Source organism: Lagopus leucura, unplaced genomic scaffold, assembly GCF_019238085.1.
Source record: "Lagopus leucura isolate 7727_CA_CO unplaced genomic scaffold, USGS_WTPT01 Super-Scaffold_702, whole genome shotgun sequence".
NCBI classification, from domain to species: Eukaryota; Metazoa; Chordata; class Aves; order Galliformes; family Phasianidae; genus Lagopus; species Lagopus leucura.
The window spans coordinates 520,564-639,905 of NW_024962254.1; the positions used below are offsets into that span (position 1 = coordinate 520,564).

General features: G+C 42.5%; 2 protein-coding genes across 4 annotated transcripts; both read right to left on the bottom strand.

Moving 5' to 3' along the window:
• Window positions 1-468: 468 nt before the first annotated feature.
• Window positions 469-21,181, bottom strand: LRRC32 (leucine rich repeat containing 32). Of its 3 annotated transcripts, none has more exons than XM_042862509.1 (3): window positions 20,781-21,181; window positions 9,425-9,515; window positions 469-5,002 (listed from the first exon to the last, which is right to left on the bottom strand). In XM_042862509.1, the coding sequence occupies exons 2-3, from the start codon at window positions 9,509-9,511 to the stop codon at window positions 3,062-3,064; spliced, it is 2,028 nt and encodes a 675-aa protein (XP_042718443.1). In that variant the 5' UTR covers window positions 9,512-9,515; window positions 20,781-21,181; the 3' UTR covers window positions 469-3,061. The 3 variants fall into 3 exon arrangements, with proteins under 3 accessions (XP_042718443.1, XP_042718445.1, XP_042718444.1); XM_042862511.1 differs by lacking the exon at window positions 20,781-21,181 and adding an exon at window positions 15,354-15,523; XM_042862510.1 differs by lacking the exon at window positions 20,781-21,181 and adding an exon at window positions 15,238-15,523.
• A 19,054-nt stretch (window positions 21,182-40,235) lies between these two features.
• On the bottom strand, window positions 40,236-82,807 carry GUCY2F (guanylate cyclase 2F, retinal). The gene is made up of 19 exons (XM_042862453.1): window positions 82,741-82,807; window positions 81,183-81,692; window positions 78,959-79,260; window positions 77,364-77,718; window positions 74,589-74,673; window positions 71,271-71,367; window positions 70,406-70,537; window positions 69,716-69,796; window positions 68,363-68,539; window positions 67,276-67,432; window positions 65,813-65,962; window positions 63,747-63,895; window positions 61,802-61,965; window positions 61,282-61,474; window positions 60,986-61,160; window positions 54,080-54,178; window positions 51,232-51,326; window positions 49,018-49,103; window positions 40,236-40,320 (listed from the first exon to the last, which is right to left on the bottom strand). Exons 1-19 carry the CDS (start codon window positions 82,805-82,807, stop codon window positions 40,236-40,238), a joined length of 3,159 nt encoding a protein of 1,052 aa, XP_042718387.1.
• Window positions 82,808-119,342: the final 36,535 nt, after the last annotated feature.

Below are 119,342 nucleotides of genomic sequence, written 5' to 3' on the forward strand. Positions count from 1 at the left end.
GTTGCATTTTCTTCATAAATCTTCCACATCCTAGAATCCCAGAAAGACATTTCTTGTGTTAGCACAAACTCCCTTTGCATAAGCAGATGTTGTTGCAGGGACTTTATGAAAGAGAAATCTATAAGAGGAATTTAGAAGTGGAATCTATTCTTTACCCTCTTACTCTCTTTAAGAGAGTGGTGAGGTGCTAGAACAACTACCCAGAGAGGTTGTGGATGCCCCGTCCATCCCTGGAGGTGTTCAAGGCCAGGCTGGATGGGGACTTGGGCAGCCTTTTATAGTATTAAATGTGGAGGTTGGTGGCCCTGCATGTGGTAGGGGGTTGGAGCTTCGTGATCCTTGAGGTTCCTTCCAACCCAAGCTGTTCTATGATTCTATGATTCTATAAGGGTGCAAACCGAGATTACAAAATCAAAGCTTACCTGTATCTTTCCAACTTACTGAGATAACATGGATAAATGGTGGAAAAATGTGTAATGTAAGAGTAATAGCTAGATTTGGAGCAGGAACAGATACTTTAATGTTTGAGCTTCAAGATTTGGGGCTAACATATCTGTACCCCTATTTCGAGGAATAAGAGCATTGAATTCTTCAATTTCTCCCAATTTTCCCTCTTCTAACTCCTTTATTCACATTTCCTTTCCCTCACACTCCTCATCCCATTTAAAATAACCAAATTGGCAAGAACAGGCTCATGTCACTTCTCACTTGCTTATGTTGCTAACAGAGAAATCCAAATGAGCCATGCTGCACGTTACTCCTGGGGCCTATTCCTCGAGAAAGCTTTTCTGCTCCCATGGAAGTCAATGGAAGCCTAATTGGTCCCAGATGTTTAGTAATAACAAGCACTTCCTTTTGGTACAGCCAAAAAAAAGCAGTGTTAAAACTGTTAATTAAATGGGTTTGGCTCTGTCGTCAGGTTATTAACTAATTCCAGTCATGGCAGTCGAGCTAAGACTGTGCCTCAGAAGCAGATGTTATCTTACTGTGCTCAATAAGAAAAGCATGAACTCAGAATATGGCTAAATTGCCCATGTCGGGGCACACAGCACAGCTTGCTTTCACATCAAAGGAAAAGCTCAAGGACTGCAGCACTGGGATTCCAACTAAGCCCAGGGATTGTTGCTTGTGCAAACTTTCTCCTGAAAGAGTAAGAGCTTGAAAGAAAGCACAGTGCTGGCTCTCATTGGCTTTTCACTGTTTGAGCGTTGTCCTGAGCAATGTGTTCTTGATGTCCCTACTTGAACAAGGGGATTAGCCCAGATGAGCCCCTCCAATCTCAACCAACCTGTGATTCTGTGACTCAGTGATTTTGTGATTCGCACATATTGAACCACTGTGGCATGGCCCTGCCAAGTAGCTTTGCCAACATCATTATTCCAACATCATTTGTGTACATCTTCATCAGATCTCCTTTACGTTCATTGGTTGTACTCTTAAGATATATCCCATCTGGGATTGGAAGTCATAGACCTAAAGTCTGAACACCATAGAAAGAATAGGAAGACATAACTTTTCACCTGTGGAGTATTCCAAGCTGGTGCTTTAATATCTTCACTTCCCTGTGTATTTTACAAAATTCAAAGGTGTTTTTATTGTATAAAATCCCACAACAGAAATGACCAGCTGGTTACTTACACATCTGCTTTAAAAATAGAATTATACATCTTTCTGTAGTGTGTTAATTTTGACATTCACCAGCACGAAGAAAAAAGTAGTGGAGCAGCAATTTGACTCTGAGTTATTTACCTGAACAGGTTTTGGTTTGACTTTTACTTCTCTTATGTGCTGAAATGCACATTTCCTGGCATTAACAGAGAACCCATTGTGGCTCCTTTCAAAGTCACTGGGTCCCGTAGATAGGTCAGGCTCCTGCTGTTGGAAAGTGTTTTTTTTTCCAATCCAAAAGGGTGAATCTGCCATCAGAGTACAGGACATAACATATGTCAGTGTCTGCTTTTAGCAACACAACAGGTTGATCATATTAAACCCATCACAGATTGAAGATCTACAGACTTCTGCTAGCAACCAGTCCTCAGTAGGGAAAGATAGTGGACCTTTGATCTGAATAATGGCCCAGGACTCAGTTCCCTGCACCTTGTTTCACACTTTTGTGTTTAAAACATGTCTAGCCTCCTGTGACCTTTAAAAATAGATATATAATCATCATCTTTTTGCATTGAAATGCAACTGTATGCAGTGAGTTCCCAACAGTTTTCCTTAGAAATACAAACATTTCAGTCCAAAGATAGCCGATTGAAATTCATTCTCTAAGACTTTTCTTTTAGAAAGTGTCCACCCCAGAGATGAATTTCTTCACATTAAACCCAGTTAAATATGTATTGCACAAGAGAGGCAAATTTCTCCTCTTTGAGTTGAACTGTGGACCTGCGACCTTCTGAGCAAGTCTGGGTTCACACCTGAGATTTCTGTTACAGTGAAAGATCCTGCTTTGGGCTGTCCTGGTGATTTTGTGATTTCATTTTAATGTTTAGGAGATCTCATTTCTGAGGTTTTTTGGAGAAAAAAACCACATACACACACACAAATCTCAGTGTAAGGAGTAACATCTCATAGAGTTAAACTAGTTTGAGAAGGGCTTTCCTATTCAGCTGATGTCATCAACAACTGGCATAAAAAAAAGTGATTGCTATAACACTATGGATATCTATAGTGTTGTATGTATATATATGTATATATGAAGCCTCTCTATGGAGGTGACATCAACAAAGCATCTCTGAGTTTAGCGAAATGTCTCCTGATTTAGAGGGCTTTCTCTTTTGGTCTGGTTTAAATCACATCTCCCTCACAACCACAGGGCTTTACAGAGTCTACTACAGCTCTGTGAACATTTAGGCAGGTCTGCTTGTGAACAAAGCAAATGCAGAATGTGGTAAACTCTCCCTTAATTCCCTGCAACCCTATAGTGGGGTAGTTCAGGGGAGCTGTGAAACTGCCTTAAAATCCACAGTTAAAAGTCAAGGAGAAGAATTTTACTCTTCATTTCTACACGGCGGCAGTGTAGCACCTGATTTCTTCGGTTTTCAAGGCAATCTCTGTGCTATGCTTTAAACTGTTGACTGAAGGTCTGCCTGCGAAAGCAAAAGAACGAACCCACAGCGATGATGATCACGGATAAAACCAACACAACTGTTAATATAATAAGGAAGTTGATTTTCTTTAGATCCTCTTTTTCACAGTCTTCTGGTTTGATGTTCCCAATGTGCATTTCCTCCTGGTATCCAAAGTTCTGGGTGTATTGGCACGTTAGATGCTCTATGTTCGAGATCTGGACATTTTTGTTCTGGATCATCAATGACAGCCAAATGTTCCCACAGCAGTTGAGTGGGTTACCAGTGAGATACAAGTTTTTAAGAGAATTTTCTAATGCTAAAATATTGCTGTTCTGTAATGTACTAAACCTATTGTTCCGTAGGTCCAGAACTTCCAGTGGAGAGCCACTGCCCCACTTGGGCAGCCAACTCAGCTGATTTTCAGAGAGGTTTAAGTGTCTAAGGTGACTAAAACAAGGCAAGTCGATATTTAATTCTATCAGGCTATTGCCATGTAAATGCAAGTATTCAAGTGACTGTTCCAGTCCGGATAGCGCATTAACTTCAATTGTCAACCCCGGGTTCATGGAAAGATCCAAGAAAATCAGGGAAGTCTTGAAGAAAGTGTGTGATGGTAGGATGCTCAGCATGTTGTCAGCTAGAAACAAGTGCTGAAGAGCAGGAGCATCAACAAATGATATGCAACCATTTTCCTCTCCGGCGAGTCTTTGCTTTGCTAATCCTGAGTACATGCTGCAAAGAGTGATGTTGTTGCTCTGTAGATTGAGCCATCTGAGGCTTGGAAGTCTTGAGAAAATGTCAAATTGGAGGGTTTGAAGATGGTTGTTTTGAATATAGAGCTCCTTCAAATTCCACAGTGTGTCAGCATGTAGGAGGAGGCTCTGCAAAGCGTTGTAGCTCAAATCGAGGACAGTTAAGGAGACCAATGTACTGTCAGAAGTTACTTCAAAAGTCTGTAGACAGTTTTTACTGAGGTTAAGGGTGTGAAGAGACATCATGGATTCGAAGAACTCATCCGGAATGGATTTGATTTCATTGTAGCTTAAGTCTAGGTATACAAGTTGGGATAAATTAAGAGAACTTTTGTTTCTGCTTTGCTTCTGATCAAGAAGATGAAAAGGAGCATCTAACCATTCATTCTCCATGTAGTCCATTTTATTATGAGAGGATTCAGCTGTGAGCTGAATTAAATTCTTTGATAAATTCAGAGTTACCAGCTTGTTCACCTGAGGGAAGACTGGGAAGCGAAGCAGTTTGTTTTCACTCAGATCCAGGCATCTTAAGCTGTACTCGTCATCTGATGCTGTGGTATGGAAGGATTCAATGCTGTTCCTGCTGAGGTCAAGTATCTCCAACTGCCTGAGGTTAAAATCAGAGATGCAAGTAATTGAATTCATGGAGAGATTCAGTCTGGAAAGATTCAGTAGAGTCTCAAAAGCACCTTCTTCAATTTCCATGATGATATTACTCTGAAGATCTATTTCCACAAGACTGGGAGATCCCTGAAACATCTTGTGTGATATCATTATAATACTGTTACCTGCCAGTGAAAGATAGCGCAGTGCTGGAGCCTGTTTAATGAAATATTCAGCCATCCCATTGTAGAGACTGTTGTGAGACAAGTCCAGTATCTCCACCTTGGGTAAAAGTCCAATCCCTTCTGTCCCAATCTGAGCAAGCTCATACAAGTTGTTATTAGCTAAATTTATTTCCAGCAAACTTGTCATGTGTGCAAAGACTCCAGGCGTGATGAAGCTTATCTGGTTGGAGCTTAAATCGAGGCACTGGAGGGAAGTGTAGAGGGGCAAAGGCATTTCAGGGATGCTTTGTATCAGATTTCCAGATAGATCTATCTTGTTTACATTTGGATGGAGCTCATGAGGGATTTGGTGAAGGTCTTTGTTGTGGCAAAATGCCTGCAAGTTTGCCTGCCAAAAAAAAAAAAAGAGAGAAAATGGGAGGTCACCTGACAGATGAAAAACATATTTGTGTGAAATTTAAAGAAAATAATATTCAATAACCAGTAAGGTCCATCTCATATAATTTTCTTTGAACATTCATACAGTAAGCACAATCACTCTAATGCTTCTTTGCAGCTAGCTATTAGCACTCCTTTCATTTCATATACCTAACTTAAACCAGTAGAGTTGTATCTGTGTATATCATCTACTACATATTCTCCTTTTTCCCAGGCTTATTTTAATAGTTCCAATTTTCCTCGTTTCCATTGTAATCAAGCACTTTTTCCTCACTTTTCTTCTCATCTTTGCCTTTCTCAGCTTTATTCTAAATCACTCTCATGGATTCTGCAAACTCTATGTGCAAGAAGTGGTACTAAGAAGGGCTCCTCTCTGTTGGCAGCATAGTTCCCAAAGCAGGGACATGGAAGATAAAGATTAGTATGGTACAAATCATAAGCTCTCTCTTTGTTAGTCATGCCCCTCAAGTAGTTGATTTTGCCTTCTTTTAGAGACATGGCTTAGATAAGCAATGTGCCCCTAACAAACCGAGTCGTTCAGCTATTCATACACTACTGATACAAACTTCCAAACTCTTTCTGTTTATGCTCTACATAGGAAACCTTTTCCTAAGGCAATAATTCCTATTTCCTCTCATGGGGTGCATTCCTTATGCTCCATCCATATGCTTCATCCCCATGTATCATCCATACTGGACATAATAGTGTTGGACATTAGGAACAGGCTGCTCAGGGAATTGATGTTGTCAGCATCCCTGGAGGTATTCAAGAACAGTGAAGATGTGGTACTTAGAGACACGATTAGTGGGCAGTATTGCTGGACAGTTGGACTAGTTGAACTTAGAGATCATTTCCAATCTTAATGATTCTATGCTTGTATGAATGCAGCAGGGAAGACAAATCATGGAAAGCCAGCTTTGAGGAGAAAAAGTTATGTGGTGATGGTCACAACTTTTTTCACCCACTTCCCAGCAACAGGGCGGAGGAAAATTCAATTTCATCAACTTCATCTCCTAAATACATGCCTGTTTAATTGCACCTAAGATTGAATCCATGTCCAAAGGAAAATTTGGAATGTGTGTTCATAAGGAACGCTGGCAACACTGAGATAATCATCCTCGCATAAATGTCAAGCTGTATTTTGTTATTAAGGAGAACACACAGCAGTGGGAGGAAGTGGAATGCAAAAGGCTTAGACAGCATTTAATCTACTGGAAGAAAACTCTTGTTATGAATGTATATGGGTGACCGGGTCATGTACTGTTTGTAGAAAGATCAGAAAGAAAGAAAGAAAAAAAATCTGATGAATTTTAACTTCTGTGAAAAAGAATCCAGATTCCATGACGTAAAGCTCTGCATTAGCTTTTCCAACATTACAGAAACATTAATTTAAAAAAATATTATAAACCATATGTTTCATGTGAACTTCTAGTCGAATGAAGTGACGGATCCAGTTAGGAGAAGTGGGGCAATGGTCCATATTTTGTGACCCTCTTTTGCATCATGAGAGTTTTGAAGAGCACATAAAAATGTGATGGAGAATTGTAAGACTCATTTAAATGCCAGATATACACAGGCTTTTCCACAGTCCTTCCCATGGTCTAACCTTCCCAAAGATCTGATTTTGCAGTTGGACTTGATGATCTGGGGTTGGACTCGATGATCTTGAAGGTCTTTTCCAACCCAAGCAATTCTATGACTATGATTCTGGGATTAAATCACACACTTTGAGTACACTCTGCACCCTCTGAGTAACCAGCAACATCCATTGCCCACCAATGCCATTCAGGTTTTCATTGAAGGCCATGATGGAGAACTCAGTCCCAATTCACCACTTCCCCACAATCTTGCAGGATTGGGCCTTTAATCTGCATGCACTGAACTCTCCAAGTGATAAAAGGGTCTGAAAAAATCTGTACCTCACAGTGTCTGATGTTTGTTCCTATAACATTTTACCTCCCGATTTTCATTGGTTTCACTATTTTGATCATTGCTGAATTTCTTAACTAGTCTGTTCTACACCATCTTTTCTCCCTTCTGGGCTCAAATTGCATGAATCTCATTCTCCTCAGCACCAGAATGGAAAAATGAAGTGCATCTCAATGGGACTGAGCAAACAGTGTCTGTTTCTGTGTGTATCTCCCCTTCTCCCCCTGTAGCTCAGTGAGTTGGCTGGAGAAGTTTCTGTCACTCCCATGTTCCCACTTAATCATCTCTGTTGGTGCTGTCACTGGATTATTTAAAGCCCATTGGGAGGAGTGTGGAACACTTGGTTCATTTCATGTTTGTCTTCTGGTGAAAAAATGACCCTACAACTCAAAAGTTGACCATCGTTTGAATTCTGACTCCAGTCCTTCACAGGGTAGAAGTTGTCACCCATCTTAGTGACAGCCCTGCAAACAAAGCAGCTGGATCCAAGGCCTTGTTCCTCCGTATCTTCTCATGGGTGTTGGAGCCGAAGAATTTGGGCTGTAGCTATCTGGGGCCAGCTTGTATGTTCTTTGTAAGTGCTGTCCAGGTAAAGGCTTCACCACACAATGCAATCTGCATATGCACCACGTGTGGGCTGATAACCCATGATAACCAGTATGATATATTGTTGCATGACACTGATGCAAACTAATACAAAATTTTATGAAAACCTTTCCCTTGTATGTTTTATTGGAAGATTTTCCTTTGTCAGTTAACGTGAATTAGCAGACGCATCTTTTTTTAGGAGGAAGAACTTGTGAAAAATTCTCTCCTTGGTAGGCAATGTGAGCTAGGAAGAACTTTTTAACATTGAAGCTGCACCTTCTTGTCTTGTAAGGGAGCAGATGGCTGGCTGTAACCTAGCTCAGTAGAAAGGTAATGGCTTTAAGGGACATTTTACCTCCTAAAGCCGTACAAGATCAGTGCACCTACAAGAACGTGAGTAATGAGACACCCAGGTCTCTGAGTTATGCCTCTTCCAGGAGAACTGGGATGAAACTTTTCAATTCTGAGCCTTTCTTATCTTAAAGGTGCCGCTGCAGGGAAGGTAACATGTAAAAAAAAGATGCTGTGATAAAAAATCATTCTATGAAATAAGTGGAAGTCCCAGTGGGCACATCAGCAAGCCCAGGAACCTCTTTATACTGCATGGAAATGTGTTTAGTTTTACACCCTCCTCCTTCCATTGGATGAAATGCTCAGCAAATGAAGAGTGGCAAAGCTGCACTGACTTTAACAGTGCTGAGCTGTTAATTTATACCAGATGAGCATCCCAACCCCCAGCTGTGGCCAGACCTGAATTTATCCCAGACTCATTGCGTACAGCCTTGGATTTTTGGCCCGTGCAATTGGCCTGTTGGAAGCAGTTTACAGTGGAGTGGTGGAAACAAGCATGTGTTTACTTCTCAGCAATCAGCCTGATCTGTGACCCATCAAGAAATGGGACAGAGTGAAATCTGCTCAGATTATTGCATGTCTCGCCTGGCATTCATGTGACTATGATACATGGGACCCAAGCTGTCATGTTTACAGTGGGTTCATCAGTCTTCCCTTGGCAGCCAATGAGCTGAGATATCCAGCCACCTTCCCAAGATCTTTCTATATATACTAGGTCTTAATTTCTCTGGAATTCAGGAAGCAGAGCAATGCAGCAGGGTGGGCAGGAATGGAATGAGTCCCATAAGGGAGATGTGTACAGCTAGCAAATTATTTTTTTTCCCTATTTTGGAAATTCTCAAGGATTTGTGCTGAACAGCTTCAACATTAAAAAAAAAAAAAAAAGTATTTTTAAATGGCATGCTACTGTCAGCAGCACTTGTATAGCAGAAAGTTCAGCTATGAATAATATTTATAATATTGTACCAGGTGCCTGCAAAAATCCAAGGAGAAAATTTTGTACAGGAGCCAAAGGCTTTGTCACTTTTTTTAGAAGTCAGGTGTGACTCCCTGACAGCAATGCTTTGTCAGGGCAGAGGTCAGTCACAATGATATTACAAAGGCTGCTGTAGATGTATTTCACAGAAGCAGCTTTATTTAAAGCACAGAGAACTTAGGCCTGATGTAAAGAAGTGGATTTCAGGTCTAAGCTCCCTCTCTGCCTCAGTCACAGGATGCCTGTTCAGTCTTGGGGAAATCAGGTCAAATTTCTTCTAACTAACTACCCTTAGAAAAAACAAAGACGATGTCCTTCCCTTTTTTTCCCTTTGTATGTGCTGTGGCTGCAATGAGAAATGGTCATAACCCAAGAGCAGTCTTCAGAACATCTACTAACACAGCAAAGCCCATCTTTGCCAACAGGGAAAACCTTTCCACAGAACTCTCTTTACAGAGAGCATCATTATTTGGGCAGCACCTGTAATGGAGAGTTGCAACCTCATCCAAGATCCCAAGGTGGCCTTACCATTTCACAGGGCATCCCCTCAGCAGGCTGATGATTGGACATCCCTCCATTCACCACTGACAGGAGGAAGACAATGTATAGTCTCATGGTTCTGCAGGGAAATTGGTTATTGTTAGATGTCAAACATGGCACCACAGTCAGTTCATGCATGCATGAGAAAGCTGGCATCAGAAAATCACTTATCACAGAAAAGCACATTTGCAGTACAATAAGTTAGAATCACAAAATAATTAAGGTTGGAAAAGGCCAATAAAATCATCTAATCCTGTTATCAACCCATCACCACCATGTCCACTCATAGAATCACAGAATCATTAAGGTGGGGAAAGGCCATTAACCACTGACATATCACAACCATGTTCCTAAGATTAATGCATCCAACTATGTGTATCCGTGTCTCTTGGAGACAAGTAGGAAATAGAGAGATCTACATAAAGACTTGAAAGAAAGGTTCAGGGCATTTTGTGAGGTTGCCCTGGTGTGATTTATTTCAGCTGCTACCTAGGTGATGCCCCAGTCACTCCCTGAAGTCCAGACACCCAAGCTGGACAGTATCTCTGGTGTCACAGAGAAAGACAACTACTCTAGATTAAGTGACCTCTTAGAGCTCCCACAGAGGCAACTCAGTACTTCAACTGCTCTGGAGTTATAGGTGCCAAGTCCTGATGGAAGTCAAGAACTGTCATTCAGAAACAAGAGTTGGGAGCCATTTCCATTTCAATAACAATAGTTTCCACTTCTCTCATCCCACAGTGTCAAAGAGCTTTTAAACACATTAGTCACCACCACGCATCTAGTTTTGTTAATATAAACAGCTTAAATTAATAATGGACTGAGAACCTTTTGTCCAAATGTTAGTTTTCCATTTTACACATCCCAAGTATGGGCAAGCTTTAAAAGACATTTGAAAGCTGATGACTTAAAAAGAGTCAGACATGAAATGGAACAGATCAGAACAAAGAATTCATTAGAAAAATTTGAAAAGCACTCCAGAAAACAGCGCAGAAATAACTGCAAAAAGAATAATGAGATCTGGAAGACCTGCCAGTGGGCACTGAGGGAAAAGGGAAGTGGTTGAATCACCATCCCTAGATATATTTAAAAACCGTTTGGATGTGGTGCTCAGGGACATGATTTAGTGGAGGGTTGTTAGGGCAGTTTGGTTAGGTCGTGGTTGGACTTGATGATCTTTAAGGTCTTTTCCAACCTGACCGATTCTGATTCTATGTTTCCAAATGGACAACCAATTCTATGAGCTCCAGCATGAAAGGTCAGTGGCCCCTACATCACTTCAACTGCTCCCTTAGAAATGCTAAATGAAAGAGTTTTTCAGGAAGAAATGAGAGCCTGTATCTCTCAGGGTGTCCACTAGCCAACGGGTAGTTTGATCTTTGGGATTCCAAAGAGTCATTTAGCTTCTAGCAAATGATGTCAGAGAGGGGGAAAAAGTATCAACATAGTGTTAGGATCACTTTCCAGTATTTAAAAAGAACTTGTTAACAAGAAGGAAGTCAATTTTTTACATGATAGATGGTGGCAGGACAAAGGGTTTTAAACTAAAAGAGGAAAGATTTTGATTGGATGTAAGGGGAAAGTTTTTCACTGAGCATCTCTGGAGTTGCTCAAGGCCAGGTTGGATGGAACCCTGGGCAGCCTGAGCTAGTGCCTCATTTAGTGGTTGGCAAAACTGCTCATAGAAGGGGCACTGGAACTGGATGATCTTTGAGATTCCTTCTAACCTAAGCCATTCTGTAATTTGATTCACAGAATAGAATTGTTTGAGTTGGAAGGGACCTTTAAAGGCCATCTGGTCCAACTCCTCTGCATTGAACAGAAACACCCACGGCCCAATCAGTTGCCCAGAGCCCCATCCAGCCTGACCTTGAGTGTCTCCAGGGATGAGACATCCACAATCTCTCTGGGCAACCTGTTTCAGTGCTTCAAGTGTTAGGATATGGAAAGCACAGTCCTGTGAAGCTGGAGACGGCAAATCCTTCAATCCAAAGCAATCTGGTAGGAATTCAGATTCTCAGACTTTGTCAAAGTGCTTTCAGCTCTGCTTTATTGGATGGGAAAATTATAGGCACAGGGACTCTATCTCATTTAAAGTGAATAAGTTTTATCAAAGCTGTGGTCACCACTGACATGAGCTCCAGATAACACCTCTTTATGACACCCTCTATAGCAAACATGCTGAATGTGTCTGCATTAATACAACTTCTTCATTCAACCCCTTACAGACAAATATAAGCTGATCCTGTCCATATCCCAAGCCACACAGACACATGCCAGCTCCCAAGTGGAAGCCACATAGCAGTGCTTAGCTAGCATGGCTCATAAGCCTTTCCAGGAGTGAGCCTGCATCCTGCAAGCTCCAACTGTACACCAATCCCATTCTCACTTGCCTCCAAAAGATAGCAAACGTCAGTGGCTTCCACCCATAAAATGTCATGAGGCTGGAAACAAAAGAGAGGAGATAGGATCATTCCCAGCTGGTGGAGATCCCTCCACTTAGTCACTGCTTGAGAGATGCAGCTGAGAGCTGTGCTTCCATGCAGCAATGGCAGTTGTTCAACAGTGATAACAATTGGTTGACAAAGGGATTAATCTCCTGAGGGTTCCATCAGGTCAGTGCTCAACATGGCAGTAAATTCTGCTCAGGAGATGCACACCAAGACCTTACAAGTGGGTTCTGCATCTTAGCACACCGTGTCCTAGCTGGGCGTATTTGTATAAACTTCTGAGTGAAGCAATGCACATCTCTTCCCAACCAGAGAAAGAGGTATGTACTGGGAAAAGGGGAACTAGATCTTTAATTCATGCTTTGTTTTTCAGATTGCATATCCCTTGCAGTTTAGAGGAATAACTAATGATGAAAAATGATCCGGGATCCAGAGATGAAAGAGCTTGGAGCTTGTCTTTGGAGCTCAGCAGCAGGATAAGAAGCCTGTTCCTCTTTCTAAAATTAGACCAAGGATGTTCATTCTCATTTCTTTTAATTAATGTTTGCAAAATGCTCCACAATCATCCCATGGAAGAAGGAATTGCTTGTACCACCATCTATGATGTCTCTGCTGCTCTTGCTCCATTCTCCATTACCCAGACTACAGGGGGTGTTCGCCTGGGGATGCTGTGCAAGAGGGATTGCGTGGGAGTGAGAGGAGAAAATGATGTTTGTTGTTTGGGCTTGCTGAAACTGAGAGAAAAGACAAACATGCTGATGATGTGTGAATTATAAGGCTTTACTCAGAGCCTTTGAATGAAAATTATTTCTGTCTAAATCCAACAAATTAAGATGATGAAATCTCCATGGATGTCACCCACAAAAGGCACCATCCCGATGGACATTGTGCAACTCATGCAGTTTGGTTTGTCCTCTCTTGATCCCTTTTCATTTTAAATGATAACCTTAGCAAAATCCTTGTCTTAACGTGTTCTTAAACTTCATAAATTATATATTTACAAAGCAATTTGGAAATTGAAGTATCTGAACGCAAGAACATGACTTAATGTCTTACTACATAAAATAGATCTGTAGTATCAAGGACTCTGCCCCTCAAAGTGTTTCTGCTTTAGCTATCACCTTGGAGCCCTGAAGCTGCAGAACATGATGTTTTCCCTACGAATATGAGTTGTAGAATCATAGAATCATAGAATCATAGAATCATAGAATCATAGAATGGCCTGGGTTGAAAAGGACCACAATGATCATTGAATTTCAACCCCCTGCTATGTGCAGGGTCGCCAACCGCCAGCTCAGGCTGCCCAGAGCCACATCCAGCCTGGCCTTGAATGCCTCCAGGGATGAGGCATAGAATCATTAAGGTTGGAAAGACCTCTAAGATCACCAAGTCCAACCCCAACCCATCCCCACCATGCTCACCAACCATATTCCTCAGTGCCACATCCTCACAGTTCTTGAACACGTCCAGGGATGCTGATTCCACCACCTCCCTGGTCAGCCTGTGCCAATGTGTTGCCACTCTTTCTGAGAAGAAATTTTTTCCTAATTTTTTCCAACCTGAGCCCTCCCATGGTGCAGTTTAAGGCCATACTCTCTCATCCTATCACCATTGACTGGGGGCAGAGGCCCACCCCACCTTACTACAATCTCATGTTATTGTAGAGTCTTAGGGTCTCCCCTGAGCTTCCTCTTCTACAGACTGAATCATTCCAGTTCCCTCAGCTGCTCCTAACAGGAGCTGTGCTCCAGACCTTTCACAGCTCTGTTACCCTTCTCTTGTCATACTCCTGGCCCCAATGTCTTTCCTGTAGTGGGGTGCAGCTTCACCAGAGCTGAGCACTGAGGGACGATCACTTCCCTAGTCCTACCAGCTATGCTATTGCTGACACAAGGCAGGATAACGTTGGCTTTCTTGGCCACCTGGGCACACTGCTGGTTCATGTTCAGCTGAACATCAGCCAACACCCCCAGGCCCATTTCCTCCACACAGACTCTCAAGCACCCTGTCCCAAACCTGTAGCGTTGTTGTGATGTACCTGTAGTGATGTAAATGCAAGACCTGGCTCTTGATCTTGTTGAAACTTATATAATTGTCCTCCACCTATTGGTGCATCCTGTCCAGATCTCTCTGTAAGGCCTTCCTAACCCCAGGCAGATGAACACTTCCTCCCAGCTTGGTGTCATCTACAAACTTACTGAGGGTGTACTCAATCCCCATCTCCAGATCATCAATAAAGATATTAAATAGGATGGGTCCCAACACTCACAGAAATTCTCCTCCTGAGGCATTTTTCAGTTCTCAGCTGCCCAGCTGAGGAGCTCCTCCTGCTTATGCTTCTAAACAATCTCTAGACCTACTATAGCAATATTTGGTATGACACAATGCTGTGTCCCCATGTCTCCTCCCTCTTGGCAGGTCACAGCTATCCACTGAAGGCTTACAAAAGCCCCATTGTTCTGCTGTAGGACATCAAAACCCAATCCTGTTGCAGTTTTCCATATGTGAGAATTATTCAGTCTCATCTACAGTTGTAAAATTGAAGTGGATTAAATGGGTGATTCTCCCGAGGATTCTTATCAAGTAGGTCAATAGAAAAAGTGTATAGAAAAAGCACAGTACTCATGCCATGTCAGCATATTCAGAGATGGAAGGGCATAGGCAGTGATTTGCCCCCCAAAACATATCTGAAAACCAAGGAAGAGGTCAGATTTAAACACAGTTCATTCAGTTCCCACTGCAGAACAACACTTACTTCCATCTCTTTTACAGTATTAAACCTGAGATCATTCACATATGCTGTTTGCAGTTAACAATACCAGCACCTTCCAAATTTTCCCTAAAAGTAATTCTTGTTGCTGCTTAGGCAATTAACAGTGATGTTCTCCTGTGCAGAAGAAGGATTATATTTGAACTGCAGAATCCTAGAATCACAGAATCATAGAATACCCTGCAGTGGAAGGGACCCACAAGGGTTGTCAAGTTTAGCTCTTTCTAGAGAAGACACCAAGTATAAACCAAACTCCCCAGGTCTGGTACTTATTTACACAAGAAGATTTGCTGCTCTGTTAGAATCATGAAATCTTTTAATAGTTAAGGTTGGTAAAGACCACAAAGATCAGTAAGATCAATCCCAACACACTCCCACCATGCCCACTGACCATGTCCTTCAGTGCCACATCTCCATGGCTCTTGAACACCTCCAGGGACGATGATTCCACCACCTCCCTGGGCTCCTGTGACAATACATTACCATTCTTCCTAAGAATAAACTTTTCCTAATATCCAGCCTGAGCCCTCACAGTTAAAAAGAGTCCTCAGGTTTAAAAAGAGTGAATATTCCACATTTACCTGGTTCCAATGGCTTCTCACATCCCCATACACTGCTTGTCATCACTTTAAAAAGCATATCCAGCCCTCCAACAAAGATTCAGCCTTGATAGAAAGAAATTAATCTTCAGATTCACCTTCACCCGTTTGAGACACCAAGAGACAACTTCAGATTGAAGACATTCTCAGGGAAACAACCTCATGTGGGTCAGTGTCTGCTTTTAGTTAAGTCGCTGGTCTTCCTGCTGCCTTTTGCTGTGTCCTACAGCCACCACTGTGAGTTCAGAGCAGCGTTGTTCCGTGCGCGGCATCCTGAGGTCCTCACGCCAGGCAGGGGAGGAAACAAGGATTTTTTTACAGGGAAGCTTCTGGGATTGAGGCGTGGGGAATGAGTGACTTATTGTCATTAATGCCATTGTTTGGCTGCACACGCGGGGTGGGTGGAATGTTTATTTTAGGGTTTTGTGTCTGTGTGTTTCATTCCTGAAGGGTTGCAGCCTCTGACCCCTGCACCTAAAACACATGTAGGAAAACAGCTGCTTGGGGGTTAAAGGTTTAAATGTCAAGGCTGATAAACAGAAAGCCCGTAATCTTCAAATCTGAACTCTCCCTCTTGTTTTTGCTGCCCACAGCGTCCTATGATCTGATGGCAGGATGGGTGTTCTGTGTCTAGAATCATCAGAGTTGGCAAAGCCCACCCATGATCATCCAGTCCATCGCCTAGTCAGCTACAGTGCACCTGAACTGAAGATTTATTGGGGTTTTCCAGGCATAAAGCAAGGCTTCAGGAGATTGATAGAGTCGGAGTGGTCCAAGCTTCTGTACATCATACTGCTCAGTGTGCCCAACCTATTAGTAGAAAATCCTATTGCAAAAGGGATGCTTTTGCTGTGATGTTTGCGGGCTCTGCTTTTTATTTATTATTTTCTGCTGCCCTCTAGGGCTGGAGCAGCAGTCTAATTGCTGGTTTCCTCACTTCCTTTTTCTAATTTTGGATTGATTTTGGAAAACACTCCTTTACACTGATTTCACCACTCTTGTCCCCCAGGCTCAGGAGCCGGAAGTGTTGCAACACGCTTTTCCTGTGGTTGGGATACACCAGAACTGGGCTCTTATCAAACTGTTTGCTTGCAGTGCACCCCAAAATGAGAGATTAAATGCTATGAAGATGTGTCAGTATGTGTGTAGCTGGGAAGGGGTACAGTTAGGTACAGAAGATAGAAAAGCACAGGCTTAACTCTCAACAGAAATGCTTGCCAGTGAGAATGTCACTAACCTGGACCCCAGGACCATTGTGGTGTCTGAAGGTTACAATGCCTTTTGGATGCTCTGGGTTGCATCATCAGCATCATGCAATACTGCTTGAAACTTGCAAATACTTTCGCAAAGAAAACATCATGTATCAAATATCCAAAAAAAAAAAAAAAAAAGATCAAAAATGTCAAATATTTTTCCTTCGGAAAGAGCACATTCAGGTTAGGTGTCAGGAAAAAAGTACAAGAAAGACATGAAGCTGTTGGAGAGGGTCCAGAGAAGGGCCACGAAGATGATCAGAGGGCTGGAGCACCTCCCCAGTGAATTCAGGCTGAGGGAGCTGGGCTTATTCGGAAAAGAAGGCTGCAGGGTGACCTCATTGCAGCCTTTCAGTACCTAAAGGGAGCCTACAAACAGGAGGGGAATCAACTCTTTGAAAGGGTTGATGACTGCAGGACAAGGGAAAATGGTCTGAAGTTGAGGGAGGGGAGATTTAGGCTGGATGTCAGGCAGAAATTCTTTACAGAGGGAGTGGTGAGGTGCTGGAACAGCTGCCCAGAGAGGCTGTGGATGCCCCATCCCTGGAAGTGCTCAAGGCCAGGTTGGATGGGGCCCTGGACAGCCTGGTGTAGTATTGAATGTGAAGGTTGGTGGCCCTGCATGTGGCAGGGGGGTTGGAGCTTGATGATCCTTGAGGTCCCTTCTAACCCTGGCCATTCTGTGATTCTGTGAAAAATTATTCTCCAGAAGAGTGGTAATGCACTGGCCCAGGCTGCCAGGGAGGTGAAGGAGTCACCATCCTTGGAGACATTCAATAACCATGGAGGTGTGGCACTAAAGGACGTGGTCAGTGGGCATGGTGGGGATGAGTTGGGGTCGGACTTGATGCTCTTAATGGTTGTTTCCAACCTCAATGATTCTATGATTAAATCTGACTTGTATTTGGAGATGGAATACAAATCTACCTACAACAAAGAGTGGTGAGTGCCTTGAATGACTGCAGCCCCACATTCTCTGATGCCTGACTTTTCAGAGCACTTTGCCAAGCTTGAATTTGCTGGTAAAATAACAGGGTTACATTGCATTTCTTTACCTTAGGCTGATTTATTGAGTGGCCACACAGTTGTGTCATCTCAACTGTGAAGATGAGCCTGGACAGAAACAAATGGCAAAGCAGGAGGGAAGGGCATGCACTGATTCTGCTGCTCAGGACTTTACGTCATTAAAACTACTGCCTTACAGGCACAGCAATCACCCTGGGAATGATCAGCCATAGCGAGATCCTTACTATCTTTGCCCTCTTTCATAAAAAGGATCAGAAAACAAAAGCTTCAGACCCTGGAGCCTTTGGATGACTTCCTATTGCCAATATTTTCATGCTGTTTTCTACCCAGCAGTTTACACCTTAAAAGGCTTTTGAACCATGTGTACTTGGCATCTGCAGTCTCTGTCCCCAGAGGTGTAGGGTCCAGGAAAGGTCCAGAAAAGGGTAAATATAGCACTGAGGGACGTGTTTAATGCTCATGGTAGGTTGGACTTGTTGATCTTTCCAATCTCAATGATTCAATGCAGTATCCATCAGATGGATTGGGTGGTGCTCAAGACCAGGTTGGATGGGGCCTTGGGCAGCCTGAGCTGGTGTGGGGGCAACCAGCCTGTGGCAGGGATTGGAATTGGGTGTGCTTTGAGATCACTTCCAATCTAAGCCAATCTATGATTCTATGATTCTATGATTCTATGATTCTATGATTCTATGATTCTATGATTCTATGATTCTATGAATTAGGGATCCAACACAACACAGAGATGGGTGTCTCTTGAGACCACTCCAAAACCTCTTCCCAGCATAGCTCACAGTAGGAAAAGCAAATCCCAGCCTTTGGCTCTCACGAGCCTGCCCACAATTTGCTGCAGGTTCCCAAGGGTTTCTGATAAACAAGAACATGTCTTGACGATTATATGTCTTGAACTTTCAGCCCTTTTGGAGTCTGTCCATCCATAACGCTGCTGCTTTCTAAGGCTCTGCTTTTGGGTTGAGTCCTGTGTCAAGCTGCATGAATCAAACTCTCCAGAGAAGTAAACAAAACAAACTCCCGCCTTAGAAAGTGGGTCTGAACTGCAAGGGCAGGAGTGGGACACGTCTTGCTCCCTTAGGCCAGAATAGCTCCCCAGTGATTCATCCCACCAGGGAGCTGGGTGCAACAGTAATATTAATCCTAACGAAAACTAAATATCCCAGGCCATCCTCAGGCACAGACTTTCAGAAGGACACACAGCTCTAGTTCCTGAGACCCATGGCATCTCTCCTGCTTCAGTTCAGTTAGGTGTCAGGGGGAAATTTTTCACTGAGAGAATGGCAAAGCATTGCACAGGCTTTCCAGAGAAACTAGATGCCCTGTACCTGGTAATGTTAAACAAGAAGATGGGGTTTTGGGCAGCCTGATCTGGCTCTTGATCCAGCTGCTGGCAATCCTGCCTGTGGCAGAGGGTTTGGAACTTGATGACCCTTGAAGATCCTTCCAACCCAAGCCATTCTATTCTGTGATGACAGGCACCACAAACAGGTTCAAACTCGTGTATCTCCAGCATCAAGTCCACAAACCAATGAATCCCACAACACCTGCATGGCTTGAATCAAGCTTTTTCCCTGCCTGTTGCCTTCCTTCTTTCTCTCCCACACAGCCCTCTTTCTTTAGGTATCTCTACCAGGCCAGGCAGACAACAACATTTCCCCACCAAAGATTATCTGGGATACATCAGCTTTCCAGTCCACTTGGACATCAAATATATACAGGATTTAACCAGTTCCCCTATTTCATTCACCTCTGTTTTCATAAAAATAGAAAAAATATAAAATGAATGAGAATTGTATGAAACCATCAGCCTCAGTAGTTTGGAAGAGAGGGGCTGAGCAAAGGGATGGCAGAACGTGAAAATGCAAAAAGTTCTATCTACCCAAAGATGCATGAGCTGGCATTTGAAGATGAAACTATCTGAACACGAAATTCTCTCTGCAGAGAACAAAATTCTTGGAGAAACTCAAATCCACAAACCAAACTATAATGTTTTCTGACCAGCTATAATCTATGCACAGTTAAAATTGAGAGAGGAATCAGTTTTTATTTCAGTAATTTTTCTGACAGTGGAGTCGATTTTTGAGAATAGATGTACTCAATTTATATGATACGGTAGGGGATACTCAATACAACGGGAGATAAAATGAAGTGAGGAAAATTATTACTTGTACATTTGACTTACACAACACTGATACCCTCATGTGAATTCATTCATCACTGTATTAATAAAGGCCAAGCACTGATCCAGTCACTGATCTATAAAGGCCAAGCACTGATCCAGTCACTGATCTGCTTTAGAAAGAGAAGACTGATCATAAATTTTTGCTGTTGAAATTAAAAAAAAAAAAAATCATCAACAAGATTATTTTATTTTAAATCTGGAAAAAAATACATCTTGGTTAAAAAAAAGTGGTTTTTTTTTTTTTTTTTTTTTTTTTTTTGTGGAAAGCCAAACTTTGGATTCTGTATAAAACATAGGTGTACTTTGATCAAAAACACAACAGAGCTTGGCTTTAAAATATTTTCTGTGGCATTTATATGGACCAGGGTTTTGTAGAATTTTGTTATTTCCAAATATCCTCTAAACATCAATTCCTCATGAGTTTGGATGCAACACAACAGCCACTACCAATAAGACACTGTTCACCCAAGGTGACATTCAAGCTGTGAGGATAGGAGAAATAGACCAATGCTAACCCACACCTCATGCTCCAACAGGGAGAGCCCAGTGACAGCACTGATAGTGAGGAGAGCAGCAAGCTAAGCAGCATTTCATTTCATTTCAGCCCGGGACAGTGTGATTTGCCCAAGGCTGTGTGAGGACGCAGTGTCAGAGTGCTGGCAGAGCAGCATTAATCAGTGCACACAGAGCCGATCTCTGCGGCACTCCTGGTTCAGGGCACTACAGTGCAGTAACACCATAAATAGAATAAAGAGCTGTGAAGAAAGGAAAAAACATACCCCCTCATCTTTTGTGGCCACTAACATAAAGTTAATACTCGTATTGCTACAAATGAACTTAGAGAGTGCAACTCTCTGCAGCTCAAGTCCCGATGACTTGAATGTACAGCTGTGCAGATAGAGACATTTACATCGAGTGTTTAACCAGCACATAAACACAGCTATCTTATTTATACAGCACCTTCCCCATCTGTGCTATTTCTAAAGGCAGCAGCCTTGCGTCCCCACAGCTGAAAAGCTCACAGCTCAACTTCCCAGCGCTGCTCCACGTACCTGATGTGGGGTCTGAGGAGGAGGATTCGCCTCTGCCTGCAGTTTTCTGCCTCCCGGACGCTCCCAGCAGCCGTCCCAGCGCGAGCCGGGGAAGAGTTTCCTTGGGGAAGTCGTACCTCTGTTGCATGCCAGCTGACTAAAACTCTGTGAGCTCGGAGAGAAGTTTGAAGTCACAGGGAAAAAAAAAAAAAACAAAACACGCTCCCCATAGACCGGTCCTTGAATTCATTCCTTCGCAGTCATGAGCTCTTATATATTCCCAGGCTCCCATGAGCACGTGAACGCATACCTCCGTAATAGTTTTAAAATGTGTGTGTCCTCTTGCGCTACTCTTTATTTTCCATTTCGTTCATTCAACCTTGGCTTATTTCCTGCAGTTTCTCAGCTGGTGATTACGCTTCTCTCGTATTGACACACAGAGCAGGCTGTGAGCACCACAAAAATCCCCTCTGCAGAGCGCGGTGCTGGGGCAAATCGTGGGGACAAAGCAGAGGTGGATGGCCCTATGGACTCAACATGGGACCGTCCAGGGGTCATCGACCCACATACCCCCCAAAAAAAGTGCAAATCCATCTCTTCTGTGCAGGATGGACTGTGAGGGGAGAGGGTAATTTTGGAGTGGGGTGAGCACAGCACTTTGCCCTCCAGTGTCTCTCTATGGCACAACAGTGAGATGACCAAATGTACCCCTGGGGGAAAGGATAAACTCAGTTTCATGCTTGAATGGGTAATAACAGAAATACTTTCTGAAAAGGGTGATGAGACAGACTATGATTTCTTTTCCTTTGATCATTTTCTCCTTAGTGTTTCCTTGATCATTGGTCTGATTTCTTTCCTTGCTGCCATGTGGATGGGTTGGATAGCTGAGAATTGCTCATGTTGTCTTCTGCTCAGAAGTGCCCTGGTCACTGGGCTGGTCTCTACTGGCTCCACGCACCAGTTTCCAGAAATACCAATTCTGATAGGGTTTTGCCAGCTCTAGATTGGATGACCCTTCCAACCCAAGCTATTCTATGATTATATATGATCCTTAGGAGTCTTTAGTCTTATGATTATATGATCTTAGGATCTGAGTCTTGGCTTTGTTACCTCCCCTGGACTAGTACACCCCACCATGGAATCCAAAATGGCATTGAGGATCACTGCCAACCTCACACCCTGTGCATATGGGGAGCATCTCCACCATTGCCATTGCTGGCATTGACCTGAAGTGCTGCATGTGTGTCTGTGATGGCACAGACCTTCTCCTATGAGACAGTGTGCAGTGCTCTTTTGAAGGACATCACAAATGCTGGCAGATGTTATTCACCTTCCTTCCCCTGCATGAAGAAGACACCCCGAAGTGCCAGAGTTGAGTGCCAAGGACATGCCTGTGCTGAGCAAAGCCTTTGGAGAAGTTTGGTTTCAGTCCTGGGCATTTCCCACCTTTAGGCCATCATTAGAATTTATTTCCACTGGAAATAATAATAAAAAAAAAAAATGCAGTGCTAACTTTTCTCCTAGATAGCATCAATTCTGCCCTGCTTGCCTGGATCCATTTGGTAAATCATAGAATCGTTAAGGTTGGAAAGGTCACTGAGAACAACCATCAACCTGTCACCACCATACTACTAAACCATGTCCCTTGGTAAAATTAGATAAAAGGCATATCCTTTCATACCATTTGCCAAAAAGCTTTGGGGATTCTGTTCAACACATGCCAGCATGCAGCCTTTGCCCCTCCACAACAGGTTGCTGATGGGTTTCTTGTAGCACACCAACTTTTGTGAGTCAGGTTTTCCATATCTGCAGTGTAGTGGCAGGCTCTAGATGAAAGCATCAGCAGATGTGTGAGATGAGGCTTGTTAAATAACACAGTAAATACATCTTGCACATGTTGCTGTTGCAAGTGTGTAACAAAGATAATAAATAATGATGAGTACAAATAGAAAAAAAAAACATACAACAATGGTTTTATTATTGCAGTAGCAATTGTCTGTGTATATGGATATCAATGTTTATATTTAATAAAGGTCAAAGCTACTTAACTATTAGTAACAGTGAACACTTAGAAATCACTGATTTTTCTTAGAAGTAGAAGCAGATCTTACGGAGAAGCTTGCTTGTGTGCAGCAGCCCCAAAAGCTTAGTGATATTCTCAGAATGTCACAGGTGGTCATCCCTCTAGTTCTTCCTCAGTACAGAGATGGATGTCAATTATTTGTACAGATCCCACTCCTGGAGCTCATGATTTGCAAACAATCAATCCGCCCTCTTCATAAATCACCAAATCACAGAATGGTTGTGTTGGAAGGGAACTTGATCATCTAATCCAACCCACTACCAAGGGGCAGGGACATCTTTCACTAGATCAAAGTCCTGTCCAACCCAACTTCAAACACCTCCAGTGATGCTCATCCACAACTTCTCTGGACAACTGTTCCAGTATCTCATCACCACCACTTACAGCCATCCTAAATCTACCCTTTCTCAGTTTAAAACCATTTGTCCTTGTCCTGTGATTATAGATCCTGGTAAAAAGTCTTTCTCCATCTTTCTCAAGTGCCATTCTTTATATACTGAATGGCTACAATAAGGACTTCCAAGAGCCTCCTCATCCCCAAGTTAAACAACCGCAACTCTCTCAGCCTTATCCCTAAGAAACATTACCCTGGATGGCAAATATAAAGATGTGCCCTTGTAGAAACTTTAAATGTTCTAAGAGCATCCTACAACATCGTGATTCACATCACAGTATTTATGTCTAATGAATGTTGCCTCCTTAAGAAAGACAGCATGACATATCAAGAAGTGAGTTTAGGATCTGAAAGCAGCACGGCCCTGGACATTCTGTGAAATGCCTGAACTAACTGTCCATTATTGCTTCATCCTGTGATATCATCTCTAGTGAACAGCTACACAGTTTGGTTTGGCACGAGCTCAACATTGTTTTCTTGAGGTATACCTGCCACCCAAGCTGAAACTCTTCTCTAATTCCATGCTATTTTAGTCAGCTAGGAATTACCCACAGAGAAAGTTCACCAAAGCACAAGGGTACGTTGTTTCACCTCCTGTCACATTGCCAGGCAGACCTGATGGCCAATTTGATGTCATGGCAGCCATGTGGACTTGCTACTTAGAGAAATGAGTCCTGTTGTATATTCCAAGTGGAGCATGAATAGGAAAGTGATCCATCACTGAAAGGGGAAGAAGTCTTCCAAAAATAAATTTAATCCTCATATGGTAACAGAAGAAATTATTCCCACAGACTCTACTATTGTTGTACCTCCAGCTCTGTTGTGTGGGTCTCAGAAGACATGGGTAAACCTATGGCTGATTCCAGGTGACACCTGATGGATGGATGTTTCTCTGGTTATACCTCTTGAGCCAATAATGTCTGTCCCAGGGAGAGAACCCTGGCCCCATTTGCACAGACTTGGCCCTCCTCACAATCAGGCATCAGGATGTGTCAACGAGCAAATTTCACTTCAGAAAAAAGGACCACTAGTTCATGCATGGTCATATGAGGCCAACCATGAGCCATCTCCTGCCACAGGCTCAGCCCCTCCAGATCTCATGGGATTCCCACTCTTCCATGGGAGAAAACAGCAAGCTTGGCTGGTGGAGCTGGCATGGAGACGAACAGCCATGAATAAACAGAAACCAAAACTTCCCGCTACTGAGATGATCCAAGGCATCACTGCCAGTATAAGCATCACTATCTTGAGATGGCATTAGCCCAGTTGCTTTTCAGGGACTACAGATTAAAAAGAAAATAATGGAAACCAGCCAGTCAGAGATGAACTGGCAGTATAAATCACTTGCAAAAGATTAACAGTTGACCATGTGCTCACCTCGCTCTTAAAATAGATTGTATCATGTCAACAGGATGCCCATCTCTAATTATAAATGATATTTCCCCAGACTAAACAAAGTTTGATATTTCTGCTCCATTTCCTTCGGCTTCGATTGTAGCCTGTTCTTTAAAAAAAAATGCACTAAGAAAGAGAGACTCTCTTTTTCTGTTTCTCCAGCTCTGTAGGGAATTTTGCCACTGGGAGGATGACGATGCTTTACATGCTGGGATTTTGGCTTGCCTTGGTGTCAACATTGGTAAAAAGCAGGGTAGGAGGGTTGACCTCACCACCAAGCTAGCTGTAGTTCCTGTCTTTGGCTTCATTGTGCGGTACCTGCAGGTTTCAGACATTGTCATTGGTTTACTTTAGAGGAAGATACTACTCTTGCCATCTCCTTGGACTTACTGGCTTAGTCTTCTCTAAGACTCCTCTAATCAACCATAATTTCCTTCAAGTCCACTTCACCCTGGACCATGAAAACACTCTCACTGAAAGACACTGACAGCTCAACTTGCAACTGTAGTGCAGTTATACGTTATTACACCTTATCTAGCTATAAACCAGTTACCAATTCCCTAGAAGCCCAAGTAGCTGCAAAGTAAATCTGAAAGTCAAAGTGAAAAATGCATGACCAATTCTCCTGGGACATTCCAAACTCATCCATGCACCCAGATGTGTCTTGTCAGGAAGAGGTTTGCAATGTCCGCTCTATTAATCGGTTAGGAAATCGTGCTCCATGGGACAGATCTGGTTTATCTTGAAATGTCTCCCCCTGAGGGGACTGATGTGATTTCTCTTGCGGATATTTCTCATACCACTGCAATAACAGAAGGATCAATGAATTGAGTGGTGCCAAACAAAGCATAGAACAGATCTTCTTCCTTATTTTCCTTTTATTTTGAGCAGGGAAAAGAAGAGGAAAGCTGATCTCTCTCCTGTTGTTTCTGGTCCCCACTGTTGACTCAGATATTTCCAAAATATCCTCAACTTATCAAACACTGTTGAATTGTCAGCATTGTATCTGCAAGGTCTTGAAGGTGATCATGAAAATCTTTAAACTCTTGCTGATCAAGAGTGTGATCAGATCAGTCCTTTGCTCTAACTATCTGACCTGTCCTTTGCTGACTTTTCAGGCAAACCCTGAAAAAGAATTTTACAGTCATAATCCTAGGGAGAGAAGAAATGACTTAGAAATACTCTATTTTTGTCGTGTTCCTTAAACCCTTTGATCCTTCCCATAGCCCCTTGATCCATCCCTACGTCATCACTGATTGAATTCTTTCTTCTTATTTTATAACCCACAACTGGATTCTGGATTATCTCCAACATGTCTGTGTTTTCTGTGCAAAATGTTGGCCTTTTCTGAGTAATAGCATGTACCCTTCCCAGCAAAAACTTCAGAACCACTGTGGCTGCATTTCCAGCAGGACGTGAAATATGGAGAATACAGAAGCACATACAATTTTTCTTAAACATGTATCATCCCTCCCCACACAAGCACATTTAGTAGATCCTATAAGAAGAGCTGAGTAAACTCCTGATCTTCTTTTCCTTATACAAATCAGTAACCTCACCTCAGAATGATATAATAGAATCATATCATGGAATGGTTTGGGTGGAAAGGGACTTCAAAGGTCATCCAGTTCCACGCCCTTGTTATGGAAGGATTGCCACATATACCAGAGGTGAAATATCACTGATTAAATGTAGACATCTGCAAAGCTGACATCTACCAAACTCATCTCAATGCGTTCCACAGCTCATGGAGGGAAATGGAAGCTCTTCTTGATAATGATTCATTTAATTCTCCAGCAGATATCAAAGACATCTGTTATGAATCACCTGCAGGGAGCTCCTACTTTCTCCTGTAAACACAACAGGAGCGGAAAGTGACTAAAAAAACAGAAACATTCAAAATCAAAGGAAATGAATCCTTCTCACAGGAGGACAAAGAGAACCACACTTTCTGTACTCATACATTTGTTGCCGGTTTTGGGTATAGCTGCTGCTGGTGTAAATTCTGGCTTTCCAGCCCAGATTGGAATGCTGATCATTTAAAATACTGCCCATATTTACTTGTGTGAAGCTACATAGGGATCGATTTTTCTGAATGTGTTGTAAATGTTGTAAGTGATTCTGCCATTCAGCTGTCACGTTGAGGCTCTGACATCCGTCATCCTATTGAATGGTGCCCTAAGTAGGATTCCTGCCCCAAAGAACTTCTTTGTGTCTTCATAAAGCATCATCTTGTAAACAAGTGCAAAGATCTTGGTTAGCAAATTGGAATGCAGCTTCCAGGGTTACATTGCACATCCCTTCTCCTTGGGTCATAGAGAGATGCTGAGTTATAGACAGTGGTGATAGAATCATAGAATCATTAATGTTGGAAAGGCCACTAAATTCATCAAGTCCAACCCCAACGCGCCCCCACCATGCCCACTGACCATGTCCCTCAGTGCTACATCTCCATGGTTCTTGAAGACCTCCAGGGATGGCAACTCCACCACCTCTCTGGGAAGCCTGTTCCAGTGAACTACTACTCTTTTAAAGAAGTAATTGTTCCTAATGTCCAACCTGAACCTCCCCTGATGCAACCTAACGCCATTACTTCTTGTCTTTATAGAGCTCATGGTCCATCAGAACTAGAAATTCATTGTCTGTTAATGACATATCATAATCATTTCCTATTTGTAATTTTACTTTCAGAATTTACATTGTCATGACTAGACCACTGTATTTTTATTTTCCGCATATTATGAGTGCAAAGGTTATAAACTTCTTTCTGCTATTCATACGTATTCAGAAAGTTGGTACCTTCTACCACACATTGTATCTACATGCTTCTTCTTCATTTTTTGTCCATTTTTTCCCCTTCCTACTGGCTCTTTTCTGAATCAGAGAGGTTCTCTTGAACTTGTGTGATGCCTTGCACTTCATATGGGTTATATTATTTATATTGATAAGGTATGGAACAGGCTCCCCAGGGCAGTGGGCATGGCCCTAAGCTGCTGGAGCTCGGAGGACATTTGAGCACTGCTATCAGGCATAGGGTGTGAGTTTGGGTGGTGATGTGTGGAGCCAGGGGTGGGACTCTCTTTCAGTTGAGTATTCTACATCAGATGTCTGTATTGGAAATAGGATGCTTCTAGCATTGAGGCCTGCAAGTATGGCCATATTGCTCATTGTTTCATATTATCCTTGCTGGATCAAGACTTCATTTCTTTTCTCTTGTCAAGGAATACACTATTGATCAATGTATAATGCACCTCAGAAGGGGACCAATTCTACTGTACATCAGTGAATGCCCACTGACTGCAAAGGAGTAATTTCAGGTTACCTTTGCTGAAAAGTGACCTGCTTCTTTCTCCAGACACATGTAGGACAATGTCCACTCCTCTTTTAGCCATGGCACTGGGTCTTCTCACCATTTACATCACCACAGAATCATAGAATCAATAATGTTTAAAAAGACCTCTAAGACTACCAAGTCCTACCCCAGCCCCAGTCCCACCATACCACTAATTATGTCCCTCAAAGCCACATGTCCATGATTCTTGAACACCTCGAGGGATAATGACTCCAACACTTTCTTGGGCAAGTGCTCCCTGTGGTTACTCCATGTTATACCCCTCCCAGCTTTCATCCTTGAAAAATGCAGACAGTTTCTAAAAAAAAAAAGTAATAAAACAGCCAGCACATTGTGCAACATGAGGCTGCTGTAAAGCTCAAGGTTCACAATAAGAAGGTCATTGATTATGACTTTCTTGGAGACGTCAAAGTAAACACTGGCAATATCTTTCTGACCACTGAACATTTTGCTCGTTGATGCACAGGGAACACATAGGACAGCTGATTTACATATACTTTGTCTGCCCTCTGGTGGTGAATGGCTGCTGATTAGTTTTTTTTCATGCAGATGCATTTTTCTGTACACATACTTCTGAATATGCATATGTATTGACGTGTGGCAAAGAATGCTGTCATCCAAATTGCACCTTCAGTCTGAATTCTGCAGATGTGAGTAGCAGTGGTTGTCATGGGCTGTCACCAGACATTTTATGCTGAAGATTTTCCACTTGGCTGAGAATGTATTAACATTTAGCTCCATTAAAACATCAGCATGAAAATAACAGAAGTATATTTAATATATATATTTACCAGCTTGGAGAGACCTGTGAGCTCTTCATCTGTCCTTTCCTTCTCTATAAATAAACCTTGCTGCAACTGAGTCAGCTGCACAAAATTAAAAGCAAAAAATTTCTGCAGGACCTTTTTTTTGCAGCAAATGAAGGACTGTATAAAAATAACTGCATGGATATGCTTTTCCTTATGCAATGCCAGTCTGGATGACCAAGGGGGTGCAGGGAGAAAGGTAGCTTTGGACTGAAAGCAGAGTGACCATGATTGCTGGGAGGAGATATATTCCTTTAGCATCTGTGTGGGTTTTATTATCAGTTCAGTGAGGGCTCAGCATCATTTGCTTACTCTTTTCCCCTCGTAGCTGCAAAGAGCAGAGGGATTTACTTCATGCCTTTTGGCACTTGCATACTGGGAAAAAGGAGTCTCCTGCTGGCATGTTTATTGAGCAAAAGCAATAGAGTTCACAGACACAATGGTGTCCCTGTTGAGGTGCATGCAGAATCTGTCTCTTATTTTCTCACCAATTTGGCTTTCCTTTGGTTACATGATTGAGAGAAAGGAGGATCTGCAACAGGACACTCCTCTAGCAAATGAGACAGAAACAGCTCTTGGTACATATGTTAAGTCTCATAGAATCACAGATTCACAGAATGGCCTGGGTTGAAAAGGACCACAACGATCATCTAGTTTCAACCCTCCTGCTATATGCAGGGTCACCAAACAGTAGACAAGGCTGCCCAGAGCCACATCCAGGCTGGCCTTGAATGCCTCCAGGGATGGGATAACTTGTTCCGGGTTCCAAGTCTACTGGGATGTGAGTCAGAAAAACTCATTTAACATCTTCACTTGACTTGAGCTGGGTTTCCCATTTGGGAAAACAACCTCCAACCCTTGGAGTCATTGAGATTTGCAAGTTCTTTTGTAGACTATGTTCATCATTTTGTGTTTGCCCTGGATCGCGTTTCAAAGCCATGCACAGGGAGGAGTACACCATGCCACCGCACTCATTTAGTTTAGGCAACATGGATATAATATCCATAGTGACCAAACCCACTAGTGTACATGCCACTGACTGTGGCAATACACCTCTATGCTTTTGTAAGCATCATGGTAGCTCCATCTGAACCACTGATCAGTCCCTATGTTCTGGATTCAGCTGTTAAATTGCTGCCACTGATGGTCTTTAGGCCCAAACAGTCCGAGGTTATCTCTATCCTCATGTAGTGATTGATCTAGTGGTCTACAACACTGCCTGCAGCAGAGGAGTTGGAATTAGATGATCTTTGGAGTCCCTTCCAACTCAAGCCATTCTCTAATATGATTTTCTGATTCTATCCCTAGGGGGCAGGAATATTCCTACCAAGTATTCTGGGTGTTCAACAGCAGAAGAAAATTGAAATTTCAGATACAATGAATGATTTGCTGAAGATCTTTCAGGATGTGAAACCTGCCGTCTCACCACAGCCGGAAGGCTCAGCAGCTGAGGAGGTTCTTCATTTAGTACATTTCCACCTTACCATCTTCTGCTGGCTGGGCACATATGGACAGCAGTGCCTGAACATGAAATGATGGCAGTTTCATTCCACCTAAGTTACCCTTTTCAAGCTGATTCCTGCTCTCCATAGCCCTCAAAGCAGCATTCATTTGGTCATTCTGTATACTGAGTCTAGGCTTGGACCCACCATGAGTAACATGTCATAGCTCTTTGTCCCAGCTGTGCTGCAGCCCTGACAGGTGCAGCCAAGCAGAGCAACCTCGATGACATCTCTCTGTGAATACACTTCGACACTTTACTTGGATAACAACCTGTGATTATTCTCTCTGGAGTTTTCTGAGTTGTGATGGCGTCTGGGGAGCTAAAGTTACAGATCTGGCCAGGCAGGCAATCACCTTTGCAGGGAGCCCACACAAGTAGGTTAAACAACAGCTTTATTTCCACACAGTGTTCTTGGGACACAGTGCCAAGACTTCACAGACGGTTCAGAACAAGGATTGGCAAGGAACACTCTGCTCCTGTGATGCTTTCTCATTACGAACAGCCCTGAGTCACAAACGTGTGCTCAGATCCAAGCCTGAACTTCCTTTAAACTTAGAATTGTTCAGGTTAACAAATTTCAGGTTTGTGCTTTAAAGCAATGATGTGTCAGAACAAAGATCAAAGAGTCATAGAACCATTAAGGTTGGAAAAGACTTCTAAGACCATTTAGTCCAACTGTTCACCCACCACCAACATTGCCACTACCACATTCAGAGACTGCAGGTACACTCTTGATTCACGAGTAAAACTCTCTGGTTCCACTACATACGAAATAGTGAACAAATAATGAAATCTGGTCTGATTGCTAGAGCAGTTAATTGTAGTACCATCTACCATGAGATGTTATTCCCTGCTATGCAACATTCCGACAATGCAATCTTTCTGGTGAGCAAAAGGTTCAAGAGCAGAGTTCATGGCACACACTCTGTTTGCTGTCTTCTCTTCCTGCCTACAACTTTGACTGCTGTGGAGAAAGGTCAGTTGGTTTCCTGTAGGATTTCAGGATTTTGAAATACTATTTCAGTTCCAGCTTCTGAACAAAGAAAATAAATAAAGAAGGAAATTGGATGCGGAGGTCGGAGCTGAGACATCTGCCTCCAGGGCTGCTTTGCAGTGGGGCTGGGATTGGAGACAAGGCCCAACAGACGGGCAGCTGAGGTATCTGGCAGGCAAACTGTTAGAAACCCAGACCGTTTTCCATTTGGAAACTGCAGAACATTCACAACTCGGCCAATTCTAGCAACAGTAACAAAAAAAAACTTCAACATTAATAAATGTTTTCTGTTTAAGACCAACTGGAATTTCATGCATTGAATCAGGATCTTTGTTTGGACATCAAGCCTAAATAGATATAACATACAGGAGTTGGACTTGATGATCCTTATGGGTCTCTTTCAACCAGGAATATTTTATCATTCTGTGACTCTGTACTTCAGATTTTGTCCTTGGCCCAGTATTCACTTTCCTTGAGCTTCTCCACATATGTTAATGAAAAACATTTCAGACATTTAGCTTTTTGAAATTGAATGCATTTATTTTCACAGTCTGCTGTACAGGTCTTCAAAAGTGCCTGCAGCCTGCACTACCTAGTTTGACTCATGAGTTAAGTCCAGGCAAAAGAGGGGTTTAATTCCTTTGAATAGAATCAATATAATCTTCTAAGAGAACAAGGAGGTCATTTTTTTTAATCGACTTTCAGGTGTTTAATGGATTCTGTGCAGGAAGGGAGACTATGTTGTGTCATGTAATGACAATATGTGACAAAAGTCATGGATGAATAGAATCATTAAGGTTGGAAAAGACTACTAAGATCATCTAGTTAAAACCACTCATTAGAGAAGGAACAAGGACCAAGGGAGACTGAGATCTGCAGATATCATGAAGCCAGGCTTGCAGGAGGGCTGTGAAAATGTATGTGAATGAAGAATAGGATGATGAATGAAAATACCAACAGCTGTAAAGTAATGACCATCATAGGAGAAGTGTCAGATGTTTCTTCCTCTGCACAGAATATGGAGTTGGTCATCATAAGAATGACCAACATAGTACATTCCTGGTCTCCCCTTACATCAAATTTTCTGTAACCTACATCACTGCCCTCACAAGTTGACCTAGCAATCCTATAACTCTATGCCTATGCCTGCAGTAACAGATCTAAGGACATCATTCCACAGGACCTCAGTGTGAGCATGGAAAATGAGAGGTCCTCTGCCTTCTCCCACCTACACTTATATTGATGAGGCCAGTGGTGAGAGTCATGCTAGGATTTTCTAGCATGACTGAAGGGAAATACAAGGATGTTGGAGAATTGGACTAGATGACCTCTAAGGGTCCTTTCCAACTCAAGTGATTCTATGATTCTATGATTACATGTGTGACTAAAGATGAAAGAAATCCTGAGCCCAGCTTCACCTGTGATGCTCTTGGACTTTCATCCAGTTGATGACCACTGTTATTGAGTGTGAGTAGATGGGAGAGGGGGCATTAATGTTATGCATATGACCTTGCACGATTAGAAGGAGGCAGGTTGACCTGATGAACTCCGTGCACTTATAACGGGGGAAAATCCATTGCTGATGTGAGGACAGAAGGCTGTAGAGAAGGGAGGGTTCCTGCTGCAGTGACCGTGCTGTCCCTGACCTCACCACTGAAGGGCAAATCCCTATAATGCCAATGTAAACAACCAGAGCTTCAGGGAAGGCGGATGTTGTTGCATGAGGATGTCAGAGACAGCACAGTTTCATGAGTTCAAAGAGGGGTAATAATACTGAAGTGCTCTCAGACCCGTTCCTGCCTTCATCCAAATCCCATGGTAGAATCTCAATATTTTCCAATGTACTCCAGAGAGTAGCATGATTCCCTGCATGTTAGCATCCTCTAGTGTCGGAAACTATCCTAAATCATAGAATCAGTCATAGAATCATAGAATCACAGAATTATAGAATGGTTGAGTTGGAAGTGACCTTGAAGCACATTCAGTTCCAATCCCCTGCCATGGGCTGGTAGCCACCCACCAGCTCAGGCTTCCCAGGCCCACATCCATCCAGGTTTGTGCACCTCCAGGGATGGGGCACCCATAGCTTTCTGGGCAGCTGTGCCAGGGCCTTACAAACCTCATAACGAAGAACGCCTCCCTAACATCCAATCTAAATCTGCCTTCTCCTTGTAGCTCTTCTGTCACTCATCCATGCTCTTCTGCATATCACCCCCACTACCCCCCTGTATGGCTGCTGGTTTGGGCGTTTTGAGATTTTGTTGAGATCTGTCTCTAAATAACTGAGTAATTGAATGAGTATGTGGGGTTCTCTATATGGATTTATCAGCAGTGAGTGCTGAGAGGTAATCTGAAAAAGACACAGATACAAAGAACAAGGCTTTCATATAGAGGAACAAGTCTCCAAAGATCTTTATTGTCATTTGGATTTAATTCATTGTTAAAAATACTGTAGATCCTATCGGAAATATAAACTATTTTTGGGTAGTGTGAATTGGACATAAGTACACCTCCTAAAGCTGTCAGCAGATTTGCATGATTACGTTACAATTTATCCTATAAAATGATCAGTAAACATTCCTGTAGTCACTGGTTGATAGTGGTTTTCTGAGCGCATGCCTAACTGTCCAAGAAATCTACCAAGAGATCTATTCATAGTCACCTGAGGTGCTGTCTGCAGAGCTAGAAAACTTACATTCGCTACTTCCAGCAAATGTCTTCCTCTTACAACATCCTAACACTATTTTAGGAGCAAAATAATGAGAAAAGAGTGTGATACAATAATTATATTTAGTATGTTAAGAAATCTCATGCATAAGCCTAAACCTGTCTGAACAGAACAATGCCAGGAAATTATATGTATGTTTTATAGCCTTCTAACAGCAGAGGTTATCACGCTTTGGGATGAGTCCTCGGCCTCTTCTTGTTGGAAGTAAGAGTTAAAAAAACAAAGTGGCTTCAAAGTGAATTCAGAATTATCTTGGGATTACTCAAGTCATCAGTGATCAGAACTTTGCTTTTCTGCTCCCTTTTCCCACAGATTGACTGCTTTGTTATTTTTTTTAATAAATTCGAAGAATGCTGTTTATTTTTGAAGACTACAGACTGAAGAAATAATTCAAAAATTGTGTGCAGAAGGGCAGATTGAAATCTCCTTGTACAAATGCTCTTCAGCTGGAAAAAGTTTACAGCTATTGAATATTTTCTTTAAAATGTCTCTTTTTGCAATATAAAAAAAACTTACTAAAAGATTATTTTTAGTGTGTATGTAAGTATGAAATCAAAACAGGATACACCAAGACTGAAACATATCTATGTATCCATGCTTATATATAGATATTTGAAGGTGGAATATATACATCATGGCCAACTGAGGAATTGTTTTATAGCTGTTACTGCATTGTTGTTTTTTTTTCTTTCCTCATGCATTTACAATCTTTAACTTAACACGTATCAGAAACAGAAGGCTGTTCTCCTGCATGCTCACTGTTACACTGCCATATAAATGGAGCAATGGGAAGTCATTCAGGAGGGATGATGGCATATTCCTGCAGCTGCCAGATATCTTGAGTCTCTGACTGCACCTTACAGAGCTATACTTAGATAATTTTCCTTTCAGAGAACGGCTTGGGTTGAAAGGAACATCAAAGACAGTAGTTTCAACCTACTGTGGGCAGGGTTGCCACCCAATTCATCGTGTTCCTGTGGGGGTTTTTCTTCATTTGGAGGCCAGATTTGAATACACAGTCATACTCAAGGCAAACCCAATGATCCAAGTCTTACTTAGGAGAAAATGCTATGTCAAAAGGAAAGGTGGAGGTGATCATCAGATTCCCATAGAAAACATGCATTTCTGCCTGTGACATCTGAGAAGCGTTTTTAGACAAGATGAAAGTTGTTGTAAGCCACAACACTGTTCTGTAACAGCTTCTGTAACAGAACAGCTCTGCTGAATGTTTTTAACATGGGAAAATTATGGAAAAAATAATAAGCCGATTTTAAACTCAAATTTGCACTGAGCAACCTAGATAATATCCTTCCCTGGAAGTATGTATTGAGGTATACTGAAATAACGCTTGGCCTACATCTCTTCCACAGCATGTTATTCCTGGATGAATTTTCACAGAGGGTCATGACACACTGGAACAGGTTGCCCAAGGAAGCTGTGGATGCCCCATCCCTGGAGGCATTCAAGGCCAGGCTGGATGTGGCTCTGGGCAGCCTGGTCTGCTGGTTGGCGACCCTGCACATAGCAGGGGGTTGGAACTGGATGAGCATTGTGGTCCTTTTCAATCCAAGCCATTCTATAATTCTATGATTCTATGATTCTATGAATTTGTGACTGGATGGGCAAGTAGATTGAAGAAGGTGAAAGCTCACCTCAGCCCTTCTGGACAACTGAAGTTGGAAGACAGCTGTCAAAGGGCTGCTATGACACAGTGTCCCACCTGGAATACCAGCTTGCAACCAAAACAGCCAACAGTTACTGCCAAAAAGACCAATGCCACAGAGTAAAATCTGGATTTTGAAGAGCATGAATAAAGTTTCCTCCTATTTCACTAATAGTTATAACATGAATGACTTTGACAATGCACGTGTTATACTTAATATGGTGAATTAGCTGCTCTGACAGTAACTTGCTTAGCTTTTTCTGTCTGGCTTGCTTCCTTTCATAAATATATCTTCAATAATGTAAGAGTACAGATAATGTAAGAGAATAATGTAACTGGTAGAAGTCCTGGGTCTTCTGTTGAGAAGGGTTTAACTTGGGCTTGAGGGAGGTCTTGGTGTTTTCAATGAGCACCTTCTGTTGGCAATACTGATTAAATTACCCTATCTGCAGTTCTCTGCAGACTGGCAGGAGAGACATTAATAAAGTTTGTTAGAAGCCAGATACTGAAAGAAAGTAAAGAAAAATGGACAGAGAAGTGGCCAACAACAAAAGCATTTGACACTGATGAAGAGTGCTCTGTCGGCAGTGCCTACAGGCTAAGTGCTGGCCCTTGGCAAAAACCTGCTTTTGCTCACTGATATTTTACTTTGAACACCGTTGGCTTTGAAACTACTTAGAGAATGGGGAGCAAAAAGAGTGTGATGCTTCAGGCTTTTTTTATTGATTAAATGATGGACTTTTCCTTCTCTCAGCCTCACTTTTTAAGTTAAGAAAATTGATCTCTTGTTATCACCCAGCTGAAGGAATGCAGATCATTCTCTGCATCTCAGTTTTCCAATGCCTTGACATTCTCTCTTCATCCTCCTTTGGGATGATGGGCATGAAATGCTTCAGATGTAGTACATAGGTGTGTGTATAAAGCAAGAAAAAAAAAGGGTCTTTCAGTTTAGAACTGGAATTGCAAAGATGACATATTTTGACATTTTGATCAGAATCACATTTTGGCATTTGGAAACAAATATTGATTCATACCAAACTGCTTAGTTTCAAAACTGTCATTTCAGTCTGAAGATAACATTAAAACAGCATTTGCCACTGAAATGTCAATTTACAAGAAACTGTTCCAGCTTCAATTGACATACAGCAACCAAAATATTTTGATTCAGAATTTGCATTTGTGAGGGAGGAAAAAAATCTTTTTTTGTTGTTGTGAAAAACACTTCCTTGTGAATTGTACTGATCTTCATGAAACCAGAGTTTCCTACAACAACAACAAATCTATTTATTGCAAAGTGTTTAGCCTGTTCTACAATTTCTGATTGACTGGAATACTGATGAAGAAGTGGTACTACCCACCAACTTTACTCTCTTTCCAAAATTACACAAGTGATATCACGATGAATCAGGGCCTGGTTTCAACCAAAAATGATGGTCAGGATTAATCCACCTGCAAAAGCTATGAGGCTGTAGTAATTCTACTTCTCTTATCTGTAAGGAAACTAATTGTAGGGTGTGGGCTTCTCTGCTGGGGTTGACTTCAGAATATCCATCCCAGTCTCACTAGTTCTTTATCGTTCTCAGATATCTTCCTCTTCAATACTTATCTCAGCCTCCTTTACGCTCCCCATTTCTTTAAAGGCTGTTTTTGTCAGTGTCCTCTTTGTGTTCCTTAGGACAAATTTAAGTTTCCTGGTCAACATGCCTGACCAGTTGTGGCTGTAAAACAGAAGACAGGAGGAGTCAGCAGCCCTGCTAGCTGAGGAATAGCTATTCATTTTACATCATTTTACATCAGACCAAGCAGAAACGTTAGATTTTCTCAAAGCCATCAAAGGCCCAAGCAGGGAGGTCTTTTGGTACAGAAATACAGGGATGCTGTAGTCCCCACAAAAGCACTGTAGGAGTCACATGGGTTACTGAGAAATGCAGAGCTTTCAACCAAGGATATCCACTTCATAAAGGTAAACCTTATTTCCATAAAAATACCAAAGGTTTTCAGCTGCTCATGAAGAACATTTCTAACTGTACACCACAAGCATGATAAGTCCTCTGTCTGCTAATAGCAGAGATTCTTTGTTAATCAGATGGGTTTCTTTGGGTTTCAGGTCATTCACTGACACTTATGGGAAATGTGAAGGCCCAGATGCTCTGACAGCCCCACAGTCCCTCCATGTCTGACACAGGAGGCACAATGACGCAGGAAGACCTGATAGGCACAGAGTTATTGTACTATAGTGGGAGTTCAGAAACAAACCAAATATAAAGGAGTTATAGAAGGCCAGAAGCTGAGCTTCAGTTAGTTCTCAAGTCTGTCTACAACTTGCTCTGCATCACGCATCACATGAAATCAATTTCACTCTGTACAGTGAAAGAAAATTTTCAGGTTGTAAGCTGAAAAGAACAAACTCTAACACATTTCAATATCAGTTATCACTATGTAAGCATTAAAGAGAATTATTTGAGAAACTGTTTTGCACATACACAGATATGTAAGGTTTCAAACTGTAAACATCACTGCTGTAACAATGAACAAGTAATTTAGAAGAAAAATATATGTAAAACTGACTATATAAAGCAGGGATCCCAAGAATATAAGACAAAGGGCCTTGAAAGTAGAGGAACAGAAGGGTATTAGGCCAAAAAATTATTCATATTGATGACCAATCAATAGTATAGAATTGTTTAGCAGCCCAATGAAACTGTCCTCAATGACAGCACAGGATAAGCCATTTTCAAAGGATATACAACATAAACAAAGCATATACAAATACTACTAACACTGGAATCAGAACTGTATTGACCACTCTGACACCAACTACTGCTTTTGTGTTATCATTGAAGGGAGTTACTTTTTGTTGTTTGATGTAAGGTTTTTGAAGGTCTGGTTACCTGCCCCTAAGGACAGGTTATTCAATTTGGAAGTAACAAAACATCCAGGACTCCCTGTTCTCCGCACACAGGATGAGAGGTAATGGCCTCAAGTTGCTTCAAGGGAGATTGAGAATGGATACTAGGAAAAATTTCTTCTCAGTGTGGTCAGACATTGAAACAGGCTGCCCAGGGAGGTGGTGGAGTCACCATCCCTGGAAGCGTTCAAGAACAGCATAGATGTGGCACTTGGTTTAGTGGTCATGGTGGTGATGAGTTGATGGTTGGACTTGGTGATCTTAGTGGTCTTTTCCAACCTTAATAATTCCATGATTCTATACTGTGGTCTCTTCACTCTCACACTTGGTTGGAGACCAAGGACAAGTGCAAGAAAACAGTAAGAAATTTTAAGGCGTATTCCTGAATCGTAAGAAACTGCTAATGTACCGAGTCCATGTGATTTAGGATTCATCCCAACAGTTCATTTATTCAACATTATGAGAAAGAGCTAATGTCTTTGTAAAAAATGATCAGAACTCTTGTGCAGCCAGCAAGGAGTCAAGAAAAATAAATTTCCCTAGGTGTCTTTTTTAAACCTTTCTGGTGCCAGTGAGAGATTTGTCTCCTACTGTATTGCTGAGAGATGCCTCTGCATTCCAAGACGGAAGCAAATGATGCAGAGCAGCAGATGGAAGAGAAGAAAGATGTGGATGGGAGAGAAATCAACAGAACTGAGTGCTTGGTCTCAGAAGTTATATTTTTATTATTTAGAGAGATCATGCAGATCATGCAATCATCTAATATTATTCCAACAGTGGGGCTGAAGGAGAAATAGTAAGCTGTAATTTTATCGGGCTTCTGCGTAAAGCGGGTTTCACTTTCAAGCACAGTGTGAATCTTTGTCAAAAACTGTGCTGAATCAGCTTTCAGACCTCAAATTCAAATTTGAACTTCTGGTCAACCACACCTTGCTAGTTTATGGTTTGGCCAGCAAGAAGCAACTACAGCAAGAAGCAAACTGGTATTTTTTCAAGCATGAAAGGATCTTGAGGGGTCTATTCTTACTGAGCAGAGTTCATGGATGAAGACTTCAAAACAGAGGGATAAGTTAAAAATAAATAAATAACTATAGGCCATATTATACACCACATAACTTCTGATTTCCAACCAGATCATCCTAACTACACATTTATTTCTCATCTTGGTACCATAACAATGAATAACAGAGCTGATGCCATGAGGTGTGCTAAAAGAAAGCAATAATAGGCCATGTGGCTTCTTCCAGGCTTGAATTCCAGTTTCATCTGAGTTTACCATGAGCTGGGCTTTTCCTTGCACACTGAATTGCCATCAAGTGGATCAATAATACGCTGCAAGTAGATGCAGTAGTACCATGTGTCTTGCAGGAATGAATGGGAAAGCAAGTCATAAACTTGCTACGAGACCCAATACGGCTGCTACTGTCTCTAGACAGCTCTGGTGCCTCTGGTGCAGTTCCCAGCATCTTTTGAATGAGACGGTTTAAAAATATAATACAACGTTTTGACAAAAAAAAAAAGCAAAAAAAAAAAAAAAAGCAAAAAAAAAAGCATAAAACTAAAACCAGCAATGTGCAGACAAATGACACACAAGCGGACACTAAACAGCAGAGCTACGTGAGGGCTGTCCTACAGCTACTACCTCGGATCTAGGCCTTTTTGCCAAGTTGTTTTGCAGCTTTCCTCCTTTTGAACTCTGCAATTTCTTCCGAGGGTAACCCATGAGCTTTACACCTGCAGTGAACAGGTAGGCCATTAGAGAAAGAATCAGTTCAGTTTCATGTGCAATAAAGAACAAACCATACTGGTGACTATGTGAAAATGTGCCCTCTAGTGTGAAGAGAGGAAAAAATTGTTGGGCCTTCAACTTGACATACTGCAAAGAGTGAAGTTAGCTAATTTAATTTTAACTGTCCTGAAGTTGCTGAGACAGCACATTTTCTAATCTCTATAGCCAGGCACTTCCAAATTGCTCTTGACACATCCTAGACACCTCTCCCAGGCTGAGATGAATGACTTTGTTGATCAAGGATCTCAAATTAGATTTTGACTAGATGGATCTTATAGACAATGTGAACCCTGTGGTAATTATTCTTTTATTCCTCTGATCCTCCCTTAGTTCTTCAAAAGGAAGAACAAAACCAAACTTCTATGAAGATCTTGTGGTCTGGTTTTTGGGTAGTTCCATGTGGAGCCAGGAGCTGGACTGGATAATCCTTAAGGGTCCCTTCCAACTCAGGATATTCTATGATTCTGTGATCTTTAATTTGTTTAGTGTAGTTCCTCTCTCAGTGCCTTTTTCTCTTACATGGGGTGTTGGTTTCAACAATTCTTATCTCTCAAAGCTATGGACCTATTTCCAATTGGAATTTCTATATAACTGTCCCTTGAAACTGCCAGTTTTATCTGATAGCTTAGCACAGATTTTAACAGACTTCCTGGAGGGAAAAACGAATCAGTTTTCAACTCTTTCACCAGTTCTGTCTTATAAATTATTGTCTTTGAATCATAGAATCGTTAAGGTTGGAAATACCACTAAGATCATCAAGTCCAACAATCACCAACCCATCACCAACATGCCCACTAAACCATATGTACAACCACGTTGTTCTTCCATGTCCTACCTAAATTCTCAACTCCTACAATACTTTTCCTTCTCATAGAAACATTGACTCCTATTTATAAACCTTCCTGTGAGTGCCAGAGCCTACAGGGATGAGTGCTGAAGACCAAAGGAAGACCAAAGGACATTTAATTCATATGAATTGAATGAGGAATAGATTCTTCTGGGAATATACAACTCAGGTGGGAATCGTCCCAGTACCTGCAACAGAAATATTTCCACTGGAACAAAAAATCTGGGGCTCTCTTCTGAGCCAGTGTAGGGAGATAGAAATTACTGAATGAGAGAGTGTATTTATCTCAAAGATGTCTTGCACGGGGCAGAAGAGTGGCACCTGGAAGTGCCCAAATCTCTACTTGATTCTAAAAGCTGTGTAACTTGCAAAGCTCAGAAGGACATGGCTATGCCAGAGCTGGATAATTTACAATAGCTAAAGTACTACCAGCTGGTCCAAGAGGAGGAACACTTGGACTCCAGCCCCTTTATGCAAGCAGTGGCAAAATTCAGTCACACAGAGATAAGTGTGAGGAACTTATCCCTGAGATAACCCCACTGAACATCATCCACAGGGTGATGGAGGATGTTGTTGCCTGTCTCTGCACAACAGTGCAGCAGGTTGTGACCTACCAGCAGGCCAAGACCTGACCAGGGTCTTTGTGGTTCAAGTCCAATATCAGATTTTCTAATCTCTAACTCTAAATACTGTTTATATTTATATCAAATAAACTTTTGCTTATGAATTGGACTTCACCCACAGAACAATAATAAGAAAGATCCAGTACAAACAACACTGATACATCTCCTGAACTTGTTAGTGTCTGAGCAACTGAAAACTGCTGATTCTGCACCCTCCATCCTAATCTCTTCCGATTCACCCTGTCTGAAATCATCTGTTATTTTTTCCAAGACCTTTTCTTCCCTCCACCTTGTTTCTGAAGCTAGCAGGAGAAAAGCTCGTGTGAGGTTCTACACTCCAACTCCCTGGACAGGATCTTCCTGAGACACTGGCACAGGTTGCCCAGAAAGGTGTTAGATGCTCCATCCCTAGAAACATTCAAGGTCAGACTGGATGAGTCTCTGAGCATCCTGATTGAGCTGTAGGTGTTCCTGTTTGTTGCAAGGGAGTTGAACCAGATGGCCTTTAGAGGTCTCTTCTAACTCAAATGATTCTACAACTGCATGATGTTCATAGACAGAGCATCACTGTGACTTGGCCATTCTACCCTTCACGAACAACAACTATGCTCAAATAGCCTCAAGACCTCAGTCATGAATGAAGACATCTTATCTGTCTTCTTTTCTTATTCCCATCTCATACAAACTTTTGTACTGGAGCAAAACATGATCTACTGCCAGGTATCTTGGCAATTCATTACATCTCAGCTCTGTGGTCCTGCTCCAACCAACCCCAGGGCTTATAATGTGATTGATTCCCAGTGTTCTCAGTACTTATTCCTCTTGTTATCTCTCAGCAATGTCATTCATAAAAGAAATCAGTTCTGCAAAAGCATCCTCCCAGCCTGCCTAAGGGAGAAGGAGAAACTACCAGGCACATTTCAGCAATGTCAAACCTAGGGCCAGTGCTGCAAGCTAGAATGTGGTGGACAAAGACAGGTAAGTAGCCCTCCTCTCAATCCATACAAATACCTGCAAAGGAAAGGGCAATGCATTGAATCACAATCAAAAGGCTGCTATCTAAATTTTCTTCATTTCTGAACACTTTGAGTTTCTTACAGCAATTCTCCAATATTCCAGAAGCCTCAGCTTGCTCCTAAAGAGCCTGTTTAAATAAATCAGCTGAAGCAACTACATTCCAAGTTACAGAGCCTTGTTCAAAGGGCGATGAGTGAGTCGCTAGCTTTCTTTACCTTTCCCTCTTTAAAACAATCAGAATTCAGATAGAAATTCTTCTTTCTCACCTGTTTATGGCTTAGCTGTGGCCAGAACATTCCTTTTTCTTCATTTTGCTGTTGTATTATTGGCGGTTTAGAAATAATCTTAAAAGTAAACATTGACTGTGAAGCAAAAAAAATAAAAATAAAAATCTGTCCTGACATGGAGGTGCTCAACACTCTGAGCCAGAGTGTGCTTTGATTTCCCCAAATATCTTATATTCTATATAAAGTTTGTTTATGAACTCTTGTGATACTGTTGTATAAGTCCAGCCATGTAAGGACAGGTTTTTGGGTTTTTTTGTTTTGTGTTGTTTTTTTTTTTTTTTTTTTTGCTTTTTTTGCTGCTGCTGCTACTGCTGCTTGCTCTACAGGCTATTTATTTCAAGTTTAAATGTGTATTGGGTAAAAAACTTCAAGTGGGATCCTTGGGATTCCACTTGCCCCTCAAAGAGTTACATTGGCAGCAACAAGAAAGATTCCCCACTGATCCTCTCCTATCAGACTGCCTCCTTACAGACACAGAATGAGAGAGCTTTCTGTTGGGTAGAGTAAGAAGCAGTGTCGTCCTCAGGGATATCTTTTTCCTCACAAAAACCTGTTTCTCATTTGGTATTTGGAACTGGATTCTTTGAACATCCTCCACTGTTTCTCACTCATTTCATTTTCAATTAAATTATTGGTGTTTCCTCCAAGGCTGATCCTCACGTATGGGAAAGTCCTGAAGCTGTCTCCAATTCCTGGCTGCATCTTCATGATGACTTGATGATCTTGAAGGTCTTTTCCTAAGCAATTCTATGGTTCTATTCATTTTTCAGTGATTTCTCACTTCACATTGTGCCTAGTATTTATGATGATGTTGGACTGATTGCTCTATGGAATCTTCCACTCTTAACTTCTACATGATTTCATACAAGAACAGGGCTCTGTGTTTGATGACAGCGATGCAAAACTCTTCTATGTCTTTCCCTAGGCAGTGTGTTGATGGTTAAAAACCCTTGAGAGGATTTATGGTCTATATCCAAAAACTGAATCATATATGTATTTATTTTTCTCCTGTTGGCACTATTTAATTTAAGATAGGATTAGAAAAGGAAAGCCCCCAAACAAAACTGCCTCCTGAGATAGAAGTTTCCAGCTGCTTGAAAGCACTGTGTTCAGTACCAAAGCACATAATTTCTGAAATTGGACTGTAGAAGTTGGAAAGTTAGAAGAGCCATCGTGTCACTCAACTCCCCGAAGCTGCAGATGGATGTGATCCTGTCTCGTTGTTGACTGTGGTTTGTTTGCTTGTTTGTTTTTTTTTTTTCTCTGAATTTCCAATGTTACTGAATATTTTCAGGTAGTAGATAGTTTTCAGTGCTTTGAAAATGCAGCAGGCACAGGCTTACATTTGGTAGATTTCTATAACCTCCTTTCTGCTGTTGGGGCAAGAGGAGTGCCTCACCAGTGCCGATAAACGTCTGTCTGTTCCAGAGCATCACAGCATGTCAGCTTCCAGTATCTCACCATCTTCGTGCTTTTTCTTTGGCTGCTCTTTAGCCCTGAGATTTACCTCCTGGTGTGCCCTAAAAGAAACCTCCCAGCTTTCCTTCAAGCCTAACTGAAATCTCCAAAAAATATCAAGGGCACAGTTAGACTGCTGCTTAATTGTTCAGCATGCTTGTTTTGTCTATCTCACTGTCTTGGTACACTTTTTCTATGCCCAACCCAATCTACTATTGTTTCCTGCAGTGAGGTATAAGACTTCTGCAGAGAGCCTTTTTCTTGGTCTCGCACAATGGAGCCCCAACCTACAAGATCCTGAGACGAAGCAATACAAATCCTAATGAGCTGCCAGGAAACAGGGGAAATAACATCCATCACAAGGTACATCTATCAGGGAAGCTGTAGGAATTTGGGAAAGGACCAAGGAGCCTATTTCACTGCCTGCACTGTTTTCTGAGGGAGGATAAACCTCAAATAGAAAACTCTTTGGAGTAGGAGGCAGCACTACAGTCTGGATATTAAACCTTCATTTTCCCTATGTCCCTGTGTCATGGGACGCTGATGAACATCATCAGGTTGACGAACATCAACCCATTTCCCATACAAACAGTATGTGAATGGATTTCTTACTTAACTTCCAGTAAGCTTTTTATCTGAAAACAGATATACAGACCCTCTGTAGCTCGACATAAGGTTGATTTTACGAATTGCCTTTTTAGTTCATTTGATTTTGTGCATGGGTGGAAGCATATTAGGAACTTTAGTGGAACTGACTTTCTTCATAATTAAAATGCATTGTACCCAATATGAGCAATATCACCTGCACCACCTGGCTTTTAAGAGTTATGTGTGTTTATCTGAACCTCTTTACACAACTGCAAATATATTAAGGCCTAGTGCTGACAATGGAATTCAGTGATGATGTTCCAGTTAATGCCTCCACAAGACTGTAATTGGGATTAAACAGAGAGGTTGGTGAATATCAATTAAATTCAAATTATGTAGATGCAGTAATGGTTCCTTTGTTAATCATTTGGCTATGGCCTGAGGTTTATTGCTAGACAGACAGATATATTCTCTCAGTGATTTCAACAATACCAGAAGGAATTGTTTTCACAGTATTTTATGGGACTATTAGTATTAAACAAGTCACGTAATTAAATCTCCTCCCACATTTTTACACGTGTTGAAGTTTGGCTTCTAATCTGTGCTATATGCAGGCTCACCTATGCAAGCACATGATCATTTTCCAGACCTAGTCATGCCAAGATTACAAGCACACTGATAGTTTGAAGTAGAATAATGAAGCTTGATTGATCCCTAGAGATCTATGAACAGCACATGAGCTACCTGACCATAGATCTGCTCATGACTGCCCACCAGAGCTAGAAAATTGGCTTCGCATATATCAAGAAATCCTCCTGCCAAGGACTGGGCTTTCAGCTCTATTTGGTTGATGAGTTTTATATCATAGGATATAAAGTCAGCACTTTCTTGATGTTACACTGCAGCATAGGCCTGAAATAGTCTGCATTTCACACAGTATTTTAATGGACAAAAATCACGGACTTATGTCAGAAAGAAGCACTAAGATACCATGAGCAAAACCAAGTTGCTCAAGCTGCCCAGCTTCATATGATAATTCACGGGGTCAGACACAGATCCACCCATTTTTATAAAGACAAAATCAATCTTCCTAGGATTACTTTGAGCCTTTTTTCCACACAGCACTTCCATCCCAAGGATTTGAATCTTAAATCCATGCCCCCCAGACTTGTCCTTCCATAGTGTAGACATGAGACCAAACCTAATTTATTTACCTTCTCTTAGGAAGTACAAACTCTCAGCAAGACCCCCACAATTGTCTGTCTGACAAAGTTTGGGCCACTCAAGCTGTAAAATAAAGCATGAGCCACAGGCAGTTGACATTTTTATCTCTTAACTGACTGGGGAAAGCACACATCAGCAGTAAAGATAATCCAGTTGACATATGGGAAAGTGTGAAGCCATATAGCTCAATTTAATTTTGTTTTGTGAAATTCCTCAGAGCGTACAATGCGTGAAATACCCTCATCCAGCCTTGTGGGCACTCATTAGTTTTCAGAGCAGTAGACACCAGGAATTAAGGACAAGTTCAAGCAAAATATCTCTCCAGGGTGCCAAGCAGATTACATTAAAAAAGACATTACAGGCTCATTTGGGTAAAGGGATTTTCCTAGTCCAGGGGCTGAAGATTTACACTGGTGCAAATCCCCTTTCCTTGTTGTTCAGTATTTCACGACCTGTGGTGGTCTAAGACAAGAGTTCAGACAGAAGGCCAAAACTATGAGTTGAAAGTCTGCAAGGCACCTCTCAAAGGAGCGTTCCTTGCTTTTGTGAGCCATGGTGATGAATGAAGTGATGAAGAATGCATTCCTTATTCTTATGAACAGAAGGAGAAAACCTGCTGATCCCAGTAGTTATGAAGGACCAGGTTGTACAAGACCTCATGGAAAGGAAAGATCTAAACAGAAGAGGAGTTACTTCAGGATAAGTGTAAAGATAAATTGAAGAGGAAGAAGAAGATTCCTTCTCAAAAGCCTACAGATGAGGAAATTCAGGAAAATATTCAAGCGGTGGCTTGAAATCACCATATTGACCAAGACATAGCTGTAACAGAAGAATAACAATCAGCCTCTAATAAATCGGCATAAAAATTGAACCTCAACACGAGGCTGGAAAAACAGGACACCATGTCTGAACCTTGGCTGATAATAGCACTGCCTGTGCACAAGGCAGTTCTGGTGTATTCACTTTTCTTCTGCAGGACCCAGCTTTCATTTTGAACCCTTAAATTCATTTAAGGACAGGTTCGGTTTCATTTAACTTTGATTTTACCTCTGATTACTTTTACATTCATTCAACTGCTGTGGAGACAGAAATAGTGCAAAAGAACAGCGAAGATCAGAGCACAAGGATGCTCAAGATCCCTTGATCTTGGGCGTGTAGGACAATTTTTTTTCCTCATCATATTGCCCCCATCCTCAACCACCCAGACCTGATGTATTTCTCATTTAAAATCTGTACTTAAAAACAGCTCTAATCTGCATAAATCTGACCAAATACAGGCAGATATTACCAGATGACTTTCAGAGGGCTGTCAACAGTCAACAGAGGCCTGACAATTGACTTTGAGATGGTAAAACCCAGATGAGAAGATTTAGTACTCCCTTGGTAGTGTGGAGAGACAATTCACTTTAGCAATCTGGCTAATCTCCTCCAAGTTTTGTATTTCTCATGAAAAATGCATCAAGGATATCAGCACACATTAATCAACAGCCCATTTCCATCAAATATTAATAATAAAATGCTTCCAAGTATAAGAAACACGCATCTCTCACATTTAGCTTCCAGTCACCTACTGTCTTCCAACCTGATACTCAAATACCTTAAAAGATACGATTAATTTCATGTTATCCCTAGAAAACTCTGAGAGCACTTTGTACACATGGGCTGTCCTGAATGCAACTGTCCAGTAGTTAAACGTTATCTGAAAAGTGAGATAAATACCCTTTCAATTTTACTAAGAGGAAATGAGGCAAAACTTAGAAAAAGATTACTCGAGAGATGTTAGAATTGAAATAAAAACATACACTGCTTGGTGTCAGACACTGCAGGACCTCCTTACAGACAATGACCATCTTTCAAATACAATTTACCATATTCCAATGTAGATGTTCAAGCAGGCCAGTCTACTTACACCCTGTTAGCATGTATTAAAGAGAATCAAGCTTGAGTAACTCCAGTGTGGGTGATTATGCTGTTCTAGTCAAATAAATCATATTCCCAGTTTTCACGGCCTTCCACAACATCATTTCCAGGCATTCAGCATATGACAGCTGAGCAGGGACACTCAATCTGCGAAGTCAGGTATTGTAGAACTTCAAAATGGCTGAATGAGTTATACTGATCCCCTCTTGTATGGAGGCAACATCATTAAGTCTTTAATTGCATAACGCTGATATATCTCTAAAACAAAGTATCTTCTTATGGTTTGGTTGAAATGAGCAATGCTGCAGGGAATAAATGTGTTTGTAATGAAGGTTTTCTGGAGGAGTTTGATGGAATGAGAAAAATCTGAGTGTCACACACATAGACACTGGGTAGGAGGGATATTTGGGAAGGAATTGCCTGGTTATCCACTTCTAATGGTCTACAGGGTAAAAGTAACAAGTTCTCATGAGACCTTCTGGGAACTGTGATTCAGGAGAAGTATTGAAGCACCTGCACCACTCCTGAATCCCAGTGCTATGCCTGAGAATGTGTACATCGCCAAGGACAAAGGATGCAAAAACTTTGCAAACAGATACCAAAGACATTTATTCCAGCAGTGAGCTCCAACAGTGACCTTGTCATGAATATATCGAATAGTGATTAAGTCACACTCACCCTGGCTTTATTTCAGGAGGTTTAGGTAAGGGCTTCAGAAATCCTCTTTTCCCAACCAGCCAATATGTGTCTTCTACTCCTTTACCCTAAAATAAAAACAAAAGTCCGGATAAAGAACATTTTTCGGACCACCCTCTGTTCAATACATTCTGAGGGATATATCCAGAGACAGAGAATGGCTGGAAGTCTTTTGCTCTCTTTTGCAATGACTCAGAGAGAATTTCAGTTTCACTGCCTTTAGAAAAACAGACCTTGTTCAAACTGCCATGTACAAATGACCTTCTCTAATCAGGGTCATTGAAACTACACAGTTTAATAGAAATGAGGATCTCTGATCATCTTATTTTGCAGCACTGGCATCAATAATAGAAAGATTTTACAACTGCTTGTGGGCTGAATATCAGAACAATCAATTCCTTTTCCTACATCAATAATTTAGCTTTTAAAGTGAGATGCATCTGATATATTCCAGCCACATATACCAGAGCCAACCATCCCTGTCTGGAGCCAGTGCTGGAAAACAGACACTTCTAGGGTGATATTTATCTTCACAAAAACTGGACACTGAAAGTAAGTCAGGTTGATAATTTCCTGAAGTGCCATTTTATCATCACTGACTATGCAAAGCCTTCTTTCTATTAACTAAACCTGGAGTGATTACCTCAGATATCTCACTGCAGCCATATGAACTTGGGTGACAAAATACTTCTTTGATATAAAAGATTGTTGGGAGACCTGGGAACATAATCATACGTCCTGCTGCAGATGTTTAAGGTAAGCAGAACTGCTTCTTTCTAGTTATTTTATAAGAAGATAAGTGATGTTTTATTTAGTTGTATGGTATTTTGTGATGCATCATTTTGTTTGGTTTAGGCACTGTGAAAATCAGCAGCTTTTGTCAAGGCTGAATTAAATAGAGTCCTAGAAACTGGGAGAATTTCTGGCTGAAAAGTAGTATTTTGAATGATAAAAGATATTATTGTGATATCAAAATCCTCATTTCATACGGTAAGTGGCTGATCAATGGAGTAAGGTATGCACTTTGTCCCATATGGGTAAGCTGAGTATACAAATTCATACAAATGTTTGTAAACCTGCAAAGCATGGATGCAAGTCACCAGGTAACCTTTAGTCATCATGAGAAAGATGACAGCACTTCTAGATTTAAATGTCCTGAGTTGTTCTGCATGTCCACCTTGGAAGGGTGCTGCACTGGTATCTACAGTTCTTGTTGATGAAAAAGAGCTGAAGTGAAGGCACATATAGACATCGACTGTAGAACAAATGAGCCTTCATATGAGTCTTTTCCACAAATTCCTTACAATTTTGTGAGTCTCTTGTCATTATATAATGCCTTCCCCCATCCCCAAAAAATAAAATTCAGTTTTTGAATCGTGGATTGTTTTAATACACATTTCCCTCTTCTCTTCCCCACGACATTTATCAAGCTAAGCTCTTTCTGAATAAGGAATGCAGTGGCCTCATACCGTGTGCATTCTTCCTTCTTTCTGTCACTATTTTACACTCTTCTGACAACCACTGGAAGACTGCTAAATTCAACACAGGGCTTTATTCTCCTGTGGTATCCTCCCTGAGCAACAGCAATCCTATTGCAGAGAGTGGGTCTTTGTTATGTGTATGTTATGACTCAAGGACAATGTTAAGGTGAGAAAGAGGGAAAGAGGGAGATTGCACTTGACTGAATATTCAGAGTTTGATATCACGCAGAGGCTCTGTGTGGCAGTAGCTGGAAGGGGTATGAATTTTGGTATTTGATATATGGTTTAAATAAACTCATTATAAACTTCAGAAACAAACAAACGAACAAAAAAAAAAAAAAAAAAAAAGGAAAAAAAATAGCTTTGGAAAAACCTTTTGCCTTTCCATTCACCCTCTACACCAGGAATCCACTCATGGTAGAGGATTTCAGATGGCAATGGCATTGTTCAGTGCTTTCCTTTTTGTTACTAAATGTTTCAGCAACTTTCTCTCCTGATTTATAGCATAAATAGATACAGATCATTCATCTGTTTGCTTGAATTTTTCCACAGTCCTTCAAGAATGACCTCATATATTGAACCAACTGATGGGGATCGTTTAGGAAGGATTGTGTGGAAGAGTGATGGATGAAGGCCAAAGAAGAACATAATATGAAAATTCCTTAAGCAAGAAAATTCCCTCATGAAGCATTTCACACAGACCAGGCCTTCTTACCTTCAGTTCTGTTTTTCCCCTAGGAACGATTTCATAGCCTTCATTTAGAGACCGAAGTGTATCCACCGTACTTTGGCTGACATGAATTCTGTAAGCTGAGAATGGAAAGCAAAACAGCTGGCTCACTACACTGCATACACACTGTGAATCCCCACTACTTTGTATTGGCAGGGAAAACTTCTCCAGGGCTTGTTGGTGTGCTGTAGTTTTGTGGGGTAGAGTACAACAGTGATGGATTGGATCCTTCCAGGTAAGGTTGTAACAAGTACAGGGTGAGGGGAGACCTAGACTGGGGACTTCTTTGAGAAGGATAACAAACACAGTAAACATGGGAAGCCTTGCTCCTCGTAAAGATGAGAAGTGCCATTACAGCAAAATTGCTGGCTGGAATGAAAAATGTCATTATTAATATCTTTTGCCACAATGCAAAACTAGGCAGCAAGAAAGAAAAGAAAAATAATTGACTGAAGTTCTGCTCCAGGCAGCCAGCATCATTTGAAAAACAGGTGTTGGGATTAGGAGCAGAGAGGTGGGGTTTGCAATGAGACAGAGCGATAATGCGGCTGTACACGTAGATCCATCTGCATTTTTCAGTAATTGATTCCACCCAGAGCTGCTGTTAACATTTTAAAAACGAAAATGGCAAAGGCAGAGATCTTTATCAAATTCCCATCTCCCCAGTTTGTTTTGCAGCCATTGCTGGAACTCACTGAAATTTGTTGCTGTGCTATTGATGTTAACAAGCCAGGAAATATTTCAAAACTACTTTCCCCAAAACCGTTTATTGTTGTTGATGTTTTTAAGATTTTTTTTTTCCAGTGTCTCAATCCCATTCTGTTTCCCCTATAAAAAATGTGGGGGCAAACTAGTTAATTATTTTTTTCAGAACTATTAGAAAAAAGGAATATCAGTTTAAAGGAACTGATGCAGAGGAACACTGCACTGCTTCTTGCTTCAATTAGTGCAGCAGTAAGCTACAGTCTACAAATTAGTGTGTATCTGTACAGGTTTCTATTAGTGTACAAAGGTCATCTTGTATCTCCAGTGTTCGCAGTTTCCAGTCTTAGTGGGACTTCACATTTCTAAGGTTCTAAACCTTGAAAATCTTCATGTTTAATTTAATTGTTAGTCTTGATTAGTGTAGTTGCCATCACTGGAATTAGAAATGCGATGGTTATATGACAGAAGAAGAAAATTTGTAATGTTACATGCATATTACAAAGTAATTTCATCATGACAGTTCCTCAAGATTTCAGTATTAAATATCACAGATTCCCTGCTGTTTGTGAAGTAAATATATTAGCCAATCTATTAGAACTGTTGAAAATACCAAGAGAGAGACCAGAGAAGAGCAACGGTTAAAAATACACAAGATATTTTGCCTTTGGAAATCAACTTGTACTGATGGACTGAAAATCAAAAGTGAATTTGAAACTGTTCCTGAGCTCTGAGCATGCTCTCCACTGTATCATCCACAGCTCACCATGGCTTACAGATCCATGCTTCAGTCAAGGACACAGCAGAGAGCAAATCTATTTATGCATACGACTGAAATGCAGATAAATGCTCCTCTCCCATCGCCCCTTTTCCATGCCTTCATCTATGGGACAATAAGAAACAGCTGTCATGTAGCATTGCATTATTGGCTGCAGCCATTGGCTCTAGGAGTGAAGACTTGGCTTCTATAACTTGAAGCCATTGGAAAACTAAGGTAAGAACTTAAAGGGAAAATAGCATTAACATCAACTCATCAAGAAAGACATCAAGAATACTCAAAGGAGAAGGGAATCTTAAGGATTGTTCACAGAGTTTCTACTGCTGATAAATGAAGCTTTCACAAAACACACCGGTAAACCCCCCGAGTTTCAGGGCAGCATTATCTGTGGTCTATTGTTCTCTCTATCATGATAGAATCATAGATTCATAGGATATCCCAAGCTGGAAGGGACTTACAAGGATAATCGAGCCCAACTCTTGGCTCCATGTAGGATCATCCAAAACTCAAATCTTATTTCTGACAGCACTGTCCAACTGCTTCTTGAACTCAAACATCTTGGTGCCATGACCACTGCTTTGGGGAAAGAAGTGCCCACATTTTCTTCCCCATTTGCCTTATACTAGCCATGGCAGGTAGGTGCATTATTATACTGTACAAGAACAGCTCTGAATTAAGAGTCCTCAGCAGTCTGAAATCAAGATACAACTCCATGCAGGAGAAATCTAAAGCAAGACTCATATTCATTTCAGCTGATGGCTGACAGCTACAATGCAGAATGTGAATCACATTGGTTACTGGACCAGGCTGAACATTCTTTCGAGATTTTGCAGGGAAAAGAAGAGCAAAACTAAATGATCTCTTTGTCTTAAATATTGGCCTCTGAAGGCTTCAGGCTGCTTTTAATTTTGTCTTTGGACTTGCCCTTTTCTTGAGAGCTGATTCAGTTACAATGCCTATAATTAAGACGAACATTTCTTCATATCGTTTGAGAAGGAGGTTGTAATAAAGTGGGGATCTGCCTCTTCTCACAGATAAGTAGTGACAGGACAAGAGATAATGGCCTCAAGTTGCATCAGAGAAGGTTCAGCTTGGACATTAGGAAAAATCTATTCTAAGAAAGAGTGGTCAGGCATTGGAACAGGCTGCCCAGGGAAGTATTGGAGTTACTGTTTCTGGAGGTGTTCCAGAGCCTTGAAGACGTGGCACTGAGGGACGTGGTTTAGTGGGCTTCGTAGGGATGGGTAGGGGTTGGACTTGATCTTGGTGGTCCTTTCCAACCTTAGTTATTCTATGATTCTATGATTCTAAATCTGTCAGTAATCCATTCCAGGAACTGCTTCAAGTACTCACGCAGACCCGTGGACTCCATTCGTGATGCTGTGTTCACTGTGTCTCCAAAGAGGCAGTACCGGGGCATGGTCAGGCCAACCACACCTGCCACACAGGGCCCTGAAAAACACAACATCTGTATAAGCAAAAGTTATATATCTGTACATTCACAGAGTTCTCTGATACACAAATCTCATCTTTGACATCCTTTTGGATGGGATTCCCCAAATGGGAACACAGGTCTTTAACATGTGTTCAGGTGGTGGAATCATCATCTCTGAAGGTGTTCAAGACAAGGGTGGATGTCACAGTGAGTTTAGAGGTATGGTGGTGACGGGCTGATGATTGGACTAGATGATCTCAGTGGTCCTTCCAGCCTTAACAATTCTATGGTCAGGCCTACTACATCTCCCAGGACAATGCTTTGAAAACACATCACCTGTACAACCCAACCACTGTCTATACAAACCACGAGGCTCACAGACAAGCAAATTTCATCTTCTCATCTGGTATCCAGAAACTACTTGGGAATGCAAGAGAAGGATTTTTAAATATGTCTCTGGCCTTCATGCTTGGTAGAAGTAGTCAAAATTCAGACATTTCTCTAAATTAGGCATTGGCCAAAAAAGGTCTTTGGTGTCCCAGTTCACTGTCATCTGGGAGAAATTCAGAGTTCACTGAAGCTCAAGGACTACTGAAATCTCATTTTAAAAAGTTTTCTTCGACCTACTTTTCCCTCTAAAAAAGCTGAAGTTGAGATCTTGTGTCATAGAATCATAGAATAGAATCATACTATTTTTTGAGTTGGAAGGGACCTTTATAGCCATCTGGTCCAACTCCCCCACAGTGAACAGGAACGCCCACAGCTCCATCAGGTGCTCAAAGCCTGGTCCAGCCTCTCCTTCAATGTCTCCAAGGACAGGACATCCACCATCTCTCTGTGCAATCTGTTCTAGTGCTTCACCATCCTTACGGAGAAAACCTTTTTCCTTATATCCAGTTTAAACCACCTCTCTTTTAGTATGAAACCCTTTCCCCTTGTTCTATCACAACAGATGCTGCTAAAGAAACTGTCCCCTTCTTTCTTTTCGGCCCTTTTTAGATACCAAAAGGCTTTTCTGAGGTTTCTGTGGAGCCTCTTCTTCTCCAAACTGACCAGAGTTAGCTCTCTGGGTCACATCCCAGTGAAGCAAGATTGAGAATCAGCTTTAGAAGTCAAGAGATGCTGGCAGCATACTGGACCACCCTGTGTCCCCTCCTTGGAAAGGAAGACATCATTAGCTTTCCTGTCTAGCCAAAAGCTGTTTATTTTTCCTCAGTCTCATCCCAAAGACAAGATCCACTCCCTTCCAAAGTAGCTCCTAAAGAGCTGGTGCCAAGTTCTCGGGGAGAAATATGCATGTAGGATTCACTTGAACACGCATACACACAGAGCTAAAATGTGACAGCCAAGCAGCACGGATATATGTCATATGGGGCACTTGGATCAGCTAGTGTTTGGACTGGGCTCTGAAGGATGGGTTGCTAAATTTCATCACCCACGTACTAAAATAATCAAGGTTGCAAAATAAATATTTTTTAAAAAGTTAAAAAATAGAAAGTTTAAAAAACTAAAGTCTCAGCAGTCTCAGTAGATATGGAACATTCTGCAGAGAAAAGACAAGCATCTGTGCATTCTCCATTGAATGCATTTATGGCACATGTTTTCATGAGGCTCTGCCTGCCTTTTAATTTTGATTATTTTTCTGGGTTAAGATGTCTCAAAACTTCAAGGAAATATTTGTGATCTGAGATTCTGAAATATTTTGCCATGCAAGTTTATAAGAATTGTCAATATAGAACATCATCAGCAATATTTAAAGATACATTAAATACGAAGTTTTTCATAATACAAAATTTTTTGAGGTTAGTTGGGTTCAAGCTCTTCAGGAGAGAATCAGAGGAGTTGGACCTATCATGTTCACCAGATCTCCACTGAACACAGGGCAAGAGTTGACCCCCTAACACTCTTGGAAACACCTCCACATGGATGTCTAAATTTAAGTTCCTAATCAGTCAATACAGTCACCCAATCACTTCCACAAAGCTCACAAAGCTCTGCATCTCGAGTGGTGTGTTCAATTTTTGGTCCCTCATTGTGAGAAAGACACTGAGGCCCCAGAGTGTGTCCAGAGAAGGGCAATGAAGATGTAAGGGGTCTGGAGCATGAGTTCTGTGGAGAGTAGCTGAGGGAACTGGGATCGTTCAGTCTTGAGAAGGGGAGGCACCCCTTCTCCTTGCCTCCTTGTGGTGAGGAAAGAATTGTCTTCTTCTCCTGGGTAACAGCAATAGAAGGAGAGGGAGCAGCTTTAAGTTCCACCAGGGGAGGTTCAGGTTGCGTATGAGGAAAAATTTCTTCTCTGAAGGAGTAGTCAGGCATTAAAACAGGGTGTCTTGGGAGGTGGTGGAGTCACCATCTCTGAAAGAGTACAAAAACATGGAGATGTGGTTCCAAGGGACGTGTTTTTAATGGTCAATATTGATGGGAGGTGGATGATTGGACTAGATGATCTTGGAGGTCTTTTCCAACCTTAATGATTCTACAATTCTATGAAAGATGTTTAGGGTAAGAATATCTTTCTAGAGCATTGCCATCATAAAGGGATTAATTCAAATCCAATGTTAAAATGATAAAACGATTTCTCAATGTTGAAAGCACCCAAGAGTTAATTTTATTTGCTGCCTTCGCTGCCTGTGTGTGAGTTCCCCTATGTCTAGACTGCCTCAGCAAAGGGATAAGAGAAACTTCCAGAGATAAATCTCTGACAGTAACAACTTTAAAGGAAATTGGAGACTCTGTGATTTGAATGCATTGGCCTGGTTGTTTAATTACACAGGTTCTCCAGTTTGTTTTGAAATGGCACTTTTCCAGGGCTTTGGAGGGTCAGTTAGTAAGTCATTCTGGCTGAGCTTCTGCAGCAACTGTTGGTGGTGCCTTGGAGGTTAACAAGCTCAATGGAAATGAAGGTCTGCATGCCAGAGAGTCTGACCAATAAACAGACCTCCTTAAGCCTCCATGGACATGCTTGCCTTCTCACTCTCCCCAGCCATCCAGCCCCAACCCAGATACAGCCAGCACAGAAACAGCTGATTCAGCTAAGTTCTTTTGTACAGGCAGTTGAGTTGAGAAAGGAGAGCCAAGAATCCAGGGTGCAGTTAAAGCAGGGGAGAAACTCAAATCAAACACTGGTCTTTTTTTAGCTGGCTGAGGTGGTTGCCGAGCCGCTCTCCATCATATTTGAGAAGTCGTGGCTGTCAGGTGAGGTCCCGGATGACTGAAGGAAGGGTCACGTCACTCCCATATACAAGAAGGGGAGCAGGGAGGACCCGGGGAACTACAGGCCGGTGAGTCTCACCTCCGTGCCTGGGAAGATCATGGAACAGATCCTCCTGGACAACATGCTCGTTCACATAAAGAATGAGCATGTGATCCGAGACAGCCAGCACGGCTTCACCAAAGGAAGGTCATGCCTAACTAATCTTGTGGCCTTCTATGATGGAGTGACGGCATTGGTGGACGAAGGGAAGGTGACCGATGTCATTTACCTGGACCTGAGCAAGGCCTTTGACATGGTCCCCCACCACATCCTCATCTCCAAATTGGAGGGAAGTGGATTTGATGGGTGGACGACCCGATGGATAAGCAATTGGTTGAAAGGCCGCAGACAGAGGGTGGTGGTCAATGGCTCTATGTCCAGGTGGAGGCCGGTAACAAGCAGTGTCCCCCAAGGGTCTGTCTTGGGACCGGTGCTCTTTAACATCTTTATTAATGACATCGATGAGGGAATTGAGTGCACCCTCAGCAAGTTTGCTGATGACACCAAGCTGAGTGGTGCGATTGATACAGTGGAAGGAAGGGATGCCATTCAGAGGGACCTCGACAGGCTGGAAAGCTGGGCTCGGGTGAACCTGATGAGGTTCAACACGGCAAAGTGCAAGGTTTTGCATTTGGGCCGGAAGAACCCCAGGCACCTGTACAGGCTGGGAGGAGTGGTCCTTGAGAGCAGCTCGGCAGAGAAGGACCTCGGGGTCCTGATGGACGAGAGACTGAACATGAGCCAGCAGTGCGCTCTGGCAGCTCGAAAGGCAAATGGGATCCTGGGCTCCATCAGGAGAGGGGTGGCCAGCAGGGACAGGGAGGTGATTGTCCCTCTCTACTCGGCTCTTGTGAGGCCCCATCTGGAGTACTGTGTCCAGGTGTGGAGCCCTCAGTACAAGAAAGACATTGAGATTTTGGAAAGGGTCCAGAGGAGGGCGACTAAGATGATCAGGGGGCTGGAGCACCTCCCCTATGAGGACAGGCTGAGGGAGTTGGGCTTGTTCAGCCTGGAGAAGAGAAGGCTGCGGGGTGACCTCATTGCAGCCTATCAATACCTGAAGGGAACCTACACCCAGGAGGGTAGTAAACTCTTCAAAAGGGCTGACAATAGCAGGACTAGGGGAAATGGTTTTAAGTTGAAGGAGGGAAGATTTAGGTTGGATGTTAGGGGGAAGTTCTTTACTAGGAGAGTGGTTAGGCCCTGGAACGGGCTGCCCAGGGAGGTTGTGGATGCCCCGTCCTTGGACGTGTTCAAGGCCAGGTTGGACGGGGTCCTGGGCAACCTGATCTAAATGTGTATGTTTGGTGGCCCTGCTAGGCAGGGGGGTTGGAACTACATGATCCTTGAGGTCCCTTCCAACCTGGGTGATTCTGTGATTCTGTGATTCTGTGATTTTTGTGCTCCCTGACTTACCCACGCATGGTCACATGCATGGTCCATCAGATGTTCCCAGAACTGTGGCTCTCTACTGTGGTCAGAGAAGACAAAGCAGCCAGGAGGGACATGGACAATCATAAAGGTATTTCCTTCTTTTTCAGAGGTGGAACCACGTGCTCCTCTTGGCACTAGTTTTCAGAGAGCAGTTGGTCAACAAAGCTGGTGCTCACACCCCTTCTCCATCCTTTCCAGGAAGGTGTGATAGCCAAGCCCTCTTTTCCACAAGCCTTCCTGCTTCATGATGTTACTGATTTCCTCTTCATGTTTCTTTCCTTATGAGAAATGGGATCTAGGGCTATTCAAACTCTGCTTTCACCTTAGTGGTTCAGAGAACTGATCTGTTCCATGATCTCCACAGGCACAGGTGAAGCTCACTGGCCTGTAGTTCCCTGGGTCTTCCTTTCTCCCTTTCTTACAAGTGGAAGTGATGTTTCCCTTTTTCTGGTCACCAGGGACTTCGCCTGAAAGCCATGACTTTTCTGGTATGATGGAGAGTGACTTAGAAACCACATCACATTCCTTCAGGTCTTGGGATACATGCTGCCTAGCCCCATAGACTTGTACATCTTCAGGCTCATGAAGCAGCCTCTGACTTTCTCCACACTTACAATGAGGGAGGATTCTGTTCCCCTGAATCCCCACCCTGAGGTTCAAGTCTGTGCAAAATAAGATCTAGCTTCTGCTTCTTCAAAAAGAAAATGATCCTTTCCCTCTTCTCACACCCTTATAGCAGCACTTATTTCCAGATACCCAGAGTTCAGAAAAAGAAGAAAAAATAACCACAAGTAACACTCCCCCCTCCCAGTCACCTAGGGATAGATTTTTGGCTGATGCGTGGAAGGCGTGCTGCAGAACTGTGGCCAACAGGCAGCAGCAGATGTTGCATGCTGTATTCCTCACTTCTTGTGTTGAAAATGCTGCTGCTCCAGAGACTCTTGCTCTGGGTCACAGACACATCTGATTCCAACCATACCATAAAACCCACAGTATAAAACCCACAGTGTCTGCAATCAATCCTTAATACTTTAGACTTCTGTAAAGAGCCAGCTAAGAACCCCAAATTGCAATGAAAACAATGGGGACAATGAGTTGTCAGAGACAACTCCAAAACAAGAAAATACACAGTCTAGGGAGCTATGAAGTATTGATTTCAGCTATGCTTAAGTCACAGCTCTGTTCTTAGGGCATTCTGTGTGAAATGCTTCCTTTGTTCTTGTTTCCCTGTGTGTACAACAAGGAATTCTGTAATTGTGGTGCCAGAGCTGCAAAAATGTGGATATTATTCAATAATGCTAGATCAGACTCCTTGACAATCTTCTTCTTCTTCTTCTACCAGTGGCTGGTATCGTGTACTTGAGAGGAAGATGCAGGAAGTCCAGTGATGAAGAACTGGCAAAAATTCATTAGCGGATGACCATGATACAAAATTCTGAAGGTTAATATTTCTTCTAAAACTACTGACTTTTACAACAGTGGATGTCTTTTCCTCAATTTAAAATCCAAGCCATACTTTCAGACATATGACGACTGCAATCTTGCTGGTTTTGTTGTTGCTGTTTTTGTTTTTTTAGAAAAATTAAACACCATGCCAACTCCTTTTCTTTTTAAACAAGCTTCTTTTTTGTTCATTGAATAGATCACGACTTCTGCACTAGAAGACATTTATAGCATAACTTTTTGAGTATCTGTATCGTGTTCCTTCAGTTACATCCTATCTATAATAAGCACCCCCAGTCTTTTCCTTCAATTTGTATGGTGATGATAGGTAGACAGTTGGACCAGGTGATCTCAGAGGTCTTTTCCAAACTTAACGGTTCTCTGATTCTATATATATATATGTCTCCGTATCATGCCAGCAAAGATTCTGAAGCACATAAAAATCCACACTTAACAATGCAGCCTTTGCGACTAACATTTCTGATGTAGCTCCTGACAGCAACAGAATACAAAATTTCTCTACTCAACACCGAGCCATTTTTCTACTTTGGGTTTGCACTTCCTTTTTAATGACCTTGTTGCTATGGAAGGTTGTTAAGCATCTTCTAAGGGAAGATGCTTTGGGGTGAGCAAAGAGAAGGCATTCAATGCTGGAAATACAGTTGCAGGAGCTCTTTGATTTTTAGGTGCCTACCTGTGTGCAGGCCGATTCTTATCCTGAGGGGGATGTCTGGCATGTGTCTCATCTTGAACGTTCCCACTGAGCTGAGGATGTCTAGGGACATGTTGGCTATCTCAGCTGCATGCTTGTTTCCATTCCGTTTCGGAAGCCCTGAGGCAACCATGTAGGCATCTCCAATGGTCTCTACCTAGTAAATGCCACAGCATCAAAAAAGCAAAGAAATAGAAGATGTGAAAGAGCAGTAGAACCAAATTGTAGGAAGATGTGACTCAGAGATGGTTTGTTCCTCCCTCCTGGGTACCCCTCACCTTGTAAACATCATGATTTCCAATAACAGCATCAAACAGAGTGTAAAGGTCATTCAGGAGGTCAACTACTTCAATGGGTTCGCTGAGGGCTGAAATGGTTGTGAAGCCCACGATGTCACTGAAGTAGATGGTGACTTGGTCAAAATATTCAGGCTCCACAGTGCCACCAGTCTTGAGGGCTTCTGCTACTGATCTGAAATGGTAACACAAGAAGAGGTGACAGGACAAAATGCTGATTCAAAATGATAACAGAAGGAAGGGTGACAGAGCAAATGCCCTTGTTGTGGCAAGCCCAAGAGCTCAGGCACTCTTGCCTTGGCGTACCTAAAGGATCTTCCAGTAAATAGAAGGACTTACATTGCTGTAATAAGCAGTGATGGAAGTTTCTTGCTTTGTTTGAAAGATGCTTGTCAAAACTGGAGGTCTGCCCTGCAAATTTACTCAATTTGGGAGAAACATTTTGTCCAGTCTAGCTATATAACACCAAGGGCTTTTTGCCATCTAAAATACCAGTACTTACGGAGGAAGCATTTGTGATAAGAGTTTCTCTGTTTTCTGTTTTTCAATCTCTAGCTCTTCTGTCCGCTCTCTGATTAAATCTTCCAAGTTGCTTGAATACTGTTCAAGCATTCTGAGCATTGAGTCAATTATATTGGTCTTTTTGCCTTTGTTGATGGTTTTGAACTGGAAAATCAAAGTGGAGAGTTACTTCCCTATCTCATTACCTCACTGTAGCACTATAAGCCTGGAAAAGAACAAAAAGCAAGCACTTTATTTTTAAGTCACAGTTCTAAAGACTAACCTCCTCAATGGCAAAACTTCTGCAACAGAGAAAGAAGCAAAATGGATGATGAATTTGTACCACTAGCTATGGAAGTTGCCTGGACAAGCTGTTCCTCTGCAGTCTTTTTGTGAAGGTTAAGTGAAGCACCACCTCCCTTGGGATGATAAGCAGGTATGAGAGATTTTTTGGAGTCTTACAATGCTGTAGGTTTGCACCCTCATTTGTCCCATAATAAATTCTTTCTGACCAGGCTGTAGAATCATAAAATCAGAGTCATAGAATAATTTAGACTGGAAGAGACCTTCAAGATCATCAAGTCCTAGCACCGTCTTGACCTACCAAGTCCCACCACTAACCCATGCCCTTTAGTGCCATGTTCACATGTCTCCCGAATATCTCCAAGGATGAAGACTCCACAGACTTCCTGAGCTTCCCTGGATATCCTGTTCCAATGCTTGACCACCCTCCCCATTAAGAAATGTTTCCTTATTTCCAATTTAAACATCCTCTGGTCAACTCAAGACTATTTCCTTATGTCTTATCACTTGTCACCTGAGACAGGTGGTTGTAAGAAGTGATGATGTCAGTGTTGCTAGGGCATTGGCAATACTTACTTTTGTCTTACTGGTCTTAAATTGCCTTTGTACACAGGCATGTATGTGCACTGTTGCATGCCACCACACTGAGTTATGCTTGCTCCTCTTGACCTGAAAATGAGCTCTGGGACAATTTGGAGCATCTGTGGTTTTAAATATTTCATTAGGATCAAGAATGGAATAACGTGAGTGTGAAATCAATTATAGCATAACAGAATTGGAAGGTGCAAATTATGGATATTGGATTATCTAGTTTGATCTTAAAACAACATAGGAACAGTATTACTGGATCAGACAAAAGGCTTATTTTGCCAGTGGCCAGTAACAGATGTCCAGAAAAGATGTTCAAACAGAACTTGTGCACAATCATACTTCTCCAGAATATGTTCCCAAAATCCACCATTTTGCAACACAGAGATTTCTGATGTCAAATATTGTATTTTTGTGTTTAATAGCCCTAGATGATATGTAACTTGTGAAGAAGCACTTCTTTTTGTTTGCTTGGAGTCTGGATCATTTTATTTGATGCTTCCAGTTCTTGCACTATGCAATAGAAATGGAAAACAATTATCCCCTAATCACCTTTTACATAGCAGTCAAAATATCATGCAAGGTTTTCATATCTGCTTTCAGTTGCTTCTTCTCCAGGCCAAAGAGCTTTAGCACTGAAGATCACTCAGTTTTGGAACTCTTGTAACCAAGAAAAAATACAGAAGTTTTCTTCAAGACTTCAGAAGATGAAACAACATATTGATCTGAAAGCTACATGATAATTCATAGCTTTTTTTTTTTTATCTCTGTGAGACCATCAGGATAGGCATATCACAAATGTGAATACACCAGGCCCATATCTTTCCTGTGTTACAGCCCATATTATAGTCCTACTTAAGTCCAAGTTCAGAATATGGTGTAGATATGGCACAGTTGATGAAAACAAGCATCTAGATGCCACAATCTATAAAATAACCCAACAGCAAAGACAAGGCTCTAGTGTTCTCTCAATCATTTCCTGAGGGCTTGCTTACAAAAAACACTTTCCTGCTAAATATTAATAAAGAATTGCACCTTGTTCTCTGTACACTGACCTTATGAAATACCTCCTCAAAGGTGGGACGTCGTTCAGGAGCTTCAACCCAGCATTGCTTCATTACCTGGATGCACACCAGGGGGGCCATCTCAGGAGCTATGTTTGGGCGGCACAGGGGAGGTGGTTTCTTCACCTTCTTTATAATTTCTGTGGCAAAGAGAAGGATCCAAAGCACAATTAGAGATGGAGGCAATTGGTGAGGGTGAAAGACATGAGATTTTTCATCTGTTTCTTGCTCATTCCTTCATCGATGCTATTATTCTTCACGCTTCTATGGCTGTGTCAAACGAGCCTGGGGATTTCTGATTTCCTCTGTCAGGAGTCTCTTGGAGGATTTACAAGACAAGCAATTCAATTGCCTTCCTGTCCCTGGAGAGCCAGGTTACAAGCAATAAAGTGGCTGGATGAAGGAAGCTTGTGTGACAGATGGGTATGTGTGAGCCTACAGGCTTATATTTAATGAAATTGCCTCTGACTCTCTCCATCAGGATTTGTGGTCCTCTAAGACAGCAGAGGGTTACAGCCAAGTCCAGACAGGAAGGATACCAGCCGTTGACACTTCATCTTTAACTGGGAAATAGTATGTAGGAGGATTTCTGAGAGGCAGTGGGGTTTTGTTATTGCTTTTTAGCCTGACTCTCTGCTATTTAGACTGAGAGTAACCTTCAGGGAGCTAACTGTGCCTTGAAAAAAGTGAAAGGTAGAACTCTATCTTCTTGCTTAAAATACAACAACTGTGATTGTTTCTGAAGGTTTCATTTTGTGAAATTCTGAGCAGTCATCTGAAGTGAAAACCACTCTCTTTCTGGCAGGGACCCTGCATTTCCACAGCTGTTACCGTGAGCACCTAAAGCTTTCCAATGTTGACAGTTTACTTTAAAGCCCTTTAGGCCATCCCACCAGTCTCCACCAAATGAACTAAACAAAGCACTTGGCCCTAACATTTCCAGGGGCAGCCAAGGGGAAATGCCTTCCTCAGACAGTTTTAAAGTTCACACCATGAGTGAAAGCTCCTTGAGGATTAGGAAGAAATGAGTAGAAATTCATCATTTTATCAAGTCAGGAAACTAGAATGCATTTCAGCATCTGCTGGAGGTTGCCCAGTGAGGCTAGTTGGGAGAACACCTGCAATTTACATCATCCATCACATCATGGTCCAGGTACGAATTACAGAGCAGGTTGCACCATAGTTACCACTGTCATAGTGTTGCTGCAGCAGCCTGGGCCACTGTCAATTTTCCATGCACTGAACTGGCAGATACTGATGGCTGTACCCCACCTGGTGACTGTCCAACCTAAAATGGGCTTTAAAATGGGCATTCATTGAAATCAGCTCTTTTCTGACTGCTCACACCCCCTCTATAGCCAAGTACTTATGTCAACTTGATTGAGTGTATTTGCTCTTCCCATGCATTCTCAACAAGATTTGAACCAGTGAGAGTTATACCACGAGCAATTTCTAACAAATTTACCTATATGCTAGCTCTGATACTAGCAGACTTCAGCATAAGTCATCAGAGTCATGATGCATCACTTTGATCTCTGATGAGGGGAGAGAAACTCTTTAAATGGGGAATCAATTAAGGAAAAATAGATGGGTAGATGAACAAAATACGAAAAAGCCAGATAGCTCAAAAACCTCACCCTTCTTATGACAGACAGAGAAGGAACGATGGATGGTAAGCAAGGGAATTTCCAAGCTGTGAAAAATTCTGCTGACAGATTTCACTGCACCATGACGAAAAGTCAAGAGTGAAAGGGCACTGGAAGTGCTACAGCAGAGCTGGACAGCTTTGAAGCACCTGGGGAGGTGACCCACTGTCCCAACACCCCTGATAGGAGTGATTAGTCACTCAAAGAGTCTGAGGTCAGAAGTATGCATTTTGATGTTCATTATGGATGTTTTGACAAAAACAGCCTTTTTTTTTTTTCCCCCCTCCACCAAGAATGGTCATGAGAATGAGACATCATTTCCACATCAACACTTGATCCAAGGGGCTTGACTAGACCTTTTGCGAGTTTTCTGTGTAAAGCCTTAAAAAACAAACAGAAATTGTTGCTTACCTTCAGCTGAGAGGTCTGAAGTGCAGTACGGTGGGCCCCGAACAACAACTTCTTGTAGGATAATTGCAAAGCTGTAAATGTCTCCTTTGAATGTGCCTTTTCTGCGCATGTCTGGGTCCCTCAGCAATTCAGGGGCTGTCCAGAGCAATTCTAAACAAATCAAGAGCATCAGATTCTTTATATTTGGGCCCATACTGCTGTTAATTTCAGTGATATTCCCAATTATGAACTGCGTCCTTCATTTCAGTTATTTGATGAGGGGATGGAACATACATCATTGATTAGTAGATCAGGTCTTTTTATTTCTTGCAATGCTCCCAAAATACTATGCTTACATACAGTCAATGTGAATTTTCCAAATTTCACTGTCTTTATTTTCTTTAAATTTTGCTGTATCAACAACTTACATTCTATAACACCAGTCTTGAACTTCTACGTAAGAAGTCATCTCACCAGTGTCAAGTTTTAACTCATTTTCTGTATGAAAAGCATCACTCAGACAAAATGTTGGTGCTAAAGCATGGGTGTCTTGTTACAGGTGTTGCTCTTTAATAAAATAACAGCTTATTAAATACTTTAAGTAACTATTCTCAGATGAAAGCAGTTTTAGTAACAGAAGTATGAAATACAATAAATCTTCATAATTCTTTACTTCAAGTGGAAAAAAGCAGAGTTAAAACATAGCCAGCCTCATCAGCCTCTTCTTCAATCTGGGGTATTGTTAACCTGGCAACTGTGGGTAATGAGAATAAAGAACATTTCAAGTACTGTGATATTTTTAACATCTCTAAGGGAGGAGAAGAGTGGTCTTCTGACAACTGCGATAACTTAGAAACTGGAAATGTGGGAAACAAATCCAATGAGAGAGGGAATGAAGCACTGCATGCCACGTGAAACCAGCTTGCAAGGCTGTCATATGATCCCAAGGCAACAACTGCCAATTTCTTCTCACATGGAAGGAAATTTAATCAAAATCTCCAAATCTGACCCCATGAGATGCAGCCCCAAGTGTTGGGAATGTCATGTAGCAACCTTTGGTGACTGGAATATAGAGGGTCTATTTCAAAGAGTACAGTATCATCCTATGTTTCAGATAGAAGAAGAAAAAAAGCTCTTTGCATATCGCTTAACTTAAAACTTCAAAGACATGATTGGAGGCAATTCCACCTGTCACAGCAATTCAGGATTGTTTCAGATTTGAGATGCACTTAAATCCTTCCCCAACTACAACAAGCTTATGCTCCATCATTGCTTACAATAAAATCTCTGCTATTAGCTTTTAGGAAGTCTGAAAAAACTGTTCATATTCTTTCCTACAACAGTACACTGCATACAAGTTCCTGGATGTTGTGAGATTGAGCACAAAGATCTCACATGGCTACTGGCTTGCAATTGCATGAGCACAAACATCTACTAAATCAATAGGCAAATATTTCCCCAAAATCTTTCCTGATGCCACCTACCTTCTGGGGGTGGGTGAACATAAGGGCATTTCTGGGCTTCCAAGAGCTCATTATAACCATAGTCAGTGATCTTCAGCACAAACCGTCCATCCACAACACAGTTACGAGACTTCAGACGTCCGTGGGCAAAATCTCGATGGTGCAGATACCTGATTCCCTATGAAATACAGAAGAGACTGAGGCAGTTCCTTGAGATTGTATTAGCAATTAGGATTCAGAGACACTGAGTCAACCAGTCACCTGGGAGAGCATCAAATACAGCACTGGCTTTATGGCAAATGCAAAAGTTGGTTCAGGTACCACACTCTGGAATGATCCAAACCACACAACCAGCATTAATCAGCCCAAGAAAAAATGGAAAAGTTTTAAAAATTGATTAGAAATAAGAATTTGAGTTAGCTGTAATAGTGGAAAGCACTAGCACCTTTATGAGTTAGCTGCCTCCTCCTTTGTAGCCTTAGGAGCAATTGTGCCCAGGAGCTGTACTCTTGGATGAAGTTAAGAAGGTAAACACAAGTGATACTCAATGATTATTAGGTCAAGAGAAGCAACAGAGGCAATGAGAGATGGATGCCACGACCAAGGATCCTCAAGGAGGAAGATCACATTGTTCATGCATGGTTCTGCAAGTAAACCCTCTGCAAACCACCTTCCCATGACCCCAGCTCACTTTAATGGGATGTAAACACATGGGATGTATCTGGAAATGAGCGAGCACTCCTGCAAAGTGACTATGCATGTAGCCATCATATGACAGGAGATTTCTATGGTTTGGCTCCATGCTGGAAGCATTTCTGATTTATGTCAAGAGAGGGACTTCAGGAAGGAGGATTATGTCATCAGATTAATGGTTCCAGGCGATCAGTTCCAGCTTGATGGGTAGTTCTAACCTCTCATCCTGTTGAGTGGATGTAACAAAATAAGAATAAGAGGTTTCCATTAAAGGCCAGCGTATACAATATAATTATATTCATATTGGCTTTCCCTGCATTACATTAGTCTGAGAATCCCACAGTCCTGGATTAAATAGCTATGGTAATACAAAAATCACATGCAGATCGGGGTTCAGCAGGAGCAATGGATTTACTTTAATTAGATCCATCAGGAGGGAGGACTTGAACATCCAATCCAGTTTCATATCTTCATTTTTCAGCAAGTCTTCCAGGCTTCCTCGGGAACAGTACTCTGTCACTATGGCAAAGATGCCACAGTCAGAGAAAAATCCCAGGAACAGATTCACATTTTCATGACGTAGATCTTTCATCTGAAACAAAACAGTGAATCACAGGAGACCAAGCCAGCTAGACATCTGCTTAGAATTACCATGAGCTCTTACCATTCCTATGCTTCCAAACAGCCTTTCACACCAGGATCATAGAATCATAGAATCATTAAGGTTGGAAAGACCTCTGTGATGACCAAGTCCAACCCCAACCCATCCCCACCGTGCCCACTGACCACATCCCTCAGTCCCACATCTCCATGGTTCATGAACACCTCCAGGGCGGTGACTCCACCACCTCCCTGAGCAGCCTGTGCCAATGCACTGCCACTGTTTCATAGGATAAATTTTTCCAAACATCCAACCTGAACCTCCTCTGGCACAAACATTTTGCCACTTGCTTTTGTCTATTTAAATCTTTGCTCATTCTAATCTAACCACTAAGACAAAGAAAGCAAGATGGCGAAAGTAAGCTGAACAGTAACTCGTTTTTCTCTAGTCAACCTGGACCTGTCACCAGGACAGAATGACTTAGCTGTGATAAATTGAGTTCAGCATATGGGGACTTGCTTCAGCTCAGGTTTGATCTGGAAAGCAATGCCTAGAATACCCAAAGTCATCCATCAATGGTGACATCAGCTACATGCCCTGGTAAATTTGCTATGTTTCTATAATGCTACTCCTGTGTTAACAGTAGTTGCCAACAGCTAATGGCCTTGAATATGGAAAACAAATGTGTTTGCTTGTTAGTCAATAAGTTGCAAGACTGAACTTCTAAAGAGAATCTTAGCTGGAAATACATAGCAAATCCCACTGTATCTGTGCACTGTTAGGTAGTCAACAAACAACACATAAAATAGTTACCAGTAAATGACCCTGCCCTGATACAGAGAGGGATGATTTCCCCCAGACCACTCTGCCTTTGCAGACAACTTTACTTGGAGGACTTTTTATACCCTCAATGTTGCACCAGCTCTGAAGTATCAGGCCCAGGGTGGGGTTTGCCACTCACTGGCCATGGTCATGTTTGTGAGATGCAATCCTACTCTCTCCATTCCAATAGGTTTAACCAAGAGAGAATTAGTGACAGTCGTGCAATATGATTCAACAGATATAAAAGGGAAACAAAGAGAATAAAATCTCTCTTCCATTACAAAACCCATCCCTCCTGCCCCAAACAACCTTCTCTCCACATGCCCAGGCAGCCCCCGTCCCTACCTTCCTCAGGATGCTGGTAGAGCTTTGTCGCAGGTGGTGAATTGCTCCCGTCTCAAATTTTTTCAGCCATACCCAGTCTCCCTGTCCACAATACAGGTGGGTGAATGACAGAGCAAGTCTCTGAGCAACAGTTAACATTGACACCTAGGTTTGAATTCCAGATCCTTGACTTTAAAAGTGGATAAAATATTTGGATTGTGTCTTGCAAGAAAGGTCCTTATTAGAGATGTCGCCACTTGTCTTCTAAGAAAGCTTCTTCACAGTGCCTTTAGGTGGTGACATCTCAATAAAGACAAGACTTGGCAACGCTATGTATTAACAGAGATGCTGCCTGTTGAATACTTCAACCACACATAACTACAAGAGTCAGTGTGTCACCTCAAACACTGGTAGCTCCATGCTTGGGAGAAGCTTACTGTAGAATCATAGAATTATTTGAGTTGTAAAGGACCTTTAAAGTCATCTGGTCTAACTTCCCTGCAGTGACAGGGATGTCTACAGCTCAAGCAGATGCTCAGAGCCCCAGTTAGACTGATCTTGAATGTCTCCAGAGATGAAGACATTTCATCACCCTCTTGGGCCATCAGCAGCACCCATACCCTGGCATCTACAGTACTGTGGCTGAAGACTTTCCCACTTAAATAGCCCAGTAAACCAAAGTGGTCGATTGTTGACTGTGTCCATACCTACCTCATACAAAGCCACATTGGAGGTTTCGTGGGTGGCAGCGGTGCTTTTCAAAGAACCAGAGCGGATTGTGGATTTCTGGCTTCTGATTTCAGCTACACTGTTAGCATCAGTCAAACTGTCCAGTGTTAGTCTCTGGATGCAAGGAAGGCAGGTGGAAGACAGTTAACACCTCTAGAGGTAAAACTCCACTCCAGCTCTGCCCAGGACATTCATGTCACCATGCTAGTAAGGTTTCCTGCACTCCCAAACTCTCCATAGCACCTCTGAAATACTCGTAAGTAGTATCTGGAAACACTACAGCAATGCTTTAGGTGATGGAAGTGAGGAGAGAGGTTTCATTCTGAGCTGGCCTCTGGATAATTTCTCCTTTGGCATTGACAAGAGGCCTGTAACTGTGCCATCAGCCCAAGGAGTGAGATGGCCTCACAGCAGTCCAAATGACTGGCATAGGTCTGGCCTGTGCCAAATAGCACTCCCCCTAACAATACTCAGAGCTGAAAGGAGCCAGCCAATACAATCCAGGAGGCATTCCCAGTAAGTAGTTTGGTTGCAAACATTTTAAGTAGTGAGGTGGTTTATCTATGTGGATATAAGCAGTGTTATACTTTCCAACCCTAGGAACAAATAATAAGCCCCAGCTACTAGAATGAACATAATCAAGGGTACTATTTTACAATATAATGGCTTTGATTTTGATTTTGTTTTTTTGGGTGCACCTAACCTGAAATTCAAAACCACTCAGCATATGGGAAACTGTTCGACATGAAGGGGGAAATGAAGCATAGAGAAATGGGTATGAATGTACTACAAGCAAACCTATCTTTGAATGTCCTTCCAGATCAATTGCATGTGTGGACAGACTTACCTTTTTATGCAGCTCTGGGTTAATGAAGATGAGGTCCTCCAGTGTCAGTATTATCTTGTTAGGACCCCTGAATAACTGGCTGTTCAGGATGCTATGCCTGGGAGATTTGGAGAGCCACAGTTATGACTTTTAGCTAGGTAAGTAATTTACAATACTGAATCATAGAATCAAAGAAAGAACCTCAGAGAACATCAAGTTTCAACTCCCCTCCATGAACAGAGTTGCCAACTGCTAAATTAGGCTTCCCAGGGCCCCATCCAACCTGGTCTTCAATGCCTCCAGGGATATCTGGCCTCATTGTAGTACAGGGAATATGCAGCATGGTGGCTCAGGGCTGGACATGGGTGCGTGCATGATGACCTGACTTGGCTGAAATCCTTCCGCTAATGCAACAAGGGCTGCCCAAATCACAGACAGTCAAAGCTGTAATCCCAAAGCATCTCATCACAAACAGACAGTTTGAGTCAATCTGCTCACAAGTGTACAGCCTGCTTACAAGTGGTAGTCAATACCACTTACAAGTCATAGTGCCACTAATGGCCTTTTCTGTGAGGTGCTTGGCTCTGGGGTGGATGCATTCCAAGCTGAAACAAGGAATCACCTGAGAGGGGAGCCCATGTCAAGGAGCAGCTGTGGGAAGGAGTAGTCTGTGCCAGGAGTGTGGGGGTTGGAACTGGGTGGGCTTTGAGATCTCTTCCAACCCAAGCCATTCTGTGATTCAAGTGCAAACTGGATGTATATGCAGTGCATAATTTGTTTTGCTTAATTTTCATTTTCATTGTCCATCAGGAGAGAATATTAGGTTTTAATGGACCAGTCTATCTGCCCTGTAAAGAAACATACAGAAGGAAAGGCTAGAAGGGATGAGCAGTTTGCTGTGCATGACAATGCAGCGTGAAGGTCTTGGAAGTAGCATTGCTGAGACAGTGCTTTTCTTCTCCGTCATTAGTGATTAGATAAAGCAGAAGACTGCTGATTCAGATCTACTTGCAGGATCTGAGCCAGACAGGATGCCTACTGTGCAGCACAGGACAAATGTGCTTTTGGCACATCCCCAGGATGCTGCTGTTTTCCAAGAGATGACTCTGGACTCCTTTATAGACTTCTAGATTTGCAAAATTGCCACAGAGAAGACAGACAATTCAATGCACTTATCAGGTACTATCTGCTACTTGGTTCTCTAGAATTGACAAGGCAGAAAAAATCACAGCAAGAAAGGACACACTGGTAAGGACTGTATGATCATGGGCTAGTTCAGATAGGCTTGCACAAAGCAATATTAAATATCTCAGAGTTTCACTGGGATTCATTTGATGCAAATACCCACCACACGGACATTTTAAAGACCCAGGAAAGAGGCTGAAGTCACACACTGTTTTTTTGAACCCAGTCTTTCATTGAAGGCCTGGTCTAACACTGAGCACAAAACATACTATCTATAAGACAGTAAAAAATTCATCAAGCACCTTCAGAGAAAGAAAAGGAAAGCATCCCATTGCTCCCGTTATCACATTTTTTTTGTTCAGAGAACTCTGTTAATGCTCCAGCAAATATTTGATCATCTGCTAAGACAACTAAAACTATTCCCAAACAGCATATTTGATCCTCTTGGCTGCAGGATTCCTCTTACTAACCATATTGTGGAAGGATTCATTTTGTAAAATACCCACAGATCGCAACGATTTACTTTCTCATTGCATGCATCACTCTGGACATTTTAGAATAGCACAGCTTTTTGGAGTTCAGAGTTCACCCATACATCTACATCACTTTGGCTTGTTTATTATCACCTTTCTCTAAGTGCTTTGTTCCAAGCCACCCAAGTCAGCTCCACACAAAAGGCTCATCATTCATGTACCCTTCAGCTGTCCTCCTGAAAACCTTGCTCCATCATTCACATCCTCTCCCCCAAGCATGGAGGAAAGCACTCTGCTTCCCACAGCAGAGCACAGAGAGCGGAGTGACTCATGTAGGGTCATGCAGCAGATCCCTGGCAGAGCTTAGACCAGTGCTCCCCCTTATGAACTCAGTCCATGCTGTGGTTTAAATTTAGTCCCAGACATGCCCTTCTCTGACATAAATCACTGTCTGAGTCATGCTAGACATTTTATTTCCCTCTGCAGATGGTCATACATCTTTACTCACGACTAAGCCTTCCCAGGCACAGTCTGGTACTTGCAGAACAGCTTAGACATAGAGTAGGCAGAAAAATTGCCTTTTATTTGTGTAATTGCAGAGGCTGGTGGCCAACAAACCAGAAGCAGCTGTGCGTCATAGGCAGTGGAGCTGTTGGGGTGGTGCTTGTTGGGTGGCCTTATAATCATCTAGGTTTGGAGGGATGATTCAGGAGTGAAGAGAAAATGTCTCTGGGGATTATCTGCCAGGCAGGGCTGGATGGGATAATATGGGAGCCTTGCTCTGTTAAACACATTGCTGCTGAGTATACGCCTTCTAATTTCAGTCTTGTGCCACGTAAATGTCACCAATCTGTCCGACAGACAGACAGATTCCCCCATGGGAGGATTTGGAATGGAGGACTACATTGGTTTATGGCTACACTGTCCTTGCCAAGGAGCAACCCAACAATTCCACGCTGGCTCACTTCCACCTTGGACATAAAGCTGGGACACAAGTGTGATTTATGCAACTGGTGGAACTGATTACTGTTTTTTTTGCTTCAGAGCAAATCTCATGCTCCAACCAATATGTATGAAACGTGAGTGACCAGGAAACAGGGCTTCATCTCATAATAGGAAATGAATTGGATTGATAATAAAAATGTATTCTAATTAATTGGTCCAAATCCTCTCTAGAGGGAGCCTCTCTTTAACACAAAGGACAAAGGATCAATCAACCTGTGTTTTGTACATAATCATAATCGATTAATCATATTAGGGGCAGAAAAGAAGGGAAGAATGATCTGGAGCATGAAAAAAAGCATTTAATATGGCAGCACACTCCATCACCACCCTGATGTTCTCAAGGCAGATTCTTATTGTATTATATTGTATTGTTTTCCTACGGCATACTTCGCACTTCCAAAGTGTTTGTAATCTTCCTTATGCATCAAAGCTATCATCCAGTTAATCCTTCTAGCAGCTGACAGCAATCTGGACTGGACTAAGTGTGAAATGGCTCCTCCTGAGGCTGGAGAACCAATGCCCACTCTGTTCAAGCCACAATCAATAAACTGAAGAGATGTTTCTCTGGAGAGCAAAGACCACAATCAAACCTTCAACACATGCTCCAAAGTGCTGGTGTAAGCCTCCCACAGAAAGTAAAACTGGCACTGAATCAACAATGTTCTGCAGTTCTCACCTGATGAGATAAGCCAGGCCCACAGCACACAGCACCAGGGCAAATACCAGCATTGCTCCCAAGATCATGATTGTAGGCTCAATCCCTGCGCAAAGAGATGTGAAAAAAAGAATAAATCAGTGGATTAGAAAACCTCTTTGATTTAGTTAATAGCATTAAAATTGCCAACATTAGACCATTAGACTGCAAAGTCAAATATTCACCTAGAGGAATGTTAGAAAATAATCCTTATTTGTTGTTAATTTATGGATATACAAATGCTGATTTTATCTGCATGAAACTATTTTAGTTATATACTTACATGCACTTTTTTTTCTATACCAGATCCAGAGCCCCAGTTTTTCATTGATTAAATACAGACTCACAAGGAAGAGATATGCTTTAGAGACAGCTTCTGCAAAGTTCATAACTTTTGAACATTTGACCCTATTCTCTTCAGGAACTGAACCACTGAAAAAGCTTTATCATGTGGTACCAAACTGACCTCCAGTGTGAGCCATCAGTCCATCTGGGATTTTTCAGAGAGAAGAGAGAAGGGAGAGAAGGCTGAATTCTTCCTCAATGGGCTCATTGACAGAAAGTACTGGAGACAGTTTGCTCGTGAGTTGCTTTGCTAGAGTGCTAAGGGAAGCTGACATGAACGGATGAGCTCAATTCCAGTGGGAAGTGTTTGCTGTCTTTCCCTCTTCTGCCTTCTATTTGTTTTTATTTTATCCTGTCTGTGTTCAGAGATCCTTCAACACAAACAAGCATGCACAAGTTTGGGTTGATAAAAAGTTCATGACTCTAAGTCTCTCTTGCATCTAAATTACAGCCCACTTTGGGAGCACTGAGACAGAGCTTCCCAGTGAAAGCTGCGTGAAAATTGGTATAATTTTCCTTCCAGATTTGGACTCACTTTCTGCTTCAGCCCATGGCTCCAGTCCCTGATTGTAATCATGCAAACAAGTCACTTTGCTTCCATCTTCCAGCCTGGAACTGTACCAATGCACCTCCCTCTGTGAAGAAATACAGGTGCTATAGAAAGTGAATGCTACATAACCATTTCAGGACCTTACAGACTGTATACAGGTGTAGACCAAAATTTCACTCGCCAGTATGCAGTAAAAACCAGGCCAGCTTTCTCCAGGAAAGCTTTCTCTGACCTTGAGTATGAGACTGAGGAAGATCCCACCAGGCAGGCCTGGTGGCATTTATCCTGGGAGACAAAGGGGCTGCCATAGACATGCCTCTGATCCAGAAGGATCGGGATGTGTGAATCAAAGAATCATTAAGGTTGGAAAAGACCAAGATCAAGTCCAACTCCAGCCCATTTCCCATCATGCCTGCAAAACCGTGTCCTTGGGTGCCATATCTCCACATTACTTGAATACCTCCAAGGACAGTGATTCCATGACTTCCCCGGGCAGCCTGTTTCAATGTATTACTACTCTTTCTGAGAAGAATTTTTCTCCAAACATCCAATCTTCAGAAGCTACCTGGGAATGATCCAGACCTCCTCTCCCTCTCTTATCACACTGGCAGCTTCACATCCACACCTCCTCCAGCCCTAAAACTATACAGAAGACAGACTGGGACCGGGGTTCAATTCCAGTCACAAAATTTGCTCTCTGAAACATTAGGCATAATAATAAATCACCACTTCACTGACAATGCATAGAGGTTTATACTTTTGTAAAGGTGCGAATGTGGAATTTGATCTCTCTAAAAATCAATGGGATTTTTCTGTGGACTGCAGAGAGAATCTGAATTGCTATACTGTTCCAAGAGACAATGAGAGATATATGGTAGCACTGGATTTGCCTCTTCTGTAGGTTATCAGCAGCTGTAAGATCAGTACATCTCCAATTCCGATGAAGTTACACTGGTAGGAGCTGGACTCAGTGATCCTTATGAGTCCCTTCCAACTCAGGATGTCCTATGACTATGATTCTGTGATTTAAACCAGCTATGGCTGAACCAAGAGGAACATTTTTCTCAGCTGCTGAATGAAATATTATGCAGAAGTGGTTGAGTTTGTCTAAGTCATATCCCAGAAGAGCAGGAGTTAATGTATGTTATTATAAATAAATATGTTAAGTGGAGGCTAAGTATCCTCCCCTGAGAGTTATTTCCCCGTTAATTAAAAAATGCCTCAAATTAAAAACAATAAATAAAGCCAGTACCCAGTCCAGCAAACCTGGAAAGATTTTTCTGCTCTTGTCTTCAGTGATCATTTCTGCTGCCTACTTTAAATCAATTTATTTTGAGTAATGACTATTTTCTTTTTTTTGATAAGGTGAGCTCTTCCAACCACTTACCAAACTGCATAAGGAAGCTGGGGTTAGCCAGGGGTAATGATGAGAGCATCTGCAGATGTGCAGCCTAAGAAGGCCGTCGTAACACAAATTTTTTTAGTACTTTGTCCCTCAGAAGGACAAGGACAGAGTGCTGGGTTGAGCTGCTAGTATATATTGATTGCTATTCTGACATACATTACTTGCTGTCAAATTGATAGATGTTGATTGTTAAATCTGGAAAACTCTCACAAGCACACAAGAATGGCAACAACATTATTGACTTAAAAACAATAAGGGAGTCTTGTAGATCAATAGTAGGATCTCTGCATAGGATTGCCAGTTAGCATGATAACCAGTCAGATTCATGTGGATTTCTTGGATTTAGAGTTTCCTCTTTGAGGAGATCTAATTTACATGGCAATCGCTCTGAGCAAGAGAGAAGATGAAATAAATAAGAGGTATGAGCCATTTGACCATACTACTTTGTTTTTCTTACCTCCAGAGCAGAGAACATCTGGATCAAACCAACAGCTGCAGTCTTTCTTTGGTGGGGTTCCACTTGGAAAGTGAATGTCCTTGCCTAGGGGTTTGACAGACTCTGAAGACATGTCCAGCAAGTGAGTTGGGGAGAGCTGGCTCCCATGACCATCTGTGTCTAGTACCACATAGTTGCACAGCCACTTCCCACAGCTGTCTGTCTCTACAAAGTGGCTAAATCCATGGAAACTGACATTTCTTGTGTACTCTGTTATATTAGCTCCTGAGATCCAGACTCCTTTCCTTCGAGCATTGTTTATTGCCAGTGCCATGAAGTAAATGGCATCATAGATTGTCCCAAAGAGTGGAGAAACCTGAAGTTAGAGGAGAAATTAAGGTCACAATACAGTGCTGTCATTCTCTAGTTTGACATTTGCATCAAAAGATGTCACATTGCCTTAGCTGTAAACTCAAGGATTGACACCTGGTTTTGTTCTCCAGATTTGACATATGAAATCTCAGACTGATAGCTAGGAGGATATATTAGAGGACTTGGGTATTTCACCTACAGTGAAGAATCCTACACTCAATATGGTTAACCTGGGCTCCTATTACAAAGAAGGAAAAGAAATGGATGCTTTTGAGGCATGAACCATCTCCTTCTGAAGTAGACATCCATGCAGATCTGATAAACTGTGCCTTAAAATTGCTTACAGTTTTTTAAAGATCATAGATTTGAAGATGAGCACAGCTGAATCCAGCATCTCATCAGCATGACAGATTCTCCAATTGTCCTTCTGAAGTCTACAAGGTAGAATCTGACTGTCTTTTCTTAGATAGACTTTGAAATAGTTGTCCTAAAATGTTAAGAAACATAACTTTCACTTTAGATTCATAGAATCACTTAGGTTGGTAAAGACCTGTGGTATCACCTAGACCAACCCCAACCCATCCCCACCATGCCCAATGACTATGCCCCTCAGTGCCACATCTCCACAGTTCTGGAACACCTCCAGGGATGGTGACTCCACCACCTTCCTGGGCAGCCTGTGCCAATCTGTTACCACTCTTTCTGAGAAGAAATTTTTCCTAATATCCAACCTGAAACTTCCCTGGTGCAACTTAAGGCCATTGCCTCTCATCTTACAAAGGCTAAGAAGAACGAGGCAGCAATGATATTAATTGATTTCCATGATATGAATCATTTCCATCTAAATGCATCGTGTTGTTGCATTCACACAAATTATCAGGCATATGGGCTTCTTTTCTGGTGCCTTAAAATATCCACAGACTTTATCTACTTCAAGAGAGATTGCTTCATCTTGAGTTAACTGCAGTCAGCATGTAGCAAAACTAATCTGAGAGCCTCAGAGACAATCCTTTCTCTTAAATTCCCATCATGGTGCTACAGTTGAACTAACTGACTGCCAGTCAATGAATAGAATTTTATTTTCAAAGCAAACGCAGTTTACATCCAACCTTCACCATATTTTTCTCAAAATACAAGCTCGTAAAATCTGGGCTGTCTCTCGACTATCCTTTCTATGTAGCTACTGCCTATCCCATATGTTCTATTACCACATCCTATTGAAGTCCAAGAAAAAGAATGTTTACCTGTGTATCTTCTATCTCACTGGCTATTTCACCATTTTCTTTAGCTTCCCTGAATGCATCATAAAATGTCCAGTTTCCAGACTCCAGTGTGATGGTCAGCACAGCATCATAAGCTTCCTGGAGCTTTCTGTCATTGTCGAGGACATAGAATGAGTTGTTTGGGTAAGGAAGGCTGTAAAGTAAAGTGTCATATGGAATGAAGATGTATCTTCCATCCGTTAGTCCCATTTCCTGTGCTTTTTTGAGTAAGGCAGCCTGTTCCTCCCCTCCAATGAGCACAGAATGCATGCACAGAAGGATAACTGAAACATAAGGATCACAGACATTGTTGTTAATCCATTTGGTCTTTTCAAAATTAAATAGCTCCCTCCAGTGAAAGAGCTGTCTGAACTTCTGTATCCTAATGGTCCCCTACCCACATAATCAGCCAAAGAAGTTGGGAATTATGCTCATCTTGTTTGATCTCTGCACGTCTGCAACATCTAGCAAATGAGGCTGTGAGCATTACCTGTTCCTGGAGTCATACAGAAGGATGACTGCAGAGAAATTTTGACAGACTTGAGCCATGGGATAACATGCAGTGTAATGATGGCCCTCTGCTGTCATTGACTGAGACCTGATCTTTCTCTTTATGTGCCCTGAGGTGACATAGTCCACACAGTCATCAGCAGTGCCCAGGCTCTATCCATTGATCCTGCCACTATCTATATGGCTTTTCGATTGGATACTGTCTTGTTTTACAACTGGTTCATAGCAGACCATACCAGAGTCTACATTTTTGTCTGCACAAAATGACAGGGAGCATATAAACAGAAGGGGGAATGGCTGTTTATGAGGGTGGATAGTGATAGGACAAGGGGAGATGATCTTAAACTGAGACGGGGAGGTTTAGGTTAAATATTAGGAGGAAGTTTTTCACACACAGAGGGTGGTGAGGCACTGGCACAGGTTGCCCAAGGAGGCTGTGGATGCCCCATCCCTGCAGGCATTCAAGGCCAGGCTGGATGTGGCTCTGGGCAGCCTGGTCTGCTGGTTGGCAACCCTGCACATAGCAGGGGGTTGGAACTGGATGAGCATTGTAGTCCTTTTCAACCCAGGCCATTCTATGATTCTATGACTCTATGACGTGGTGTCAATGGCCCAATGTCTGGTGAAATACCTATCTGTGTAATGGGATTTTCAAAGTACTCACTGGCTCTAGCACAGCATCACAGAGAGGCTGAGGCTGGAAGAACCTCTGGGTCCTTCTGGTCTAACCTGTGCCCAGGAACATTTCCAGCAGAGCCACCCAGAGTGCGGTGCCCAGCACCACAACCAGGGACTTCTGGAGATCACCGAAGAGGAGACTTCTATTCCCCCCTGGTGTCTGAATTACAGGAAATAAATAGATATGTCTAGGCAGAGATTTATCACGTACTATTTCAGGGAGTATAAACTGGTCAGATGAATCATCTTTGAAGTGGAACTTACTTCTTCCAATGGTTATGAAAGCAATCCATCATCCCTAACTCACATAGAGTGTTGTGAGGGTGATGAGATTAACTCATCCAAGGTGGATTTGGTTTCCAGCACAGATTTGAACTCTCATAACACTTCAAGTTAGACAGCACCTTGCTGCCCTTCTTAGCTGAAACAGCTAAAATGCAACATCATCTGGATTTGCAGAGCTAGTTACAAAGGTATACAACCAGGACTGGAGCTGCATTGCAGACCTCCTAAAGAGGCTTTGAGCCAAGAAAACTTTTACTCACTTTTCTCAAGAGAAAACAGATGATTCTACCATACTGGTGTTATACCAAAGACTCTTTTATTGCTGCTAGTGAGTGTAACACTGGATTTCACCTCTGATACCTCACTGAACACTGGTACCAAGGACACAGCATTTCCAAAGCATGAGATTTCTGATAATCCATAGTCAAAAACATTAACAATATAAAGCTTTCCTACAAACCCTTCTTTACACTTGATAGGGTCATGTACAGATATCCATCTATATTAAGTACTACCCATAATTTGATGGTGTAGAGGACCATTTTACTCTATCCCCATCAAACACAAGATGCCCAGCATTCTTTCACCTGAAGCTCTGCCTCTGTGAAGTTTAGATAAAATTCTACTTGGCCTCAAAATTTCATTCTCTAGGCTATGCCCACTGGATAACAATGGTGAAAGAAGTATAACAATAAATAAAAAAAGGACTTGAAATACTTACTTTTAATGCCACTAACTTTTTTGATCCTGTTCCAAGTGTCTTCGATGCCTTTTTCTCCCTTACCCATGGATGTAACAATGCCTACAGGCAGCCCCTGGTTCCTGAGTGCGCTCGCTAACTTGTTGGATGTGTCCATCCAAACTGCCTGATTGGAAGCAATGATGCCAACATGGGCCAACTGAAAATATTTCATTATTGTAAACAAAACTCGGGTTGGAGAAGGCAGGGTTCTGGCAAACGCAGGGTGGTGGGTGGTAGAATCCAGTTTGTAGTTGATGCACATCCATGAGAAGATGGCTTTATTCCAGTTTTCCACTAAATATGTAGCCTCTTCACAGAAGCCAGGGTTCAAAGGTCCTATGAAAGCTGAGAAAGTCTTTCCAAAGTCAATGAATCTAACCAAAGCTCTTGATGTCTCACACTCTTCTTGCAGGACCACATAATCCAACCTCTGGCCAAGATCTATTGAAGGGTCTTTGCTTATTCGTTCTACTGCTAACCTGGCAGCAGCATGGGGGAAGGCTTTGGAAAAGAAAGGATCACAGTTCCAGGGTCCAAGCAGTCCGATTTTAAAAACAAAGCAATGTGCTGAGGAGGTAAGTATGGTTATTCCCAACAGTACCCCCCAGACAGCATGGAAAAATGGCTTCCTTCGATTCTCATTATTGATGTGATGCAATTCAGTGTGCTGTGACAGCCCCCAGAGCAAGCTGTTGGAACGCAGTAGGAGAAAGGGCATTGCTTTACAAATGGGGAGACTTAAACTGGGTTCTTCAGGAAGCCAAGCAAAGCAATACCAGCTGCTGGAAGAAAAGCAGATTACGTTTGCTTTCCTGCATACAAATTTCTTCAGTGCATGTAGATACAGCTGAATCAGTCCAAATTACTCAACAATTCTCAAGGTGCAAGAGTGTGAGGTGCCAAGAACCTGCATAAACTCATGGACAAGCACCCAAAAAGCCAGTGTACCACACAGACAACCATACAAATTATTAATTTAACTTCCCATAGTCCTGAACTGCACACTTAATAAAAATGTTCTAAAATATTTTGGTATATATTTTGAAATGAGCCAGTGAAGAGAGACTCTGCTTGCAGCAGAAAACACAACCCAGATATCCTTCCCATTTGGAAGGATGTCTCAAATCACACAGATAAACACACAGGTAAGAACACAAGAAGGTGAAATGCACTGAGCCAGCACCTTTTGCCAATCCCAAATCCTCAGTGAGTTTTGAACATATGCTAGGGGCCACATACACATAAATACATACACACACGTACTGATCCATATATGCATGTACTTACAGATGTATATATAAATGCATAAGATATTAAAACTTTCTGAAAAAGATTTTCAAGGACAAACTTGTCTCACTTGCCAGAGTCTTGGCAAAATGAAAGAGGCATCAACAGGTAATCACAAAACAAGGGAAAAGTAGGGTTATGACTTGATATAGATAAAAATGCTGAACAACTGCCAGGGCAAAAGCCTTGTGCTCACTCTTGGCATAAAATACTCTTGGTTAAAGACCCAGAGCTGGATGTTTGTTGGGAGTAAAAACCTTACCTTTCACATCCAGGCACAGAAATCTGAAACCCACAACAGTTTCTCCATCGACCACTGACAGTGTCATCCCAGGGCTTAGAAAATTTGCTGAGCCAAACAGCTTTGTACTCTAAAAGTAGCTTGTCCCTTACCACCCTACCTGTTCATTACTGGAGAAGTATTTTTATCCTGGATCCCCAGCTTCCAAGAGATGCTATGCAGAGCTCTGCAGTGCAGAAGATGCTATAAATACATCCAGAGGTCCCCTATGGGGAGAGGTCTCCAGAAAGAGCCACCAAGGAGCAGAGCAGCTTCTTACTGATGGTGATGGCTCTCCTTGGGCATGATTCCTGCCCCGGGCAGAGGCAATGTGTGGCCAGTTTTCCCTGTAAATGTGCTTGGGTGCTCACCTTCTTCAGCTCGTGGTTTTCATGGGACACTTCTGCTTGGATGCTCCATGTGGTGTCAATAGTTTCCTGTGCCCCCTTTGGTCAGGAACATGCTTCTCCTCCATGGTTTCATGACTTCAGATGCATCATCCCAAGATCTTGGTCCCTCAGTGAAGAGAACTCCCAAGCTGTCTCCCTCAAAACAGTCTCTGTGCAAAGACTTACTCATATCTAACTCAGCGATTGTAGGGATGGCATCTTAAAGCTCTGCCCTTGGATTAGTGGGATTATCTCCTGAGATCTGCCCATTGCAGAACAGCTGAGCCTCTGTGCACCACAGCAGTGATAGCTCTGCCTGTGCTCTGAAAGCAGCAGAGCTAAGAGCTATTTCAGGTCTGGGTTAAGTGGAATATTTGCTTTTGGGCTCCACCATACTACTGATGTTTTACAGTTTCATGTTTTTGTTTGCTTTGGTACCCTCATGACACACACAGAGCTTTTTACATTCGCAGCAAAAGATTATTGATTATTTCCCAGACCTTATAGGGTTCTCCCTGCAGCTCCCTTCAGTAACCCCCTGCAGACTCATTCCTTCCTCAATGGACCTGGCAATGAAACTGTCAAACTGAAGAGACATTGAACATTGCCACACCTGCCATAGCTACAGTACAGAGCCCCTTACAATAATTTAGCTGAGGTTATAGGACCAGCACTTTGTCTAGAAGGAGCCATTTTTAACTCAACCCTTCAGCAGTACTTCAAGTAAGCCGTATAAATTACATACATCTCCTTGGTATGTGTTCAGTAGTAGGTCTCCCTTTATGACTAATGATTATAGGAAGCCACAAAATCACTCAGCTGCAGTGGGCAGAGCATCTTTCTCCATTCATTTCCTTCTGCTCATTCACTTCCTTGCAATGATTCAGGAAGGTTCTAAGAAAGTTGCTTCAGTGATGATTGATACAGTTATCGGGAATTACCAAAGAGCTTCATATTTGGAAAGTGCTCAAAAGGCATGCAAACTTCAAGCCTGTATTCAGGATGCTGCTTAGTATGCAACCAGCAAATTAAGCTTGCACACCAGATTTTGATCAAAGAATGACATTATACCAAGTTTGTGCATCTAGGAGTGTGAAAGTAAAAGTTTAATTTACATGTGTATGTATATGCAAGTATACCTATTTTGAGATGACCTTTAATGGTACCTTCCAACTCAAAATAGGTGTTCAAGGCCAGGTTGGATGGGGCCCTGAGCAGCCTGGTCTAATATTAGATATGGAGATTGGCAGCCCTGCCTGTGGCAGGGGGGTTGGAGCTTGATGATCCTTGAAGTCCATTCCAACCCAAGCCATTCTATGATTCTATGATATATAACATATTCAGTGTTGTCTCTACTTTTGTACTGACAGTGGCATTGCAACAGTGAATTCAATTCAGTGTCAGCAGTTTCAAAGTCTCCTGCTGTACCATCACAGGCTCACTTCTAGGGGATGTTTATAGTAGTAGAACATCCTATGTTGAAACAGAAAATGTTTTGAGTTAGGCATCTAACAATGAAAGATTAAAAAGTAGTTGACATGGAGGTCTTTTTATTTGTATACCTACCCTGTTAACATTATTTTTCCATAGCCAAGTGGGCTGAAACCTCTATCCCTTTCTCCCTTCTGCTTTTTGCCAGTGAAAGATCCCACATCCTCAGTTCTTGAAGTCCTCCAGGTACGGTGACCCCACCACCACCCTGGGCAACCTGTACCAACAATGACACAGCTGAAGCTAAAAAAAAAAGAATAATTAAAAAATGTTAATAAGTCAATTTGTCTGCCTGGAATTATTGTTAAAAGATCATACCTATGCCTCCAAACCTTGCTTTTTTCCCACATCTTAAACTCATCATTGCTGCAAACACATCATGCAGTGTTTCTCTGCTGTGCTGCTATTTGTATACCATCAGATTCCCAGTGCTTCTGTGTTCACTGAAGTGAGTGGGAGCTGTATGTATTTATGCGTCCATAGCACTTCCCATGGGAAGGTTGAGCTGCAGCTGTCTCACTTTGCTTTAAATGTTTAGAGCAGAAGAGGGTGCTCTAATCTCTTGCTCTGCTCTCCAGGAAGCAGCCTGGCCAAGCATGCTGGAAATAAAATGCATTTTGTAACCACTTATCCCAGAGGGTCCTGACAAATAAAGCTGATCTCACTGGAACCCTCTGCAGCCAGCAAACAGAAATAGGGAATGCTTGGCTTCTGTTACCACACTCCCTGCAGAAAAATCTCCACCTCCACTGATTATAGAGAAAACTGAGGGAGAGCAGCATAGCAATGCTTTAGCTTTTTTTTTTTTCATGTCCTCCGAGCCTTAATTAAAAGCCCCAGCCTTGGAGGATCTGTCAGGTTCCCATGTCTGTTATTCCAACTGTTAATTACCATCAACATTAAAAATATCCACCTCATGTCTAGTGTGTCTGGCTTCAGCTTCCTGCAATGGGATCTCACCCTGCTTTTGCCTGAGAAACAAAAAGCCAGGAAGCACAATAAATATCACCTCCCCATAGGCATTTGCACACCATAATTAGCTCACATCCTAGTCATCCTCTGCACAAAATAAAGAAATGTCTCCTTGAGGCTTTTGCCATAGAGCACGCTTCCAGGATTTCATCCTCATAACATTTCGGACACTCATCTTTTTAAATTTTCCTTATCCCTTTGTATTGGATAAATTAGAAATAGTATCCATGAGTGTCATTTTTTCATGGGTGAGTATAGAGCCGAGGGCATCTTTTGCCACCTGTTTTTCTCCACTTATAGAACCATAGAATCATTAAGGTTGGAAAAGACCACTAAGGTCATCTTGTCCAACCATCCACCCATCTTCACCGTGACCTCTAAAATTCTGTAGTTCACATGAGCACAGTTGCAGCAGCACTGTTTGCAAGCTCAGCTCTGCTTTCCTTAATACAAATGCCTGCCTTGGAAGTACGACGTGAATCTTTGTTTCAATGTATACGAACTTGCTGTAGGGAATCTGCCCAACAGGGGGTTGGACTTGATGATCCCCAGAGGTCTCTTCTATCCTCTACGACTCTGTGATTCTATGATTCCGTGTAACCTCATTTCGGTTTAAAGGACACTTCCTAAATGTGTCTGTTTAATGAGAGCTCTGGACTGATTTGCAAGTTTTATCAATAATGATTTTTCTGTTTTGTCTGAGATAATGTGAAACAGCTATTGAACATCACTGGGGAAAAAAATGAGATCCCCCTGAGGCTCCCCTACCAAATGAGGCATCCTCATCCATTGTTTTATTTCAAGATATCAATTAATCATTTTTATTTCCTTGTGATGTGGACACAATGTCTGTGAAGCACAAATTACCTCCCTCAATCACCTTTCATTCAGACGATGCCTTGCAGTATTTAAGAAGACAACATCAGCACTTGGTGTTACATTTCAGACTTGTGACTCAATAAAAAGTTATGTAAAATCAAGCTGATAAGATTTATTACCTTGCCAACCTCCCTGACTGGTGTTAACTTTCATCTTGTAATTCATTACCAATTCCTCTCCATTTTGTCCTTTCCTTGACTTTGAGTAAGCTTGACATCGACTCAATCTGACATCAGCTTCTTGGCAGGGTGGTACAGAAGGGTTTGACATCCCATTTTTTTTGGCAATGCTGTGTATTTTTGAGAGGAAATGTTCTGCTGTGCCATATTACCCCGCATTCAAGTTGTAATCCAGTATGTGGAATCCCTTTTCTTCTTTTTTTATCCCTCCATTTTGTCTGGTTTTGCTCCAGCACTGAAAAGTTCTGGAGAATCAGGCTCAAATAACTTCTTTCTGAAAATGGTTCAACTTAATTGGCTTTCTTGTACTCTGCTTTCGTATCTTGTGAGATCTGAAGTCTCTGGCACTGACGTTAGTGGAATATGTGACAATGCAGGTAGTTAGCACTGTCAATACTAAAGCTGGCAGAGAACAGCCTTATAACACCACATGAGGTCTTAATATATATATTTATTTAGGCACCAAAATCCAAGTGTTGACAACCTCATCTCCAGAACCTCATTATTTAACAATAAATAGACAAGCCTCTTTTGGGGAACATTTCCAACTTCTTAGAATCGCTCTCTGATTTGAACTAAGAAGTGACTACTGTTCACCATTTTCTCTACACGAGGCTTAATGAAGCAGGACCATTTCAGCAATTTAAAATTACATGCAGTAGGAGATAAGCATATCTCATGAAAAACACTTGCCCAGTGAGTCTGTAAGTTTGTTTTTTTTTTTTGCAATGTCTCTGTCTGGAGGCTTTAGAAGCTGCCAGGAGTTTTATCTGTGAACAGAGATATCAGGCAGGCCTGTCTCATAGGTAGAATGGCTTGGGTTGGAAGGGATCCCAAGGATCATCAAGGTAGTGAAGCTGAAAGCAGATGAATGTCTGATATATACTCTGCAAGTCCAGCCCTCACAAAGGAGCCTGGAAGGCAGCCATAACAGGTCAGTGACAATGAAAGTTTCATGGATGACTTTAACAGAAAACCTGAGGAGAACAGCAAACCCACCCGGCACTTCTGGAGTTTCAGGAAGCTCTTTGGATATTTTAGAAACAAATGGTTTCAGTGCAGTATGGCAAAAATAAGTAAATAAATAAATAAAACCCAAACTAAATCTTCTGGCAGACAAAGAATGATGGGTTTTGGCCAGCTCTGTTCACGGTGAATGGTAACACGACTTCCAAATGCGTCAACCGACTCGTGAATGGCTGGCTGACGTTGTGTATGATGACTTACTCTATGCTATGTTGCAAACTTCCCTGCAACTGCATAACCTCACTGGAGCGTTTATAAGATTCTGACAGATCTGATAAATTGAATTTCTCCCTAAAATAAAGTTTGAATGCAACACTAACTTGTATTTTGTTTACTTTCAGGCTCACAGATTCCATGGAGAAAACAATTCCAGAGCATCTTTTGTCCCGGTAGGTCCCTGCTACCCTCTGGCAATTTTGGCAGCTTGAAGAAAATAGCCTGTTTTACAACTTTATCTATACATCTGAACTTTAAAATGTTTCCTGGAGAAGCATTAATTTGGATATTGAACTACAGCACAGACCACACACTACTGGTGCTATTACTTCCTCCACCTCCCACCTTACACACAATTATACTCACCTTTGTACCTTGTTGTCAAGCTGTTTGGTCATAGAACAGGACCATCATCATCACTCAAAGGTTTAGAAACTGAGAATACACACAATTTGGCTACCTTGTTTAGGCTGCTTAAGAAAAGTGTACACTTCTTTCATAGTTTTCTGTTCTTTTTGCTGTGGGATAAAACAAGACTCAAGGGGTATTACATATCCCCTATTTTAAGTGTAGACTCAGCCCCAACCCCCTTCTCTACCATCATCTGGGCTCCCCGCAACCCAACCTCTGCTTCATCATAGCTCTCCTGTCACAGTGCACATTATTAATTTACCAGCAGCATACACAATGATTTCTTACATCCTCATTTTCTATGGTCCAAGTTCTTTGGGTTGCTGTGACAGTGTCTTGCAGCTCTGTCTCTCCTGACTCCCTGCAAAGCCTTCTCCCATGAAAAAAAAGGGGTCTGTCCAAACTTTCCCACTGCCACTCTATTCATAGGGTTGGGCAAGTACCTGCTGAAGTAACTGGCAATTAACTAGCCCTATTTAAACTGGCGGAAGAGATAATCAGAAGGAATTTTTATTAAAGCCTTTCTGAGGACTCTCTCTGAAGGAAAGCAGCCTTGTTCTGGTTTCACTTCTTTTCCAGAGCCTGCACAGAACTCTAATGAGGGCCAATATCCACTGTTTCAGAGCACGCCTATTTTTAAAGCCTTTTATTTGTCACTCATAAAGATAACCCTTGAGAGGTCTGCTTCTGAAGGCCATTCTGAGAACCCTGATTGAACTCCCTGTTCACTGCAGGAAAGCTGAACTAGATGGCCTTTAAAGGTCCCTTCCAACTAAAATGATTCCATGATTCAAATCACATGGACAGTTGCAGATGGTTACTTCACAGCACTGCTCAAACTCAGTTAATCCAACTAGAGTAGCTCATCTGCTAATCACTACTTCAACTCTTCAGTAAAGGGAATATCTGAGACAACAAAGCAAAACCCCTCAATGTCTCCTCTTTGTCTCCTACATGGTATAGATACAAACAGTCCTAACTGGGACCAGACATCAAATAACCAGCAATACCTACAGCTCACTTAGCCATGGAAGGAAAAAACAAAAAGTAAAAAAGAATAGAAAGCAAAGATAAATTGCTTTCATCTATGGTGATGTCAACCATGTAATTTGGTTTTTCAAGGAGAGTCTAATGAAGACTGTTGCCAGATGCAAGTCAAAAGATTAATGCCAGTGCAAATATTTGTAGCATCATCAAATCATTTGAGCTGGAATGGACCCTTAAAGACCATCTGGTTCAACTCCTCCGCAATGAACAGGGACACTCACAGCTCCATCAGGTGCTCAGAGCCCATCCAGCCTGACATTGTGTGTCCCCGTGGACATGCCATCCACCTCTCTGGGCAATCTGTACCAGTGCCTCACCACTCTAATTATAAAATACTTTTTCCTTATATCCAGTCTAAATCTCCCCTGTTGCTGTACTTGAAACCCCAGTTCTTCAGGAGTCAGCCCTGTACAAGCCCCCAGGTATTAATCCCTCCATCTGAAACACACTCATCCAAGCTAACACCTCGCTAAGTCCCTATTATCTGTTGCTGCACAGCATGGTACACTACAGCAGGCCAAGTGACCTCAGAGAGAGGGAGAGAAAAAAACAAATCAAAACCACTTGTGAAAATAGGCACTGAAAATACACAGTGAGGCACTGGTCAATAGCAACAGCCTGCTGTTGCACAGCACAACTTTAAAGTGACCATCACATAGGGCTCATTTAAGAGAAAAAAGTATAGTATTTTACGTAGATAAGGAAATCCTTCAGTGGCAGAGGAAGTGAACTTTGCAAAGAACATCTGTGGCTGAAAAGCCAGAGCATTTGCACGACACTGTGGTGCTCCTTGGAGCAATTGATATGGTGGGATGAATGGTGGTCCTGCAGCTCACCTCTTCTGGTGCCCATTTAAGGGAATTGATAATATCTTTGTCACTCTGGATGTGAAAGTGTCTTTGCTGATTAAAATTCCCTGGAGACCTACATCTCCTAAGCTGATAATGGTAAGCCTCTCAGACTGGCTTCCTGTTGTTCCACTGCCTCCAGCAGTGCTGTGGATGGGCAGCAGACACAAGATGTTTGTGCTATTTCACAGAGCTCTGCAAGACAGCATGAAAATCTCAGATGCTTGGGCCTACAGAGAGAAAAAGGAAGAGAAACAGACAGATCTGGTGAAAGAGCACATTCCTGAGGAGACAGATCCACTCATCTGGGGCTGGGAGATTTTATGGGATTTGAAGAACTTGGATATTTTGGGTGGAGTCCAGATATGATTATTAGAGCTATGTCATCCATCCCTAGCTCACACTCCTATCAAAGAGCCTCCATATACTCCATGAGCAGAGATTCCAGCTCCACTCTGATGACCTCACCAGGGCTGATTACAATCTTAGAGGGAAAGCTTTCTCCTACTGAGCAACCTGAACCTGCAGCTTCCAATCATGATGTGCTTCATTCACAGAATCACAGAATCACAGAATTGTAGGGGTTGGAAGGGACCTCCAGAGATCATCGAGTCCAACCCCCCTGCCAAAGCAGGTTCCCTACAGCAGGTCGCACAGGTAGGCATCCAGGCAGGTCTTGAACATCTCCAGAGAAGGAGACTCCACCACCTCCCTGGGCAGCCTGTTCCAGTGAACAGTGATATTATGTGGCACTTTGAAGAACTGGGTCCTGTTATTTTTTCAGTCATCCTTAAGGTGCTGGTTGCTACTGAATGGAGGTCTCTTCCTTGTTGGTCTAAATGAATCTGTCTGATGCAGTGTTTCCCCATAACATGACTGATTCTCCGTATATCACCCTCCACGGATTGTAGAGGATGGCCTTCCATACATAACCCCCACTTTCATTGCATCCCTCACTCAGCTGGGGGCTCAGAACAATTATTCCAGAAGCTGCATTTCCAATGCAGAGCAGAAATGCATCAGAACTTCACTGTAGCTTCTGGTCATGTGTATCCCAATACAACCATTTGCTTTAATCACGGTGTGGGCTCGTATCTAAACAGGCCTCCATCATTCCTATTAGTCAAAGGCCTCCAGACCTGCACTGTTGTTCTGGATTTATTCTGCCCCAAGAGCAGAAATTTGCACTTCTCCTTGTTGAAAAGCACAAGGATTCCGTTGGCCAAACCTCAACTAACACGAGGTCCTCCAGGATGGAAGGTTTTTCATTGATTGTGACCATCTATTCTCTGTGTTTAGATTTGCTGGTGGTGCATTCAGGATCACATTCTAATACCTGAGCTCTGGTATTCCTGGGCTACGTAGGCAGAACATTGCTGAGAAGTGGAAGGGGCTGTTCCCTCTGGCCATTGGGTTTTGTGACATCTCACTGAAGGATCTGCTGTCTTAGGAACAACCTTACCTGGCTTGCCAGGGCATATGGATGTCTGCAGGTTTCTATAGAGAGAGAGCTTCAGGGAAACTAATCAGGAATTGGTCAGACAAAAGAAAGAGGTCTGGTGACAGATCCTTCCCCCAGGTCCTTGGGCTGCCTCTTTCTCAGGTGGGCTTATTAAGGGAAAGAATGCAGGGAAGGCAGCCTACGTTTTGCTACTAGCACTACAGGCTTAATGCTGTGAAAAAGAGACACAGTTCCCTCTTTTCTTCTAAAGGAGCTGTTGGTAGAGACGGACGTGCTGCATTACACAATACACAACATTGGAGCTGGGATACTTTTCTGTGTTTCAGAAAGCATGAAATGCTTCCAAGCCTGCATCTGGATCAGCATCAGTGAGAGTGACTGAAATACTAAGCAGATAATGCAGCAGGTGTGGCAGAAAGCTGTCACTTCTTTCCTGAGACTATAAACACATGTGAAAGCCACTTTTCACCCCATGTTGAGTAAGTTACACTGCTCTTCCTGAGCATTAGAGCGTATAGATGAGGGTCTACCAAAGGATTTCTGCCTGGCTGACTGCAGAGGTGGGTATGTGGGTACAAGAGGAGAACAGTAACTTGAATCTTCTTCACTGGATACCAAGGTAGGTCCAAAGAGGTGACTGTGATGTAAGAGGTGGGAGAAGTGGGTTCAAGGTTTCCTTTTTTGTCACAGGGGTTTTAAAGATGATAGGCCACATCATTTCATCTATACAACAATAAGAAGCATGGCTGCGTCACATTGTAAGGGGAGATAAAGAAGCATGAAACTATAAGGAGACATATGTCTTGAGCCAAGAAACATGCACCACTTCTTCTCATCCTTCTTTCTTTTTGTGTTTACCCCTTTCTCACCACCACAGGCAGAATAACACATATCCAAAGTTTGCTGGCTCTGCTACCACCCTCACATGGTGGTGGCTTCACCAAAGCCATGACATGAATAGCAAGATAGAGTAAACCCAGTGCAACTTTGCCTTGCAACAGGATGTCCTACACAATCCTGCAGTTCACAGCTGCCAGCCTTGGACCTTCCCTTTTATCTCAGCTGGCCTCAAGCAGTACAGTGATGCCAAAAGTGGTTCTGATGCTGGGGGGCTTATTTCTCTTCTCTATTCTTTTCTTTTTGAAGGAGAAGATCAAAACAAGCTGACATCTGGTTGCACTTCACTGCCATGCTGGTTTGTCATGTCGTTCTTCCACAGCCTTTCTTTTCCTTATTAATCGCCCCTGAGCCAACAGCAGACACGAACTCATGCCCCACACAGCCCACGAGAGAGCGCTCCCTCGCTGGTAGTAAGTACAATTTTCCAACTGGTTAAACTGGAAAACAACACAGCTGGGGTGGCTCGGACCCTGGGCTGCTCTCCAATCCCCTGCTCACCCCCAAATCCCAACAAAGTCAGCTCCCTGGGAATCAGACGCTCTGCATTAGCATCAGCTCTGTCAGAGACGTTGCAAGGCTGTTTTAGGAAAGATATTTCTGCAGGACTCGGGCACTCGCCTGCAAAGCAGGAGGGCATGATGAGGGAGGGGTTTTCTGTTCTCCCAGCCACACATTTTACCAAGTGCAAGTGTGATTTCACACTACATCATCCAGACTGAACCATCACCAGCAGAATTCTCATCCTTACAACAAGCTGAAAACAGTGCTGGTAAAATATATTTCATTGCTCTCAGCCTTTCTTTTTGTACGTGGAGATCTCCTGTCCAAAAGCCTCGCTTATTCCAGGAAAAAACTGAGCATGGTGTGTTTCTCTGATTAAGTGATGAGCTGCTCTGTAGAGAAGAGTAGTAAGTCTCTCACAACATATCACTTTAATTAAGTTTCCCTTGTGGTGAGTGTCTGAGGATGACAGGCAGTTCAGAGGACTCCCCGCATGCCAGACTTATTTCAACCACTCTTCATTTTATGCCAGTCTGAGTTTTTTCCTGCTCAGACGATTGCTGGGTCTCATCAAGCTGAGTGCCTAAGAGTCCTTGTGCTGAGCAAGTCAGAGATGCAGCCCCCTGCTCACCACACCCTGCAGCTGCAAAGTAATGCTGTAAAAACACTTAATGAAGTGTAATGCTTGCAAAACACCCAGCTTGTTCCTCCAGGGAACAGGAATGCCCTCAGCTGTGATTAAAGTGATGCTTAGACCCAGGAGGGGGAAGGTGGTGGGTCTCCTTTCCTGACAACCTTCAAAACTATCTTTCCTTCCCTGCAGTCCTTCAGCTGTAAGGAACCCCCTCCCAGCTGTGGTGGGCAGCAGGCACCTCCCCTGCATTTGCTCTGGTGTTGGTTGGAGCCCTTCAGCTGTAGCCAGGATGTGTTCCCTGTCCACGGATACCCAATCTCCTGTGGCAGTCATTGGATCCCTCAGGGAGCCTGTAGAGGTAACTCATCTCCCCCAAAATATCTGGGCAGCTGAATAGCTCTATTTAATGGCACCCCCATGTATTTAGTGACGTTTCTTAGAATCACAGAATGGCTTGGGTTGGAAGGGAACTCAAGGATCATCACATTCCAACCCTCCTGCTGCAGGTAGCTAACTACTGGATTTGGAGTTCTTGGAACAGCTCCAGAGGAAGGCCACAAAGATGATCAGAAGGCTGAAGCACCTCCCTTATGAGGACAGGCTGAGAGAGATGGGGCTTTTCAGCCTGGAGAAGAGAAGGTTCCAAGGAGACCTTATAGCAGCTTTCCAGTACCTGAACGAGACCTATAGGAAAGCTGGAAAGGGTATTTTCATAAGGGCAGGCAGTGAGAGGATGAGGGGAAAAAATTTTAAACTAGTAGAAGGTAAGTTTAGACTAGGTACTGGGAAGAAATTCTTTACTGTGAGGGTGAGGAGACACTGGCACAGGTTGCCCAGAGAGGTTGTGGATGCCTCCTCCCTGGACGTACTCAAAACCAGGCTGAATGGGGCTGTGAGCAACTTGATCTAGAGGGAGATTTTCCTGCCAATAGCAGGGGATTGGCACTAGATGATCTTAAAGGTCCCTTCCAACCCAAACCATTCTTTCATTCTATGATCAAGCAGTAGATAAGGCTGCCCAGGGCCCCATCCAACCTGGCTATGGCATATCAATTAGCCCCAGGCAGATGTCTCAGGTGCTCCATGGCATCTCAGATGCCACAGGGTACTCCAGTATGGGTGTGTGGACTGAACCCAGATGTTCTCCTCCTCTTCCAGGCTATGTTTGAACATTCAAGATCAGGCTAGATCAGGCTCTGAGTAACCTGAGTGAGCTGTATATGTCCCTGTTCATTGCAGGGAGTTGGACTACGTGACCTTTAAAGTTTCCTTCCAACTTCCTGAGCATGCAAAGCAATATCTTGTCCTTTGAAAGCTGCAGTTCGTGTGTATGCACAGTGATCAGTGGTTTAATCTTCAGCAAGAGGCTGAGACGAGGACAACTGTCCAGAAAGGGAAGGTTTATAAAGAGGCTCCCAAGGCACCCCAGCGTGAGTGGATGGGCTAATGGGAGGGTTGACATTACTACTTAATCCCCCTGGTACAATGCTTCTATGTTAATATCTTTGATAAAGTACCTCCAGGCCAACAGGAGTGCAAGTGTCATCATATCCACGCAATCAGAAATGTGGTAAGAAGGGCCACCTTGGATCTCTGTTCAACTCTGTGATTGTCCAGAGGCCTTCTGGCATTCCCTTGCGAAGTCTTATTGCTTCTAAGGAACACATTTGGATTGTTTACTGGATAAAACACCTTACAACTGCAATTTTCCCCCTCCAAAACAGAGAGACATCAGAGCATGGCATGGTTTTGGGATGATAGTGTTGGGCTCTCTCCTTGCTTGCACCTGTGGGTGTTGAAATGAACCCATCACTCCAGTCAGGCGCTAAAACAGAGGGATTAAAACACACTGTGCTGTGCCTCATTTCCCCAGCTACAGCCTGCAGACAATACCTCCTCACCTCACAAGGGTGTTCTGAAGACAACTGCATGAAAACATTGAGGCCCTTCATTGCTATGGAAACAGGACTCATTGCATTATCACAGAGGGGTGGAAGGAGTCAAGTTGAAATGATAGGGGAATTGCATTTGTGTCTCCTGCTCAACACTTACATGTAAGTCTTCATTCACTGGCTGCTTATACATAGGTGTTTATTCTCCAGTGTTCCTGTTGTGCATCCACCTAGGATCTGAACACAAAACGTAGTCACCACTCCCTGTCCGTGGGGCATGGTTTCCAGCAAGGGTTTTATTTAACTTTATCAGCACTCTTTATTTCTGAGGTCTTGTAAAATACACAAGCCTCCTCCAGAGTTTGTTTATCTGGAAATGGCTTGTTATAAACATCCAGATGAGGATGTTAACTCCTATTATTTCATTGTCTGTCAGAAAAAAATAGATAAATAATAGAAGAAAAGCAAGCAATTCCCTTGAGTGGACATCTGTGCCAATTCTAATGGTGAAGAGAGAGGACAGTATCAAAGCATCTTTTCTGCCCTCACCCCCAGATGGACGCCCCTCCAGACAGACATCTCCCCTCACAGCACTCATCTCTTCACAACGAAGCCTTGTTCCAGGGCAGAAGACATATTGTTCCAGGGAATGAACCCCTGACACCAGTTCAAACAGTGACTAAGCAGGGATGAGGTATTGTTGCAAAGGAGAATAAAGTTTATTGCTAGCCAAATTCCAGTTTTTGCTGTCATGGTGCCAAAAAGCTGTGTGTTTAAGCACACTTAGCTTAGAGGCATTGCTCGTTTAGTTCAGGAGAAAAGGAAGAGTGATTATTCTGTTGTATCATGAACACAAGGAAATGTCTTCACAAAGTTCAGGGCTCCGAGCTCAGTAATGTTGCACAGACTTCTATGCATGAAGTGGAACAGGTCAGACCAAGGTCTTGGGGTCCTCTCTCATCAGTGCTGGAGGAATCAAAGACAGGATGTGGCTCAAGCTTCCCAGCAAAATTGAAGATTGATTAAGAGCTAGAACACAGCTTAGACTGATGTTGGGAATGAGGAAAGACAGGAAGAGCTGGAGAAAGGGCTCTCCTGCCGTTGCTGCTCCTTGACAATCTGCTGCCATAGACAACTGGCTGTATGCTTGGAGAACTTGACTTCAACATTTGGTCTTGATAACTGCAGTTTACTTACCATCCTGAATTATTCTGAGCCAATGACATACAGCACAATGTGCTGGGTGCAAGAGGACAAGCCATTTTCTGTTGACCATCACTCTTCCAAGCTTCCAAGTGATATCTTCATAAATCTCCTTCATGCTTTGTATTGCTGCTATTCACATTGTAGGGTGAAGTGCCAAAATCTGCTGTGGATGTAGGGAGTGACACCAAGAGCAGCAAGATTCACTCCAGCATTCACTTACACAGCACAGTGTTCCCTTCTTCCCAGAGCAGCTCTGTGTTTGCTGTCAGCATCTTGTGGGAGGAAATGCCAGCTCTGAATTCAGCTGTAGAGCAATAAATCATACAGTGTACCTCAGTTTTAGTTGTTTGATCTCTGCTGATGGCAAGCTCTGCTCTCAGCTAATTGTCCAGGAGAGCTTATTTCAACATTTCCTGCAATGTAATAGATATCAGAATCTGGCATTGACTTTTTCAGGATCATCTGTTCATTAGTCTCTGAATTTCTTTAGGGAAAATCAGAGGAGCACTTGACTAGAAGGACCACTGTGTTCATTCAGCTCATGTGGCTACAGCAGGTGTGGTCTGAATCTGACCCAGGAGAATAACATGTCCCAGGGCTTGGACTCTAGCATGGATCTAACTTGTCCAGTCCAGTTATCTCATGCCAAGCAAACAGATGAGACAATGCTCAAGCTGTCTAGAGAAGAGCTCAGGCTGATGACAATGCCTGAAGGCAGCATGAAGGAGACAACTCTGTTCTAGTGCAAGAGAACCAAGCTATATGGACACAGCCTGAATAGCATTATTTGGCTCCAAGGCTAGAGAATATTTGTTAGTAGAACAGGATGAGGCTATAGAGTCCAGATAGATTTGTAAAAATACATTAAAGAAATATCATGGCTTCCCAGAAGTCTGTAAGAAACCAAAAGCCTTCAGCAGAAAAGCTTGAAAGCCACAAGGACTTGGGAGTCACATAACAAGATGGCTGGAAGAATCCAGAACAAGCACTTATGTAGGAATTAGGTACTGGTTATGTTTTTGATTCCACTCCCTTGCCTATATCAGTGGTTGGATTTGTATGTAAGATTTGTTAAAGTGGGTCACATCCCCAGACAGCAAAGGATAAGTGCTAGTCCTAGCTACTGCCACCCCATGCTGAGTCTTCTTTTATGGGTAGTGCAAACCTCTGCAGCAATTAGTTACGAGGAGAACACTTAATACTTAACTTTTAAGCAGCATAGATTTCCATATGTGTCTATTATATATGCAGAGTCATTAAATTTTTATTGTGCTATTCTGGAGGAAAAGAAATACAACACAAAAATTCACAACGAAACAAGACAGCAAGCAGTGAAAGACTGAATATAAATGGGGTATGTTTATCTCGTATGAGATAGTCTGACTACAAATGCAACACAGGTGTTTTTAGATCTGTTTACACAAAAGAAACTTAAGAGTCTTGTCTGATAGGAAAAGGGTGAAATCACTGAGGTCTTTGTTGACACTTCTGGTGTGCCATTAGTTTTGGTCTGTTGCATTTTCCTATAGATAAAGAGAGAAGGAGTCATGATGAAACAGCAGTAACAAATATAACAGAGTTGGAAACACACTGCAGCAATTGGAGCTCCCATCAAGCATTGAGCAATGAGGGTTCAGCATGATTGGATTTGGCTTTGTGTCTTGGCCCATTATAAAAAGAGGGATTGTTTGTAAAGCCCCAGTGTGGGATTAGATTTCCAAACTCTTCAAAGTCAGAGGGATGCTTGGATGGAGAGCAAAGGTTTGGGTTATTTGCTAAACAATAATAACAGCAGCTTCTGGTTGCTATGTTTGACCCAAATATTTCCTTAGAAACAAAGCACAACAGAAGCTGCTGCCAACTCAGATGAAGAAGCTGATTTGAAACCAAAATCAAAATGTAAATAACAACAGCCATTTGGAGGGAAAAAGGATTACCATCATCCTGGTTAGGCAATCTGCAGGTGATATTAGCCACCTCGGTGTCCGTTCAAATGACCTGTACAGCCACGAGCACTGTGGAGGAATGGAGGATTATTTGCTGTTTCATGCTGAAGGAAATTCTGAAGAAGTTTCAAGGTTTCAAGGAACAGCATGGTTCTTATTCACTTGGAAATTTGCTTCCAGATGGCATCCATAAAAAATATGCCCATAGTAGATGTGCAGGAAATCATAGAATCACAGAATATCCCGAGTTGGAAGGGACTCACAAAGATCACTGAGCCCAACCCCTAGATCCATGCAGGACCACCCAAAATCCAAACCTGACATCTGAGAGAGGTGTCCCAACACTCCCTGAGCTCTGGCAGCTCAGGTCTGTGCCCACTGCCTTGGGCAGACTGTTCCATGCCCACCACCCTCTGGGGGTGCTCCTGTGAGGTCTTCCCCCAGCCTCCTCTTCTCTCAGCCAAACAAACCAAAGAAACCTCAAACATTCTGTCATTCTGTGACCAATACAGAAAATCACCACTCTTCCAGATCATCATATCCCTGGATGAACAGAGATAATCCTCACTTTTGTCTTTTTGTATTGCCAGGCAATGTATTCTTATCCAATTTTGTGCACCGAAGTGTCTCCTGTTCAATTAGAGAATGTTGTAATCAGTGATTATTATGAATGATGGCCATATGTTTACAGCAGGAAAGCAGGAAATAAAACAGCCCCAGAGTTTTCTGAGCCTCTTGGGCCTATCAGCTGTGTATGGGACTAGTGTGAGGCATTCCCTGTAACCCACAGCACCTACAGGACAATGGTGGCTGTTAATATCTTTCACACTTCTGTCCCCAAATGATCCTATGTGCAGCAGCGGGCAGTCAACCAGTTGTCAAGGTACAACTTCAGCATACTTCTAGGTGATATTTATCATAGAATCATATAATCATTAAGGTTGGAACAGACTTCTAAGACCATCTAGTCCAACTGTCCATTCCCCACCAATATTGCCCACTAAACCATGTTCCTTAGTACCACATTTACACGTTTCATGAACATCTCCAGGGACAGTGATTCCACCACCTCCCTGGTGGGGAGTCATTTTTTACCCAGCAGAGTCAAACCATGGGTTGCCAACTTCTTCAGGAGAATTCTATGGGAGACAGTGTCAAAAGCATTGTTGAAGTCAGGACCTTTTGCTGAAGATGTACTCCATCAACGGCCTTTCTCTTATCCATCAGGTGGATCACTTAGTTATAGAAGAAGATGAGGTTGGTCAGGCAGGACCTGCCTTTCATGATTCCTTTCTGGCTGGGCCTGATCCCTTGGTTGTCAATTTTAGATATTGCTTTAACTGCTTTACAGCTTCACTGCTGTCTCCAATGCCTTTGTTTGTATGAGATGGGTGTGGGTTACTTGTCCCAGCCTGTTTCTAAACTGAACTCTTTCAGCCCTAGCTAGGTGAATCTATTATGACTTCTTGCTGTGACAGACCCTATATGCTTCCTGAAGATTCCAGGTATAGTTTCCAACGTATCAACAAAGGTTATAGCCATTTCAGATGCTCTTACCTCACCTGCAATGGCCTCAGATTTGGAGGAAGGATTTTTACACATGTTCTTCTTGTAGGAGAGTAGTCCAAGTATCTGAACATAGAAAGGTCAGAGTTGATTGAACTAAAACCAATGACAGCCAGCATGGGTGGCTGGCAACGACAGGTACATTATGAGCTGATTTCTCAAGGCCAAACAACGCGTAAAATTTTCAGAATACACAAACTCCTAACTTTGGGGTGGGCTGAGCTTTCGATATCTCACCCGATTCACCAAAGAGTGCTGCCTCGGCCACCAAATATCATTTGGTGCATTCAAATAATGCTGAAGATATTGCGGCCAAATCGGCTGGGAAAATTCATGGTCTTTTTTAGAAATACATCTGGCTGCTGTAAATGTGCAGAGATTTTGACCCAATGAGAGACACTGTTGTAGGAAAGTGACCAGTATGAGATATGTAATCCTCTGGGAGCAACACAGTGTTTTTCAGCATCTCAGAAATGAAAGAGCCAAGTGTCTCTGTCCTCAAGTAGCCTCTTGGGTTTCCAAAGGGAGAAGACTTTAGTTTAATTTCTTCATAAGGGAGGAGAATGTGCTTTTCATGAGACAGGAAATAAACAGCCTTCCAAAATAATTTGATATTCACATGGCTGTCAGGGACATTTGTAGTTATCATAATTAATGCCAGCAGATGTGGGAAAGGATATTAAACCTTGTGTTTAATCCTCTGGCTATTAGACCGTGATAACATCACAGTCTGGAGACACCTTCAAATTACCAAAGACCTGCTAAATCCATGCCCTGCCTGGCTCAGTGTAGCATCACTGTAGAGTGGATCCAGAAGCTGTGCACATTTGTGTATTCAACCTACTGTCTGGAAGTTACTCATCCCCTGCTACTGGTCTCACACATCCCTGGTCCTATAACCAGTCATGATTCATGGGACTGCCACAAAGTTTCTCTCTGTTCCAGCTCTGAGGTTTTCACTGATGTGTTTACTGCTGCACAGTCATCTGTCCCATTCTATCTGATGGAAACCTTGTGCCCAGGCAAGTAATCTTTCATCTAAAGAGATGGCTAACTCTTCAACATTTTGCTGAGCATCTCCTGGGCTAAGAAGAAATCTGAGTCAGGACAGGAATGGGGAGTCCTGCTACTAACAAATTAAAGGTGAAAGAATTTGGGAAGAAGAGAGGACTTGAATGTCTCTCTCTACAGTCATAGAATCATAGAATGGGCTGGGTTGAAAAGGACCACAATGATCATTTAGTTTCAACCCCCCTGCTATGTGCAGGGTCACCAACCACCAAACCAGGTTTTTTCAGAGACTCCCTGCTGATTCTTCCCATTAATGTGGCACTGTTTCTGCATTTCTGTCATAAGGAATGATTTATTTCCTGGTTAAGGAAGTTATAAAAGTACCTGGGAGCATAAATTTTTGTGACAAGCCAATTCACATGTAATCAGACTAGTTATATCCCTCTCTATCATTCCTTCTTTCCAGGGAAAGATTCCTCATCACATCATTTCTGCCACCTTGAAATCCCTTTCAACCACTGCCCTCCACATTGCTGCTCAGCATCTTGCTGTCTGCCAGGCTTTGTAGTGATTCCTGGAATGGATGTGGGGCCGTCTGGGGACAGCACTGTGAAATGTCACCTTCTGTTGGTGACATCACTCACCTGGTCTCATTTTTTAGGCTATAACTCTGTTGCTCCAAACAACGCAGGGAGAAGTCTGAACTTGAACACCTTCATATTCATTCAAGCCATATCCAGGACTTTGTTTAAAGCTTCTTTTGCTTCTCACTGAAATGAGAATAAAATTTCACAATATGATGGGCAATTGTTAGAGCTGCCAGTTACCTTATGAATTTTATAAAACATTTTTTTCTAATGTTATTGCCTGGGAAGTTTAGATATAAATAGGTCCCCTGTTACTTGTCATTTCATCTCCTCCTGTTCAACATCTGATGTCATGTGTGGTTACTACAGCAGCAGCTTTTTGATGTTTGCAGACTGAAGATGGCAATGCACAGCAGGGCACAATCAAAAGCAGCAAAAATATTGTTTGCCCTACTTTCCTAGGGAAATGAGTACAATGCAGCCGTTCTACCTTTGTGATTTCCTCTCTGTTAAGTGTTTTTGCCTACCTAGCCATTTAATGTTCTTTTTTACCCAGTAATTTTTGGATGTGCTGCCCAATTTCAATCACTTCTGACAGAGAAGTAGAAGCCTTGATGGCGTTCTCCAGTTAAAGATTGTCTGTTAATAGCGGAGAAAATCTTCACTGATATTCCAGAGGGAAAGGTTACAAGAAGTTTTATTAGACATTAGAGGATTAAGCACAGAGACCCATGGGAAGGCAGATTTCAGTAACTCAGAGCAACCCTTCATAGCACCACATTACTCTAGAGAACACGGGTGAGGGGTGGAAATACAGAGATACCAAGAAGTACTACTAAAATTGGCTATGGTAACACATCTCCTAAAGTGCTCATTTGCTTTTGAATGTTAAATATCACCTTAAAAATTTCTAGTCTACCTCTTGGCTTTTTTTTTTCTTTTTTTTTTTTACATAGAAGAAGTAGAACCTCATTTGAGTTTGCATTGTCTGTAGTGTTCTTCTAATGTAACTTGCAAGTTAAAAGTAAAACAACCTCACAGTCTTTAAGCCATGCTGGTGGGACATGTGTCCATTGGGAAAAGGGTGTTATTAATTCAGGTTAACTTTAGACAAAATTCAGCACAGTTTGCAGACACGGTTCCCCGTTTTGACTAAGGGCCATTTTTTTTGCTGATGGGTAAGGCATTACAAAGGACGCAAAGTTGAAGTCAGAGGTGTGTGGAAGAGCTTTTACTCATTACTCATTGACAGTGCTGTGGTAGTACTTCAAATCCTTGCCATCCTGAAAGAAATTTAAAACAGGGCTTTAGGCAAAAGGCAAGAGGTGAATATACAGGGAAGAAAGATAGTACCTTGGAGCTGACCCAGATGGTAATAAATGAGTAGATCAAAACTTCTGTCAAGTAACATTCTTTGAGTTTTTGGTTTGACTTTTATAGAGAGAGATGGTGCCTGCCTTCTACCTCCAAGACAGCAACAACTTTCCTGTCTGCTGATTCCAGTATGTGACACAGAGACTGAATCCAACCTTTGGGGATGGTGCTGAGTTTCAATCTCAGTGAGCATTTGTGGGGCCCATGTGACCCTCAAAAAATGTATACTGCTGTTGCATCTTCTATCACCTTGCTGCTCTCCTTACTCTTTGCATCAGTTTGAAGAAATGGGGGACATGAAGCAGAAGGGAGCATTATTTCTAACAGCAATCCTTTAAGCCTCGTGTGAGCACATCCTGCATAAGAAATCCTTCTGTCATAGCTTTCCCATGCTCTGTGACCCTACAACCTAGTTCAGCTCCTCCGATAGTCCCTTCCTTGTGTCCACACAGCTTTGTCCAAGAGCTCTTTGTCAAACCCCTCCAAGCAGGGCCACAAATGGTTATGAGGCATCTCAAGTGGCCCATTCTAGTGCTTCCAGCTGTGACATCAGCATGAACTCTCCTTGATCAAGCTCAGCGAATCCCCGGCACTGGCTTTGCCTGCCCACACAAGACATCCATTATTTAGTCTGTTGATATAACCCCCTCCGACACACCCCCACAAGGCTGTCTGGAGCTCCTTGACATTTCCGTGCTCCAGGATAGCTTGGCAACAACAAGTAGCATGCAGGAGACAGCAGGACTTCATCTGAAAAAAGAGAGGCTGTTGAGAAGTGCTTGATGCAGTTTTACTGACCCAGTAGGATGGGCCAAAACAATGCAGAAAAAAAGTTAAAGAGAACACAACATTCACATCCAAGAAGCCTTTCTCATAGTGATGATGAGAATATGACACGTGCCTTACTTAATTTCTTTTTCTGACAGTTTTGAAATGCTTGGATAATGCTTTTCTGGTATCCCAAAGAGGTCTTTTCCAGCAAAATGCTTATGTATAGTGCTTAAGTCCTCCATGACACAACCTGTATTGCCTTGGGTTACAGGAGAGAACTGCAGGAAGGAGCCAAGGGAACAGACACAGAAGCTGAAGCTGCTACTCTTTTTCTGTATCGAGCTGACTCATAAGATAACTAGCCTCAGGACTTCTCCAAAATGTTGAGGCAGAGGAGCAGATTTGCCCGTGCTGCTTCTCCCATCCATCATGCAAAGCAGAAGTGATTTCTTCAAGGTCACCTTGTAGTAGAAAGAGTGTGGAACTCAGATTTTTTGCCTTCTCCATTGAGACACTGCTGGCTTAAGAGGTATCAGGGACGGTCATCAGTAGAGCTTCTCATTTTCTGAGGTTATCTTAGGCACCCAGGTGGGCTAAATGACTCCTAACCATCTCACATGGCACAGCAGGAGACCAGATGGTACCACCACACAAAGAGGGCTATCCTGTTCCCTGCAGCCATGCAGTCATCTGCAGTGGAAGGGCAGAGACTCTGGATTGAATTTCTGTCCAGTACCATATTGCAGGATGTGCCCACCCTTCAGCCTGTACACCCTGCAGGCCTCCTGCAAGCTCACCAGGATCAGAATTCATCAGGGCCACCTCCTGAGACTTTCTCAGACTCTTCTTCATGTGCTTGACATGTCCTTCGACATCCAAGCTAGGGGATTTGTCTCCAACTACATGGTTTTACTGGAGCACCTTGGGAAAACTGGTGTACCATCTGTTTGTGCCTACCTGTGGCACTTTAATGGAGAAAAATTATCCATCCACGAGCCTTCTAACTGAAAGTCATTTTATGAGAGAAATCAAATTATTGTCTCACCCACTACTTCCAATTTACCTGCCAGTTTGTCTTGCCCAGGATGTGCCAAATGCAGGCAGAGCTTCCAACAGGCACCAGGTAGCAGGCACAGAGTACAGGTGCTCTCTTTTGCTGCCAGTTCAGCTAAAATAAACTGGCAAAGTCTTCCTTCAGCTGCCAATGGATTTTATAACTCCCTTTCTCTGGTATCAGAATGAGTTTGACTTTTTTTTTTTTCCCTGTGGTCAGAGCTGACCTCAAAACAACACATCTCTCAGCTGAGGCTGGGACCGTGCAGTACAATATCAGTGGTCACAGATTCATGCTTTCATGGACACCAAATTTAGTGTCTGTACAAACACTAAACATAAAAACATAAAGGTAAATGTGAGTGCATGGCTTCAAGGATGCATGCCATGTGGGGATTACGCTCTCTCAGCACTTATTCTACCTTCAATTCACTCACAGGCAGTGCAGCAGACTGGAAAGAAAGGAGAGCTTGCCTACAATTTTTCCAGTTTGAGGTGCTATCTGACATAGCAGTTGCTGTAAAACTGGAGTACTTGCAAACCAGTTTGATGTCCAGATCACAAAGATGCACTGTGCCCACTGAAATCAAAATACCAAGGACTTAGATTAACTCAGCAAGGTGCAACAAGTCACAATTTTTTTTTTTTTCTTCATCATCAATCATCCAGCGATGGGCAAAGGACATTTTGTCCTTGATGATATTTGATGAAGTAGATTTAAGCAGACAGGACACTGGCCCTGATAGCATAATGTTAGTCTGTCTAGTATTCAGATTTTCTATCTACTGGTCCCTAGATGGATCGATGTGTCTCCCATATGTACATCCCTGTTCATGCAATGTTGTTTTTTGTTTTCTTGTTGGTAACCTTGTGCTTGGTGTGTGCACATCTAATTATATTTTGTTCAAAGAGAGAATGTCAGCAAGCACTGACATCCATCATCAAGGAATGATGAATATTCCCATCTCTGGAAAGAGCACAACTAAGAATGGGGAGTATCTACAAGTATGAAGTTAACACAGCACACTAATGAAAGATAAATATGTAAATTAATAAATATTATGATAATGATAAACCAACACTGTTACTCTTTTCTTCTGCTGAACTGCAGCAATAAAGGGACAATGGCAGTAAAGGAGGGGAAAGAAGCATCCAGATGATCAGAACCGGGAACAGAAAAAGTCTGGTTTCAGTTTTGCTGGTTGCTGATCTTCAATCTTGGAGAGAGCTCATTTTAACCATCTCTATTTTGCACTGGCACTTTCCTACCTCTTCTTCCTCATTGCTCATTCTTTATGTATGTTTCACTCTCTCCTGTTCCTCGCAGTCTCCTGAAAATGTGTGGATCCACAGCAGAAAGATATCAAACTTCAGTGGACATCTTCAACAAGCTGCACAGACAACAAAATTTTAAGTAGGTTTTACGTAGGGAAACTCTGAATATGTTTATTGTTTTTGGTGCTGTCTCTTTCTATAGAAGATTTTATGATATTGTGGCTGCTGGAAAGGTTCTTGGGTAGACTCTTGTTGGAAAATGCACTATATGCAAAATGTAATGTTGACACAACTTACAGATGACTGAAGCTCATCAACAGTAGCAAACAGCTGGTGTGAGTCAGGATGCAAATTAGTTTTCCATGGTAGACAGGAAGGCACAAATAATCATCTCAAAATGTAGCAGTAGAGACCTACTTCTGTCATTTAGGATCCTATGCAATTCCGGGATGTAAACTCTCTTGGCCACATGGGAACTTCTTGTTGGAAACAGCTCAGATACAATCCCTTTGGAGTCAGGATTCCTGCCACTTGTTCTCACAGTTGGGATGATGCTAAATAGTTCAAACAGAATTGCACTGAGCATAAATCTTTGGTTTACTGGCTCAGACGAGAATGTTCAATTTTCATTGGCCTTTTTGGTTCAGATGCCATGGGAAGGCAGCGCTGGACCCTAATTATAGACATCTGTGAGTAATGCATTTCACAGCTGCTGTGCTATAACAGGCAGAGAAAAGCTCAGACAGAAGCCAGAGTTTTCATGGCATGCTGGATGCCGACTGCCAGGTCTCCACTTGGTGCAGAGTGGTTTTTCCCATGGGGAAAGCAGCCAATACCAATGTCTCCAGAAGCTGCAGAGTGGTAAGAATGAAAATAAAATAGCCTTAAGCAAGAAGTCAGGAGACAAAAAGAAGAATATTGTAGAATAAAAGGTGGTTATACTGCACTACTTGGTACCTCTCCCATCACCATGGGGCTGTAAAGTAGACAGCAACAACTGTAGGTATCATATGGAAGGAGATGTTGTTTAGGCCAGTTGTGGTCCTGAGATACCTTGTGTCCTGCCTGCCTCTCCATCAATTTTATATGTCCAGCTTTCTCTTCACTCTGTTCCCTTGTCCTCAAAGATGTCATACTGCAAGCATCCCTGGAGCCTTGGACTCTGGCAGTGGCAATACCCCTCTCATGCGCAAGTACATCTGATGGCTTAGAGCTAGGTGTCAGCTATAAATAGTGTGACCACAACCTGAAAATACACAGAAGGACCCAGCTGTGATGGCAGAGAGCTGTCACCATGTGCAGGAGATGCTGCTTTCCCTGGCAGTCCAGGAACAGCGGCTGTGAGCTGTCCATGGAAGGCGTCCAAGTCTCCATGTGTTCAGACAAGGAAGAATTTGAGCTCAGCCCCCCCCCCCCCCCTTCCTCACAGCCCCTGCTATTTCTATCTCCCTTTCACGCGTGTGTGTTTTAAATAGATGCAGCTTTTAAATAGCTGTGACTTCAGATGTTAGTTTTCAAATAAAACTAACTGATGAACTGTGGGCTCCAGACTAAGTCTAGACTGCCATAAAATGAGCTCCCTGGGGCAGAGCCTGGTCTCTCCTTATAGCCTTAGTCTTAGGAACTGGCTGGATCAAAACCGAGACACTCGGGATGTACTGTACCTGGATTATTTGGTGCATGGCTTTGTTCTTCTTTAAGTAACTGGATTACAAAGTTCTTCCAAATTTCTGGAAATTCCAAATTTTTGCTGGAACAGCTGCCCAGAGAGGTTGTGGATGCCCCATCCCTGGAGGTGTTCAAGGCCAGGTAGGATAGGGACCTGGGCAGCCTGGCCTAATGTTAGACATGGAGGTTGGTGGCCCTGCATGCAGCAAGGAGATTGGAGCTTGATGGTCTTGGGATCTCTTCCAAACCAAGCCATTCTATGATTCTGGAATGAGCATCATTTGAGTGAAATGCGTCCTTGTGTGGAGCATTTGGCAACGAAGCTGTGGAAGGAGGGATAGACCAGCATCTGGCTGGAGGCAATGAGCAACAAATGGGAAGTATAGCTGTGCAGAGCTCGCCTCCTTGCTTCAAACACATACATTGGATTATAGTGTTTGTGGTGTTTTACAGTTCAGATGAGGAACATCCAGTTCTCCAGCAGCTTCCACCCAGTTATAACTAAAGCTTACCCTGAACCAAAACTTCCATGCCTCTGCCAGCAAGAATTTATACCAGATCAGATCACACCTGTATCAAAACTGAGCTTATTAAACAGACCAGACCTGAGTTTCTTTGCTAGTAGTCAGATTCTGTAACTATCACACAAGAACCAACAATTTCTTGAAACCAAAACAGCTTTTCTGCCAGGCTCCATTCCTGAGTCCTGGGATATACCTCCCTTACCCTGTGAGCATTTTCCAGTGTCCTGCTCAGCCAGTGAAGATGGATTTGAAACAAGAAGATAACTCGGTCTTTTTTCCTGAGTTATCTTTGCTAACTGGATTACCAACTGATGCAGGAGATGAGAGAAATGGTGGATCCACAACCAAGGAGGCTGTGGATGCCCCATCCCTGGAAGCATTCAAGGCTAGGCTGGATGTTGCTTTGGGCAGCCTGGTCTAGTGGTTGGCAACCCTGAACATAGCAGGGGGGTTGAAACTAGATCATAATTATGGTCCTTTTCAACCCAGACAATTCTATGATTCTGTGTTGGTTTTAAAACCTGCAAAATGCTTCAGCTGTTAAAAACATCAGCAGTTCTGCACGCTGAGGGAAGGAGGATCGGGTTTTTCTGGGCAGAGCTTGATGCTGACTGGCTTCATAGCAGGCATTACGATGTGTGATGCTGTCCAGAATTACAACTCGCTCAGCTCCTGTACTCCTTCAAGTCTGGAGTACGCTGAGCAGGGTGCGGCACTCACTGACGCATCTTTCCTTGACACAACTGGCCTTGACCATTGCTAGAAGTAGGATTTGGGCTGGAACAATATCCGTAGACCGCAGGGCTGGCTGTTTGGTTTGTCTTGGCAGTGGCCCTGCAGAGCTGATATAACAGTCTGGTTCCTCCAGACATGGTTCAGAAGGAAGAGCTCATCAATCCGGTGTAGTAACTCGAGTCTCCACACTAGGGTGGGGCAAGCACGTATTTTTAACATGATAGCTAAGCCAATGCAGTCCTCGATTAATTCATAAAACAGGGATGGTACGAGAAGTCCTGAAATTCTTGGCTTCTGGCAGAGATGCTTGATAGCATCATACCACGTAACTTTATACAACCAACTGCACCTTGGCCCATCACCCCCATAGGGACACTTCTAAGGATTGTGTGAGAAATTCCAGCAATGAAAACCAAGCAAGTCCACGCAATCTCATCCAGAATTTTCCTGTTCCTCACACATATGCCACGTAACAAGACCAGGATTTCCCTTCACTTCTGTTTAGGGACTTTAGAGGTTTTAGTCTTTATTTCCTTCAAGTGAACAGATATGGGAAAGCATTCATATCACCTTCTTTTCAGGGTGGTCTCAATGTGGAGAAAAGAGGGTTACAAAGCTATCAAACCCCACAATACAAAGCCGTTCTTTCCTCTGCTGTGTGCAAGTGGGATGATTAAAGCTCCTATAGCCAGTTCCTGCAGGTTGAAGCCGGGACAGTTTTACTGCATAACTGAAGTTTTTATGCTGTGTGCTATTGCTCAAGCAAACTGCATTGCTGTTGTTGATACCCCGATAGGGGAGCTTTGCTGTCTGAGTTCTGCCACCATAGTGAAAAAAAGTGTAATGACTGACACAGCCACAGACAACATATGTGGCATCAGGCAGCCCATACTACAGTCCTTCCAGAGACTGCAGTGCCTCTGGCAAAGGCTGAACTGATCAGGTTACACATGTGCACAGCATGGTTAGAGAGGGGTGTGTTTAACAGAAGAGTTTCGATTCATCCTGGATATAGTCTAATCTGGCTAAAGCACAAGAGTTTTTCACAATTATTGGCCCATAAGGAGCCACAGTTCACTCTCAGCACTATCAGCTCTTACCCCAAACTCTGCAAAACTAGAGAGCTCTACAGGGACAGATGTCAGCACAAATCCAGTAAGAGTCCCTGAATCCTGATCCCACAGTAGATGTGCTCAGCCTGTCATCTCCACCCAGACTGCAGTCATGGGGTTAACGCAGATGATCCCTAACTCAACATCAGATGTGCAAAGCCTCACTGAGCACGTTGGCATAGCTGGGACAGGTAGGACAAAGCTGCTCTGCTGTGATCAAACACCTTTGGGGTAGCCTCCACTTTTAAGCCACAGCATTTAGGGATGTGGTTTAGTGGGCATGGTGGTGATGGGCTGATGACTGTACTGGATGATCTTAGAAGTCTTTTTCAATCTTGATGATTCTGTAATTCTGTGATTCTAAATCTCAGGGGTATGATAAAAGTGTAACATCTGATCCTTGCCTCTGATCTATGCCTACTTGTGTCTGGATAACTTGTGAAGGGGGTGACTTCATCTCTCTCTATACACACACTGTAGATAAATCCAGTCTCACTAATTATGGTCTAATTGAGGATAGAAGGGTAGAAGTTTTCTTTTGGTACCCTTTCATCTCTTAGAATCATGGAATAGAATCACAGAATCGCAGAGGTTGGAAAAGATCTCCAAGATCATCTAATCCAGCTGTTCATCTACCACACTATGCCATGTCACTTCATACAACATCTAAATGTTTTTAAGCACCTCCAGGGACGGTGACTCAACCACCTCCCTGGGCAGCCCATTACAGAGCCTGACCTCTCTTCTGGAGAAGAAATTTTTCATAATATCCTATCTGAACCTCCCCTGACACAACTTGAGGCCATTACATCCTGTCCTAATGCTATAGAAGCACCCAGCTTGCCACAACCTTTTCATGCTTTGGTGTCATTTTGGTCCAAGGGGGAATAAATCTCTTCTTCTTCTAGTGGAGGACTGAAAGGAATTAATAAGACATCACATGTAGGACACGTCAAAGCCTTCAGCTGAAAGCCTTCTTCCACAGTCACATTCTGACTCCTTTGCTCCTGAGGAGCTCTATCCCATTTACTGCAGACACATGGTGGAGAAAAACATCACTCAGCAGAAATGACAATATCAAGCCCCCGGCACTAGAAATGTTTCTTCTAAGGGCTCAGAAAGCTTTTCCTGGAGGAGAGCAACACTGCTTCAGCTCAGCTGAGCCTTCCCTGTGTTAAATAACTCCTGCTACCTAAAACTGCAGAGATCTGAGCACTTGCCTTCCCCCTCCCCAGGTCTCCAATGCTGGGGGCCCTGCAACATCTCATTAGGTTTTCTTTATTAAGGCTTTATGTACAATGAAGGGTTTTGTAGTGAAGTGATGGAGGGCAGCCAGTTGTGTGGGACTCTTTGTCTTAGGTTTTGTAAGAGCAGGTATTGTGAAGGCATTTGATGTGCCCAATAACAAAAACGTAAAGGCAGTTTAATGAAATATTGCTTTTAATTGGGGATATGGAAGGAGGGGAGGAAGAAGAAATTGCCTGGATGAATTGGTGCCTGAGAGCTCAGGTGGGAATTTATTGTACTGGTTCCCAAGCCTGCCAATTGCCCATAGCAACATATTGTGTGGGAACCCAGCATCCACTGCAGAAGTGATGAAAGGTCCAGAGATGAAGGCAGAAAAGTAGTTGAATGGTTTTGGGAGGGAATGGCAACTCCAGGTGGGCTTCAATTCATACAAGAAGCTTTTAGGGGAATTCTGTTGCACACCACAGAGGCCTGTAGAGCAGTAGAAGTTTTGAGTCCCTCACTGGCTAGGAGGTGATGGGTTATCAGCAATTGAATGTTTATGAACACTTAATCTGCAGAAAGCACAAAGCACCTGCCCTAAAACCAACATCTGTTCCGATGGTGTGAAGTTGATCAGCACAAAATCACCACTTATCTTACATTGGCCAATACATAAGAATCCAAAACCTGAGTGCTGCTCTTGACTTCGGCTATGGCCTGGCTCTAATGGAAGTTTAAGATGGGGAACAGGGTGGGAGACAACAAATGCAATTTGAGGCATCCAGTTGGATGCTCACCTCTTCTAGTCCTAAAATCTGAATTGCTGTGAGTGACTGTGTGTGTTGGTGGTTTCTCAGAGGGAGTGCAGCAGTCAGAGAAGGAAGAGAAGTCCCAGGAAAGATATTGGAGGTGATCACCCCATATTATGCAGAAGAAAGCTACCTTCTTCCAAAGTAGTTTTGCAGATGGGGCAGGATTTGATGGTGGTGTAGGGAGGAAAATTTACATCTCTCATCGTGGTGCATCAGGAAACAAAGATGACTGGTGAATATGAATTGATCTTTACTCGTCCTGTTGACAGTACTGAGTGTGTTGGGTGAGACAAAGCAAACACAACTCAAGTTACGCCTTCCCCCTTCTCCTCACACTCCCCCAAAAAAAGAAGCTTCCTGTGATTTTGTTTCAAGCATGAGAAGGGAAAACTTTAAAACTGTCTTCCTGGGAGGTCCTGAAGAAACAAGGCTGACAGAGGAGGCAGCCACTTGCCCTTCTGATTTGAAATACAGCTAATTAGCTCTGACGCACGGCGCTTCAGATCTGAGCGGGACGCAGAGCTGCCGGGTTTGATATTTCCAGGCCTGTCAGCCTGTGCATTAAAAAGGAAATGAGCTCCATCACAGTGAGGGAGCAGCGGGACTAATGAGGCACCCTGGGGCCATTTGGCAGAACGGGAGAGAGACCGCCTTGATGGCAAAGCCTTCCTTGTCTGGCCTCCTGGTGGGACCCTATGAGACAGAGTGCTGCTGATGGAGGGGAAATTCCTCCTCCAGCTTCCAGGGGACTCCATGGGGATTCTCAAGGGTTGAAAGGAGCACTGAGAAGAAAGTGGTCCTCTAAAAGATCACAACTGTACAGCGAGGTGCAAACTTTACGCAGCAGCATTCTCTCAGTACTACATGATACAAGAGGATGCAAGAGGATTTGAGATGAAAGAGGATGAAATGTAGTGGTCATTTGGGGGTGCTAAGTGGGAAACAGGAGTTGCTTCTGTTTCTTGTGCTGGGCATGGTATAGGTGCAACTTCTTTGATCCTCTGTGCAAAAACCTGCTGTGTTTGGATTACGGTGCATGCTGATGGTATTAAAGTCCACCTGCAACTGGGAAAAAACTGCATTCAGGGGTGTCAATACACTTATCACTGGTGAGGTTGTCAAGGCACAGCTACTGCTGAGAATATTGAGGCAAGTAAAGCTTCACTGGGATGTAACAAATCTGGGTGTCAGAATATTGCCACTTAAAATAGGAGAGTTTTTCTAATATGCAAATGGAACTAAAATGGAAATTGAGCATCTAAATTTTATCTAAGGGCCAAGTGTCTCCATATAAGGGTTTATAACTACTGGAATAAAGTACTGTTTATTGTAGAATCATTTGAGTTGGAAGGGACCCTTATAAGTCATCTATTCCGACTCCCCTGCAATGAACATGGACATCTACAAATAGATCAGGTTTCTCAGAGCCTGGTTTATCATTAAGCCAATTTCAGTGACACCACTGGTCCTCAGAAACCAGTGTTTAAGCTAAACTAATCAGTAAGCAAGCCTGACTTCTTCAACCGGAGTCATAGACCTGACACAGAGGTTCTCCAGGTGCTTCATTAATAAAAGTGATGCCACTACACCAAAACAAATCTTTCCTAATCAAGTCTGCAGCACAGGTCAGGAGATTATTGCTGCCTTTAATCAGTTATGTATTGACAGCTGCAGCATTCTGTTGGTCTTTGAGGACTCCACTCCCTTCTTGGAGAGAAGAGGAACATAGTGGATCTTCATGCTGCTGGTGGTAGACGCGATGCTTGCATCCAAGGCCAGAGAGGTGGTAGATATATGGAGACATTCAAGGTCAGGCTGGACAGGGTTCTGTTCATTGCTGGGGAGTTGGACTTGATGACTTAAATATCCCTTACAACTCAAGAGACGGGAAGGACAAAGGGTGTATGTTGTGAAAGTCACTAGAATGAGGCCAGCAAGAAGAGATTTTCATTTCATTGCATCACTGAAGAAATCTCATCCCAAAGGGAGGGCTTAGTGAAAGACAATATTATTCAGGTAATCTGTCGTTATGCTTCAGAGAGCATAAGAAGTTTACATGAAAGGGTGAGAAAGCCATTTTTCACACGGTTGAGGGTATTGCACAGCTCACCAGCTGCATACTGGGAAGGTTCTCATCTTCCCAATGAGCAGTTGCTATCTGAGAAGATGGGATTAACAGGAACAAAGGTCTGGCAGGACCACTGGGCTGTAAAAATTGGCTTTGTCTGAGCACTAATTCTTTTCCCTTTCCTCCCCCTTGAAAACACTTATCAAAACAGATCACAGCTCTCTGTCCCACCAAATTGGGAAATGCTTTGCTGTTTGCATTGAGAGGTAGGCATGTGCAAGCAGAAGTCAGAAGTGATGGACTTTGCTTGAGCTGGAAGTTTGCAATGTTGTAAAAATGTTGTAACACTTAGCACAGCTACTGAAGCAGATAGAAGATAGAAGAGCAGCCCTTATCTCAAAAAAACAAAGAAAGGTACCCATATGTTGATACTGCAAATGAACTCAGCCTCCCACTTGCACAAGCCCAGGCTTTTAGAAAAGTTTTAGATTTCAGAGTGCATCTGGCATAGCCATATTCCTTTGCCTAACAGCAGTCTTTTACCTTGTTCCATGGTCCTATATGTCAGGCATGGGAAACATTTAATTGTGTTCTAAGAATTCTTGATCTCAATCACGTACGTATGATTTGCATCGTTCTTTAAGATGCTTTCCTTTCTTTGCCCTCAGTTTCATATATAGCAATTTCCAGGGTGTTCTGTCACCTCCATTAACTTGTATTGGACATGTCCTGTCCAGTTCTCATCTTGCTCTTTTTTTCTTTGTAACAGAGATAAATATTTCCTCAAGGATTTCATTGCTGAGCTTAAGCAACATTTGTAGAGAGGGAACATATCTTTTATTAGGCCAACTACTTTAACTGGGAAAAAAAAAAGGAGCTCCCGGGCACATCAAACATTTGAGCCAAATGATGGTGGATGCAGACTGAGTCACTAGCATCTCATTACAGTGACAGAGGCAAAAGCTGACTTGCTCCAGGGCATGTAAGCAAAAACAACAACAAAAAAAAAAAAAAAACAGAAGAAAAAAAAAACAAAACCTGGAAAGTCACATATAATTGTCACAGATTTTAAGAGCTTGGTGGACTGGAGTCAGCCAATCTCTAGCTTGCAAATACCTCTGTTATGATTCAGATGTCATGGCCTTCCAAGTACTCTCTAATCCTTTATTTCCCAATGCACTCCTGGTATAAATGAAGCCATTCACACAGCTCAGAAGTAGCCCTGACCCCAAGCACTGATTCAAGGAGTTTGCTTTATAAAAGTGTGTGTTGTGATGAAAGTGCTCTGGGAAGACAAGAAGTATCACAGAGATACTGCAGTTGGGTACAAATACAGCTGAAAACTGAGACTGGGTGCACAATGGGCACAGGATTATCTGGATCATCCTCACGCTGTCCAGAAAGAAAAAGAAGATTTAGAAAGAGGATAATGGAAAAAGAAGGGCTGTTGGAACCATATTGCTCACAGAAATTCAGCCCTAGTAAGGTGTTCTAGAAGTCAAATCCCTGGAGGGCCCTTCCAGTCTCATTTTCTGGTTCTCCAAAACTAGCCAGTAGGCTAAAGTACTGAGATTTTTGGCAGAATTGTTGCATCTCCGGACCCACAATTCCCAGGTCAGGTCTGTTCTTCTAGTACAGGTATTTGGAGCATCAGTGATTTCTTTGTGTTTATTATTCTTCATCCATGTTTCTTTGGGCTTTGGAGGAGAAAGACTTCACTAAATTGTTTAGCTTAAACAGAAAACTACTTCCATCACCCTACTTGTGATAATAACAGGGAAGGATCTTCCAAACACTGCAAACACCACAACCACTGGTCATCAAGTAACTCTATCCAGGAAGGTCACTTCCCACCCAAATCCCAAGAGCATCTCTACCTGTCCTCCTCTGCAAGCAGTTGGCCACATGCTTTTGCATGAAGGGCTCATCCTGGAGACCAGAGCCCTTCATCCAGTAATTAATTAGCAACAATTAAGTAATTAACAGGCTGGATGTGTTTCTGAGCAGCCTGATCTAGTGGTTGGTGACCCTACCCATGGCTGGGAGGGATTGAAACTAGATGATCTTTGAGGTCCTTTTCAACACAGGCCATTCTATGATTCTATGATTTAGCAGAGCTTATTAATCTGATCCTAACTGGACCTCCCCTGAACTGAATGGGAGACATGCTGGATCTTGCTTCTTTCCATTTCTGGGGCTAATTATTACTAGCTAAACAGCACCAGGCTTTTCCTTTTTCTTTTTGCCACGCTTGTTAGCATTGTTTCTTCCAGCAGCTTTTCATCTCAAAGGAGGCAATTGTGCCTGGCTGACATTTTAATTCTTTCCAGCTGCATCTGAACAAAATGACACAAATTAAGTGGAAGGGCTTAGGAGAAAGGGAGCTCCCTGCCCCCATGCTCTGTCCCACAGGGAAGGTTTTGTGCTAAGTGCTGCAGATGTTGAGGAGGTGCCACAAGGAAAGGTTTTGGCCATCATGCAGATAGCATCAGAAGCCACAAGAGTTCACAGTCCCTCCACTCACCTCCAGACATGCTGGGAGGCACAGTTGCTATCATTCCCATGGAAGTCCCAGTGAGAAGACTTAGTTCTAAGTTCTAAGATTGACAAGAAGACTGCTAGTTCTCCCAGCAGGGCAGTGACACACATTTACCTTTTCTTAAAAACAGTTTTCTAATGTAATTTGCTGCAGTCGGCCCATATCTTGGTTTAGGGACACCAAGTAAATATGGTTAAGGGAGCTTCTGACCATTCCATGAAGGGTCTTCTCAGGAAAACAGAGGAGTGCTGGCTAAAGGAACATAAAAAAGAAAGGACTAGCAAGCTGTGAACCTCTTTAACAATACACAGGAATCCCAACTGTGAGCTAAGACCTCCCTGAGTAAGATGCAGAATACAGAATAGAATAGAGATACAGAATAGAAAGCCTGCTAGTAGCCCTAATGGCAATGAGAAGACTAAACAAATGCATTGAAACGACTGTACTTATATATCATTTTTTTTAGGTCCTAAAATGTTTTAGAGGTCCCCAGGTGGCATGCTTCAGAAACTAAGTCTTCTAGCCTAAGCTATGCCAAGAAGAGATGTCAACAGAAGAATTAAAGGCACAACATCCTTGCAGGAAGTATTAACCACAGGGAACAAGATCAGGCTGGTTCACTAAACCACAGGATTCTACACAATTAGACTGATGCTGGATTAAGCTTGCCCTGAAACCCAAAGACCAAAATAGAGACAGACAGTTGCTATGTTTGTGTTTCTGCAGCCCCAAATTAGTGAGCTGGGGTGGAAGAAGATTTGGCCTTTCAGTGTTCCGTCACTTGAGGATCCTTCTGCTTGTGATCAAACCATGTGTCCTAGCTGCAAGGGCAGTAGGAGTGTCACCACTTTGCTTGATATCTGAACACATTCCTGTCATGTTGGCCCTTCTCACATTTAGGAAGTATACATCTGCTTCATTTGTGTTATATTTCCAGAGATTTTCTGAGGTCGTGTAGTGCCTGATATCCAATGTCCCTTTCCTTGGTTGCTCTTCCACATTAAGCTTTTTAATAAAGTGTCATTGAATCCTATATCCTACCTGGGAGCCAAGAGTGTGTGCTATAGTCAGAAGTTGCAGCTGTGGTTACCACCTGAATTAGCACTAGGTTATGTGGCTCAAACACCAGGAGCTCTGTAGCCACATCAGCTGGATGCTCCTCAGGAACTTCCCTTTTCAGTGCTCAGCGGGAGACAACATCTGGGACAGGAGCTAGTAAGGAACTGGATGTGCAAGGGACCACGGGGCACCCAGACAATGGAGGATGAAGAAAGCAGGTAGAATTGGCACACACACACACTGAGTTCCCCATGAGTTGTTAACCTCACCTGAAATGCTTGTGCTTTCATAGCCCAGCCTCCAAAATGTCGTATCAATAGATCTGGACAGCCCATTGGAACAAGCTGCCTGGGAAGGTGGTGGAGTCACCATCCCTGGAGGTGTTTGATAACCATGTAGATGTGGCATTGAGGTACATGGTACAGAGGGCATGGTGGGGATAGGTTGATGGCTGGACTAGATGATCCTAGAGGTCTTTTCCAACCTGAATGATTCTACGTTTCCATGGCACCATATGCAAGTTCTTGCATGAGGAATCAAATGGCTCAAAGCACTGCTCTGGTCTTGGGGCATCTCAAAGGCATCTCTGGAAGGTGATATGATTTGGGTAGCCCCAAATCTGTTTTTGTATGTAGGCATTTTTTTGTCTAACTACAGAATCAAGCATGCACGGCATCCCAACCCACATACCTCAGGAATTCAAATTGTTTTTAGTGGCAGAATAAATAGCACAGGAAGCACCACACCAGTGAAAAAGTTAAGATGTTTTCCACAAAACCTCATTGCTAAATATCTCTGCTGCCTCAGAAACTAATGTGAAGAGCAGACTGCCATTTACTAAAACCACCTTTGCTCCTTTCTTCCCAACATGCCATAGGCTGCATTTTGTATGTTAAATGTATGTATGTATGTATGTATGTATGTTTTGTATGTCATTTTGTAGGTTAAAAGAGTATCTTTGTTTCTTATTTCTTTTTTTTCCTTTTTCCTTTTCCTTTTATTTTTATTTTCTAATTTTTATTTTTCTTTTTTCTTTTCTTTTTTCCTTTTTTTGTTGTTGTTTCTATTTCTTTTCCTTCTCTTTTTCCTTTTCTTTTTTTCTTTTTGTTTTCATTTTCATTTTTATTTTTATTTTCTAATTTTTCTTTTTCCTTCTCTTTTCCTTCCTTCCTTCCTTCCTTCCTTCCTTCCTTCCTTCCTT

Bases quoted from the DNA above. Each gene is read 5' to 3' on its own strand.
- LRRC32 (XM_042862509.1), bottom strand. From the start codon at position 9,511: ATGAGACTATACATTGTCTTCCTCCTGTCAGTGGTGAATGGAGGGATG. The intron at 5,003-9,424 runs GTAAGGCCACCT...TTTTTTTGGCAG, and splicing joins AGGGGATGCCCTGTGAAATG to GCAAACTTGCAGGCATTTTG.
- GUCY2F (XM_042862453.1), bottom strand. From the start codon at position 82,807: ATGACACTGTCAGTGGTCGATGGAGAAACTGTTGTGGGTTTCAGATTT. The intron at 51,327-54,079 runs GTGAGTACTTGA...TTCCATTCTCAG, and splicing joins AATGGAGTCCACGGGTCTGC to CTTACAGAATTCATGTCAGC. The intron at 49,104-51,231 runs GTAAGAAGGCCT...TTTTTATTTTAG, and splicing joins GGGGAAAAACAGAACTGAAG to GGTAAAGGAGTAGAAGACAC.